Consider the following 144,179-nt stretch of genomic DNA (forward strand, 5'->3'; position numbering starts at 1 on the left):
AATGACTGCTGTTCACCGGGGAAAAACAGTGGGTTCGCCACTGTCAAGTGGGATTGCAAATATTCATCAACGCGTGCCAAAAAAAACGCTTTACAAACTTAACCCTATTAGCGCGAGGGTGTTTGCCTCTCAACCCAGGCATGCACCAGGGTGTGTTTGCCTTTCTCTTCCCTTCCCCGCCGTTCGGTACACTGGTATCAGAAGTGGGATTTCTATTGGAGAAGCAGTTTATGCCAAACTTCATACTGTCGCCTACTATATTTGTTTAAGTCGTTTTTCTACTTACCCAGAGTCAGACGAACGCAGGTATAGACCTACCATTTGAATGTCTCTGCATACAGTTTGGAGATTATTTTAGCAACCCGTTATTTTAGCACAATTGCTGGAAGTCGCTAGCTCCTCCCAAAAGCAGGGGAACAGACATTCTAACTACTCCAAACATGGGTGATTAGACATTTATAGTCTTACAAAGCTATACATAGTCATTCATATTTTATACATTCGTTAATTTCACTGATAATCATGAAACGAGAGTCTACCCACTTCCCCATTATTTCCCGTTGTCCCCATAGAGATGTAGGCCTAGAGAGTTCGCAACCGTGTGTTTCAATGGCGCTGCCTGTGCGCTCACAGACGCCATACTGAGACAGGACAGATACGCTTTTGCTGATTTTGACATAATTTCAGAAAGACACACCAGTTAGCCTATACTTTTATAGGAAACAGTTTCTTTAATTTACTAGCATAACCAATGCAACCATGTTAATACAATTTGATCTCAACTATCCTTATAGTACAAGGAAATGGTGTCACCGCATAATATTATTATTACATATTAATTAGCCTACTGGTACATATGTCATTGACACAAACGTTTATTCCTTATAAATTCCTCATTCTACAAAATAAAAACCTTATTCACAAAGAAAACACCCGGACAAACAAATTCAAATTAAACAGGCATTTATTAATGTGGCATCTATACCGTAAGCCTCTAAACTGCAGTTGATTTTGCAATGAATTTCTTAATTTTAGGCTTAAAAGAAACATGTCCTCCTGTGTTTTGTATTTTTGTTTATTTTCCATTTTTTTCCCTGGGATACCATGCTGTTACAATGTAAATGATGTAAGCACTTGTAAGCACTTGCAATGTAGATTCTGTATAATGACTACATTACCCCTAATGCTCATTGACTGGATATTCCAAATTACCATAGCAATTATACATCACAATAGTAATATTAGGGTGAGTTCGTAAATTCACTCTGGTTATTTTCTCCGATTTCTGAGCACTCGTCTGAGTGTGCCAGAGCGCAGAATAACTGATGCATTTATGAACGTGTAACACCCGTTCAATATGACCGATATCAGTAAACGTCGGCAAAAAAAACGTAATTCAGTTGTTGCCAGTGTCACAGTTATCATCACCAACGCTCTCGATAACATGAAAACATCCTAACCAGCTCTCCTAGTGCGAATAAAATGGGCGAGGTCAGAACACTCGGACCAGCTCTGAATTTACAAATGGACAATCTGACAACACTCTGAATTTACGAACGCCCAGAGCACACTCCAAGTGCTCTCTGACACTCTAGAGTGAATTTACGAACACACCCTTAATATGCAACCATTTATGTATATAAACCCTGGATTGCTGGTGCTATGTATTGGCCATAAAGTATCACAGTATGAGTCATAATACCCATAAAAACCTAGTGGTCAAACATGGAAACGGTTCCAATTGTAAGTCGCTCTGGATAAGAGCGTCTGCTAAATGACTTAAATGTAAATGTAAATGTAATTGTTTTTCCACCATTACTTTTTCCCATGGGGGATTTTAGAAACACTTTGATAACTGTGTTTTTGAGAACTGTGTAAATAACTCTCAGACAAGTCTACTTTTATCAATACTGTAACGATCCTGGGTTTATAAGCGTAGATATCGACTCTGCCGCTCGAGCATGCTTTTGGGGCACAGTCGATGGCGCGCTGGACTTCGGGCCAGAAGGTTGAGGGTTCGAGACCTGCTCCCTGTCTGTTTCATTAAATTGGTGTCAGAAGTGATCGGACCATCCATTAACGTGTGTGTGCTTGGCCAGTGAGCTCGTTCCTGTAAGACGTTGAGTTGTAGGCTAGCTAATGGTTAGCTAGTTAGCCATTTTCTAAATTTAATTTAACCTTTATTTAACTAGGCAAGTCAGTTAAGAACAAATTCTTATTTACAATGATAGCCTACACCGGCCAAACTCAGACGATGCTGGGCCAATTGTGCGCCGCCCTATGGGACTCTCAATCACTGCCGGTTGTGATACAGTCTGGATTCAAACCAGGTTGTCTATAGTGACGCCTCTAGCTGAGATGCAATGCCTTAGACCACTGCGCCACTTGGGAGCCCAAGTGTAGACTGGCTACATTAGCCATCTATTTGTTTTGATATTTAAATGCATGAGAAATTCCTAACAACGACGTTAGCTTTCTTTGGCTTTTATAAACCAACAGTCTAGCTTGCTAGTTAACTAGCTAATTAACTTTGATGATGAATCTAGGCATTCTTGATCATGTTTGTTTGTGTCTGTGGGTGAGGGGTGGGAAGCCTATTTCCAGTAACCTACTACTTGACTTGTAGTTAGTTTAGCTAGCTAGCTGTATTATTTTGGTCTGGCTTTTTGAGAGTTTTTGACTGATTAGCTTCTCTTGAGTCAACTTTCTACTTACTTTACTTCGGGAAGACATTGATCTGTTTGCTGTTACACTCTGGACAGCAAATTATTAGTAAAGCTACTAGACAAGGTTATGTAACCTTATTTAGTCCTACTTGTTATAATGTGGTTCAAATTAATTGGAATTGGGGCCTCCAGAGTGACGCAGCGGTCTATGGCATCGCAGTGCTAGCTGCCTTACTACAGATCCTGGTACGATACCAGGCCGCAACCGGGAGACCCATGGGGCGACGCACAATTGGGCCAGTGTCGTCTGGGTTAGTGGAGGGTTTTCCATCCGGGATGTCCTTGTCCCATCGTGCTCTAGCGACTCCAGTGGTCGCATGCACGCTAACACAGTTGCCAGGTCTACAGTGTTTCCTCTGAAACATTGGTGCAGCTGGTTTCCGGGTTAAGCGTGCATTGTGTCAAGAAGCAGTGTGGCTTGGCGGGGTTGTGTTTTCTGAGGAGGCATGGCTCTCAACATTCGCCTCTCCCGAGTCCGTATGTGTGTTGCAGAGATGGGACAAGACTGTAACTACCAATGTGAAAGGTAATTGGTATTCACACGTTTGTTTTTTAGGTAGAATAACTGTCATGTAATTGATGACCTCTCAACTAGGTAAACTGTTTCAACCCGGAATACTATTCTCCTGCTTTGGTCTGTTTCAGTCATTGCAGGAAGTCCTGAAGAGCAGGAGTGTTGGAAGGGTTTTGTCTCAGCCCAGCTCTAACACAGTAGCTAGTAGTTAGCTATCTGACAGCAAAGGTGTCAGCTAGAGATGACTCGCAGGAGCTTACAGGGATTTGTAGGTTTTCATATGTGGCCTTTGAGGCTAATTAGTATTTTAGAATCTGGGGGTAAATAGAGCCGAATATAGTCCGAGAGAGATTTACACGGTTATCAAAATGTCACGCCAGGGAATGCCTACATGAAATGTCACGCCAGGGAAAGCCTACATGAAATGTCACGCCAGGGAAAGCCTACATGAAATGTCACGCCAGGGAAAGCCTACATGAAACACAGACCTTGTTTGAAGTGGTTGTAAAATCCCCCTATGGGAACAATGAATGGTGAAAGAACAGAGGCATTTCTGCGGGCTCTGCTGATAAGGAGTTTTTTTTCTCTGCTCCTCTCATACAGGAGTAATAAAGGTCTAGTGATAAACACATTTTAAATTTTCTTTAAAAAACATGTATTTTTTATTAACACTTTTTTTTATTGTAATCTATCTGCAGCACCCCTACTTCCCACGGCAATTTAAATGTTTTTGTTGTTGTTGTTGGGGACAGTACCATTTGTACTCTCCAAAAATATATACTTTAAGGATTTTGTAATATATATATATATATATGTATATGTTTAGCTCACATAATATAATTTAAAAGTGTGCATTATGGTGTCTGTAATATAATAAATGTGTCAGGAAACGAATGTAGACATTAATAAATGCATTTCTATATCTTCAAAAATATGTTTTACATTGCAGAGATGCCAAGATGGCTGTGAGGTGACTTCAATACAGCGCCCCCTGTCAGTCATCCAGGGTTTATACACCTCATGTATGCAACATGCAGCAATCCACAGTATCCAAGGTATACTATCAACAGTGCTATGGGTTTATAGCAGCCTATTCGCTGTGCATAAAATCTTCAATGGCTGATCTAATGACTCATTGCCCTGTTTTCCCCAACTCTTAAACTAACCCTCAAATCCTTTAAAATAATGCTGTCAAATAAAGCAAAGTACTGAACACAATGAGTCAAACTAACACTAGGCCTACAACATAGGCAACAAACGTGAGCTGGTAGATTAGTCAGCCCACACTGGAGAAGTGAAAATGACATTCTTTCCAATTTGGATGTGCATCTTGCGCATCGGACATGCAGGACCAGCACTAGCCTACAGGCCTACTGTTTAATAATAGATATAGATAACATGGGTTCTTGGTGGGCCTATTAAAACATAGCATGCGCCTGATCCCACAGGAAATAGGCCTATGGGAGTTTTTTTTATGCTCTGAAGTTGAGAATATTACCGGTAAATCCAGACCCATTTTGATATGCAGGAGGGGGGAATTGCATTGCATTCATGCATTACAATAGTAGGGATAATTCTACTTCTGTTGTAAGCTGTTTTAATAGATCTGGATAACATGGGTTCATGGTAGGCCTATCAAAACATGCGCCATCAAGCCACCAACACACGCAGTAGTGAGTAGGCTTATCGCACAACTTGCTGACTTAAGTAACAGTCATGAAAGCAAGTGCCATGATCCAAAGGGAAATATTGGAGTTTTTTAAATGCTCCGGAGATGAGAATTTTGGTAGCTTATCCAGAGACCAAAAATCTGAACAGATACATATTTGATTGGCAGAAGGGGGTTATTGCGTTGAATCAAATTATACATTTCCAATTATGTACTGGGCTGCACAAGTGTAATGTAATACACTGCACAAAGCAGATGGAAGCTGGCATTTTCCCGCTAGGGCACAGTTGCACATGTAAGGGATCCAATCAAGGTGATGTACTTCTTGAAGTTCATGGAGCAGTCAGCGTCCTGGTCCAGCATTGTCATCAGGTGCCCCACTTCAGGACCACCCTTCTGCTTATATCAATGTAATATAGGATCACAAGAAAGACACAATATATTAGGATTTCTGTATTTAATTGTCATTCACACCGAATGGCTAGGACTGCATTACAGAATCAGTCAAAGTTCAATAAAACTTCATTTCAAGTGGATTTTTTTCTTAAAATCATGACGCATTTAAAGTGACGCTCCAGAGCTTTTGCATAATTTCAGTCTGTAGTTTTGAAAGTAGTGCTCGAGCAAAAACGGGTCCCTGAAAAAAAATGGTGTACTACTTCATCCATTTCATATATGTTACGTCCTGCAAATTCCAATTCGTAAAATATGTTACGAATTTGTAAGTGCTTAAGATCCCGGTCTGCATCTTTAACAATAAAAAATAGCATTAGAATAGCGTTTTCTATCTCATAAGGGAACGGTTTCCCAGGCACAAATTAAGGCTAGTCCTGGACTTAAAAAAAAAGCATGCTCAATGGATCTTCATTTTTGAAAGTGCTTTTTAGTCCAGGACTATAGGCTTAATCGGTGTCCGGGAAACTGGCCCGAGGTGTTGCAATGACTCACCCCAGCAATGTTTGGCGGCTTAGCCTTGATGAGGTTGGTTAGCTCTTTCTTAATGAGGGTCTTGGCATCTCCACTGCCAGCGTGCTTGTGGTTTGTCATGATGAGAGCTCCCAGGGAGGCTTCCAGAGGTGTGGGTTGTGCTCTGGTGTCTGTGACTGATGGTGATCCTGGGGGTGGAAACTATTATAAGTAGGATACTAGGCAAGTAGCTTACATTTGGAATGCCTTATGTTCTGCATAGGAATGAAGAGGACTAACTAAGTAAGTAAGTATGTACATACAGATGTCGGATCTTAATTTGACCACTTTCGTCACAGGAGGAAAATAATCCTGCAGCAGGGGGATTTGAATATCTAAATACATATTTTTAATCGCCGCCAGGTAGCAGCAGGAAGCAGTGTTTGTATATGATGCAATACTGTATCAACATTGTAGGCTAACTTATGTAGGCTACGTGCAGGTTACAACTGGTCTTGTGTGAATTCTTATGTGTATTAGAATAGATTTACATATTTGTAGGGGGTATATGTATTTTTCGTTATGGAAAATCAATTGTTTTATTATACAGTACCAGTCAAAAGTTTGGACACACCTACTCATTCAAGGGTTTTTCTTTATTTTGACTATTTTCTATATTGTAGAATAATAGTGAAGACATCAAAACTATGAAATAACACATGGAATCATGTTGCCTTGATGACAGCTTTGCACATTTTTGGCATTCTCTCAACCTGCTTCATGAGTTAGTCACCTGGAATGCATTTCAATTAACAGGTGTGCCTTGTTAAAAGTTAATTTGTGGAATTTCTTTCCTTCTTAATGCATTTGAGCCAATTAGTTGTGTTGTGACAAGGTAGGACAAGGTAGGAGTGGTATACAGAAGATATCCCTATTTGGTAAAAGACCAAGTCCATATTATGGCAAGAACAGCTCAAATATGAAAACAGAAATGACAGTCCACCATTACTTTAAGACATGAAGGTCAGTCAATGCGGAACATTTCAAGAAGTTTGAAAGTTTCTTCAAATGAGGTCGCAAAAACCATCAACCGATATGATGAAACTGGCTATCACGAGGACTGCTACAGGAAAGAAAGACCCAGAGTTACCTCTGCTGCAGAGGATAAGTTACCAACCTCAGAAATTGCAGCCCAAATAAATGCTTCACAGAGTTCAAGTAACAGACACATCTCAACATCAACTGTTTAGAGTAGACTGCGTGAATCAGACCTTCATGGTTGAATTGCTACAAATAAACCACTACTAAAGGACACCAATAATAAGAAGAGACCAAGAAACACAATCAGTGGACATTAGACTGGTGGAAATTTGTCCTTTGGTCTGATGAGTCCCAATTTGAGATTGTTGGTTCCAACCGCCGTGTGAGTCTCCGCATGTGTACTTCCCACCGTTAAGCATGGAGGAGAAGGTGTGATGGTGTGGGGGTGCTTTTTTGGTGGCACGGTCTGTGATTTAAAAAAAAAATCAAGGCACACTTAACCAACATGGCTACCACAGCATTCTGCAGCGATACGCCATCCCATCTGGTTTGCGCTTAGGGGGGCTATCATTTGTTTTTAAACGGGACAATGACCCAACACACCAGGTTGTGTAAGGGCTATTTGACCAAGAAGGAGAGTGATGGAGTGCTGCATCAGATGACCTGGCCTCCACAATCCCCTGACCTCAACCCAATTGAGATGGTTTGGGATGAGTTGGACTACAGAGTGAAGGAAAACAGCCAACAATTGTTCAGAATATGTGGGAACTCCTTCAAGACTTTTGGAAAAGCATTTCAAGTGAAGCTGGTTCAGAGAATACCAAGAGTGTGCAAAGCTGTCATCAAGGCAAAAGGTGGCTACTTTGAAGAATCTAAAATATATTTTGATTTGTTTAACACTTTTTTGGTTGCTACATGATTCCATATGTGTTATTTCATAGTTTTGATGTCTTCGCTATTATTCTACAATGTAGAAAATAGTAAATATAAGGAAAAACCCTTGAATAAGTAGTTGTATCCAAACTTTTGACTGGTACTGTATGTTGAAAAGAAGCAATAGGCAGAATAAATTATTATAGCCACTGACCCCAGCACACATATGCCAGACTCAGCATGGGTTCAAATCCGGCCCATTGCCCTTTGACTCATGGATGAACATCTATTTTTGACGCATTAATTCCATGTGTTTACAGTGTTAAAACAGAAACAACTCAAAGGTTAAAGGGTAAGTCTCAACCGCAATTGCAGCCTTTGCCCAACCGCTTCAAATGTTTAAAAAAAATCCATTCAGGTGAGAAGTTGTGGATGGGGGGAATTGCTCATAAATATTCATTTTGGGGGTGGGTACATGTCGTTGCACCTGATCCGAACACTTTCTCAAAAAGACATGAGCTGTGTTTGTAGAATCTTACCATACTATATGTGACGTAAATTAAGTATGTAGTATGCTAATTGGTCATAGTATGGATAGAGTTAGTATGCCAAAAGTTCCTGAATGTCGTGCTACATTCGCCAACATACGAGGTAAACAAACAGTGGACACTATTTCCGTGCTTTTAGGGCCAATAATGCAATTCTTCAGAAAATGGGCGTGGCTTCACAGCGTTTTCACATTTAAATAATGGCGGAAAACATGCGGCCGGAGTCCAGCGAGAGCGGATACAAATTCATTGCTTTAAACTACTGGTGTGTTAGCTAATTTTCCTCCAACATCGGAGGGGGAGCTAGTCAACTATCTAGTAAACACTTCAGATACAAGGTTGGTGTCTCTTTTTTTGAACAAAATTAAACAGATATATCTTGTAATTGAACAAAATATTAAGGTGGCCATTAACTGGGGACCGTATGCTGATAATACACACCGCTTACCGCTGATAATAGTAGTATTTCCACTGAAATGTCAAACATGATAATTGCTAACCCGTTAGCTAACATTTTTACGACACCAATAATCACAAAACATTGATGGCTTGATCACAAGAAAACACTGTTGAAGGTAATATATTTCTTAAACGCTGTTTAATATGCCGATAATACAGGGTGCATCGCTAGCTAGCTACCTAATGTTAGTTGGCTACTAATTGCCAGTATACTAACTACATGATATCTAACTAACTACCCAATGTTTATTGACTTGATAAATCACGTCATTCTTAGCTAAGTGGTATAGTCGTTATGCGTTCTCAATGGACATAAATTCACTCTGGTTATTTACTCTGATTTCAGAGTACTCTCGCCTGAGTGTGCCAGAGCGCAGAATAACTGATGAATTTACGAACGCTCAACACCCGTTGAATATGGCCGGGGTCAGTAAACATTGGCAAAATATCATTATTACATTTTTGCCTGAAGTACAGTCACCAACGCTCTAGATAACATGAAAACAGCCTAACCAGCTCTGCTAGGGCGAGTAAAATGTATGTATGTACAATGTAAAAAAAGCCAGTTAGCTTGTTGTGTGCTTGACTGCCGTTGTGATGATCAGAACGATAGGATCAACCCTACTCCTCGGCCAGTGTGCGCTCTGAACACTCCGAGAGGGAAACGCTATGAATTTACAAACGAACAATCTGACAACGCTCTGAATATACGAACGCCCAGAGTGCACAGCTGCACAGCTGATCTCAGTTGCAACCATTATTGGTCACCTCACCGCACCCTAAAATACTTTTTCAATTGTTGGATTCTGAGAATATGAAATATACTTATTCATGTCACTGAGGGAGAGAGGGTAATGTATCACATTTACATTATTTCAGGATATGCTATTGTTAGCCATTAGGGATCGTATGGGAGGGATCCTCTGGGAGGAGAAAAGACATAGTCTGGTACCAGGCACCATGACAGCTGTGAGTTGGGGAGGAGTGAGCACTTTTTGGGTAGAGGTCAGGTCAGATAAAGTGAGGAAGAACAGATATCACTATGGTTCTGTCTAGCAACAAAGATGCATTGGCTGTTCAGATGTGTAGGAGGAGACTCATCCTAGGAGGAAGGGTTAAATATCAGTGCTTGTGTGAAAGGTTGTTGTTGAAAGTTCTCTTTCAATTCTAATTGAATTCTTCAACAGTTAATTTCTCTACCATAAGCCACCTCCAACGTCATGTTAGAGAATTTGGCCTCACAACCGCAGACCACATGTATGGCGTCGTGTGGGCGATTGGTTTGCTGATGTCAACGTTGTGAACAGAGTGTCCCATGGGGGCGGTGGGGTTATGGTATTGGCAGGCATAAGCTACAGACAACGAACACAATTTCATTTTATCAATGGCAATTTGAATGCACAAAAATACCGGGACGAGATCCTGAGGCCCGTTTTGTTAAGGTATGTGTAACCAACAGATGCATATCTGTATTCCAAGTCATATGAAATCCATAGATAAGGGCCAAATTTATTTATTTCAATTGACTGATTTCCTCCTGAACTGTGACTCAGTAAATCAATGAAATTCTTGCATGTTGTGTTTATATTTTTGTTCAGTATATTTGACAAGCATTCCTTACAATATAATAAAATATTTCCTCGTTTACCACGGCAAATCTACTGTGGCAAATTACAGCAGACAGCAGGGCAGCACTCTACAACAGTAGAGTGATCAAGTTAAGATACAACATCTGTACATACGTATGTAAGTAAGAGCTTACCACACGCAGAATAGACATGTTAAATTGATAACAGTTTAGTCAGACCGATTATATCACACAGGTAACTGAGATTACATCTCTTGTTTTGAATGCATGAACCATTGGGATATTTTTCTGACACATTATACAGGTCATAAAAGTGTAGTGAAGATCAAAACTGTTATGAACGTAGAATGAAGGGACGATGGCACATTATTTGCTAGAGTGACGGAATCTAATTTGATTGGTCCTCAACTCCCTGCTCAGGATTTGTGAGATGCAAATTATTTTAATGGCACATTCAGTAGTAAGGTGAAAGCAACCGACTGTAGACAAAAATCGAGGAGTGAAGTCGGGGGAGGTTAATCTGCAACAGCCGAAAGTTGGACACTGATGTGGTTTTCCAACAGCAGGGCTCACTGCAACATGGTAGTGTTGCCATTGTTTATAAAAGTTGTTCGTTGTAATGTCAAAATAAACATGTCTCCAACCCCCATATCACACACTCACAAACTGTAAATATATGTGTGTAAAGTACTATCTTTTGGTGAGAGAGATCCTCAAATACCACATTCAATTGTACATATCTAATGCATACATGAATTGCAGCAAAGTTGGTTCCTGTTTCAGTCACATCTGGTAAAAAAAAACACCTTAATGATTGGTTGACAATAGAGCCTCCCACAATGCAGGTGAGGGCTGCAGGATGAAGTTGGTGATGAGCAACTGCAGAACTTTTCAGTCAACTGCATTCAATACTTCATGACCTTAGATCACATGGTTTTTGTAAAGTTCATGCAGTTGCAAATCGGACCATCTTTAGCCCTATAATGCAACACACTATGAAAGGCGCCCCTCGAACACTCCCAAAGACTCCCTTTGAATTCCAATTGATATAGCCTAGTGCGTCAAAAGAGTGAATTCATAGGCTACACTAGTAACCTAGTTATCAAAAAAGAAAACAATGACTGAATTCACTCTTTTGACGCACTAGGCTATATCAATTGGAATTAAAAGGGAGTCTTTGGGAGTGTTCGAGGGGCGCCTTTCATAGGGTGTTGCATTATAGGGCTAAAGATGGTCCGATTTGCAACTGCATGAACTTACCAAAAACCATGTGATCATGATCAGTACTCCCGTTTTTTATTTGTAATACATTTACAAAAATGTCAAAAATGTTTTGCTTTGTCGTTATGGGGGTATTGTGTGTACATTGATGAAGGAAAAACACTTTTAATTAATTTTAGAATAAGGCTGTAACGTAACAAGCAACGTGATCATGCAGACATTGTCCGTGTTCTAAAGGATCAAAACCGCAATGTATCATTGTTAAATTGTGACTGACTGATCTACAAATAATAATGAGTCATGAGTCAGTCGGCAGTCGCCTGCAGTCGTTTTGATTTGCTCTCGAACACGGCCATTGATTCAGCTTTGATCTAACTTTATTAAGCGAGCATCATTCGGTATCCTGTTCTCTACACGTGGAGTGGATTGAGACTGTGCGCGGAGTGAGGGGTCCGGCACATGTACAGAGGCTTCGGCGCCTTGGCTGATGGTAGAGAAGGTCTGGAAAAGTAAGATCTGCAGCAACTCTGTTTTATATATATATAACTGCTGCTCACTCTCCCCTCCCTTCACGTTTTTCTCTTTACTCACCCTCTTCTGAACCCTCAACCAAATGTATTGACATGATTATGTAGCCTCTGTACAGCAGAAATAAGAACCCTGGGTCATTTTTATGACATAAAGAAAAGGATACAACCCAGCTAGAACATAACGTTCTGAGAACCATATGTTTCTTAGACCTAGGTGAGTGCGTGTTTGTCCTATGGTTATTTTGCTTACACCCTTCCCACAATGTTCTGTGAAGGGTACAGGATACCCAGCAGGCACATAATGTTCAGAAAACCATACTGTATTTTTCTGAGATGGGAATTTCAGTACTTCAGCATAATGCTTCCTGGAGGTTTCCTCGTGGTTCTATTTAAAGTCATGTTTTCAGAACGTTCAGAGAAAAATCTTCGCACACAAGCACCTTCTGTGGTTCATCTACTTTTGTTTCTGAAACGGCACGGCAAAGCAACACACAAGTTGAAAAAAATCCAACGCATGCGACACACTGCAACCTAGTCCAGCAGATGAGTCGCATCAGTGCAGATTGCCTCCCATTGAAATGAATGGACTTCCGCCAGAACGCACACAGTTTACAGAAGTTGGTGTGCACAAGGACAATTCCACTCAAACTATATTTTGGTATTTGTTTCATTAATCAACTGCTTGATAACAGTCCCAACATGTTTTGCATGTCAGCAATCAAGTTTTCAAGATATATCACTTTCAAAATATAGAAAAACAGACGGTAATGATGCATTTTGCCAAATTTCGGCAAGAGCTCGGATACACATGAAAGCATGAAATGACTCTGGGAACTGAAAGAACATCACTCAGAGATGCACCAAAATCATATAACGTTATAAATAGGTGAATCTTTCCTCTAGTGTAAAGTAGAGAATCTCACACATGTGCAGGGTTTCAGAGAATTCGTGCACATAGCCATTCCTTTCTTGGCCTTATCTCCCCCTCTGCAGCAAAAGGCCTCCATGGGCCTGGCCTGAATCCCGTCTCCATGGTAATGAGCATCCCTGGTCCCCGCTTATCCCAGGAGCTCCACAAAGTGTGTGGCATTCTATTTGCATGGTTTCTCTTTTTGTTTTTCCAGTTTGTATAATGTTGCAGTTACATGTTTTTACACAAGCCATTATAAAGCACCTTATAGTTTTGACTCAGAGATGTGCACCAAAATTCATTAAGCCTATGATAGGCCTACCTAAGTGGTTCAATACATTTGGAAGGCTTCAACATATTTGGACGCAGCTTGATATAAAAAAAAATGCAGGAGAATTGAATGGACATTTTAAATGGTAGCCTAATGGGAAGTCGTAAATATTCACAATACGACATGGGTGTACGATATTCTGTTCTCAAACATCACAAGACAGCAAGCAACCTGATTCCGATTTTGTATTGGCTACAGTGCTATTTAAAACAAGCATATCTGTTTCCTTAATGTCTAGATTTAGTACTATTTAGGCTAACATAACGAATTAATTACCACATTCAAGGTAGAAGAATAGGGTGAATGGGCAGGTTGAGGAGAAAGAGGCTATATATTTTCCAGAAATAGCCTATAGAAAGGCCCGTATAAAAAAAATGTATATATCAATGTGTTACATTGAGCCGTGTTAAATGTTGGAATGGCATGATATATTGTGCTTGAATGTTGTGAGGTTATAGACCAAATTATGATGTAATAAGGGTGGCCGACAGGTGGAAAATGCGGGCAAATCAGAAACCTGAACAAAAATGGTGGCAATCTGTTACTGCCTGTATGCATCAAATTTAGCCTATAAAAGGCCATAGACTAGAATAGACTACAACGGGAAAACAACAAAACATGTTAACACAGACCACAGACAGTATAGAATTACTTACACTAATACGAACCAGAGCGTCCATCATAGAAGTGAGCGTTTTCAAAGCCGACTCTGCCTCCTTCGATGAATTATACATGATACCCCTACTGTTACGATAACAAAAATGCACGGTGCCATGAAGGCAAATACTGCAAAATAGAAATTCATAACTCCTGGCTGATCAGCGTATATAGATGGAATAAACCCTAATGTGTCATCGGGTTTGCGCAATAAGATTATTGAAACTGGACGCACGCGCGTGAGGCTATAGCCGTTAACAATAGAAAAATGAATCCAAATGGAAGAGAGAAATTTAAATTTAAGGAAATTAAATGTAAACGACCATGAAAGTGCACACACCGTTCCAAATTCTGCGCTAATGTGACCCCCGAGCGCCCAGATGTCTCCCACCCTTCCTTTAAAAATCGCAATAGCCTCTGAAATTCTGTCGATTCAGGGGTCTCTGCTATAGCCTACTGTAATATAAAGGGGCGGGGTGAGAAGGACTGCAGTAGTGGCAGCATGCGCAATAAACGTTAACTCTTAGTGAAAAGAGTGGCCTCAATAAGAATTTAGTGCGATTCAATGAATCAGATATTTCACATAACAAATTGCTACTGCTGTACAAACACAATACAAAATAACACTGTAGTAGGCATAGCCAGTGATCTACAGTGCATTCGGAAAGTATTCAGACCCCTTGACTTTATCGACATTTTGTTACTTTACAGCCTTATTCTAAAATGGATTAAATCGTTTTTCCCCCTCGTCAATCTACACACAATACCATATAGTGACGAAGCAAAAACATTTGTTTTTTTGGTTGCAAAAACTAAAATAAAAATGAATTATCACATTTACATCGGTATTCAGACCCTTTACTCAGTACTTTGTTGAACCTTTGCAGGGAGTACAGCCTCAAATCGTCTTGGTTATGAAGCTACAATCTTGGCACACCTGATTTGGGGAGTTTCTCCCATTCTTCACTGCAGATCCTCTCAAGTTCTGTTATGCTGGATGGGGAGCCTCCATGCATAGTCTGGGCTCTGGCTGGGTCACTCATGGACATTCAAAGACTTGTGCCGAAGCCACTCCTGCATTGTCTTGGCTGTGTGCTTAGGGTCGTTGTCCTGTTGGAAGGTGAACTTTCGCCCCAGTCTGATGTCCCAAGTGCTCTGGAGCAGGTTTTCATCAATGATCTCTCTGTACTTTGCTCCATTCATATTTCCCTCCATCCTGACTAGTCCCCCAGTCACTGCCGCTGAAAAACATCCCTACAGCATGATGCTGCCACCACCATGCTTTATCATAGGGATGGTGCCAGGTTTCCTCCAGACGTGACGCTTGGCATTCAGGTCAATGTGTCCAATCTTTGTTTCAGGAGAACAGAGGATCTTGTTTCTCATGGTCTGAAAGTCCTTTCGGTGCCTTTTGGCAAACTCTAAGTGGGCTGTCGTGCCTTTTACTAATAAGTGGCTGACGTCTGGCCACTCTATCATAAAGGCTTGATTGGTGGGGTGCTGCAAAGGTGGTTGTCCTTCTGGAAGGTTCTCCCATCTCCAAAGAGGAACTCTGGAGCTCTGTCAGAGTGACCATTGTGTTCTTGGTCACCTCCCTGACCAAGGCCCTTCTCCCCCGATTGCTCAATTTGGCCGGGAGGCCAGCTATAGGAAGAGTCTTCGTGGTTCTAAACTTCTTCCATTTCAGAATGATGGAGGCCACTGTGTTCTTGGGGACCTTCAATGCTGCAGAAATTGTTTGGTACCTTCCCCCAGATCTGTGCCTCGACACAATCCTGTCTCGGAGCTCTACGGACAATCCCTTCGACCTCATGGCTTGGTCGTTGCTCTGACATACACTGTCAACTATGGGACCTTATATGGACAGTTGTGTGCCTTTCCAAATCATGTCCAATCAATGTAATTTACCCCAGGTGGCTTCAACTAAGTTGTAGAAACACCTCAAGGATGATCAATGGAAACAGGATGCACCTGAGCTCAATTTCGAGTCTCATAGCAAAGGGGTCTGAATACTTGAGTAACATTTTATAAAAACCTGTTTACACTTTGTCATTATGGGGTTATTGTGTGTAGATTGATGAGGGATTTTTTTTAAATCCATTTTAAAATAGGTCTGTTATATAACAAAATGTGGAAAAAGTCAAAGGGTCTGAATACTTTCCAAATGCACTGTATATAAACACTTGATTGCTGATGTTATGTGGTGGCCATTGAGAGGCTCTGAATATTGGTACTCCATAGAAGGACCAGTCCTCCATAGGAATGAATGGAATTCTACTGTACTGTGTATACACTCGCCTTATTAGATACACTCATCTAGTACCCATTTTGTCTCCAGAACATCCTGAATTCTTCAGGGCATTCTACAGGGCATCCACAGGGATGTTGGTCCATGCTGACACGATTGCATCAAGCAGTTGCTGCAGATTGGACAGCGGTATATTCATGCTGCGTACAGCCCGTTCCATGTCATCCCAAAGATGCTCTATTGGGCTGAGGTCTGGGGACTGCGCAGGCAACTTAAGTAAACTGAACTCGCTATGATGTTCCAGGCAATGTTTTTCCACTCCTCAATTGTCGATCAGACAAAAAACTTAGCAGTATAACAGTGGTGTGCAGAACGGCATATCAGAACGCACAACTCGTCAATCTTTGTCATCGATGGGCTATTGCAGCCAAAGACCACACTGGGCTCCACTCCTATCAGCTAAAAACAAGAAGAAGCGTGAAACCCGGTATGGTGTGAAACCCGGTATGATAGTCTTTTTATTTATTTATTTCACCTTTATTTAACCAGGTAGGCTAGTTGAGAACAAGTTCTCATTTGCAACTGCGACCTGGCCAAGATAAAGCATAGTAATTCGACACATACAACAACACAGAGTTACACATGGAATAAACAAAACATTGTCAATAATACAGTAGAACAAAAGAAAACAAAAAGTCTATATACAGTGAGTGCAAATGAGGTAAGATAAGGGAGTTAAGGCAATAAATAGGCCATGGTGGCGAAGTAATTACAATATAGCAATTAAACACTGGAATGGTAGATGTGCAGAAGATGAATGTGCAAGTAGAGATACTGTGGTGCAAAGGAGCAAGATAAATAAATAAATACTGTATGGGTATGAGGTAGGTAGATAGATGGGCTATGTACAGGTGCAGTGATCTGTGAGCTGCTCTGACAGTTGGTGCTTAAAGCTAGTGAGGGAGATATATGAGTCTCCAGCTTCAGAGATTTTTGCAGTTCTTTCCAGTCATTGGCAGCAGAGAACTGGAAGGAAAGACGACCAAAGGAGGAATTGGCTTTGGGGGTGACTAGTGAGATATACCTGCTGGAGCGCGTGCTACGAGTGGGTGCTGCTATGGTGACCAGTGAGCTGAGGTAAGGTGGGGCTTTACCTAGCAGAGATTTGTAGATAACCTGTAGCCAGTGGGTTTGGCGATTTATATGAAGCGAGGACCAACCAACGAGAGCGAACAGGTCGCAATGGCGGGTAGTGTATGGGGCTTTGGTGACAAAACGGATGGCACTGTGATAGACTGCATCCAGTTTGTTGAGTAGAGTGTTGGAGGCTATTTTATAGATGACATCACCGATGTGGTGATTGACAGAGTCAAAAGCCTTGGCCAGGTCGATGAATACGGCTGCACAGTAATTTCTCTTATCGATGGCGGTTATGTCATTGAGCGTGGCTGAGGTGCACCCATGACCAGCTCTGAAACCAGATTGCATAGCGGAGAAGGTACGGTGGGATTCGAAATGGTCTATAATCTGTTTGTAAACTTTGCTTTCGAAGACCTTAGAAATACAGGGTAGGATAGATATAAGTCTGTAGCAGTTTGGGTCTAGAGTGTCACCCCCCTTGAAGAGGGGGATGACCGCGGCAGCTTTCCTGGCAGTTGACCAGGTTAGGGGTAGCCAGGTGGAAAGCATGGCCAGCCGTAGAGAAATGCTTATTGAAATTCTCAATTATAGTGGATTTATTGGTGGTGACAGTGTTTCCTAGCCTCAGAGCAGTGGGCAGCTGGGAGGAGGTGCTCTTATTCTCCATGGACTTTACAGTGTCCCAGAACCTTTTTGAGTTAGTACTACAGGATGGAAATTTCTGTTTGAAAAAGCTAGCCTTAGCTTACCTAACTGCCTGTGTATATTTGCTCCTAACTTCCCTGAAAAGTTGCAAATCACGGGGGCTATTCGATGCTAATGCAGAACGCCACAGGATGTTTTTGTGCTGGTCAAGGGCAGACAGGTCTAGAGTAAACCTAGGACTATATCTATTCCTAGTTCTACATTTCTTGAACGGGGCATGCTTATTTAAGATGGTGAGGAAGGCACTTTTAAAGAATAGCCAGGCATCATTCCAGGATACCCCGGCCAGGTCAATTAGAAAGGCCTGCTCGCAGAAGTGTTTTAAGGAGCATTTGACAGTGATGAGTGGAGGCCGTTTGACCGTTGACCCATTACGGATGCAGGCAATGAGGCAGTGATCTTGATCTTGATTGAAAACAGCAGAGGTGTATTTGGAGGGTGAGTTAGTTAGGATGACATCTATGAGGGTGCCCGTGTTTATGGATGTGGAGTGTACCTGGTTGGTTCATTGATCATTTGTGTGAGATTGAGGGATTGTAGGATGTCCGGGGTGTTAAGCATGTCCCACTTTAGGTCACCTAGTAGCACAAGCTCAGAAGATAGATGGGGGGCAATCAATTCACATATGGTATCAAGGGCACAACTGGGGGCAGAGGGAGGTCTATAGCAAGTGGCAACTTGTTTCTGGAAAGGTGAATTTTTAGAAGTAGAAGCTCGAAATGTTTGGGTACAGACTTGGATAGGAGTACAGAACTCTGCAGGCTATCTTTGCAGTAGATTGCAACACCGCCCCCCGTTGGCAGTTCTATTTTGATGGAAAATGCTATAGTTAGCGATGGAGATTTCAAGGTTTTTGGTGGTTTTCCTAAGCCAGGATTCAGACATGACTAAGACATCCGGGTTGGCAGAGTGTGCTAATGCTGTGAGTAAAACAAACTTAGGGAGTAGGCTTCTAATATTAACATGCATGAAACCAAGGCTTTTATGGTTACAGAAGTCAACAAATGAGAGCACCTGGGGAGTGGGAGTGGAGCTAGGCACTGCAGGACCTGGATTAACCTCTACATCACCAGAAGAACAGAAGAGAAGTAGGATAAGGGTACGGCTAAATGCTATACGAACTGGCCGTCTAGCACGTTCGGAACAGAGAGTAAAGGGAGCAGGTTTCTGGGCACGATATCATAGATTAAAGGCATAGTGTACAGACAAAGGTAAGGTAGAATGTGACATTGGAGGTAAACCTAGGCATTGAGTAATGATGAGAGAGGTATAGTCTCTAGAGATGTTTAAACCAGGTGATGTCATCGCATATGTAGGAGGTGGAACAACATGGGTGGTAAAGGCATATTGAGCAGGGCTAGAGGCTCTACAGTGAAATAAGACAGTAATCACTAACCAGGACAGTAATGGACGAGGCATATTGATATTAGAGAGAGGCATGCATAGCCAAGTGAACATATGGGTCCAGTGAGTGGTTGGGCTGACTGGGAACACGGCGATTCAGACAGTTAGCAGGCCGATGCTAAGATGCTAACAGTTAGTAGGCCGGGGCTAAACAAGCTAGCAGTTAGCAGACCGGGTTAGCAAGCATGCAGTTAGCGGGGGCTAGCAGTTAGCAGACCGGGGCAGGCAAGTTAGCAGTTAGTAGACAAGGGCTAGCAAGTTAGCCTTTGGGGGATGTCGCGATGGGGGTAAGTCTGTTTTTGCCTCTTCGTGCGGTGACGCCGATAGACCAGTTGTGGAATTAGTAGGGTTCCAAGTTGCTCTAGGTAGCTAGCAGGCCTAGCAGGTTAGCAGAATGAGCCTTCAGCGGGCGTCGCACCTGAGGGGCCTGTTGGAATCCTCGGGCAGATTATGTCAGTATTTCAGTCGTAGAGGATCGGTGGGGTTCCGTGCCCCGTACCGGCAGTAGAAGGGGTCCGGATATTGTAGCCCAGGAGTGAGCTGGGAGATGGTTCTAGCATGGGCTAGCCCCAGGCTAGATGGTGCTAGCTCCGGGACAGAAATGTTAGCCAGGAGTAGACAACCCTGGTTGCGGTTAGCTAGCTGTAATGATCCAGATGAAAAGGTTCAGAGTTTGTGATAGGAATTCAGGGATATGGAGAGAAAAATAGGTCCGGTATGCTCTGGTTTGAAACGAGTTGTACGAACTGGTGAGAGCTTTCCGAGCTAAAGGTTAGCTGATGTGTAACGATCTGAGTGTAGTGGGTGAGGAGTCAAGCGCAGGAAGCAGAGAGTTCAGGTGAGTGCCATTTTAATGCACCGACAAACGGCGAACATAAGCCAACCCACACGAACACACACGGCGTAATGAACAAACAGGAGGACTAAACGGTCCTGGGAAAACCCACAAAATGGGAAACACAAAAACCCATAGACGTGCACACAAGTACACTAAAACAGATGGTCACAATAATTAATCCCGCACAAGGAACTCTGCGGGCCGGCTGACTAATAAAGCCTACTACCTAATTCAAAACAGGTGCACTCAATCAACACATAAGGAGGGGGAGGAAATAATCAGTAGTAGCTAGTAGGCCGGCGACGACGACCGCCGAGCGCCACCCGAACGGGAAGGGGAGTGTCCTTCGGTCGGAGTCGTGACATGATGACTGCTAGCAGTGGTTAGCTGACTGATAGCTGGTAGCTAGTTAGCTAGCTAGCTTCAGTTGAGGTATTCCAGTTCGGAGGTAAATAGAAATACAGGTTGCAGGAGAGTATTTTGAAGTTGAGGTTTAGGAAAAATATTAAAATGAACGCGAAGAAAAAGATATATACACATGGGACGAGACAAGACAAAGACAAAGACGTCTGACTGCTACGCCATCTTGGATAATACCTGCATTAGCCCATGAAAAACATTTAAAAAACTGATTCAAGATGATCTCAAAGGAATTCAAAACATTCTTTGTCCTCATGTTTTTAAGGACCGTCTGCCTTCATAATGTAACAACAACTGCTTATTGAGAGGATAGTAAATGGTTGAAGTTATGTAAGTTCATTGAAAGCCTATTTTCTATTACACTGTCAGTGGCATTTCTTTGCCTTGCAGTAAATACTTGCATGCCAGATCAGGCTCACTGAAGTTGATTATTTCTGGTTAATTAGTGGTGTCATTATACAGCCTCTCTCTAACCTCCCCCCCACACATGCTGTACTACAGTGGGGCTTATGCCAACACCCTGGGTGGCAAAATACACATCTGCAGACTAAACCCCTTTCTCAGTTGAAACTGAATTTAAAACAGGAATTTCTAAATCAAATCAGATCAATTGTTATTTTGTCACATGCTTCATAAACAACAAGGGTATACTAAGTGAAATGCTTACTTTTGGCCAATGGATGAAGAGAGTATGTGTTTATACAGTTCTTTATACAACAGTATAAATATGTACTCTTCTAAGTCACTTGGCTAAGTCACCAAGAGTTCTCATCCATAATTATCATGGCCGCCCCAAACCAACACCACTCTGGCATTCAACAAATTGTATGGGGCCATTAACAAACAAGAAATCGCTCACCCAGAGGCAGCGTTTCTGGTGGGCAGAGACTTTAACTCAGGGAGACATAAAACCGATCTACCTCACTTCTACCAACTGTTTACAAACAAAAGCTCAAACAGGAAGTATCAGTGATGCGTTCAATACGCAAGTGGTCGGATGAAGCAGACGCAAGGCTATGTGACTGTTTTGCTAGTAAAGACTGGGATATGTTCCAGCATTCATCCAATAGCATTGAGGAGTTTACCCCAGCAGTCACAGGCTTCATCAATAAGTGCATAGATAATGTCATCTTCACAGTGCCTATAAGAACGTATCCAAACCAAAAAACATGTATTACAGGCAATATCCGCCCAGGCTTAAGGTTAGAGCTATTGCTTACAATGAACAGGACACTGACGCATACAAGAAAGCTCGCTACGACTTCCAGCGAGACATCAAACATGCAAAAAGACCATATACATTACCAGTCAAAAGTTTGAACACACCTACTCATTCAAGGGTTTTTCTTGATTTGTACTATTTTCTACATTGTAGAATAGTAGTGAAGACATCAAAACAATGAAATAACACATATGGAATCATGTAGTAACCAAAAAAGTGTTAAAAATAGCTCAATATATTTTATATTTGAGATTCTTCAATGTAGCAACCCTTTACCTTGATTACAGCTTTGCACACTCTTGGCATTCTCTCAACCAGCTTCATGGAATGCATTTCAATTAACAGGTGTGCCTTATTCAAAGTTAATTAATTTGTGGAATTTCTTTCCTCGTTTTGAGGAAATCATTTCTTTGAGTCAATCAGTTGTGACAAGGTAGGGGTGGTATACAGAAGATAGCCCTATTTGGTAAAATACCAAGTCCATATGTGATCAACCGGCTCAAATCAGTCTTATGTAGCAACATTTGAAATTGTGTTTTTTACATTGAATAAAAGTAGAGACTCAGAACTACAAAATGGTATATCATACATGTACACTGCAATTGTGAGGAACAATGGGAAAGTAATTCTGCTTCGAAAGTTGATAAACTTGTAAACACTTTTGAGAAAATGGCTTCTGAATATTTTGGTACCTACTGGAGAGCTCTGTCACGTATCCCACTGGAACTGTGTCATTACGCACACCTGGTCCCCATTCCCCATGTGTGGTATCATTGTGCGATTGTGTATTTATTCAAGGTACTCCTCGCCCTTTTGTTTGGGTCTCAACCCTGTGTTTTGTATACGTGTTTGTTTGGTCTTCATCCCCGTGCCTTTACATGGCACGCAGGGTTACGCTGGGTAAAGAAACAAAAAAAACTATTATGCATTCCTGCGCCTGTCTCCCGATCCCATCATACCAACGTGACAGAATAATTTACCATTAAGGGAGACAGCGGGAAGGGCCCGTCCGACGAAGCTGCGACTGGTCTGTCCGGTGCCTGCCGCAACTTCTGCAGCTGCAACTGGGCCGTCCGATGTTGCCACAACTGGTCCGTCTGACGACGCAACGTCAGCCGCTGAAACTGGCCCGTCCGACAGGGCCACAACCGGTGTGTCCGATGCTGCTGCAATTGGTCTGTCCGACACCACTGCAACTGGTCCGTCCGACGCCGCCGCAACTTCGGCAACTGCATAGGGTCCTGATTGACCCGCACTGTGTTTGTCCTCGGGGCCAGTGTCGTTGCGCTGCTGGTGCCCATTCTCCCCAGCCATTGCTTTCCACCAGCACCATCCTCCAGTTTAGTGGTTCCCAAACTTTTTATAGTCCCGTACCCCTTCAAATACTCAACCTCCAGCTGCGTACCCCCTCTAGCACCAGGGTCAGCGAACTCTCAAATGTTGTTTTTTTGCCATCATTGTAAGCCTGCCACACACACACTATATGATACATTTATTAAACATAAGGATGAGTGTTTTTGTCACAAACCGGCTCATGGGAAGTGACAAAGAGCTCTTATAGGACCAGGGCACAAATAATAATAATTAATAATTTTGCTCTTTGTTTAACCATCTTACATAGAAAACCTTATTTGTTAATAAAATAAATGATGAATAACTCACCACAGGTTAATGAGAAGAGTGTGCTTGAAAGGATGCCCATAACTCTGCAATGTTGGGTTGTATTAGAGAGAGTCTCAGTCTTAAATCATTTTCCACACACAGTCTGTGCCTGTATTTAGTTTTCATGCTAGTGAGGGCCGAGAATCCACTCTCACATAGGTACATGGTTGCAAAGGGCCTCAGTGTCTTAACAGCACGATTTGCCAAGGCAGGATATTCTGAGCGCAGCCCAATCCAGAAATCTGGCAGTGGCTTCTGATTTAAATTCAATTTTCACAGAACCGCTTGTTGCAATTTCGATGAGGCTCACTTGTTCAGATATTGGTAAGTGGACTGGAGGCAGGGCAAGAACGGGATAACTTATCCAGTTGTTACAATGGTGGAAAGACCTGTGTGTTGTCCTTGTTAATGCAAACAGAGAAGAGCTCCAACTTCTTAATCATAGCCTCAATTTTGTCCCGCACACTGAATATAGTTGCGGAGAGTCCCTGTAATCCTAGATTCAGATCATTCTGGCGAGAAAAAACATCACCCAGATAGGCCAGTCGTGTGAGAAACTCGTCAACATGTAAGCGGTCAGTCAAGTGAAAATGATGTTCAGTAAAGAAAACTTTAAGCTCGTCTCTCAATTTTTTAAAAACGTGTCAATACTTTGCCCCTTGATAGCCAATGCACTTCTGTATGTTGTCAAAGCGTTACATGGTCGCTGCCCATATCATTGCATAGTGCAGAAAATACACGAGAGTTCAGGGGCCTTGCTTTAACAAAGTTAACCATTTTCACTGTAGTGTCCAAAACATCTTTCAAGCTGTCAGGCATTCCCTTGGCAGCAAGAGCCTCTCGGTGGATGCTGCAGTGTACCCAAGTGGCGTCGGGAGCAACTGCTTGCGCGCGTGTTATCTCTCCACTATGTCTCCCTGTCATGGCCTTTGCGCCATCAGTACAGATACCAACATGAGCAGCAGCTACGTTTGGCTACATACGGACCGTTAGTGGAATTCCAAACTAGAAGTTCAAATAATAACACACAGCCTGGCTACACGTACCTCTGGAAAATACAGAAATAATGTGAGATCAATAAAAGTAGTGGCAATCATGTTGGAGGTCAATTAAATAATCAAAATGTGTTGTTTATGCTTTACATACCAAGTGTTGTATTCCTTATAGAGACGTCACACTGCTGCTTTTGTCACATGGGATGGAAGCAGCTTTCCACCAAAGTGTTTGTGTCCTGGGTGGCGTCCTCATAATACTATTGCATTATCCTCTGCGTAGTTGTTGATGAAGTTCACCACTCGCTGCAAGTCCTCATTCTTCAGGTGTAACCTGTGCTTTTTTGGGCCAACTCACTTTTTGATGGGAGGCATTAGACCATTCTCCTTGTATGACTGGTGGAGGAGAGTCAGACGTGTTCTACTGATGCGGAAAGACAAATTCCAGATGCAAATATTTTGCCATTATTTTACAATAGATAGCCGTAATCACCGTCAGACACACCTGGCTAACTTGATAGGTGGGTGGTCTTTTGCATGGGGGGGGGTGTAAGTTTCCTTTAACAACCTTGAGGCTGCGTGACTATCAGCAGCACTATCAACATCTCCATTACCCAGTATTTTTCCATCATGAAACAAAGGTTATCACATATATACAGTAATCATGGCATTGGTGTAGAAGAGAGAAGAGAAGAACATGGAGTGGTTATGACACTTTGAGGCAGCCAGTTTAGCAGCCTCATCTGCCATGGCGTTACCCATACTCACAAAATCTTTCCTCCCAGTGTGACCAGCAACCTTCACAATAGCCAAAGCAGAGGGCAGCATCATAGCCTCCAAGAGATCTAAAACCATAGTTACAGTGGGGCAAAAAAGTATTTAGTTAGCCACCAATTGTGCAAGTTCTATGATGAAAATTACAGGTCTCTCTCATCTTTTTAAGTGGGAGAACTTGCACAATTGGTGGCTGACTTTTTTGCCCCACTGTATATTTCGAATAGGATTTCCACAGGCAGGAGAAACTAACCCCTATTGCATAAGCAGAATCAGAGAAAAACGTAACCCTTTTCCCTTCTCCCATTTTACAGGCAGTGGTTAGTGCCAAAAGTTCAGCTTGTTGACCTGAGAAAGTATCTGGTAATGGTTGTTGTGTGTGAGTGGTTCTATCAATTGTCACAGTACCAAACCCTGCATGTTTCTTCCCTGTAGTTTGATCTATATATGCAGAACTGTCAACAAAAAGCTCTAAGTCAGCATCAGTCAGGGCAGTGTCAAAGAGGTAGGGCTGGTGCACCTAAGCAAGAACAGTGGGCTCCAGTGTCAATTAAGAATGGGATAGTTCTTCCATGTACCCGCAGTTTGATTATTGGGTCTTTTTCCCATCTTTGAATATGGACTGGGGACGATCATTCCTGATCGTCAGGAAAATAGGAACTGTTGGTGTTCTGATTTCTTTGTGGCCAGTGTCGTGGTAATTTCCTGTATTACTAAATAAGGAGAGTTTACAAACCACACACAACTCAGAGTTACATTTTAAACTTAATCTTTTAATAATATGAGCTTCACCATAGCCCTTTGACTCTCAGATCAATTCAGTGTCTATTTATGAATTCTGAGAGTGCTTACAAAAAGAATACTTCATCTTTTATAGCCTGTCTTCATCATAAGGGAGGTTTCTGAGTCAAAGGTGAACAAGGTGATTAGCTCACTAAAGAACTCTAAAGCCAAAGATGTGTTTGGGATGGACTCTACCTTTCTTAAAAACTACAAAGAGTCACTCATTGGCCCCATTACTAAGGTCACCAACACATCTATTGGTCTCGGTGTGTTTCCAAGGGTATGGAAGTCGGCCATAATAACGGCCATCTTTAAATCAGGCGACCCTGCTAACGTGAGTAACTACAGGCCCATTAGTATACTACCTGTGGTGTCAAAGGTTGTTGAAAAGTGTGTAGCAGAACAACTGATTGCCCACCTCAACAACAGCCCCTTCACATTACACTCCATGCAGTTTGGCTTCAGAGCGAAACACTCCACAGAAACGGCCAACTGCTTTCTTCTGGAAAATGTGAAGTCCAAGATGGACAAAGGGGGTGCTGTTGGGGCTGTGTTTCTGGACCTAAGGAAGGCTTTTGATACTGTTAACCATGAGATTCTCATCACAAAATTGTCCAAGTTCAACTTTTCCCCTGATGCCTTGAGATGGATGAAATCATACCTTGAAGGCAGAACTCAGTGTGTCAGAGTGAGCAATAATGTCATAAGGTGAAAGCACCAATTTGTAAGTCGCTCTGGATAAGAGCGTCTGCTAAATGACTTAAATGTAAATGTAAATGTAAATAAGCTGTCGCCCACTCGTAGCTATGATGTGGGCGTGCCCCAAGGGTCAATACTGGGGCCCCTCCTGTTCAGCCTGTACATTAATGATCTGCCTTCTGTCTGTACTGGGTCTGAAGTTCAAATGTATGCAGATGATACAGTGATATATGTGCATGCAAAGAGCAAACAACAAGCTGCACAAGAACTCACTACTGTAATGGTCCAGGTTACAAAGTGGCTCAGTGACTCGTGTTTGCATCTCAATGTGAAAAAAACTGTTTGCATGTTCTTCACAAAGAGGGCAACAGATGCTACTGAGCCAGATGTCTATGTGTCAGGGGAGAAGCTCCAGGTGGTATCCGATTTTAAGTACCTTGGCATCATACTTGATTCCAACCTCTCTTTTAAAAAGCATGTGAAAAAGGTAATTCAAATAACCAAATTCAATCTAGCTAATTTCCGATTTATAAGAAATTGTTTGACTACAGAGGTAGCAAAACTGTACTTCGAAACTATGATACTCCCCCACTTAACATACTGCTTGACTAGTTGGGCCCAAGCTTGCTGTACAACATTAAAACCTATTCAGTCTGTCTACAAACAGGCTCTCAAAGTGCTTGATAGGAAGCCCAATAGCCATCATCATTGTCACATCCTTAGAAAGCATGAGCTCTTGAGTTGGGAAAATCTTGTGCAATACACCGACGCATGTCTTGTATTCAAGATCCTTAATGGCCTGGCTCCCCCTCCACTCAATATTTTTGTTAAACAGAAAACCCAGACATATGGCAGCAGATCCACAAGGTCTGCCATGAGAGGTGACTGTATAGTTCCCTAAGGAAAAGCACCTTTAGTAAATCTGCATTCTCTGTGAGAGCTTCCCATGTCTGGAATACACTGCCATCAGACACACATAACTGCACCACATATCACACTTTCACAAAATGCTTGAAGACATGGCTAAAGGTCAATCAGATTTGTGAACATGGTCCCTAGCTGTGTGTTGCCGCTTTCCATGTTGTCTGTTGTCTGTAGCTTGTGAGGTGTGGAAACACTTTGTTGCTTTTATGAATTTTGTCTTGCTGCTTTTTGTTCTGTCTGTATGCTACGTCTTGCTTGTCCTATGTTGCTCTGTCTGTATGCTATGTCTTCTTGTCCTATGTTGCTATGTCTTGCTTGTTCTATGTTGCTATTGTCTATATTGTAATTGTTTTTAATAACCTGCCCAGGGACTGCGGTTGAAAATTAGCCGGCTGGCTAAAACCGGCACTTTTACTGAAACGTTGATTAATGTGCACTGTCCCTGTAAAAATAAAAAATAAACTCAAACTCAAACTCAAGATACACTCCTCTCAACTCATAATGACGAACCACAGATCTTAGGAACTTCACAAAGGGCATTTTACTTGAAAGAGGAGTATCCCATAGCCAGAAAGCATTAGCTATAAATTATCGTTCAGTTTGCTCTCTAAGACGAGGTTCTACTTCTCGTTCTTGGTACTTCCTATTACCAAAACATTACCTCATCCAATGGCATATATCAATTGTCAAGTCTAGATATTCCCATCTCCAATACAACCCACCCCTGGACAAGTTCCCTGAGGGGAGTGAGCCTCTAGGTCATATACTATGAAAGATAAGTTTATACATCAGAGGGGACATACACTGGTTCCAGACACTGCCATACTCCTCCCCCCAATGGGAAAAGGAGGGAGTGACTGGAGTACAGACATTGTGGAGCCCTTCACATGCTTTATCATATACACTCACATATGAAGACAATCCTGACCTCTCCCCTCTCTGGGCTCCAAGTGACTTTCCCACATAAGCATATTATGAAAGTAAATAAAACATCTTATTTATCAATGTTACCTAACTAATTCTGATTCAGCTACGACACCAGACACCTCCTCTTCCCGCTCTCTGTGGTTGATTTCCTCCGCGTCCTCCTTGGTGGCCAGGACCAGGCTGGTAACCTCCTTGTGCCTGCTGGGAAGGTCCTCCATAGGTTTGGGGTTGCTGCTGATATCCACCTTGTTGTCCACCTCCTCTGTGTCCTCCTCTGAAATTTCATCCCCCTCTTCGGTTCACTCCAGGTGTTGTAGCCCATCCTTGATATTGAGGATTTTGTGGACATTGGCTCTTCATGTGTCCAAATTGTCCACACCCCAGCATTGCATCGGTTGCATTCTGGGTGATGGTGGGCCCCATGGTTGTGGGTTCACATAGGTCTAAGGGGGAAATTGTACAGAAGACACTATGGGCTGTGGTTGTGATGCAGGTCCACTTGGGGGCACTGTAGGGACAGGAGTGTTCATTATCACCATGTCAGGCTCACCTCTTTTATTATTCTTCTCCAATTGAGCCAATTGGGCCTTTTTTACTGCACCATCAAGCCTCTGTTTTCTTGATTCCTCTGCTTGTTTATCTCAAAGCCAGTTCTGGCAGTGGTGTCTCATATAATCCTCGCGCTCCCAACCTGCCTTTCTATCCCAGCCCACGACATCCCTCAGTTGCGTCTGTACTTTTTCTGGGAGGTTGCGGCAGGCTCTGTCATAAAACATGTTCTCGGTGGCTTCAGAATGGTCATGGTGCTCTCCCAATTCCTCAAGCCATTTTTCAGGTTATCTATCCAATCTCTGAAATCTGAGTCGGGTCCAAATTTATAGTCAGATAGTCTACTCATTTACATTTACATTTACATTTATGTCATTTAGCAGTCCTCTTATCCAGGTGACTTGTCTGCAATGGTGCTTCACCTTAAGACATCAGTGGAACAGCCACTTTACAATAGTGCATCTAAATATTTTAAGGGGGTGAGAAGGATTACTTTATCCTATCCTAGGTATTCCTGAAAGAGGTGGGGTTTCAGGTGTCTCCGGAAGGTGGTGATTGACTCCGTGTCCTGGCGTCAAGGGAGTTTGTTCCACCATCCAGAGCAGCGAACAGTTTTGACTGGGCTGCTTTCGGAACTTCTTCCTCAGTGGTAGGGAGGCGAGCAGGCCAGAGGTGGATGAACTCAAAAGCCCTTGTTTGGGTGTAGGGCCTGATCAGAGCCTGGATACATTTGACCCCCCACCTTGTTTGTACCGTAGGGGAAGCACCATGGTCTTGTAGCGGATGCGCCATATCTTCAACTGGAAGCCAGTGGAGAGAGCGGAGGAGCGGGGGTGACGTGAGAGAACTTGGGAAGGTTGAACACCAGACGGGCTTTCTGGATGATTGTCTCTTCTAATCACAGGCATTCTTTCCAGCCAACAGCGAGTTGCAGTTCTCAGACGGGAGATTGACAAGTGCCTGGTTTAGGACCTGAATCGCATCCTGTAGTTCCTTAGGGTGATTCTGCTGATGTTGTAGAGCATGAACCTTAAGTCTTTCCACCGCCTTGATGTTAGTTGAGAACGACAGGGTGTTTTCCAGGATCATTCCAAACTTTGTTCTTCCATCAGGAGGTCAATGGCAGTTGTCAACGGTTTGCATGAGATCATTTTCTTACTGCCTGTCCTTCCCGGGAGGAAGAGCAGCTCCGTCTTGCCGAGGTTCAGCAGGTGGTGATCCGTCATCCACACTGATTTCTGCCAGACATGCAGAGATGCTTAACACCTGGTCATCAGAAGGGGAAAGGAGAAGATTAATTGTGTTATTTCGTCTGTTATGATGTCATAGCAATGATTCTAGACCATGTGAGGTTATGAAGAGCCAAGTGAAAAGAATAAGAGGGCCTTAAACAGACCCTGGTGGACGCCAGTGGTGAGGCGCGTGGTGAGGAACAGATTTCTCGACTGCCACCTGTATATAGGAGCGACCTGTCAGGTAGGAATCCTAATTACACCAGCTCCAACGCTCATCCTGGATGTGGCAGGACTGATGGTTCACAGTATCGATAGGCTCATCCTAGGTGTGGAGGAAGTGCAGAGAGAGTTAGCTTTAGCAGTGCAAGGGCCTGTGGCAGGAAGAGCAGACTCAGTTGAATGACTCAGTCTTGAATGTGGGATCAGGATTCTGCAGAGATAGCTCATCCAATGTGGCAGGAAGTGCAGAGAAAGAAAGAAAGAATGCCTCATGCCTCGCATGGTAGGGAACATATCTCTCAAGCAGTCCCATAGGTGTTGTCTGCACTGGCTTAACTCCAGCTCAGCGGGTTGAGCCATTAACCCGGGATAAAATTGCCTTCATATCTCCAAGACATAGGGTCTGGTGGCCGTGCCTTGTTTCAAATTCTCTTCTCCAGACTTTGGCTCCTTTCGACATTCTTGGTAGGGATTTAGCAGCAATTGCAATATCTCCAAAACACCAGGGCTTGTATTCAGCATACATTTGACCCCCCCCCGGACCTTGTTTGTACACTAGAGGGAAGATGCCCTTTGGGTCATCATTCAAACTTCTTGCGCCATATCCTCTACATTTTTCCACTTCCAGTTTCATTCTTTCCATTGTCTCTTCTATATCACCTTGCATTCTTTCCACTTCCGTGAGTTGTTCTCTTAGTTCGTCATATTGTCTCCGGTTTTCCTCAGAATCGTCATCCTATAGTTCCCTTAGTTGATTTCGGTGTTCGTGGACTTTACACCTTAAGTCTTTCCATTGATTTTCGAGAACACAGTATTATTTTACTCATTCCAAACTTTGTTCTTCCATCATAGGTCTGGCAGTTCTCACGGGTTTGCATGAGATCTTTTTCTTACTGCCTGTTTCCCAGTCCCTCTCGGGATCCCAGGGTCCAGTATATTTTTTAATTGCTTAACACTTTTTTGTTTATTACATCATTCCATTTGTGTTATTTCATAGTTATGATGTCTTCACTATTATTCTACACTGTAGAAAATAAGAAAAATAAAGAAAAACCTAGGTGTAGGTAGGTGTGTCCAAACTTTTGACTGGTACTGTATATAGGAGGAAGGTGGAATCCTATTACACCAGCTCCAACGCTCATCCTATGTGGCAGGACGTGCAGACGATAGCTCATCCTATGTGGCAGGAAGTGCAGACGATAGCTCATCCAATGTGGCAGGAAGTGCAGACGATAGCTCATCCAATGTGGCAGGAAGTGCAGACGATAGCTCATCCTATGTGGCAGGAAGTGCAGACGATAGCTCATCCTATGTGGCAGGACGTGCAGACAATAGCTCATCCTATGTGGCAGGAAGTGCAGACGATAGCTCATCCTATGTGGCAGGACGTGCAGACGATAGCTCATCCTATGTGGCAGGAAGTGCAGACGATAGCTCATCCTATGTGGCAGAACGTGCAGACGATAGCTCATCCAATGTGGCAGGAAGTGCAGACGGTAGCTCATCCAATGTGGCATGAAGTGCAGACGATAGCTCATCCTATGTGGCAGGAAGTGCAGACGATAGCTCATCCAATGTGGCAGGACGTGCAGACGATAGCTCATCCTATGTGGCAGGACGTGTAGACGATAGCTCATCCTATGTGGCAGGACGTGTAGAAGTGCAGACGATAGCTCATCCAATGTGGCAGGACGTGCAGACGATAGCTCATCCTATGTGGCAGGAAGTGCAGACGATAGCTCATCCTATGTGGCAGGAAGTGCAGACGATAGCTCATCCTATGTGGCAGGACGTGCAGACGATAGCTCATCCTATGTGCCAGGACGTGCAGACGATAGCTCATCCAATGTGGCAGGACGTGCAGACGTATAGCTCATCCTATGTGGCAGGAAGTGCAGACGATAGCTCATCCAATGTGGCAGGACGTGTCGACGATAGCTCATCCTATGTGGCAGGAAGTGCAGACGATAACTGATTACAAAGGGAAACCCAGCCATGAGTTGTCCTGCGATTATTGAAGTCCCAAAAGAGCTAAAAGCCTTTTATGGTCGCTTCGATGAATGTAACACTGTGCCTTCTGTGAAAGGCCTTGTTTTTCCGGATGACTGTGTGATTTGTCTCTCCGTGGCCAGTGTGAGCTAAACGGTTAAACAGGTTAACAATCACAGGGTCGCCGAGCGGAATACCTGGGCCTGGGTTCTCAAAGCATGCACAGACCAGCTTACAAGTGTCTTCACAGACATCTAAATCTATCCTTGTCCCAGTCTGTAGTCCCAACATATTTCAAGCTGACCACTTGTACCCAACAAGGTAACCTGCCTAAATGACTATCGCCCTGTAGCACTCACATCTGTAATTATGAAGTGCTTTGAAAGGCTGGTCATGACACCTATCAACACCATCTTTCCATCTTTCCAGACACCCTATACCCACTCCAATTTGTATACTGCCCCAACAGATCCACAGATAATGCAATCTTTCATTTCACTTCACACTTCCCTCTTTCACCTGGAAAAGGGTGGAAATATCTATGTGAGAATACTGTTCATAGACTACAGATCAGTGTTCAACACCATAGTCCCCTCCAAGCTCACCACCAAGCTAGGGACCCTGGGACTGAACCCCTCCCTCTGTAACTGGATCCTGGACTTCCTGACGGGCCTGCCCCAGGTGGTGAGGATAGGCAACAAGACCTCCGCCACGCTGATCCTCAACACGGGGGCGATGAGACAGCCTACAGGGAGAAGGTCAGAAACTTAGCAGGACCACAACCTCTCCCTCAATGTCAGGGTGGCAGGTAGCCTTGTGGTTAGAGCGTTGGGCCAGTAACCAAAAGGTTGCTAGATCAAATCCCCAAGCTGACAAGGTAAAAATCTGTCGTTATTCCCCTGAACAAGGCAGTTAACCCACTGTTCCTAGGCTGTCACTGTAAGTAATCATTTTTTCTTAACTGACTTGCCTAGTTAAATATATATTTTTAAAGTAAGACCAAGGAGCTGATCGTGGACTATAGGAGCGGGTAGAAAGCTTTCAGTTCCTTGGCCTCCACATCACTAAGGACCTAACATGGTCAACGCACGGCAGCGCCTCTTCTCTCTCAGGAGGCTGACAAGATTTGGCATGGGCACTCGGATCCTCAAAAAGCTCTACAGCTGCACCATTTGAGAGCATCTTGACTGGCTGTATCACCACTTGCTATGGCAAATACACCGCCCTTGACTGAAATTGAGGGTAGTGCGGACAGTCCAGTACATCACAGAGGCAGAGATCCCTACCATCCAGGACCTATATATCAGGCAGTGTTAGAGGAAGGCCCAAACAAATGTCAAATACTCCAGCCACCCAAGCCATAGACTGTTCACTCTGCTACCTTCTGGCAAACGGTACCGGAGCATCTGCTAAATAGTCAAGTAAGGGTATCTGAACTACAGTATCTGTAATGACTCTATCTTGAACTGACCCTACACACACTCACTAAACTATATATACAAACCATATACAAACTCACTCGCACACACTGCATTGACACGCCCACACAAAACCCACACACATTCACATGCACTACATACGCACACACATACATAACATACGCAGACTGACACAACACAAACACACATACACCTTACACACACACACACACACACACACACACAAACACACATACTTGCTGTTGCTGCTCTGTTCTTAATTTGACTGTTATTGTTATCCATCCTGATGTCTAGTCACTTTGCCCTGCCTTCTTGTACATATCTACCTGAAATACCTTGCACATTGATCTGGTACTGCTACTCCCTGTATGTAGCTCCATTCTTGTGTATTTTATTTTATTGCTTGTGTTACTATTTCTACTTCTAAACTCTGCATTGTTGGGAAGGGTTTGTATGCAAGCCTTTCACGGTAAAGTCTATACCAGTTGTATTCGGCGCATGTGACAAATATGCATGTGATTTGATGATTTTGTTATAAGTCATCTGAAGAGACAAAGAGACTAGTGTGACATGATAACCCTGAAAATATGCCATTACACAGTAAGTTAAACATTTTTTTTGCAAGGCTCAAAGTAATAGGACAATTATCACCTTTGTTCTCGTAGTATAAAAAGAAAGAAAGTCACATATTCTGTGTATGCTTCCAACAATTGGGTAAACCTAACAACCAACGTTTCGGCAACATAGTGCCTTCTTCAGGTTTTAGTATATCATCTTGGGTGTGGGCAGTTTGGTTTGGCTGTTTCTCTCAATGACCCTGTAGATATTCAAGTTCAAGATATTAGAGAACTTGTTTGGTTGTGCAGTTGAATTTACTATCATAGGAGTTATACAAATAGAGAACCCTCAAGCATGACAAGCAGCACAAATGATCTCTGTCTAAGGATAAGCCATGGGTAGTGGAGCACAATGAGGCTCAAAGAGACATTGAATGTCATATGTGAAGTTATACGCTGATGATGCGTTGGGAAATAAAGAACGGGGAAGAGCAGTGGTGTAAAGAACTGAAGTAAAAAAATACTTGAAACTACTTAAGTAGATTTGGTATCTGTACTATACATTGTTTTGACAACTTTTACTTTTACTTCACTGCATTCCTAAAGAAAATAATGTCGTTTTTACTCCAGAAAAGTACTCATTACATTTTGAATGCTTAGCAGGACAGGAAAATGGTTTAATTCACACACTTATCAAGAGAACATATCTGGTTATCCCTACTGCCTCTGATCTGGTGAACTCACTGAACACATGCTTAGTTTCTAAATTATGTCTAAGAGTTGGAGCTTGCCCCTGGCTATCAGTAAATTTTAAAAAACAACTAGAAAATATGGTTGTCTGCTTTGCTTAATGTAAGGAATTAGATATTATTTATACTTTATTTTTTCCTTTTGATACCTAAGTACATTTTAGCAATTACATTTACTTTTAGACTTTTACTCAAGTAGTATTTTACTGGGTGACTTCCACTTTTACTTGAGTCATTTTCTATTAAGATATGTTTTGCTTTTACTCAAGTATGACAACTGGGTCGTTTTTCCACCACTGGGAAAGAGTATAGATGATTGAGAGGGAAAGGGGTGTCGGCCAAAAATATATTTTTTAAATTATAAAGCTGGGTGTTGTTGCTAGGTGACCCTCCCTGGATGCCCATGTCTTTTTGCTCAGCAAATTATGTCATCCCTCTTCACAACGTATGCCCACACCACACACACACACAAATGCAAGCACGCACACACACAAAGGGCAGAGAAGCAGACCAGAGAACAAATGAAGGAATAGAATGGGAGAGACAAAGAGAACTCTGTCATTGCATCATCTTCCCCTCATTCAGTCCCAAACAACTACATGTAAAACTCTATTTAAAATCTTTCACTTATATTAAGAATTTCACTTTAAGCCTACACCTGTTGTTTACGATGCAAGTGAGGAATACAATTTCATTGGATTAGTACAGTACTCTACCGTTACAAGGTTATTCCACTAGAGGGCATAAAAACATGCCCATCCAAAAGTTTCAATGTTGCACAATAAAACTGCTGCCCCCCTCCATTAGGACCACTTTACATGGCGGTTGCAGAGACATGTTTTTGTTTTTCTGGCTATTTAACGACGCAGTCTTGATATGTGGTGCAGACAGATATACACCACTGCTTTCTCAATCGAAATGTACAGAAAACATCATAATAATTATTATATTGCTGAGAGCATAATTGGATTTACTGTAGCTTACTTATTGGAGCTGCTTTATTTTTAAAAACACCCAAATGCTATGTGCTATTCCATATAGTACACTACTTTTAACCATGTGAAAATTAATGCACAATATAGAGGATAGGGTGCCAATTGGGACACTCCTATAGGTCTGGCCTCTCACGTCATCACGACCACTCCCTGAGTGATACAAATCAGACAGGTAAAAGTCTCACTTACTACATGTCGTATCAGGGACGGTCACCATCATAAATTCTGGCTACAACTGCTGGGCTAATTATTAACACTCCGATCAACTGTAATGATAGTGCTTGCTCAAACAAGTTGTTTGTCATTACAATCGATTACAATCGATAAATTGATCATTTACAGTAGGCTATGTCTATTTTTCTTTACCTCACTCTCAAATGTCATTGTTTAGCCCACCTCGTTTATTCTGTGTATAAGTGGGATATTAATTAAATGCAGGGCTATTAATCATTTAGAGAGAAAAAAACATGTTGAGTTAGTCATTTTAATCGTTTTTTATTACACAGAGCAAAATATTAGCTTGACTATGTTTGATAGGTTTACCAAGGTAACCTACTGTCATAGTCTTACTGTCTTGCTCAATATCCACGGTATCATTACTTCCTTCACTGAAGGCAGCGCAGACAGGGCGTCGCCTGTCTATAAATTCTCAGGCGTGATATTTCTCAACTCTGCACAATTCAACCTCTTCTCAATCGCCAACTCAACACTCGTGAACGGTAAGAATTCAGCCTCTAACACGAATGTAAAAAGTTGATTCAAGCGAAATAGTTTTGTTAATCCTATCTGATCTCCTCCTTTCAACTCAGAAACTTGTATGCAGACTTTTGCATTCTTCGTCTTGTGCGATTGACTTTGAGGTGCAGTTTTCTATGGAGTGGGTGTCCATACTTTTCAACTGTAAATATAAAACTGAACATAAGTCACTTTTTACAGTCCAGACTTACCTTTTTATGTGTTCTGCATTGATTAAAGATTAAAGTAAAAATAATTCCACTTGTCAAAAGAGCAATAGAGCATGGTCAACATATATAATATAAATATGACACAGAAAAGCACTCATTACATTTATAATATAACAGATATATAACCTGTCATGTTTGCTTAACTATTATAGCATTATAATTGTGTGTGTTATAATTGTTTTGCCTAAAATATAGCGATTTTTAAATATTATTTAACTTTAAGGAAATTGACTGAAATAAATGTTTCCTTTCATTCAATTTCCAGTCAAGTCCCTATCTGCTGCTCTGACTCATTCTACCCATTTCCATGTGGCCCTAATGATAATAACCATCATGTAGAATTGTCTAATATTAACTCAGAGTCCAGAGAGACTACACCAGGGTGTGGCTCACTTTGAATGAATGGATTTAGAGCTGACTGTCGACATGTACACACACGTGTTTCCTCAGTGTTGGTGCAGCCTCTCTTTCTCTTCTCTAGTTTGTCTTTCCTTCTACCCAGTTTTGGACTACATTTTCCACACATTCAGTCATTTCTCTTATCTCATACTACATCATTTTTTACTGCCTCTCTTTTATAATCCATTTCTCTGTCTAATTCACTAAAACCAGGTCAAGTTAGGTCAAAGTATCTGTTTTCTTTGTGTATCTGACTGATACAGGATGTATGGGAATGTATTTGTATTCAACTTTTGTTGGTGGAAGTTTGCTAGAATACTCATCAGAGCATTTCTCATCGGAATAGGCAGGGCATATGGCACAGGGTACTGATTCCCTTCAACATGTTCTAATGCTCAAATACACACACACACACACACACACACACACACACACACACACACACACACACACACAGAGATTATGAAATTCACTCAGGAAATATAGTTCCTTTAGCCAACATCTATCTATTACTCTGAATCTGCTGTCATTCAAATGTAATCTCTCTTTCTCTCTCTCCGTCTCTCTCTTTCTCCGTCTCTCTCTGTCTCTCTCTCTCTCTCTCTCTCTCCGTCTCTCTCGCTGTGTGACCTCACTCAGACCTGCAGCCATGCCGTCAGAACTGGAACGTGCCATGGAGTCCATGATCACCGTGTTCCACAAGTACGCTGCTAAGGAGGGCAGTGGCAACACTTTGAGCCGCCGTGAGCTCAAGGACCTGATGGAGAACGAGCTCTCTGGCTTCCTCAAGGTGGCCATCTCTAATACTATCTCTACTACGGGATGCGTCCCAAATGGTACCTTATTCCCTATAGAGTGCACTACCCTATGGGCCCTGATCAAAAGTAGTGCACTATATAGGCACTAAGGTGCCATTTGGGATGCATAGTATATTATCTCTATTACTATCTACTACTAGCTGTAGTAGCACTCCGTGTTAGTTTGATACAGAAAACATGCACACTTTATGATTAGGAACAGGAGTTTTTCCTGATCACGTGAGGCAACCAGGAAAAACTTGGGCCCTAGTCGTAAAGGCTTGACTAGGGCCCAGAGTTTTCCCTGATTTAAGTCAGCGAAACAACTTGGCCCTACTTGTCATGTACTGTACCTGCCCAATAAAGAGTAACGACATTCACTATATTACTGTCAGTGAAATTACAGTATTAATATTTAGTATTATTCAAATGTCCCTGTCTTCCTTTCAGTCTCAGAAGGACCCAGCCACAGTAGACAAGATCATGAAGGATCTGGACTCTAATGGTGATGGAGAGGTGAACTTTGAGGAGTTTGTTTCTCTAGTTGTGGGCCTGTCCATCGCCTGTGAACAGTGCTACCAGATGCACAAGAAGAAGATGGGGAAGTGAGGGATGAAAAGAGGAGAGGAGGAATGGGGTGCTGAGTAGAGAAGGGTTCTAATTTTCACATTTGTAATTGTCACACTGTCCATTAAACACAAAGACCAAGGAGGTGTTGTCATTATTTTGTGTGTGTGTGTTTGTGCGTGTGTGTGTGTGTGCTAAGCAAGCGGCGTGAAGTCCTTTGTGTAAAGTACTTCACGCTACTTGTTTAGCACGTGTGTGTGTGAGAGACTGTGAGAGAGACTTTAAAACGTTGTTATGTGGTTTTATATGTGTTATAACCAATCTATCGGAGTTCTATCAGAGTAAAAGTATTGTATACGTGTGTTGATAACTGTCTTGAAGACCCCATATACCAGGGGTATTCAAATCTTACATTACGAGGTCTGCAGCCTGCTGGATTACTGTCATACCTGATAATTAAATGCACCTACCTGGTATCCCAGGCCTAAATGAGTCCTTTATTAAAGGAGAAAAAGTTAGAAAGAAATAAAGCAGATTGACATGTGTTGGGATGATTCCTATTCAGAGACAGCTGCCCTCAGAAGAATGTCAACAAGCACATACCATGTCATTTCACAGCTTTACCTGTGATTTCAGTCTTATACAAACAATATAAAGCAGACCTGGATTTGTCATAGAGGGCAGAGGGAACTATCTTGTGAGCCTGATAAAGATTCCCTTAGCACCACTGAGAGGAATGCTCAGAATGTTCTACAGTACAGTACACACCCTCAGTCCTCATGAACTTTGGTCAGACATCTATCTACATCTTATCTTTATGGTTCCAAATGGTATAACATTTTGACTGTGAAACACAGTACAGTTGAACAATTCTTGATTTGATTGTATATAACAGAGGCCATCAAAATTAACTAAGGGTGGTTGAATAAATAGAACACATACTGTATTGTCATATCATTATTTTCCCCACAAGGCCTTTCTCATTGTGTGTTATGGTCTGGTGCATGTTGGGTAACAAAAGCTGGGGCTGGGTAAGCTGTTATCTCTCTCTATCTCTCTCTGAGTGTACTTGGGCAGGGCCTACTCTGCAGCCAACCAATGTTATTGGCTACAAGGTCAACAGGGGAGTTGTTAGGTAATGACACATAGAAAGGTTTTGGAAACTTCCCACTATCATCTCATCACATAATTTCTACTCACTTTGTGCTATGTGCATTTTACAGAATACTGTACTGCTCTATAGTGCACTGTGTTAAATGAGACAACAAAAATACACAGACATTTGCATATTCTTACTTTTGACCCTATATTTAGTGCATTCATCTTAAAGGCCCACTGCAGTCAAAAATGTGATTTCACTGTGTTTACAAGCACATATCTAAGTCATAGTAAGTACATTTTTCCTCCATAAAGTAGCAAGTGCTAGCAGGAAAAAAGTCAAGTGCGAGTGTTAGTTCACGACAGGCAAGAGAGGGAGGGGTGCTGTAGGAGAGGGAGGGGTGCTGTAGGATTTTTTAAAGATACTCTTTGAAGGGGTAGAGTTTCAGATGTTTTCGGAAGATGGTGCTCCAGGACAGAGAAGAGCTTTGAGTGGGCTGAGCGGGAGCTGCCCTCCCGTAGGGACAACATCAAATACATTCCCAGTGAGCAAAACTGGTTGAAAAATACATATTTCCAACCAGTTCTGCTCTCTGGGGTGGAAGTCATTGATCATTGGTTTGAGAGTCATTCTCAGAAGAAGAATGGTCAGAGAATTTCAATTCCAAATATTTAGATAAAAGCCCTAAAAATAACAAATGTAGTTCCATTTACAATGCCGGTCTCAAAGTATGTCCATCTAATTATTTAAAAACAAGTACAAGGTTTGGCTTGCTCTGGACAAAGTTCCTCTTGTCTTCTGCATTCTGGGATCACTGTGATTAGTCCACAGTTCCATCGTTGACCACTAGATATCAGGAGAGTACAAATATTCCACTATTTTAACTCAGAGCTGGACAAAAAATGGTCAACAAGTCAAGCTATGCTTTGGCATCTCATGGTCATATTCATTAGGCACCAAACGGAAGAAACATGGAGGCACTACCGAAACTGGTGTCCAATGACTAACCCTAGTTTCTGTTTTCTGTTGCAAAACCTTTTGATACTTTATTGCCCTAATGAATACAACCCAGATCTACTTATTGTGTCAACCCTCACAGAAACACAGCAGAAAAAGAAACGTCCTCTCACTGTCAACTGCGTTTATTTTCAGCAAACTTAACATGTGTAAACATTTGTATGAACATAACAAGATTCAACAACTGAGACATAAAACTGAACAAGTTCCACAGACATGTGACTATCAGAAATGGAATAATGTGTACCTGAACAAAGGCGGGGTCAAAATCAAAAGTAACAGTCAGTATCTGGTGTGGCCACCAGCTGTATTAAGTACTGCAGTGCATCTCCTCCTCATGGACTGCACCAGATTTGGCAGTTCTTGCTGTGAGATGTTAGCCCACTCTTCCACCAAGGCACCTGCAAGTTCCCGGACATTTCTGGGGGGAATGGCCCTAGCCCTCACCCTCTGGTCCAACAGGTCCCAGACGTGCTCAATGGGATTGAGATCCGGGCTCTTCGCTGGCCATGGCAGAACACTGACATTTCTCTCTTGCAGGAAATCACGCACAGATAGAACAGTATGGCTGGTGGCATTGTCATGCATCTTCACAGACAATGATAATGTATTTGTGTCACCATGATGAGATATAGCATACACCTACATATTGTGACATTCTAAGGCCAAGGGGATATTCAATGGTTATCTTATAGATACTTAACATAGTTGAAATTCTGATCCTTACATGTGATCCTATTTTTTTGAAGGCTAATGCTAACTTGAAGACATATTGAATTAAGCTTGAATTAAGGACAAATTCCAATGAGCAGACAGGAAGAGAGGAATGTGGTCATTCAGCTCAACAACAATATAGCGCTTCTAACAAATGGATAAGGCGAGCAAGGACCAGGCCAAACACAAAAATATCCACACACAGACAAATACAGAAACTCAAGCAAGTACACAGAATGCATGTATTTATTTTATTTTACTAGGCAAGTCAGTTAAGAACAAATTCTTATTTTCAATTACGGCCTAGGAACAGTGGGTTAACTGCCTGTTCAGGGGCAGAACGACAGATTTGTACCTTGTCAGCTCGGGGATTTGAACTTGCAACCTTTCGGTTACTAGTCCAACGCTCTAACCACTAGGCTACCCTGCCGCCCTGTATACTTAATACCTCTACAGGAACGGTGTGTCCCCCCCCCATGGGGTGGTTGAGCTAACATAAGCTCATAGCATGAGGTTGTAAGTAACACAAACATTTCCCAGGACATAGACATGTCTGATATGGGCAGAAAACTTACATTCTTGTTAATCTAACTGCACTGTCCAATTTACAGTAGCTAGTACAGTAAAATAATACCATGCTATTGTTTGAGGAGAGTGCACAGTTGTCACGGATCCCTCTGGAACTGTGTCATAGCGCACACCTGGTCCCCATTACCACTGATTGTAATTGTTTAAATGTGCCCTTTTGGTTTCCATTGGGCTGTCGATTATTGTTCCAATGTCCGTTGGTCGTGTGAGTACCTGTGCTGTGTTGTTTTGGCTTTCATGACGCTTGTATTGCGCTGATGATTATGGGTCTTGTCCCGTGGTGTATCATTGTGCACTTGTGTTTTCGGGTCTCATCCCGTGTTATTTATTCGAGGTACTCCTCTCACTTTTGTTTGGGTTTCAACCCTGTGTTTTGTATACTTGTTTGTTTGGTCTTCTTTCCCGTGCCTTTACATGGCATTCTGTAATTTGGGTCAATAAAAAACCCTATTATGCATTCCAGCGCCTGTCTCCCGACCCTTTATACCAACATGACAACAGTTATGAACTTGAAAATTTATTAATAAACCAATTAGGCACATTTGGGCAGTCTTGATACAACATTTTGAACAGAAATACAATGGTTCATTGAATCAGTCTAAAATGTTGCACATACACTGCTGTCATCTAGTGGCCAAAGTCTAAATTGTGCCTAACCTGGAATATTACAATTTGGCCTTTCTCTTGAATTTGAAAGATAATGAAGAAAAAAATATGGGGGAAAAAAACATGTTTTTTTTCTTTGTATTATCTTTTACCAGATCTAATGTGTTATATTCTCCTACATTCACTTCACATTTCCCCAAACTTCGAAGTGTTTCCTTTCAAATGGTATCAAGAATATGCATATCCTTGCTTCAAGTCCTGAGTTACAGGCAGTTAGATTTGGGTATGACATTTTAGGCAAAAAAAAAAATGTTTTTAAAAGGGTCCGATCCTTATTAAACCATAGACCACACACACTCACACACACACAACCAACAAGACTGCATTGGTTGCTATGGTGGAGAAGGCCTTGGTCCCGAGATGTTTATCATTATGTTCAGTCAGGCTCCTATCTGACTCATCTGCTCATGGCCATGTCAGTAAGTTACAATCCCAACCTCAGAAATGTGGAATTCATTCGCTGTGGAGGAAGAGTGGACCCACTCACTACCATATAACACTTCCAGGTTTATGCAGTGAGTCAGGAGGAACTCCATTTGCAGAGATTGTCTGGAACTAGTATACCTGCACATTAAGCTTCCTGACTGAGTCACAGACACACACATTCAGAACTAATTGTAAGGAGAACCAGCCCCTCACACAGTAATAATAAGATAATAATAATAATAATAATAATAATAATGGATAAGAGCGTCTGCTAAATGACTTAAATGTAAATGTAATAGAGAAACAGATTTGTAGGTATAAAGGCAGGGAGTTATGGGAGTGGTACGCAAACCATGCACCATCTTTCTCTGTCTCCAAGTCAAGATTTACAGTAAAAGAGCCTGACAAAGACGTCTGACTCGAAATGCTAAACTCAATAATCTGTTAGAATATTTTATAGTGTTTGGGTCAGGGGTGTCTCTTCTTCTTGCAAGCTTAAGAAGAGTATCACAAGATGAAGTTGATGATAAATTGCTCAAAACAACAAAGGAAGAGCACGGGACAGGGACACTGCCTAGGACTAACTGTGTGTGTGTGTGTGTGTGTGTGTGGCATATCTTTGTGTAATTAACAGCAGAGATAAACGAAAGGCTGCACAAAGTGCTACAATACAGAAATGATGTAATATGTGTTGGCGAGTAAATACTATTTTCTGCCCTGTAAATACAGTAGTATTAGGTTTATTACAGTTTACCTCATCACATAATTGTAATAAGACACACACACACACTCAAATGTGATGGAAATGGCACTAAACAAGTCTATGCTTTACAGGGTTTATGTTATGCCCTTACATTTGATACAAATCACAATCAATTATATTATTGATACAGGGACTATTTTCCTCCAGTCAATGCAGCCCATGCCTCCCAGTTAAAAGCTTTGTAAAAGATGTTGGCCAATTTGTGAAGCAATTCCTATAAGTGCATCTAAGAATCTAACTTGTGACTGAAGTTAATCGTGACCAAGGAAACCACAGGCTTTTGGGACATGTTGTTATTACATAAATGATACTGCATGACTCACACAAACAAGCAGGGGTATGAAGCTATGTTCCTTTCCCTCTGTCAAACACATATCCCATGTAGGGAATAAGGGTGCCATTTGGGACGGAGACCTGTGGTGAAATGAAATTCAAGATCTGCTGCCATGCTACACTTAAATAAGTTAAATGTTTTCTCATAAAGTCTACTATGTGCTACCTTTTACTTTTTGAATGGCACTCGTATTACATGTAAACAACAGTATATTTATGGGTATGTTTATCTTCTCCATAAGTACCATGTCATACAAGTCTGTAGGGCATTACACTGTATGTGAACTAAACCACCAGTGCACAGTATCAATAACATTTTTTAAGTACGTTTAGCAGACGCTGCAGTGCATTAAAACATATGAGTTGGCAGTAAACGTACAATAACAACTTTTATTTTATTTTATTTCACCTTTATTTAACCAGGTAAGCAAGTTGAGAACAAGTTCTTCAATGTTAGCATCATCTAATTCATTGTAAACAAGTTAAAACACTAGACCTATTTGGAAGCCAGTAATACATTTTGGGCTTTGCAATCAAATCATTTCTAAAGCAAATCCATTCTCTGTAAACGTACAATAACAACTAAAGAATACTGGTCATAAACTCAAAGTAAGCTTAATCTAAATGCATCGATTCACCTGTATTGTGAGAAGAGCAGTGGATTCTAAGTGTATTTGTATTGCATCTAAAGTCAAGGGGAATGAATGGTTGGATATGAGAAATGAATGAAGAGAATAGTTGAAGAGTAAAATAGTTCATGTACCAGAGAAAGAGAAAGAGAGACAGGGAAGAGAGTGTAGGGAAGAAAAGAGGGAGGGATGGAGGGTGTGGTGCTGTATAAAACAACCCTTACATCCCAACCTCCACCACTCTCTCTCTCTCTATCCATACACTCACTTTTCCCTTTGTATAACGGTTTCTCATTCCCCACAATTCTTCCTACATCTCGGTGAGTAGCCACTTTAATCTTGGGTTTCTTAATTGTGCTCCCTAATGTTTAAACGTCAATGTTACTGTGGTGGTTTTGAAATGTAATCCCTGCTCGGTATGTTTTGTTTTGTGCACTTAAATTTTTTCTCTTGGTTTTTGGATTTAACCCTTCGCTCACTTGACTTCTGTTTCAGAGTTTTGCACTTTTAAACAAAATGTCCTTCTTTGGTTCCTAATGTGGTTGATTTTATTATGAGGACTTGATTCTGTAACGGAGGCTTGCAAACCAGTCATTCTGTACCAATGTGTTTTGCGTTGCGGAGGACAGGTTGGGTTTAACTTATCGCTGTGAGTACTAGTCAGTAGTTGTAATATCGCAGCAGTTTGTGGTTCTCCTATTCTCATTCCCTTTTCCTTTACTCGCCCATCTTTCATTATTTCCTTCTCTCTCTGTCTCATCTGGCTAACATTCCCTTGGCTCTACCCTTTGCTCCCTCAACCACATCCTCAAGAGCAGACACACACACACACACACACACACACACAGAGAGGAAGACAAGAAGATTAAAGAAGTGACACTTGGGGTAAACACACAGCATATGGAAAAATATGGTGAGGTGTTATTCAGTAGAAGAGTAATCCACAGACGGGATTTGCCCAGACCGTTACATGTTTCCTCATCTGGAGCCATGTTAATTACCAGGAGAGCATAGCGTTGCCATAACAGTGCTTGTGTTTTTCACCATAGAACCTGTGGTTGCCTCCCAAATGGCACCCTGTTCACTATGTAGGGCCCTGGTTAAAAGTAGCGAACTATGTAGGGAAAAGGGTGCTACCATGGGCTCAGAGGAAACCAGGTTTTGTTTTGATTCCTTTCATTGGAAAATACAGAGAAACACACAAGAGACAAAAGCTATGATGATGAAGCTACAGTATCATGCAATGCAACAACCATATGCTTTCAGTGAATTCATTGAAATGGTTTAATGCCCCACCGAATTGAGTTTTCATACTTTGAGAGTGAAAGAACGGACAAATAATATTCTTATCTATAGTGAGCAATAACAGCAATGTCTAGAAATATTTTTTATTTAGTGCTTCACTAGGTTCTGTGTCCCTCTCTGTTTTCCCCTTCAACTATAGTCACCATGTCTGGGATCCAGCAGGCCATGTCTCTCCTCATCGCCTCCTTCCACAAGTACTCTGGGAAGGAGGGGGACAAGTTGACCCTCAGCAAGGCCGAGCTGAAAGAGCTGCTCCAGGCTGAACTAGGGGAGATGCTTGGGGTGAGTGAGACTGAGCATACAATTCCTAATGATCTGGGATCAGATTTGTTTTGTTGCACTACAGCAGTGATGTCAAACTGAATTCCTGGAGGGCCATGTGTCTTTTTGTTATTTCCATAAATTAAGACTGAGAGATCCAGGTGAGGGCCCACCAGGAAGTGAGTTTGACACCCCCTGCTCTAGAGGCAGGGTCAGTGCTCTCTCTTCCGAGATCTGTTGGGTCGGGCAAAATAGGAATGCCGGAAAGATTGGGTCCATTTCTGAATACAGCTCAAATAAACAATGCTTGCTAACTCCAGCAATGGCATCCCAAAATATTTAAATTCACTAAGATGTATATCACCTTTATATCACCTTTGGCCAGAAATACAGCATGTGTGTCAAGACAGTTTTCTTGTTAAGCTCCCCCTTCTTTCTTCTGCATTCTGTCGGTTTTCAGAAAGCCAGTGACAAGTCAGCAGTGGACAGAATCTTCAAGGACCTGGACTCTAACAAAGACAACACTGTTGACTTCAAGGAGTATGTCACCCTCGTGTCCTGCCTCACAGTGATGTGCAATGAGTTCTTCATAAAGAAGTAGAGCACGTACACCACCTAGTGGCCATGATACAAAACTGCAGGAGGAGACCACTCAATTTAACAGAGATTAAACAGTGAAGCAATCTAGAGTAGTAATATTGCAGTAATATATAATAGACAGGTTGAATCTGGGAAGTTGTCCTTGTAATGCAAAGTCCATCGATAAAGAAATTAGATGAGTATGTTCCACCTGGTCTGGTGTCATTTTTTTGTGCTGCTGTCACCTCTTCATTTCACATGTTTCTTACTGAGGTTTTTCTTACTAAAATTATGTTTAAAGCCTTTCTTGTATGAAAATGTGCATCCATTTCACACAACGGGAAATAGCTGGGTTCATTCTATGCATATGCAGTGGCTTAGGCCTACATGCTATTGAGTACATATGATATGAGACATCTGCCTCTGGTGAATGGTATAACTATTAAGCTAAACAAGAGATCAGTGGATCTGTTTAATCACCACCAAAGGGTTTGGCATAGCACATGTGTAACTTGTTAGACCCCTCAAGACTCGGGGCATGTGTCCTCAAACCTCTCCCCTACTCTGTCTTCACTGAGAAGAGTGGGGTCCCGGTAGGCATGTTTCTAATGGGCAACTTAATCCTACTCATATTGGAAAATGGATATTGTAATAAGCAGTAAGGCACAAGAGGCCGCACTATTATTTAATAAATATCACAGGTAAATGACTGTTCAGTCCGACACAAAAAGACAATGGAGGACAGGTTTAATATACGGCTGCAGGTAGCTTAGTGGTTAGAGCGTTGGGCCAGTAACCGAGAGGTTGCTAGATCAAATCCCTGAGTTGACTATTTAAAAATCTGTTGTTCTGCCCCTGAACAAGGCAGTTAGATCAAATCCCTGAGCTGACAATGAAAATATGGTTTCTGCCCTTGAACAAGGCACTGTTCCTAGGCTGTCATTTGTAAATAAGAATTTGTTCTTAACTGACTTGCCTAGTAAAATAAGAAATACTTGGACCCTCATCAACATCTCAACAAACATATAGAATTAACTGCAAAAAAAGACAATAGGCCTACTGCAGTGGCATGACTTTCAAATTGGTTCACTCCTACAGACAGTGTAGCTTGCTATGTAAAGCAGGCAGACAAGCATCTTGGCATTCAGTTATTGTTTGTTAGAATGGGCCAAATGAGTGACCTACGTGACTTTGAGCTCGGTATGATCGTCAGTGCCGGGCACACCGGTTCTAGTTTCTCAGAAACGTCCGGCCTCCTGGGCACGCAGGACAGGTTCTATTTACCAAGAATGGTGCTACAAAACGAAAAACATCCAGTCAGTAGCAGTCCTGTGGACGAAAACAGCTTGTTGATGAGAGAGGTCAGAGGACAATGGCAAACAGGCAAATAATGTGGTACGTCAGTGGTGGGCAGAACGGCATCTCGGAAGGCTTGTCTCGTCGGTCCTTTTTACTGATAGGCGTTTGCAGCAGACAACCACACAGGGTTCCACTCCTAGCCTTGATGATATCGGAGCAAGTATGTTGTTGCTGGGATCCTTATTATGGGTGATTTTGACCATGTTAAGGTGTGTCTGGACTATTCTCAGGAAATGGATTACATCAATTTGTTAACATTCCAACTAGACAGAATTCCATCATATACTTTGTCATTACTAACTTTGCAGACTTTTATAGTACCCCTACAACAATGTCACCTTTGGGTCTCAGTGATCATAATATTGTAGTAATCATCAAGAAAGTAATTCAACCATTGAAAGAGTTAAGCATCAGTGGATGTGGCTAGTGGTTTTCCCTCACAGGAGGTTGGTGGCACCTTAATTGGGGAGGACGGGCTCGTGGTAGTAGCAGGAGCATAATACGTGAAATGGTGTCAAATACATCAAACACATGGTTTCTATGTGTTTTGATGCCATTCCATTTACTCTGTTCCAGACATTATTATGAGCAGGTCTCCACTCCGCATCCTCCACTCAGCATCCTCCACTGCTTTCCCTCCTTAAATGGCCGGAAGTAACAAATGTGGAGAGCACACAGCAGAAAACAGACCATTTCTATAACACCCTCAATCACGCCATTGCAGCTTACTTCCCAGAACAGGTGGCTAGGATGCATGCACAGGATAAGGAGTGGATTTCACCTAGAATCAAAGAGCTGATAAAAAGCAGACAGAAAGCCTTCAGTGAAAAAGACTGGCCTTCATGGCACGCTCTGAGGAACAAAACCCAGCGAGAGATCAAGACAGCAAGATCAACATTCTACCACACTGAAATCCAGAAAAACAAGAGGGAGAACCCAGCAACATGGTACCATCAAATTGAATCTCTGACCAGCAGTAAAAAGACCATTTCCATCAAAGTTGACGGGCTCAACCCAGAAAACCATTCTGCTATTGTCAATGCTACACTCTTATAAAAAAAAAAAGTTATCCCCATAGGATAACCCTATTTGGCTCCATCTAGAACCCTTTTGGGTTCTATGTAGAACCCTCTGTGGAACTCAAAAAGGTTCTACCTGGAACCAAAATTCAAAAGGCACTCACATCTGAGCTATCTTTGTTGCAGGTGCATGGTAACAGTTAAACAAAATTAGAAAAAATAAGAAACCCGCACACTGCTCTTGCTAGTATCACTGCTCTTATTAAGCTTTACGTATTGGCCTCTATCTGGAACCAAAAACATTTTTTGAAAGGGTTCTCCCATGGGGACAGAACCCTTTTAGGTCCTAGATAGCAGCTTTTTTTCTAAGAGTGTATACATTACAAGTTTTAATCTATCACCACATCAGTACCACAACTAATGCTTTCAGACCTACATGCATTCTTACCAGCTATGCCACTCCCTACTGTTGAACCATGGGAAATGCCCATGAGACAACTCTCCGTTCAGAAAGGCCCCAGGTCCTGGCCTCATCAGTGGCAGATTCATTAGGCTTGTGAAGGTTTTGTTGCTGAATGGGTAACACAGGATATCCAAAAGAACATCTTCAACCAACAGTTCAGCTGCTTCAAGGGTAGCTCAATCACCCACTGCCTTGTAAGCATGGCAGACCAGCTGACATCAGAAGCCTTTGATCTTGTGGATCACACCATTGCAATGAAACCTTTTGCAATTATCTGTCCAACCAAAGACCATGGATTTTTTACTTCCTTTTCTAACCAGAGCTAGGTGACAAGATACATAAGACTGTACCCCAATCACTCTCTTGTGGCCTCCCCCAGGGCACACAGCTTGGTCCAATTGTATTGTGGCTCACATCACGGTGCATCAGAGGGCACCCTGTCCAACTCCTGGACCTTTGTGGATGATCTGAACCTTTTCTTTTTTAACTAGGCAAGTCAGCCTACTCCAGCCAAACCCTAACCCAGACAACGCTGGGACAATTGTGCACCACCCTATGGGACTCCCAATCACATCCGATTGTGATACAGCCTGGAATTGAACCAGTGTCTGTAGTGACACCTCAAGCACCGAGATGCAGTGCCTTAGACCACTGCGCCAATCGGGAGCCCAGGTCTTAACCTCATTGAATCCAGACCCATATGTGACATTCCCAACATATAGCAAAACCTCAATCAAGAGTGTGCAAAGCAGTCATCAAGGCAAAGGGTGGCTACTTTGAAGAATCTAAAATGTATTTTGATTTGTTTAACACTTTTTTGGTTACTACATGATTCCATATGTGTTATTTCATAGTTTTGATGTCTTCACTATTATTCTACAATGTAGAAAATAGTAAAAATAAAGAAAAACCCTTGAATGAGTAGGTGTGTCCAAACTTTTGACTGATACTGTATTTATAATAGTAGAGGAAAGACCATTAACATTTAGGGGCAATGCAAATAGTCTGGGTAGCCATGTGATTAGCTGTTCAGGAGTCTTATGGCATGGAGGTACCTAGACTTGGCACTCCGGTAGCAGAGAAAACAGTCTATGACTAGGGTGGCTGCAGTCATTGACAATTTTTAGGGCCTTCCTCTGACACCGCCTGGTATAGAGGTCCTGGATGGCAGGAAGCTTGGCCCCAGCTTGGCCGTACGCACTACCCTCTGTAGTGCCTTGAGGTCGGAGGCCGAGCAGTTGCCATACCAGGCTGTGATGCAACCAGTCAGGATGCTCACGATTGTGCAGCTGTAGAACTTCTTGAGGATCTGAGGACCCATGCCAAATCTTTTCAGTCTCCTGAGGGGGAATAGTTTTTGTCGTGCCCTCTTCACGACTGCCTTGGTGTGCTTGGACCATAAAAGTTTGTATGTGATGTGGACACAAAGGAACTTGTAGCTCCCAACCTGCTCCACTACAGCCCCGTTGATGATAATGGGGGCGTGCTAGGTCCTCCTTTTCCAGTAGTCCACAATCATGGGGCGGCCCGTCAGGAAGTCCAGGATCCAGTTGCAGAGGGAGGTGTTTAGTCCCAGAGTCCTTAGCTCAGTGATGAAATATGAGGGCACTATGGTGTTGAACGCTGACTACAGTCAATTAATTGAATTCTCACATAGGTGTTCCTTTTGTCCAGGTGTGAAAGAGCAGTGTGGAGTGCAATATAGATTACATAATCTGTGGATCTGTTGGGGCGGTATGCAAATTGGAGTGGGTATAGGGTTTCTGGTGTTGATGTGAGCCATGACCAGCCTTTCAAAGCACTTCATGGCTACAGACGTGAGGGCTACGGGTCGGTAGTAATTTAGGCAGGTTACCTTGGTGTTGTTGGGCACAAGGACTATGGTGGTCTGCTTGAATGGTATGTTGGTATTTCAGACTCAGACAGAGAGAGGTTGAAAATGTCAGTGAAGACACTTGCCAGTTGGTCAGCGGATGCTCGGAGTACACGTCCTGGTAATCCGTCTGGCCCTGCAGCCTTGTTAATGTTGACCTGTGTGAACACGCTGCGGAGAGCGTGATCACACAGTCGTCTGGAACAGCTGTGCTCTCATGCACGTTTCGGTGTTACTTGCCTCGAAGCGAGCATGAAAGTTATTTAGCTCGTCTGGTAGGCTCGTGTCACTGGACAGCTCTCAGCTGTGCTTCCCTTTGTAGTCCGTAATAGTTTGCAAGTCCTGCCACATCCGACGAGCATCAGAGCCGGTGTAGTAGGATTCAATCTTAGTCCTGTATTGACGCTTTGTCTGTTTGATGGTTCGTCGGAGGGCATAGCAGGGTTTCTTATAATCTTCCGGGTTACAGTCCCGCTCCTTGAAAGCGGCAGCTCTGCCCTTTAGCTCAGTGTGCATGTTGTACATGTAGTTGTTTTTCTTTCAGAGTGTAATGAATTCCTCCTAAACAATAGTAGGCTGATACACATTCAATACATTAGGTGGCACTTGCACCTGTAACAATTTGTTTGTGTATCGCCATAATACCTCACGGAAGGCCCTTTTCCTTCCTCTCTTTTTGTGTGGTGTGAGAAAGTGCCCATTTATTATGTTGGAGATAAGTAAAATAGTATATGCATATTCTGCATGTAGTTCACTACTCCCCAACACTGTAAGCTAAATGTAGTTTATAGGAGGTGCTATGTCCCTGTTCTCTAAGGGGTAACAGTAGAGTAACCATAGTCTTGTGTTTCTCTTTTCCAGACATGCCTCAGTACTACTTCTATTCCACAGGTGTCGGATCGGGCAGTAGCAGTCTACACTCAGACTGGGGAGGGGAGGGTCACTATTGTGCGCAGATGGGAGTACATCAGAGGGTAAATACCATCTAATCTTCTCATTTAGAAGAGGATGCTGCACTATAGCTGGGTTTAGACAGGCAGCCCAATTCTGATATTTTTTATGCTAATTGCTATTTTGACCAATCACATCAAGTCTTTCACATCAGATCTTTTTCAGAGCTGAGCTAATTGGTCAAAATGCCAATTTAGTGAACATTTTTCACCAGAATTGGTCTCCCTGTCTAGATGACCATCAAAATAAAGCACATCTAGAGAATGTTCACTAACTGGCTTGAAATTGAATTGAATAGCAATGTGAGAGCATTTACTCACAACTTTATCCATATTTACAAAGAATTTTGCATTTATAAAAAAAAAATGCAATTCAAGAGGTTGTGTGTGGATAGTAAATTATACTTGTGCGTTGTTTTGTTTATGGTACACATTTGTGAGTTGTACTCTATCTCCGTATGGGGTCTCGTGATGCGATCGAGGGGCGGGTTAATAACAAGGAGCTCGTCTGAGTGTATTTCTGAGGGAGTTATTTTACGCTGGCCGGGTTGAAATGTAATCACGCTGGCATGGGAAAACCATAGGCATTAAAACCAGGGAAAACATCATGCTTCTACGTTACTTTGGTTCTGAGCCGACTTCGCCATATGACAGTGGGGGGGGCACTTGCTTCACGCCCGGGAGGTAGCCCGTCCCCGATTCCAAATCGAATGTAATCTTTCAGCCGGTGCAAAGACGCGTACACGGGCGAGATTAATCGAACTCTCTGTTGTTTTGAATCCGCTAGACACAGCCTGGAGGGGGTACGGCTTTGATTAGAAGATGGCGGATGTTGAAGGCGATGAAATTCGGTCGGCTCTCCTTTCAGCTTCCAGTAATGGACCCGCTGCAGGTTCGATAGTCGGTACCGGAGGCCAAAATGCTACCCAGGTGACGTCAGGTCCACGGATGGTTAGAATTGTAAAGTCGGAATCAGGATATGGATTCAACGTTCGTGGACAAGTTAGCGAAGGAGGACAACTGCGAAGCATTAATGGGGAATTGTACGCCCCTCTTCAGCATGTCAGTGCTGTTTTGCCTGGAGGGGCTGCGGACCGAGCTGGCATATCAAAGGGTGATAGGATTCTTGAGGTGTAAGTCGGCTTTCTTTACCCATAATAGCGGTCGTTAGCTTCCTAGCTGGCATATCCACCATGACTGGCTAGTTAACGTGAGCAAACTAGCTAGCTATCTAGCTACGTCTAACTTAGCTAGCTAGGTTAATTGTCAACTCTACCTCTGATTTTTAAAACTAGCTAGCTAAGTTAGCTGTCCAGAGTCAATATATACTATATATACGCAAGTATGTGGACACCCCTTCAAATTAGTGGTTTCGGCTATTTCAGCCACACCAGTTGCTGACAGGTGTGTAAAATCGAGCTCACAGACATGCAATCTCCATACACATACATTGGCAGTAGCTAGTGGCACCGTCATAGGATGCCACCTTTCCAACAAGTCAGTTCCTCAAATTTATGACCTTGTAGAACTTCCCTGGTCAGCTGTTGGTCAGCTGTTATTGTGAAGTGGAAATGTCTAGCAACAACGTGGTAGGCCACACAAGCTCGCAGAACGGGACCACCGATCCAAACTGCATCTGGATGCAACTTGAGCACAAGAACCGTTCCTCGATAGCTTCATAAAATGGGCTTCCACGGCCGAGCAGCCACACACAAGCCTAAGATCACCATGTATAATGCCAAATGTCGGCTGGAGTGGTGTAAAGGTCACCGCCATTGGACTCTGGAGCAGTGGAAACTGGTTCTCTGGAGTGATGAATCACGCTTCACCATGGCAGTCCGACGGACGAATCTGGGTTTGTCGGATGCCAGGAGAACACTACCTGCCCCATTGCATAGTGCCAACTGTACAGTTTGGTGGAGGAGGAATCATAGTCTGGGGCTGTTTTTTATGGTTCGGGCTAGGCCCCTCAGTTCCAGTGAAGGGAAATCTTAACGCTACAGCATACAAATAACATTATAGAACAGGGGTAGGCATCCCTCGTCCTGGAGTGCTGCAGCATGTTCATGGTTTTTGATTTAACCAACCTGGACCAGGTGTGTGGAATTTAGTCAGTCACTGAACTGATCAATTAGCTCAGTTGGTCATGTGTGGTGCCTAGTTGGAACAGTCCTGAGGCACTTGAGGAACAGGGTTACTTACCCCTATTGTAGATTATTCTGTGCTTCCAACTTTGTGGCAACAGTTTGGAGAAGGTCCTTTTCTGTTTCAGAATGACAATGCCCCCAAGCACAAAGCGAGGCCCATACAGAAATGGTTTGTTGGGACTGGTGTGGAAGAACTTGACTGGCCTGCACTGAGCCCTGACCTCAACCCCATCGAACACCTTTGGGATGAATTGGAACGCTGACTGCTAGCCATACCTAATCGCCCAACATCAGTGCCCAACATCAGTGCCCGACCTCACTAATGCTCTTGTGGCTGAATGGAAGCAAGTCCCCCCCAGCAATGTTCCAACAACTAGTGGAAGTCTTCCCAGAAGAGTTATAGCAGCTCCATAGTAATGTCCATGATTTTGGAATGAGATGTTCGACGAGCATGTGTGCACATACTTTTAGCCATTTAGTGTATGTATCAATGGACAATTATCATTGTTACTTGCTGTAAATATGTACAGTACCAGTCAAAAGTTTGGACACACCTACTCATTCAAGTTTTTAAAATTTGATTTACTATTTTCTACACTGTAGAATAATAGTGAAGACAAACTATGAAACACATGGAATCATGTAGTAACCAAGTTCTAAACAAATCCAAATTTATTTTATATTTGAGATTCTTCAAAGTAGCCAACCTTTGCCTTGATGACAGCTTGGCATTTTGACAGCTCAACCAGCTTCATGAGGAATGCTTTTCCAACAGTCTTGAAGGAGTTCCCACATATGCTGAGCACTTGTTGGCTGCTTTTCCTTCACTCTGCGGTCAAGCAAAGCACCATCACACCATACATGCTGAGATCATCCGTTCACCTACTCTACGTCTCACAAAGACACAGCGGTTGGAACCAAAAATTGCAAATTTGTATTCTTCAGACCAAAGGACAGATTTCCACTGGTCATGTTTCTTAGCACAAGCAAGTCTCTTCTTATTATTGGTATCCTTTAGTAGTGGTTTCTTTGCAGCAATTCAACCATGAAGGCCTGATTCATGCAGTTTCCTCTGAACAGTTGTTGAGATGTCTGTTACTTGAACTCTGTGAAGCATTTATTTTGGCTGCAAACTGAGGTGCATTTAACGATAATTAACTTATCCTCTGCTAACTCTGGGTTGTCTTTTCCTGTAGTGGTCCTCATGAGAGCCAGTATCATCATAGCGTTGGATGGTTTTTGCAAATGCACTTGAAGAAACTTTAAGAATAGAGTTCTTAGTTTTTGGGGATTGACTGACCTTCATGTCTTAGTAATGATGGACTGTCATTTCTCTTTGCTTATTTGAGCTGTTCTTGCCATAATTTACCAAATAGGGATATCTTCTGTATTCTACCTCTACCTTGTTACACCAACTGATTGGCTCAAATGCATTAAGAAGGAAAGAAATTACACAAATTCACTTTTAACAGGCACACCTGTATATCGAAATGCAATTCAGGCAACTACCACATGAAGCTGGTTGAGAGAATGCCAAGAGTGTGCAAAGCTGTCATCAAGACAAAGGGTGGCTACTTTGAAGAATGTCAAATATAAAATTATATTTTGATTTGTTTAACACTTTTTTTGGTAACTACATGATCCCATATGTGTTATTTCATAGTTTGTCTTCAGTATTATTCTACAATGTAGAACATAGCAAAAATAAAGAGATCTGTGTGTAATATATATAAACTTTTAGTGCATTTACGAGGCATTACAATACATTGTGAGATACACGTTGCCGACTTCAGATGAGTACCGTGGGGCTTGGACTCTAGACATTTTTGTGAGAAGACCGATATCTGGTATGTCTGATAAACCGTTGTAGCTCTGACAAACAGTTGTAGCTCAGCCATCTTCCACTGCAGATGCGGAAGGCCCACATAGTTGGATGCGAATTGAGATGCAGCCCATGCCAAAAAAACTATAGCTTAAACGGACAGATTTTGATGGTTATTTAAAAGAAAATATATATATATATATATATATATATATTCTACCGTTCAAAATTTTGGGGTCACTTAGAAGTTTCCTTATTTTTCAAAGAAAGAACATTTTGTGTCCATTTTAAAATAACATCAAATTTATCAGAAATACAGTGTAGACATTGTTAATGTTGTAAATGACTATTGTAGTTGGAAACAGCAGATTTTTTTTTATGGAATAGGTGTACAGAGGCCCATTGGGGCGGCAGGGTAGCCTAGTGGTTAGAGCGTTGGACTATAAACGGAAGGTTGCAAGTTCAAATCCCCGAGCTGACAAGGTACAAATCTGTCGTTCTGCCCCTGAACAGGCAGTTAACCCACTGTTCCTAGGCCGTCATTGAAAATAAGAATTTGTTCTTAACTGACTTGCCTAGTTAAATAAAGGTAAAAAATAAAAACAAAATAAAATTATCAGCAACCATCATTCCTGTGTTCCAATGGCACGTGGTGTTAGCTAATCCAAGTTTTATCATTTTAAAATGCTAATTGATCATTAGAAAACCCTTTTGCAAATATGTTAGCACAGCTGAAAACTGTTGTGCTGTTTAAAGAAGCAATAAAACTGGCCTTTAGACTAGTTGAGTATCTGGAGCATCAGCATTTGTGGGTTTGATTACAGGCTCAAAATGGCCAGAAACAAAACTTTCTTCTGAAACCCGTCAGTCTATTCTTGTTCTGAGAAAGGAAGGCTATTCCATGCGAGAAATTGCCAAGAAACTGAATATCTTGTACAACACTGTGTACTACTCCCATCACAGAACATCGCAAACTGGCTCTAACCAGAATAGAAAGAGGAGCGGGAGGCCCTGGTGCACAACTGAGCAAGAGGACAAGTACATTAGTGTCTACTTTGAGAAATAGACGCCTCAGGTCCTCAACTGGCAGCTTCATTAAATAGTACCCGCAAAACACCAGTCTCAACGTCAACAGTGAAGAGGCGACTCCAGGATGCTGGCCTTCTAGGCATAGTTGCAAAGAAAAAGCCATATCCCAGACTGGCTAATAAAAGATTAAGATGGGCAAAAGAACACAGACACTGGACAGAGGAAGATAGGAAAAATGTGTTATGGACACACAAATCTAAGTTTGAGGTGTTCGATTCACAAAGAACATTTGTGAGACTCAGAAAAAATGAAAATATGCTGGAGGAGTGCTTGACGCCATATGTCAAGCATGGTGGAGGCAATGTGATGGTCTGGTGTGTGCTTTGGTGGTGGTAAAGTGGGAGATTTGACCAGGGTAAAATAGATTTTGAATAAGAAGACTATCTCTCCGTTTTGCAACACCATGCCATACCCTGTGGACGGTGCTTAATTGGAGCCAATTTCCTTCTACAACAGGACAATGACGCACAGCTCCAAACTATGCAATAACTATTTAGGGAAGAAGCAGTCAGCTGGTATTCTGTCTATAATGGAGTGGCCAGCACAGTCACCTGATCTCAACCCTTTTGAGCTGTTGTGGGAGCAGCTTGACCATATGGTATGTAAAGAAGTGCCCATCAAGCCAATACTACTTGTGGGAGGTGCTTCAGAAAGCATGGGGTGAAATCTCTAGAGATTCTAGAACTAGAATGCCAAAGGTCTGTAAGGCTGTAATTGCTGCAAATTGAGGATTCTTTGACAAAAGAAAAGTTTGAAGGACACAATTTTTATTTCAATTAAAAATCATTATTTATAACCTTGTCAATGTCTTGACTATATTTTTCTATTCATTTTGCAACTCATTTGATGTATATTTTCATGGAAAACAAGGACCTTTCTAAGTGACCCAAACTTTTGAACAGTAGTGTATATATTACTTCGATTGATGCACGGGTATGTCAATACCCTTCAGCATTAAAATCAAATCTAGCTAGCTAACGTTAGCTCGTGGTGCACAACAGGATTTTTGGAGTCAACACAAAAATCGACACAAAAATGGATGAGCACACACATTACCTAATTATTGCGGAGTCCTACTAGGAAGACTACATTTGCATTCTAGAGGACTGACATGAGCATAATGCTGCTCATTTGCTCATCAATTTAGCATATAAAAGGCCTATTTTGTTTGAATATAGCTGGTCTGTAGGAACTAAAATATTTTGGTGATATTTTTGCTCTGCGCAGCCTTGACGAATCCCATGGGATGATGTGGCGCACTATACTCTAAGCCTATTCTTTGCCACTTTATAGCCCTATTCGGACCGGTATTACTAGAGACATTGGTTATGTAATTATATCCAAGCATGCACATTAAACCTCTTGTAACTAGGGGGCAGTATTTTCATTTTTGGAAAAATAACGTTCCCAAAGTAAACAGGCTTTTTGCCAGGACAAGAGGCTAGAATATGCATATAATTGACAGCTTGGGATAGAAAACACTCTAAAGTTCCCAAAACTGTAAAAATATTGTCTGTGAGTATAACAAAACTGATATTGCAGGCGAAAGCCTGAGAAAAATCCAATCCGGAAGTGACTCATGTTTTGAAAGCTCTGCGTTCCGATGCGTCCCTATTGAGCAGTGAATGGGCTATCAACCAGATTACTTTTTCTACGTATTCCCCAAGGTGTCTACAGCATTGTGACGTAGTTTCACGCCTTTATGTTGAAGAATGAGCGTAAGTGGCTACATTGCAAGTGGTCACCTGATGGCTCTCAGAGTGATTCTTGCGTAAAATACAGAGGTAGCCATTTTTCCTCTCAGTCCTACTGAAAAAACAATTGTCCCGGTGGATATATTATCTAATAGATATTTGAAAAACACCTTGAGGATTGATTATAAACAACGTTTGCCATGTTTCTGTCGATATTGTGGAGCTAATTTGGAATATTTTTTTGAGTTTTCGTGACTGCAATTTCCGGTCGATTTCTCAGTCAAACGTGAAGAACAAACGGAGCTATTTCGCCTAAAAAAATAATATTTTGGGAAAAAATAAACATTTGCTATCTAACTGGGAGTCTCGAATGAAAACATCCGAAGCTCATTAAAAGATCAACTATTTAATTTGATTGCTTTTCTGATTTTCGTGACCAAGTTGCCTACTGCTAGCTGGACATAATGCTATGCTAGGCTATCGATAAACTTACACAAATGCTTGTCTTGCTTTGGCTGTAAAGCATATTTTCAAAATCTGAGATGACAGGGTGATTAACAAAAGGCTAAGCTGTGTTTCAATATATTTCACTTGTGATTTCATGAATAGGAATATTTTCTAGTAATATTTATGTCCTTTGCGTTATGTTAATTAGTGTCATAAGATGACAACGATCCCTGACACGGGATGGGTAGTTACAACATTAAGGGGACAATACACACTTCATTTTTTTCAAACTGGCCCCCCTGTAATTCTTAATTTTTTCAAATTGAATTGACTCCTGATGGAATCATTGAGGTTTTAATTCTAGACGGGAAGATATTTCAGTCATTCTAGAAGTTAATAGGCTACACTAACTCATGCTTGGCTGCCAAATGTGTAGGTGTCCCCATCCATAATATTTCAATTGAAGTGTGATCATAATCATTATTTTAGCCAAATCCCCCCCCTCCCTACAGAAGGTAGCTCCCCAGGAACAGGGTTGGAGAGCCCTTCCCTAGGATATCAACAGCCAGCCAGGGTTTCTTTAAATAAGCTATAGCCAAAATACTTTTTATTGCACATTTTAGACCTGATTAAACTGATGCATTTGGTGACGTTCGACTTTAATTCACTGGCACTGTGAAGAATAGCTTAGCCATATTAATTAATAGCCAAATGTCACACACATGCGTACAGTACCAGTCAAAAGTTTGGACACACACTCATTCAATGTTTTTTTTCTCTCCTTTTTTCTATGTTGTAGAATAATAATGAAGACAAACTATGAAATAACAAATATGGAATCATGTAGTAAGCAAAAAATTGTTAAACAAATCTAAATATATTTGACATTCTTCAAAGTAGCCACCCTTTGCCTTGATAACAACTTTGCACACTCTTGGCATTCTCTCAACCTGCTTCACCTGGAATGCTTTTCCAACAGTCTTGAAGGAGTTCCCACATATGTTGAGCACTTGTTGACTGCTTTTCCTTACCTCTGCGGTCCAACTCATCACAAACCATCTATTGGGTTGAGGTCGGGTTATGGTGGAGGCTAGGTCATCTGATGCAGCACTCCATCACTCTCTTTCTTGGTCAAATAGCCCTTACACGGCATGGAGGTTTATTGGGTCATTGTCCTGTTGAAAAACAAATGATAGTCCCACTAAGTGCAAACCAGATGGGATGGCGTATCCCTGCAGAATGCTGTGGTAGCCATGCTGGTTAAGTGTGCCTTGAATTCTAAATAAATCACAGAGAGTGTCAGAAGCAAAGCACCATTTTAACACCTCCATGCTACACGGTGGGAACCACACATGCGGAGATCATCCGTTCACCTACTCTGCATCTCACAAAGACACAGCGGTTGGAACCAAAAATCAGAACAAAGGACAGATTTCCACCAGTATAATGTTCATTGCTTGTGTTTCTTGGCCCAAGCAAGTCTTTTTTCTTATTATTGGTGTCCTTTAGTAGTGGTTTCTTTGCAGCAAAGTTCTTGAAATTTTCCACATTGACTGACCATGTCTAAAAGTAATGATGGACTGTCGTTTCTCTTTGCTTATTTGAGCGGTTCTTGCCGTAATATGGACTTAGCCCTATTTGGTAAAAGACCATCTTCTGTATACCAACCCTACCTTGTCACAAAACAACTGATTGACTCAAATGCATTAAGAAGGAAAGGAATTCCACAAATGTACTTTTTAACAAGGCATACCTGTTCATTTAAATGCATTCCAGGTGACTACCTCATGAAGCTCTTTTGAGAGAATGCCAAGAGTGTGCAAAGCTGTCAAGGCAAAGGGTGGCTATCTCAAATATAAAATATATTTTCGTTTAACACTTTTTTTTGGTTACTACATGATTCCATATGTGTTTTTTCTTGTTAACAAACTATACTTTGTATTTGGTAGCATTGCCTTTAAATAGTTTAACTTGGGTCAAACTTTTTGGGAGCCTTCCACAAGCTTCCCACAATAAGTTGGGTGAATTTCGGCCCATTCCTCCTGACAGAGCTGGTGTAACCGAGTCAGGTTTGTGGGCCTCCTTGCTTGCACATGCTTTTTCCGTTCTGCCCACAAATTTTCTATAGGATTGAGGTCTGGGCTTTGTGATGGCCACTCCAATACCTTGACTTTGTTGTCCTTAAGCCATTTTGCCACAACTTTGGAAGTATGCTTGGGGCCATTGTCCATTTGGAAGACCTATTTGTGGCCAACTTCCTTCCATGTCTTGAGATGTCGCTTCAATATATTCACATAATTTTCCTCCCTCATGATGCCATCTATTTTGTGAAGTGCACCAATCCCTTATGCAGCAAACCACCCCCACAACATGATGCTGCCACCCCATGCTTCATGGTTGGGATGGTGTTCTTCGGCTTGCAAGCCTCCCCCTTTTTCCTCCAAACATAACATAGTTCTATTTTTGTTTCATCAGACCAGAGGACATTTCTCCAAAAAATACAATCTTTGTCTCCATGTGCATTTGCAAACCGTAGTCTGGCTTTTTTATGACGGTTTTGGAGCAGTGGCTTCTTCGTTGCTGAGCAGCCTTTCAGGCTATGTCGATGTAGGACTCATTTTACTGTGGATATAGATACTTTTGTACCTGTTTCCTCCAGCATCTTCACAGGGTCCCTTGCTGTTGTTCTGGGATTGATTGGCACTTTTCTCACCTAAGTACGTTCATCTTTAGGAGACAGAACACGTCTCCTTCCTGAGCGGTATGATGGCTGCATGGTTCCATGGTGCTTATACTTGCGTACTATTGTTTGTACAGATGAACGTGGTACCTTCAGGCGTTTGGAAATTGCTCCCAAGGATGAAGCAGACTTGTGGAGGTCTACAATTTTTTTTTCTGAGGTCTTGGCTGATTTCTTTAGATTTTCCCATGATGTCAAGCAAAGATGCATTGAGTTTGAAGGTAGGCCTTGAAATACATCCACAGGTACATCTCCAATTGACTCAGGCTAATTGACATCATTTATCAGAAGCTTCTAAAGCCATGGCATAATTTTCTGGAATTTTCCAATCTGTTTAAAGGCAGTCAATTTAGTGCATGTAAACTTCTGACCCCCTGGAATTGTGATTATGTGAAATAATCGGTCTGTAAACAATTGTTGAAAAAATTACGTGTCATGCGCAAAGTCCTAACCGACTTGCCAAAACTATAGTTTGTTAACAAGAAATTTGTAGAGTGGTTGAAAAATGAGTTTTAATGACTCCAACCTAAGTATATGTAAACTTCCGACTTCAAATGTGTGTGTGTGTGTGTAATATATATATCGTTCCTGCTTTTGCGGCACAGTCGATAGCGCACCGGACCTCGGGCTAGAAGGTCGAGGGTTCGAGACCTGCTCCCTGCTGTTTCATTACATTGGTGTCAGAAGTGATCGGACCTGCTTGGATGGTGCGCGTTCCTGTAAGACGTAGAGTCCCAAGCTAGTGTGAGGACACTCTCTTTGAAAGGAGGGAGTAGTGTAACGACCCTGGCTTTATAAGCGAGGAAATCGACCCTGCTGCACGAGCATGCTTTTGCGGCACAGACGATAGCACGCCGGACCTCGGGCTAGAAGGTCGAGGGTTCGAGGCCTACTCCCTGCTGTTTCATTACAATATATATATATTTACATATACACTTAGTGAATTTACAAGATGGCACAGCTGGCGCTGCAGTACAGCGCCCTTAACCACTGCGCCACCCGGGAGGCCACACCCCTGCCATATTTCTGAGTGTATTTGTGTGCAAGTCGGTGTGTCTGGGTGGAGTTGAAACAGGCATGGCTGGACCCTTGAGACACTGTACAATAGCAATGTTTTTTTTTTGCCAAGGCCAACACCTCAAGTCATAAATAGCCTATTTTAATCAACCTCGGAGGAGATAATTAACTTTTCATACCATCCTTTAAAAAAATAAAGGCTGCAAAGGATATGGTCTTTCTGTACCACATTACTCCATTTATGTCATTGCAGAAGCAGTGCAGTCTCTTCAGGGCACATTTTTCTGCTTTAAATGAAATATTAGTTTCCCTTACTCTTGAATAACATGAGTGGAAAATGGAATTGATACCAAACTTTTCTCCCTCAATGAAAATTCGAGAGAAAGAATGAGGAACATGGTAGACCCAACTTGAGTCAACAGGTTTACTGTGTCCCAAATGGCACTCTATTCCCTACGTAGTGCACTACGGGCCCTGGTAAATATATAGAAAATGAGGTGCCGTTGGGATTGCCTTCCTAACGCTAGGCTATATTTTTATCAACAACTAGTGCAACTTGCCACTCTGCCTGTGTCATATGATCGATACTGTTCATGTGACACATTAACCAGCTACTTCTGCTTTCCCAACGGTTGGAAATAAACTTTGTGTGGTAATCAAGTTATTCTCCCGGTGCCGACACCACCTCTAGCTCACATGTCAGTGGATCAGGCCTATAGGTTGACCAAAGTTGGTTTTATTTGTGCATGCACATTCTCTGTTTTACTAGATGGCTTTAGGCTGATGTCAGTCGCCACTATTGATTGTGCAAAACTTAAAATCTAGGCAAAGTTTTAATTCACGATTTCAATTCATTTAGATCCACCCTTGTCAATGAGTGAAACATGTCTTATGAAGTAGCCTAGTATCAAGAAGTTGGGCAACTCTTTCTTGGTACTTTTCCTGTTTATTTTGTCTTCATCCCTATTCAGTTCCCTACCTTCTCGTTTCTATTTAGGATATTTGTGAGATGAATTTGGTGCTTCACTGAATTGTATTTCTGATTTGATAGAAGGATCAAGGCTACATCAAAGCTGTGTTGCGGAGAGGGGTTATCCTACACCAGGGATGGGCAACTGGTGGCCCTCAGATCAGATCAGCCCCTCATGAGTTCAGATTTTGTGGCACCCACCCCCATCAGTTGCCCATCCCTGACCTACACCCTCTAGCCCTTTTGTCTCCCATTCTTTTGAGTACCCCTGAATAAGCTTGAGGAAAGATCCAATTTCCCCTCAAGTCTTGTTTCTTTCTCTTTCATATTAAACTCCTTTCTCTTCCATCTCCCCCCCACCTCTCAGCCTCTCTCTCTCACTTTCTTTTTTGTTGTTGTTGGTATTACTAAAATGAATAAGTAATGATGGAAACAGGGTGTATGGCAAGCAGGTGCTGCCCTGCCCTCCCTCCACCCCCTTTGTTCTGATAAGCAGATTAGCCAATACACCTGCTGCCATCTGGCCTCAGTACTGTTAGTTAGGCTTGGGCGGTATACGGTAGGGATGTGGCAAATTGACAATTTAGCTTTTTAAATCGGGTTTCCATTCAAACAAAACAAATCATACAATTGCACGTCAATTCACAATGTACACTGAACCAAAATATAAATGCAACATGTAAAGTGTTGGTCCCATGTTTCATAAGATGAAATTAAAGAACCCCGAATTTCCATTTACACAATGCTTATTTCTCTCAAATGTTGTGCACATGTTTGTTTACATCCCTGTTAGTGAGCATTTCTCATTTGCCAAGATAATCCATCCACCTGACAGGTGTGGAATGTCAAGAAGCTGATTAAACAGCATGATCATTACACAGGTGCACCTTGTGCCGTGTACAATAAAAGGCCACTCTAAAATATGCCGTTTTGTCACAACACAATGCCACAGATGTCTCAAGGTTTGAGGGAGCACACAATTGGCATGCTGAATGCAGGAATGTCCACCAGAGATGTTGCCAGAGAATTGAATGTTCATTTCTCTACCATAAGCCGCCTCATGTCATTTTAGAGAATTTGGCAGTACTTCCAACCGGCCTCACAACCGCAGACCACGTGTATAGGGAATAGGCCTAACCAAAAACTACCACCATGAATAGGCATAACATGAGCACTGATTCCATTCCGCCATCTCTCGCTCTATGCGTCCCACAGTAATGGAGTGAGCGTGGAGGGGGCCACCCACAAGCAGGTGGTGGATCTGATCCGGACCGGAGAGAGGGAGCTGGTGCTGTCCGTGCTGTCTGTGCCTCCCCAGGAGGCCGACTGCCTGGAGGCCGGGGATGAGAGTGCGGCCCAGCTCAGCTACGACTACAGTGACAAGCAGGCCGTACCCATCTCCATCCCCACCTTCAAGCACGTGGAGCAGCACGCAGAGAGGTTTGTGGTAAGTAAAAAATGTATTACAGTGAGGTTTCTGGACGGCCTTGTTTACTACAGATGTGGGCTTTTAGAAAAGTTTAGTCAGTGTCTTTTCCGGTGCAGATTTCGGCCAAGCCAAAATGTGTAGGCCACTGCCAGTTAACACATGTACAATGCAACCTATATTTATCCCTTCCAAGTTAAAGAATGTGTATGTGCAGGGCTCTAAATTAAATACATTAATTGGTGGCACTGCTGCTCCTAACTTAAAAATGTAGGAGCATAATATATAGGAGTACCAGAAAATATGCTTCTGCCTTCTTCTGAAACACATGTTGTGCCCTACAAACAAATATGTAACCCTATAAATACATGTTTTGTTTTAAAATGTTGATACAAAAACCTAATCATTGAATATTAGGTTTCAACATTATGTAAAAGCAATATTTTCACACTGCGATGCATTACATAAATTGTACACTTGCTTTTTTCACAAACCTTTTTATCATGGCATGTTCATAATGAATCTAAACGCATTGGCAACCTAACACACTAGACAACTACATCAAAACTTGAGTTGCGTGGGGATTTGCTAAATTAAGGACTTCAAGAGCAGCTTGAGCCGCCACTCGCGCTACTGAAAACAGGTGCATCTTTCTCAATGTTCACCATTTACTCACGTTTTAAGAGGATGTTATTCCCTTAATACTGGGAGTTGAGACAGTTAACAGCATTACAAAGCTAAAATGGGGCACTATAAAATCTGTTTCAGAGAACGCGGTATAATCACGGACTCCAGACATTAAAACGGAATGTATTGAATTTAGTATGGAGTCAACTAAAATGTATTGAACCAAGTTAATGTTAAGTCATTAACAAAATCCATCTGGGATTTGTATTTACGTGCACATTTCTGAAACTGCAGAGGCATGCCCCTGTTTGTGTATGCGGTGCGTGTAGATCTACACTTTGTGGTAGCAGTTAGCGATTATGCTAATGATAACCTTCTGGTAGAGATCAAATCAAACTTTATTTGTCACATGCGCCGAATACAAGTGTAGACCTTACCGTGAAATGCTTGCTTAACCATAACCTTAGCAATAGCGCAGTTCAAGAAGATTTAATAAAATATTTACCAAATAGACTAATGTAAAAAATAATAATAAAAAGTAACACAACAAGAATAACAATGACAAGGCTATATACAGGGGGTACCGAGTCAGTGTGCGGGGGTACAGGTTAGTTGAGGTCATTTGTACGTGTAGGTAGAGGTGAAGTGACTATGCATAGATAATAAACAACGAGTAGCAGCAGTGTACAAAAGGGGGGGGGGGTCAATGTAACTAGTCCGGTGGCGAATTTCATTAATGGCTTGGGAGTAGAAGCTGTTGAGGAGCCTTTTGGTCCTAGACTTGGTGCTCTGGTACTGCTTGCCGTGCGGTAGCAGAGAAAACAGTCTATAACTTGGGTGGCTGGAGTCTGGCAATTTTATGGGATTTCCTCTGACACTGCCTATTTTATATAGGTCCTGGATGGCAGGAAGCTTAGCCCCAGTGACGTACTGGGCCGAATGCACTTCCCTCTGTAGCACCTTATGGTCAGATGCTGAGCAGTTGCCATACCAGGTGGTGATGCAACCAGTCAGGATGCTCTTGATGGTGCAGCTATAGAACCTTTTGAGGATCTGGGGTTTTGTCATGCCCTCTTCACGTCTGTCTTGGTATGTTTGGGCTATTATAGTTTGTTGGTGATGTGGATACCAAGGAAACTCAACCCGCTCCACTACAGCCCTGTCGATGATAATAGGAGCCTGTTCGGCCTGCCTTTTCCTGCAGTCCACAGTCAGCTCCTTTGTCTTGCTCACATTGAGGGAGAGGTTGTTATCCTGGCACCACACTGCCAGTTCTGACCTCCTCCCTATAGGCCATCTCAACTGATCAGTGATCAGGCCTACCACTGTTGTGTCGTCAGCAAACATAATGATGGTGTTGTAGTCGTGTTTGGCCACGCAGTTGTAGGTGAACAGGGAGTACAGGAGGGGACTAAGTACACACGCCTTAGTGTTGTGGATCAGCTTGACAGACGTGTTATTTTCTACTCTTACTACCTGGGGGCGGCCCGTCAGGAAGTCCAGGATCCAGTTGCAGAGGGAGGTGTTTAGTCCCAGAGTCCTTAGCTTAGTGATGAGCTTCGTGGGCACTATGGTGTTGAACGCTGAGCTGTAGTCAATGAACATCATTCTCACATAGGTGTTCCTTTTGTCCAGGTGGAAAAAGGCAGTGTTGAGTGCAATGGAGATTTCCTCATCTGTGGATCTTTTGGGACGGTATGCGAATTGGACAGGGTCAAGGGAGTCTGGGAGGATGCTGTTGATGAGAGCTATGACCAGCCTTTCAAAGCACTTCATGGTTACTGACGTGAGTGCCACGGGGTGGTAATCATTTAGGCAGGTTACCTTTGCTTCCTTGGGCACAGGGACTATGGTGGTCTGCTTGAAACATGTAGGTATTAGACTCGGTCAGGGAGAGGTTGAAAATGTCAGTGAAGACACGACAGTTGGTCCGTGCATGCTTTGATTACACGTCCTGGTAGTCCGTCTGGCCAGCAGCTTTGTTAATGTTGACCTGTTTAAAGGTTTTGTTCACATCGGCTACCGAGAGCGTTATCACAGTGCTCCAGAACATCTGGTGCTCACGGGCATGCTTCAGTGTTGCTTGCCTCGATACGAACATAAAAGGCATTTAGCTCATCTGGTAGGCTCACGTCACTGGGTTTCCCTTTGTCCGTAACAGTTTTCAAGCCCAGCCACATCAGACGATTCAATCTTAATTCAGTATTGACGCTTTGCTTGTTTGGTGGTTTGACTGAGGGCATAGCGGGATTTCTTGTAAGCGTCCGGATTAGTCTCCCACTCCTTGAAAGGTGCAGCTCTAGCCTTTAGTTCAATGCGGATGTTGCCTGTAATCCGTGGATTCTGGTTGGGATATGTATGTACGGTCACTGTGGGGACAACGTCATCGATGCACTTATTGATGAAGTCGATGACTGAGGTGTTGTACTCCTCAATGCCATTGGATGAATCCTGGGACATATTCCAGTCTGTGCTAGCAAAACAGTCCTGAAGTGTAGCGTCCGTGTCATTAGACCACTTCCGTATTGAGTGAGTCACTTGTACTTCCTGCTTTAGTTTTTGCTTGTAGCAGCCAGCATGCTCCTGTACTGCCCATGTCTGAGTGATGAAGGAAGATGGGCAAACAGGCCATGGCTCGGGTGGCTGGAGTCCCTGATTTTTTTATCTTCTTGGCCTACCTTCGACATCTGGTGATCTAGGTGTCCTGATGGGCTGGACAGTGATGCAGCCTGACAGTATGGTCTCTATAGTGCTCCTGTAGAACTCTGAGGTTGAAGAATCGCTGACGTGCTTTCTTCACCATGGTGTCCGTGTGGTTTGACCATTTCAGCTTCTCGGAGATGTGCACGCCAAGGAACTTGAAGTTTTGGACCGCCTCCACGTCGGCCCCTTTGATGAGGATGGGGTGTGCCCAGCCTGGTTCCTCCTGAAGTCTACAATCGGCTCCTTTGTTTTGTTGAGGGAGAGGTTGTTTACCTGCCACCGCCGTCAGTGCCTACCTCCTCCCTATAGTCCGTCTCATCGTTGTTTGTAATCAGGCCTACTACTTTTGCGTCGTCTGATGAACTTGATGATAGCGTTGGAAGTGTGAGGCCACGCAGTCGTGGGTGTACAGGAGGGGACCGTGGACGCACCCTTGTGGGACCCCGTGTTGAGAATCAGTGTGGAGGAGGTAATGTTGCCTACCTTCACCACCAGGGGGGCGGCCCGTTATCTAGCGTGTCCTGCGTTGCATATAATCAATGCAAAGCATGGGGATGATTTAACAAAAGCTCATTTGCGAGAAAAAAAACAATCGTTGCACGACTTTACCTAACCATAAACACCAATGCCTTTCTTAAAATCAACACGCATAAGTATATATTTTTAAGCCTGCATATTTAGCTAAAAGAACTCTCGGTTAGCAGGCAATATTAACCAGGTGAAATTGTCACTTCTCTTGCGTTCATTGCACGCAGAGTCAGTACATGCAACAGTTTGGACCGCCTGGCTCATGCAAACTTTTTTGCCAGAATTTTACGTAATTATGACATAACATTGAAGGCTGTGCAATGTAACAGCAATATTTAGACTTATGGATGCCACCCGTTAGATAAAAATACCGAACAGTTCCGTATTTCACTGAATTAATAAACGTTTTGTTTTCGAAATGATAGTTTCCGGATTCGACCATATTAACCTCTCTGGGATATGTGGGACTGTAGCGTCACACCTCGCCAACAGCAAGTGAAAGTGCAGGGTGCCAAATTCAAAACAAAAATCTCATAATTAAAATTCCTCAAGCATACAAGTATTTTACACCATTTTAAAGATCACATTCTCGTTAATCCAGCCAGGGTCTGATTTCAATGCTTTACAGCGAAAGCACCACAAACGATTATGTTAGGTCACCACCAACTCACAGAAAAACACAGCCATTTTTCCAGCCAAAGAGAGGAGTCACAAAAAGCACAAATAGAGATCAAATTAATGACTAACCTTTGATCATCTTCATCAGATGACACTCATAAGACTTCATGTTACACAATACATGTATGTTTTGATCGATAAAGTGCATATTTATATCAAAAAATCTAATTTTACATTTGCGTGTTACGTTCAGTAGTTCCAAAACTTGTGATTGTGCAGAGAGCCACATACTCTATTTACAGAAATACTCATTATAAATGTTGATGAAAATACACGTGTTATACATGGAATTAGAGATATACTTCTCCTTAATGCAACCGCTGTGTCAGATTTTTAAAAAAAAACTTTACTGAAAAAGCAAACCATGCAATAATCTGAGTACAGCGTTCAGACAACAAAGCAGCCATAAAGATATTGGGTAGTCAACATAAGTCATAAATAGCATTATAAATATTCACTTACCTTTGATGATCTTCATCAGAATGCACTCCCAGGAATCGCAGTTCCACAATAAATGTTTGTTTTGTTCGATAATGTCCATTTATGTCCAAATAGATTCTTTTGTTAGGGCGTTTGGTAAACAAATCCAAAAGCGCATTCAGGTCCAGCCGAAAGTCGGACGAGAAGTTCAAAAAGTTCCGTTACAGCCCGTAGAAACTTGTCAAACTAAGTATAGAATCAATCTTTAGGATGTTTTTATCATCAATCTTCAATAATGTTCCAACCGGACAATTCCTAAGTCTGTAGAAAAGCAATGGAACGAGAGCGAACTCTCTCATGACCGCGCCTCAGAGCCTGTGGCACTCTGCCAGACACCTGACTCATTCCTCTCTCATTCGGTCCCACTTCACAGTAGAAGCATGAAACAATGTTCTAAAGACTGTTGACATCTAGTGGAAGCCTTAGGAAGTCCAACATAACCAATGCATACTACAATAGGGGCTGAGTTAAACTACAAGCCTCAGGTTTCCCACTTTCTGGTTGGATTTTTCTCAGGTTTTCACCTGCCATATGAGTTCTGTTACACTCTCAGACATCATTCAAACAGTTGTAGAAACTTCAGAGTGTTTTCTATCCAATACCACTAATAATATGCATATATTAGCATCTGGGACAGAGTAGCAGGCAGTTTACTCTGGGAAGCTTATTCATCCAAGCTACTCAATACTGCCCCCCTGTCACCAAGAAGTTAATGACCAAAGGCTCGTATTTCTGTGTGTTATTATGTTATAATTAAGCCTATGATTTGATATTCGATAGAGCAGTCTGACTGAGCGATGGTAGGCACCAGCAGGCTCGTAAGCATTCATTCAAACAGCACTTTTGTGCATTTTTCCAGCAGCTCTTCGTTGTGCTTCAAGCATTGCGCTGTTTGACTTCAAGCCTATCAACTCTCGAGATTAGGCTGGTGTAACCGATGTGAAATGGCTAGCTAGTTAGTGGGGTGATCGCAAATAGCGTTTCAAACATCACTCACTCTGAGACTTGGAGTAGTTGTTTCTCTTGCTCTGCATGGGTAAATCTGCTTCGAGGACTGGCAATACTGAAGTGCCTATAAGAACATCCAAGAGTCAAAGGTATATGAAATACAAATGGTATAGAGAAATAGTCCTATAAATATTATAACTTCAACCTAAAACCTCTTACCTTGGAATATTGAAGTCTCATGTTAAAAGGAACCACCAGCTTTCATATTCTCATGTTCTGAGCGAGGAACTTTAAACGTTAGCTTTTTTACATGGCACATATTGCACTTTGACTTTCTTCTCCAACACTTTGTTTTTGCATTATTTAAACCACATTTATTTGAGGCTAAATGGATTTTTATTGATGTATTATATTAAGTTAAAATAAATGTTCATTCAGTATTGTTGTAATTGTCATTATTACAAATATTTTTTTTTAATTGTCCGATTAATCGGTGTCGGCTTATTTTGGTCCTCCAATAATCGGTATCGGCGTTGAAAAATCATAATCGGCCGACCTCTAATTTGTATCCGCTCTCGTTGGATTTTTATTACAATCTGAAAACGATGTGAAGCCACGCCCACTTTTTGAAGAATTGCATTATTGGCTTTAAAGGCATGAAAATAATGCTGCTTGAATACTTCGTATTTTGACGAATGTAGTACGACATCAGGGAACTTTTGGTATACTAACTATATCCATACTATGACAAATAAGCATAATATATACTCAATTTACAACACAAATAGTATGATTAGTAAGGTTAGTATGAGTATTCGAACACTCATGTCGCTTCGGCAAAAAATGTAGGAGCATATGTAACCAAAATGGTTGCACTTAAGATTCCTGTGTACATGTCAAATCTTTTACAAGTGAATACGGTGCATAATTTCCCCAGTGCTCTGTCGTATGATGCCTTCCCGCTCACCTCGGTCTGTCCCCTACAGGTGTACAACGTGTACATGTCGGGCAGGCAGCTGTGCTCCAAGCGTTACCGAGAGTTTGCTATCCTGAACCAGAACCTGAAGAGGGAGTTTGCCAGCTACATCTTCCCCAAGATACCCGGGAAGTGGCCCTTCTCTCTGTCTGAGCAGCAGCTGGACGCACGCCGCAGGGGCCTGGAGGAGTATCTGGAAAGAGGTGAGGTGTTCGAGGAGAATAAGGGAGCAAAGGTAGTGAAGGAGGTATTGTAGAGAATTGAGGAGAGGTGTATAAGGAAAACACTCTAGGTTTAGGATGGCAACTTAATTCACTTCAATAATGTGTAACGCTGACTTGCGGATAGTGCCTATAGATCCAGCACCAAAGGCATCATATTACGCAGACGTATATTTCAGATATATTCTGAGAAAACCAAACATTAAGAACACCTTCCTAATATTGAGTTGCACCCCCCAATTTTGCCCTCAGAACAGAAGGCCACTATCCCGGAGTCGCCTCTTCACTGTTGACGTTGAGACTGGTGTTTTGCGGGTACTATTTAATGTAGCTGCCAGTTGAAGACTTGTGAGGTGTCTGTTTCTCAAACTAGACACTCGAATGTACTTGTCCTCTTGCAGCGGGGCCTCCCACTCCTATTTCTATTCTAGTTAGAGCCAGTTTGCACTGTTCTGTGAAGGGACTAGTACACAGCATTGTACAAGATCTTCAGTTTCTTGGCAATTTCTCACATGGAATAGCCTTCATTTCTCAGAACTAGAATAGACTGATGAGTTTCAGAAGAAAGTTATTTGTTTCTGGCCATTTTGAGCCTGTAATCGAACCCACACATGCTGATGACCCAGTTACTCAACTCGTCTAAAGAAAGCCAGTTTTATTGCTTCTTTAAAACCTCTTAGAACCACCCATCCCGGATCCGGGAGAATTATCATCAACAACGCTGAATAGCATAGCGCCACAGTCAAATAATATTACTAGAAAATATTCATGAAATCACAAGTGCAATATAGGAAAACACAGTTTAGCCTTTTGTTAATTTAATTTGTCTCAGATTTTTTAATTATGCTTTACACTCACGAGACTCCCAGTTAGACAACAAATGTTCCTTTTGTTCCATAAAGATATTTTTTATATCCAAATACCTCCGTTAGTTTGGTGCGTTATGCCCAGGAATCCACCGGAAAGAGCGGTCACGACAACGCAGACAAAAATTCCAAATTATATCCATAATGTCCACAGAAAAATGTCAAACGTTTTTTTAATAATCAATCCTCATGGTGTTTTTCAAATATCTATTCGATAATATATCAACCGGGACAGTTGGCTTTTCACTAGGACCAGGAGTAACAATGGCCGCCTCTCTCTTTTACGCACAAATCACTCTGAGAGCCTCCACCTGTCCACTTACGCAATGTGGTTGTTCACGCTCATTCTTCAAAATAAAAGCCTGAAACTATGTCTAAAGGCTGTTGACACCTTAGGGAAGCCATAGAAAAAGGAATCTGGTTGATATCCCTTTCAATGGGCAATATGGATGCATAGGAACACAGGGATTTTAAAATAAGAGTCACTTCCTGATTGGATTTTTCTCAGGCTTTCGCCTGCAATATCAGTTATCAGTTCTGTTCTACTCACAGACAATATTTTTACAGTTTTAGAAAACACTCTTAAGTTTCCATCATAATCTGTCAATTATATGCATATTCTAGCATCTGGTCCTGAGAAATAGGCCTTTTACTTTGGGAACGTTATTTTTCCAAACATAAAAATAGTGCCTCATTGCTTCAAGAGGTTTTAATCAGTACAACAGTTTTCAGCTGTGCTAACCGAATTGCAAAAGGGTTTTCTAATGATCAATTAGCCTTTTAAAATGATAAACTTGGATTAGCTAACACAACGTGCCATTGGAACACAGGAGTGATTGTTGCTGATAATGGGCCTCTGTACGGCTATGCAGATATTCCATTAAAAACCAGCCGTTTCCAGCTACAATAGTAATTTATAACGTTAACAATGTCTACACTGTATTTCTGATTAATTTGATATTTTAATGGACACAATGTGCTTTTCTTTCAAAAACAAGGACATTTCTAAGTGACCCCAAACTTTTGAACGGTAGTGTACATGTAGAAAAATGTAAAGTTACAATGCATGACTAATAAACAGAGTAGCAGCAGCATGACAATGTGGGTTGGGGACAATGCAGGTAGCAATTTGATGAACTTTTCAAGAGTCTTATGGCTTCGGGGTAGAAGCTGTTAAGAAGCCTTTTTGACCTAGACTTGGTGCTCCGGTGCCGTGCGGTAGCAGAGCGGAACGGTCTAGGGATAGGGTGGCTGGAGTCCTTGGCAATTTTTTGGTCCTTCCTCTGACACCGCCTGGCATAAAGGTTCCTGGATGGCAGGAAGCTTGGCCCCGGTGATGTACTGGGCCGGACACAATACCCTCTGTAGTGCCTTGCGGTCGAGGCCGTGCAGTTGCCGTACCAGGCGGTGATGCAACCAGGATGCTCTCGATGGTGCACCTGTATAACTTTTTGAGGATCTGAGGACCCATGCCAAATCTTTTCAGTCTCCTGGGGTGGAATAGGTGTTGTCGTGCCCTCTTTATGACTCTCTTGGTGTGTTTGGACCATTATAGTTTGTTGGCTATGTGGACACCAAGGAACTTGAAGTTCTCAGCCTGCTCCACTACAGCCCTGTCGCGTGCTTGGTCCTACTTTTTCTGTAATCCACAATCATCTTTTTTGTCTTGATCACGTTCAGGGAGAGGTTGTTATCCTGGCACCACACTGTCTCTGACCTCCGTATAGACTGTCTCATCGTTGTCAGTGATCAGGCCTACCACTGTTGTGTCATCGGCAAACTTGATGGTGTTGGTGTCGTGCTTGGCCATGCAGTCATGGGTGAACAGGGAGTACAGGAGGGGACTGAGCACGCACCCTGAGGGGCCCCTGGGTTGAGGACCAGCGTGGCAGATGTTGTTACATACCCTTACCACCTGGAGGTGGCCTGTCTGGAAGTCCAAGATCCAGTTGCAGAGGGAGGTGTTTAGTCTCAGGGTCCTTAGCTTAGTGATGAGCTTTGAGGGCACAATGGTGTTGAACGCTGAGCTGTAGTCAACGAATAGCATTCTCACGTAAGTGTTCCTTTTGTCCAGGTGGGAATGGGCAGTGTGGAGTGCAGTAGAGATTGCATCATCTGTGGATCTGTTGGGGCGGTATGCAAATTGGAGTGGGTCTAGGGTTTCTGGGATCATGGTGTTGATGTGAGCCATGACCAGCCTTTCAAAGCACTTCATGGCTACAGACGTGAGTGCTACGGGTTGGTAGTAATATAGTCAGGTTACCTTGGTGTTCTTGGACACAGGGAATATGGTGATCTGCTTGAAACGTTGGTATTACGGACTCGGTCAGGGACAGGTTGACAATGTCAGTTAAGACACTCCGAGCACACGTCCTGGTAATCCGTCTGGCCCTACGGCTTTGTGAATGTTGACCTGTTTACATTTACATTTACACTTTGAATGGTACACATACACAATCCATGTCTTAATTGTCTCAAGGCTTATTAATCCTTCTTTAACCTGTATCCTCCCCTTCATCTGCACTGATTTGAAATGGATTTAACATGTGACATCAATAAGGGATCATAGCTTTCACCTGGTCGGTCTTTGTCATGGAAAGAGCAGGTGTTCTTAATGTTTTGTATATTTGGTGGATATTATTATTACTTTCTATTTAATTATGTGTTATTACACCCCTTCCATCTGTCAGTGCTGGAGATGAAAAGTCAGTTGAGGAGAGATTAAGAAACGTTTAGCACATGTTATAATTTTTGGAATGCCTGTGTGAGTTCAAGTAGGGATACCTAGTCAGTTGTACGACTGAATGCATTCAACTGGAATGTGTCTTCTGAATCAGAGGTGCGGGGGGCTGCCATAATCGACATCCATGTCTTCGGCGCCCGGGAAACAGTAGGTTAACTGCCTTGCTCAGGGGCAGAACGACCGATTTTTACCTTGTCAGCTCGGGGATTCGATCCAGCAATCTTTCGGTTACTGGCCCAACGCTGTAACCACTAGGCTACCTGCCGAGTGTTTCGAGAAGTGAGAAACCAAGTATGCTGTAATGCAGTGTGTTGAACTTCAACATAGCTCTCTATCTCCTGCAGACGTATCGCTAATCATTGCAATACTTGTTGAATGCCCTTGAATGTGTATGTACGTGTATGTACGTGTACAGTTGAAGTCGGGAGTTTACATAATACACTTAGGTTGGAGTCATTAAAACTTGTTTTTCAACCACTCCACAAATTTCTTGATAACAAACTAGAGACCCTGGGTCTCGACCCTGCCCTGTGCAACTGGGTACTGGACTTCCTGACGGGCCGCCCCCAGGTGGTGAGGGTAGGTAACAACATCTCCACCCCGCTGATCCTCAACACTGGGGCCCCACAAGGGTGCGTTCTGAGCCCTCTCCTATACTCCCTGTTCACCCACGACTGCGTGGCCACGCACGCCTCCAACTCAATCATCAAGTTTGCGGACGACACAACAGTGGTAGGCTTGATTACCAACAACGACGAGACGGCCTACAGGGAGGAGGTGAGGGCCCTCGGAGTGTGGTGTCAGGAAAATAACCTCACACTCAACGTCAACAAAACTAAGGTAGATGATTGTGGACTTCAGGAAACAGCAGAGGGAACACCCCCTAATCCACATCGATGGAACAGTAGTGGAGAGGGTAGTAAGTTTTAAGTTCCTCGGCGTACACATCACAGACAAACTGAATTGGTTCACCCACACAGACAGCATCGTGAAGAAGGCGCAGCAGCGCCTCTTCAACCTCAGGAGGCTGAAGAAATTCGGCTTGTCACCAAAAGCACTCACAAACTTCTACAGATGCACAATCGAGAGCATCCTGTCGGGCTGTATCACCGCCTGGTACGGCAACTGCTCCGCCCACAACCAGAAGGCTCTCCAGAGGGTAGTGAGGTCTGCACAACGCATCACCCGGGGGCAAACTACCTGCCCTCCAGGACACCTACACCACCCGATGTCACAGGAAGGCCATAAAGATCATCAAGGACAACAACCACCCGAGCCACTGCCTGTTCACCCCACTATCATCCAGAAGGCGAGGTCAGTACAGGTGCATCGAAGCTGGGACCGAGAGACTGAAAAACAGCTTCTATCTCAAGGCCATCAGACTGTTAAACAACCACCACTAACATTGAGTGGCTGCTGCCAACACACTGACTCAACTCCAGCCACTTTAATAATGGGAATTGATGTAAAATATATCACTAGCCACTTTAAAAAATGCTACTTAAAATAATGTTTACATACCCTACATTATTTATCTCATATGTATACGTATATACTGTACTCTATATCATCTACTGCATTTTTATGTAATACATGTATCACTAGCCACTTTAAACTATGCCACTTTGTTTACATACTCATCTCATATGTATATACTGTACTCGATACCATCTACTGCATCTTGCCTATGCCGCTCTGTACCATCACTCATTCATATATCTTTATGTACATATTCTTTATCCCTTTACACTTGTGTGTATAAGGTAGTAGTTTTGGAATTGTTAGTTAGATTACTCGTTGGTTATTACTGCATTGTCGGAACTAGAAGCACAAGCATTTCGCTACACTCGCATTAACATCTGCTAACCATGTGTATATGACAAATAACATTTGATTTAATTGTTGACAATAGTATGCGAGTATAAACACCATGGGACCACGCAGCCGTCATACCACTCAGGAAGGAGACGTGTTCTGTCTCCTAGAGATGAATGTACTTTGGTGTGAAAAGTGCAAATCAATCCCAGAAGAACAGCAAAGGACCTTGTGAAGATGCTGGAGGAAACGGCTACAAAACTATGTATATCTACAGTAAAAACGAGTCCTATATCGACATAACCTGAAAGGCCGCTCCGCAAGGAAGAAGCCACTGCTCCAAAACCACCATAAAAAAGCCAGACTACGGTTTGCAACTGCCAATCGGGACAAAGATCGTACTTTTTGGAGAAATGTCCTCTGGTCTGATGAAACAAAAATAGAACTGTTTGGCCATAATGACCATTGTTATGTTTGGAGGAAAAAGGGAGAGGCTTGCAAGCCGAGGAACAACATCCAAATGTGAATCACGGGTGGGCAGCATCATGCTGTGGGGGGGGACTGGTGCACTTCACAAAATAGATGACATCATGAGAAGGGGAAATTATGTGGATATATTGAAGCAACATCTCAAGACATCAGTCAGGAAGTTGAAGCTTGGTCGCAAATGGGTCTTCCAAATGGACAATGACTCCAAGCATACTTCCAAAGTTGTGATCAAAATGGCTTAAGGACAACTAAGTCAAGGTATTGGAGTGGCCATCACAAAGCCCTGACCTCAATCCTATAGAACATTTGTGGGCAGAACTGAACCAGCTCTGTCAGGAGGAATGGGCAAAAATTCACCCAACTTATTGTGAGAAGGCTACCCAAAATGTTTGACCCAAGTTAAACTATTTTAAGACATGGCTACCAAATACTAATTGAGTGTATGTAAACTTATGACCCACTGGGAATGTGATGAAAGAAATACAAGCTGAAAGAAATCATTCTCTCTACTATTTTTCTGACATTTCACATTCTTAAAATAAAGTGGTGATCCTAACTGACCTAAGACAGGAACTTTTTACTAGGATTAAATGTCAGGAACTGTGAAACTGAGTTTAAATGTATTTGGCTAAGGTGTATGTAAACTTCCGACTTCAACTGTATGTGTATGTTCAAAGTGTACAAAGTGCAATATGTTAAGATGACATTTTGCTCTCTTCTTCTGTAGTTTGTTCTGTGCGGGTGATTGGGGAGAGTGACATCATGCAGGAATTCCTGTCTGAATCAGATGAGGTACGTTTGTGCAGGCAGGTTCCGTAGCTGTGTGTGACACACACTCACACACACACACTGATTCTCACCCTTTCTATCTCTGTTTGTCAGAATTACAATGGTGTGTCAGACGTGGAGTTGCGGATAGCCCTGCCAGACAAGACCACCATCTCGGTCAGGGTGCGCAAGAACAGCACGACTGACCAAGTCTACCAGGTATAACAAAAAATACAGATTGTATAATTGACTGTCTGTAAAATGTGTATACGATGTATAAATTGAAGGTAAAAGCCGAAGTGTTTATTAGTTTACTCCATTTGGGGGATCGGTGGTAGGGTTTGCGGGGAATAATAAAGGTTTAATTCTTTATAAAGTATGTATGTCTATAGGCGTATGTGTATGCATAAAATGTATTTATATAGCCCTTCTTACATCAGCTGATATCTCAAAAGTGCTGTACAGAAACCCAGCCTAAAACCCCAAACAAGCAAGCAATGCAGGTGTAGAAGCACGGTGGCTAGGAAAAACTCCCTAGAAAGGCCAAACCTAGGAAGAAACCTAGAGAGGAACCAGGCTATGAGGGGTGGCCAGTCCTCTTCTGGCTGTGCCGGGTGGAGATTATAACAGAACATGGCCAAGATGTTCAAATGTTCATAAATGACCAGCAGGTCAAATAATAATAATCACAGTAGTTGTCGAGGGTGCAGCAAGTCAGCACCTCAGGAGTAAATCATTAACAGTATCTCTACCGCTCCTGCTGTCTCTAGAGAGTTGAAAACAGCAGGTCTGGGACAGGTAGTACATCCAATGAACAGGTCAGGGTTCCATAGCCGCAGGCAGAACAGTTGAAACTGGAGCAGCAGCACGGCCAGGTGGACTGGGGACAGCAAGGAGTCATCATGCCAGGTAGTCCTGAGGCATGGTCCTAGGGCTCAGGTCCTCCTTTGAGAGAGAGAATTAGAGAGAGCATACTTAAATTCGCACAGGACACAGAATAAAACAGGAGAAGTACTCCAGCTATAACAAACTGACCCTAGCCCCCCGACACAAACTACAGCAGCATAAATACTGGAGGCTGAGATAGGAGGGGTCAGGAGACACTGTGGCCTCTTCCGATGATACCCCCGGACAGGGCCAAACAGGAAGGATATAACCCCACCCACTTTGCCAAAGCACAGCCCCCACACCACTAGAGGGATATCTTCAACCACCAACTTACCATCCTGAGACAAGGCCGAGTATAGCCCACAAAGATCTCCGCCACGGCACAACCCAAGGGGGGGCGCCAACCCAGACAGGAAGATCACATCAGTGACTCAACCCACTCAAGTGACGCACCCTTCCTAGGGACGGCATGGAAGAGCACCAGTAAGCCAGTGACTCATCCCCTGTAATAGGGTTAGAGGTAGAGAATCCCAGTGGAGAGAGGGGAACCGGCCAGGCAGAGACAGCAAGGGCGGTTCTTTGCTCCAGTGCCTTTCCGTTCACCTTCACACTCCTGGGCCAGACTACACTCAGTCATATGACCCACTGAAGAGATGAGTCTTCAGTAAAGACTTAAAGGTTGAGACCGAGTCTGCGTCTCTCACATGGGTAGGCAGACCATTCCATAAAAATGGAGCACTATAGGAGAAAGCCCTGCCTCCAGCTGTTTGCTTAGAAATTCTAGGGACAATTAGGAGGCCTGCGTCTTGTGACCGTAGCGTACATGTAGGCATGTACGGCAGGACCAAATCGGAAAGATAGGTAGGAGCAAGCCCATGTAATGCTTTATAGGTTAGCAGTAAAACCTTGAAATCAGCCCTTGCCTTAACAGGAAGCCAGTGTAGGGAGGCTAGCACTGGAGTAATATGATCACATTTTTTGGTTCTAGTCAGGATTCTAGATGCCGTATTTAGCACTAACTGAAATTTATTTAGTGCTTTATCCGGGTAGCTGGAAAGTAGAGCACTGCAGTAGTCCAACCTAGAAGCAACAAAAGCATGGATCAACCTTTCTGCATCATTTTTGGACAAAGTTTCTGATTTTTGCAATGTTACGTAGATTGAAGAAAGCTGTGTATATGTATACATGCGTGTATGGATATATATATATTTACCCAAAAAATAGGGACTGGAAATGATGCAGACAATTACTTTGATGGAAGCAACATTCTTTCTGCAATATTAAGCTGATCCACCTCTTTAATAAAACATTATTTTTTTAAAAGTCTACCAGGTATAGAGCAGTGCCGTGTTCCTCACTTCTAGTCTTAGAGGCAGGGCTCTAAAGTGTGACAGCACAAAGCACGAATAAGGCACAGAGGGAGATGATTTGGCAGCCCCAGATAGGACTGGGCTATGGTGTGTGCATTTTCCACCTCTCAAAATATGGTGCTAATAAAGTTAACAAAGCACTCGCTAGTTTAGCTAAATAGCTACTGTAATGAATAGTACAGTGCCTTCAGAAAGTGTTCATACCCCTTGACTTATTTTGACACATTTTGTTACAGCTTGAATTCAATATTGATTAAATTGATTTCTCACCCATCTACACACAATAGTCCATAATGACAAGGTGAAAGCATTCGATTTTTTGGGGCCAAATGAAATACAGCAATATCTCATTTACGTAATTCACACCCGAGTCAATACTTTGTAGATGTGTCGTTGGAGGCGATCCCAGCTTTGAGTCGTCGTGGGTATGTCTATCAGCTTTGTACAGATTTTTTCTCAAGCTCTGTTACGTTAGATGGGGAGCAGCAGTGAACAGCAGTCTTCCACAGATTGTCAATGGGATTCAAGTCTGGAGTGCACTCTGAAGCATGTTCTCATCAAGGATTTTCCAGTATTTGGCTCCATTCATTGTTCCCTCTCTCCTTGCCAGTCTCCCAGTCCCTTCTGCTGAAAAGCATCCCCATAGCATGATGCTGCCACCACCATTCTTCACAGTAGGGATGGTGTTAGACAGGTGATGAGCTGTGCCTGGTTTTCTCCAGACATATCGCTTTGCATTCAGCCCGAGGAGTTACGTTTTTCTCATCAGACCACTTAATCTTTTGCCTTATGTTCGGAGTTTTTCACGTCACTTTTTGCAAACTACGGGCGTGCTGTTATTTGCCTTTTTCTCAGGATGGCTTCCGTCTGGCCACTCCCATAAAGCCCAGATTGGTGAAGTGCTGTAAAGACTGTTGTCCTTCTGGCATATTCTCCCATCTCAGCCAATGAACGCTGTAGTTCTGTCAGTGGTCATTGGGTTCTTGGTCACCTCCCTGACCAAGATCTTTCTTGCCTGGTTGCTCAGTCAGTACACCACTGAATACACCCTTGATTCAACCAATCAACTTCTATATTAATAATACATTTTATTTTAAGCGCTTTTCGAGACACCCAAAGTCACTTTATATGCACAAGAAAATCTGCAGGATAAATATAATAAAATCTCACATTAAAATAAGTGTACATAAAAGTACACTAAACATAAGGACAGACGAATAATGGAGATATTAATGAAATCATCATGGGGTGGCAGGGTAGCCTAGTGTTTTACTAGTAACCGGAAGGTTGCAAGTTCAAACCCCCGAGCTGACAAAGTACAAATCTGTCGTTCTGCCTCTGAACAGGCAGTTAACCCACTGTTCCTAGGCCGTCATTGAAAATAAGAATGTGTTCTTAACTGACTTGCCTAGTTAAATAAAGGTAAAATAAAAAGCAAGACCCTGGTTAGTTGAATCATCCGGTGGGTTAATGCTGGGACAAAGTTTGCACTCATAGGACCAGAGTGTATAACACTAGATTAATATCAATGCATGCATAGCTCTTATGTGACTGAATGGTGCATGACTATCAATAACTTATGGGCCGCCACTGTATCTTCCCTCTCTCCATCCCCCAGGCTTTAGTGATGAAGGTTGGTATGGACAGCATCATGGCCAGCTACTTTGCCCTCTTTGAAGTCATCAACCACTCCTTTGGTAAGACCATTCATCTGTTTATTCATTCATTCCTCTGGAGTCCACAGCTAGTCCATGTACCGACCCCTTTCACATTTACTCTTCTGATTACAGTTGCATCTCAGTAGTCTAAAGTGGCTTTCTCTCCATGTCTCCTTCCCATCAACTGCACTGATCTTCAAACACAGAGAAATTGAAATGAAAGTAGCCACCAAAACATGTTTCTGCCATGCCGTCTCCTCACAGCCTATGTTTCTCCAGATCTGTGCTGATGACAGGAAGGTGAAACCTCTAGTCTATTGAGACGCGCCCTTAACCACCTCTCCCCATTTCCCTAGTGAGAAAACTGGCCCCCAATGAGTTCCCCCACAAGTTGTACGTGCAGAACTACACATCGGCCGTGCCGGGTACCTGTCTGGCCCTCCGCAAGTGGCTCTTCACCTCTCAGGAGGAGGAGCTGCTCAGGGACAAACCTCTGGCCGTTCACTACTGCTTCCACCAGGTAAGAGCTCTCTCTTGACTGTCGTTCCAACTATCGGTTGGAGGCTTAAAATACTTAAAACTTTCAAATCTGGCTGACAATTGCTGTAGTCCAGACCAATGCTCTGCCGTGCAGAAGAAATATGAGCCCGCTCAGAGAAGCATGAGATTGAACTTCATTCAACTTTCTAGAGTTTTCTCCTTTAGTTAACACTATCAACATTTTGCTCTACTGTTTGAGTGGCGCAGCGGTCTAAGTCGCTGCATCTCAGTGCAGTCCCTGGTTCGAATCTAGGCTGTATCACATCCGGCCGTGATTGGGAGTCCCATAGGGTGGCGCAAAATAGGGGAGGGCCGTCGTTGTACAGTTGAAGTTGGAAGTTTACATACACTTAGATTGGAGTCATTAAAACACGTTTTTCAACCACTCCACAAATTTCTTGTCCTAACCGACTTGCCAAAACTATAGTTTGTTTACATCTACTTTGTGCATGACACAAGTCATTTTTCCAACCATTGTTTATAGACAGATTATTTCACTTATAATTCACTGTATCACAATTCCAGGGGGTCAGAAGTTTACATACACTAAGTTGACTGTCTTTAAACAGCTTGGAAAATTCCAGAAAACAACAACATGGCTTTAGAAGCTTCTGATAGGCTAATTGGAGGTGTACCTGTGGATGTATTTCAAGGCCTACCTTCAAACTTAGTGCATCTTTGCTTGACATCATGGGAAAATCAAAAGAAATCAGCCAAGACCTCAGGGGGAAAAAAATGTAGACCTCCACAAGTCTGGTTCATTCTTGGGAGCAATTTCCAAATGCCTGAATTTACCACGTTCGTCTGTACAAACAATAGTACGCAAGTATAAGCACCTTGGGACCACGCAGCCGTCATACCACTCAGGAAGGAGACGCATTGTCTCCTAGAGATGAACGTACTTTGGTGCGAAAAGTGCAAATCAATCCCAGAACAACAGCAAAGGACCTTGTGGAGATGCTGGTGGAAACGGGTACAAAAGCATCTATATCCACAGTAAAACAAGTCCTATATCGACATAACCTGAAAGGCCGTTCAGCAAGGAAGAAGCCACTGCTCCAAAACCGCCATCAAAAAGCCAGACTACGGTTTGCAACTGCACATGTGGACAAAGATCGTACTTTTTGGAGAAATGTCCTCTGGTCTGATGAAACAAAAACAGAACTGTTTGGCCATAATAACCATCGTTATGTTTGGAGGAAAAAGGGGGAGGCTTGCCAGCCAAATAACACCATCCCAACCATGAAGCACAGGGGTGGCAGCATCATGTTGTGGGGGTGCTTTGCTGCAGGAGGGACTGGTGCACTTCACAAAATAGATGGCTTCATGAGAAGGGGACATTATGTGGATATATTGAAGCAACATCTCAAGACATCAGCTTGGTTGCAAATGGTCTTCCAAATGGACAATGACCCCAAGCATACTTCCAAAGTTGTGGCAAAATGGCGTAAGGACAACAAAGTCATGGTATTGGAGTGGCCATCAGAAAGCCCTGACCTCAATCCTATAGAACATTTGTGGGCAGAACTGAAAAGGCGTGTGCGAGCAAGGAGGCCTACAAAGCTGACTCAGTTAAACCTGCTCTGTCAGGGGGAATGGGCCGAAATTCACCCAACTTATTGTGGGAAGCTTGTGGAAGGCTACCTGAAACGTTTGACCCAAGTTCAACAATTTACAGGCAATGCTACCAAATACTAAATGAGTGTATGTAAACTTCTGACCCACTGGGAATGTGATGAAAGAAATACAAGCTGAAAGAAATCATTCTCTCTACTATTATTCTGACATTTCACATTCTTAAAATAAAGCGGTGATCCTAACTGACCTAAAACAGGGAATCTTTACTAGGATTAAATGTCAGGAATTGTGAAACACTGAGTGTGTTTGGCTAAGTTGTATGTAAACTTCCGACTTCAACTGTATGTACGTTTCTGAATGTGTATGTTCTTAACTGACTTGCCTAGTTAAATTAAAGGTGAATATATATCTAACTCAGCAAAAAAAGAAACATCCCTTTTTTAGGACCTTGTCTTTCAAAGATCATTTGTAAAAATCCAAATAACTTCACAGATCTTCATTTTAAAGGGTTTAAACACTGCTTGTTCAATGAACCATAAACAATTAATGAACATGCACATGTGGAACGGTCGTTAAGACACTAACAGCGTACAGACAGTAGGCAATTATGGTCACAGTTATGAAAACGTAGGACACTAAAGAGGCCTTTCTACTGACTCTGAAAAACACCAAAAGAAAGATGCCCAGGGTCCCTGCTCATCTGCGTGAACGTGCAAGGAGGCATGAGGACTGCAGATGTGGCTAGGGCAATAAATTGCAATGTCCGTACTGTGAGACGCCTCAGACAGCGCTGCAGAGAGACAGGACGGACAGCTGATCGTCTTTGCAGTGGCAGACCATGTGTAACAACACCTGCACAGGATCGGTACATCCGAACATCACACCTGCGGGACAGGTACAGGATGGCAACAACAACTGCCCGAGTTACACCAGGAACACACAATCCCTCCATCAGTGCTCAGACTGTCCGCAATAGGCTGAGAGAGGCTGGACTAAGGGCTTGTAGGCCCGTTGTAAGGCAGGTCCTATCCAGACATCACCGTCTACAACGTCGCCTATGGGCACAAACCCACAGTCACTGGACTAGACAGGGCTGGCAAAAAGTGCTCTTTACTGACGAGTCGCGGTTTTGTCTCAGCAGGGGTGATGGTCGGATTCGTGTTTATCGTCGAAGGAATGAGCGTTACACCAAGGCCTGTACTCTGGAGCGGGATCGATTTGGAGGTGGAGGGTCCGTCATGGTCTGGGGCGGTGTGCCACAGAATCATCGGACTGAGCGTGTTGTCATTGCAAGCAATCTCAACACTGCGTTACAGGGAAGACATCCTCCTCCCTCATGTGGTACCCTTCCTGCAGGCTCATCCTGACATGACCCTCCAACATGACAATGCCACCAGCCATACTGCTCGTTCTGTGTGTGATTTCCTGCAAGACAGGAATGTCAGTGTTCTGCCATGGCCAGCGAAGAGCCCGGATCTCAATCCCATTGAGCACGTCTGGGACCTGTTGGATCGGAGGGTGAGTGCTAGGGCCATTCCTCCCAGAAATGTCCGCGAACTTGCAGGTGCCTTGGTGGAAGAGTGGGGTAACATCTCACAGCAAGAACTGGCAAATCTGGTGCAGTCCATGAGGAGATGCACTGCAGTACTTAATGCAGCTGGTGGCCACACCAGATACTGACTGTTGCGTTTGATTTTGATTCCCCCCTTTGTTCAGGGACACATTATTCCAATTATGTTAGTCACATGTCTGTGGAACTTGTTCAGTTTATGTCTCAGATGTTGAATCTTGTTATGTTCATACAAATATTTACACATGTTAAGTTTGCTGAAAATAAATGCAGTGGACAGTGAGAGGACATTTATTTTTTTGCTGAGTTTATATGTATTAGTTACAGTTCTATTTCTTGTGTTTTTGTTCTACTTGACATTTTGTATGCATATTTTTTGTTATAGTACTACTGATATTCATTACTGCATTGTTGGGAAAGGGCAAGCAAAGGCATTTCACTGTAGGTCACATGACATTAAAAACTTGATACATAGGCCTAATTCAATGTAAAAGCTCAATTTGAATTTATACCGGTATTATAAACCACGCTGTCTATGATATTGCAAAAATAATATGTATATATAATACATTGAACACCACACATTTGGTGCTACTGTAGGCAGAATGATAGAACAGCTATTTCCATGTCATAATGTTATGGGATGCATTTCTCTCCATTGCTTTTGATGGTAGGCCACTGGTAGATCTACATTGATTAAATAGCCACAGTAGCCAACTTTAACTGAAGCAGGTACAGCCTCTGTGTTCACAGTAAACGCGTGCCAGAAGTTACACAGAATTTTCACATAGTTCAGGTTTGCACTCAGCAGACCTGAAATTTGCTCAGGCCCATTGTTCCAGACCTACTCTGTCATAGAGCTAGCTTTATGTTTTATTTTGTTTGTTTTGCTTTTCAAGAGCTTTGAGATTCTGTCTGTAGTTGAAACATTTCTGGGTGACTTACTGGTCCTGAGTCAGGGGTAGCCTACTGTGTCAAAACTGATCTGTGGTCAGTTTGAATGATATTACATATGCGTGCCACTGCTCTTTGCTAGTTTAGATGAAATGTGGCCTCTAACAAAAGCCCCTTTCTCTGTCTGCTAAGGCATTGGATGACGTGAAGAAGGGATTCATCAAAACAGAAGACAAGTCTTACCAGCTGACAAAACTGGCAGAGCAGCGCAAGATGGCCATGGTTAGTCCCTTTTTCTAATCTCTTCTTTCTCTTCTCATTGCAAGTGGTCCACTGTAGCTTAGTTGGTAGAGCATGGCGCTTGCAACACAGGATAGTGGGTTCGATTCCTGGGACCACCCGTATGTAAAATGTATGCACTATGGCGCTTTCGATAAAAGCATCTCATAACGTACAGTGTGAGTGTGCCTTTCTTGTCGCTGTTATCTGTCCATTGCTGACATAATGTGTAGGTGTATTAATCTGTATATTGTATGTGTACGTTCCTGTTTGGTGTCTACCTGTGTGGTTGATGGCGGTCTGTTGTCTTGTATCTGTCAGTATCTGAGTCTGCTGCGCTCCTGTGAGGGATACAATGAGGTCATGTTCCCCCACTGCTCCTGTGACTCCCGGAGGAAGGGCCACGTCATCACGGCCATCAGCATGCACCACTTCAAGCTGCACGCCTGCACAGAGGATGGCACGCTTGAGGTGAGTGAGATTGGAGTATGAGTACCCTGACTTATAGCGTGTGTGCGGCGCTTCTATCACACACAGAACAAAAGGAAAAACATTTGAGTGTGTACACACTGGCTCATACTGTGTGTGTGTGTGTGTGTGTGTGTGTGTACTTACCATTCTCTCTTCTGCTTCATCAGAACCAGGTGATATCATTTGAGTGGGCGGAGATGCAGCGCTGGGACACCGATGAGGAGGGCATGGCGTTCTGCTTTGAGTACGCCAGGGGGGAGAAGAAACCTCGCTGGGTCAAGATCTTCACACCATACGTGAGTCTACAATACACAACAGACAAAACACACTTGGACAGCTCACATACAACTCTGGGTTAAGATAGCCAGCCATTAATGGAATACAACAGGATATAGAAATGGAGAGTGGCGGCTGTCCCAAATGGCATACTACTTTTGACAAGAGCTCTGGGAATAGGGTGCAATTTTTGGGACATTGACACTGTTGATAAAAAAAATTGATTTGGAGCTTTCTTCTAACAAAGTGAGTGTCGTCTCTCCCCAGTTCAACTACATGCACGAGTGCTTCGAGAGGGTCTTCTGTGAGCTCAAGTGGAGGAAACAGGTAAGAGTCACACCCTTCTCCTCCAATACACAACTAATTGGATGTAGCCCAAATGGCACCCTATTCTTTTTATAGTGCACTACATTTGACAAGGGCCCGTAGGGCTATAGGGCCTCATAGCTGTTGCGTGAATTTCACAATTTACATTTAGAGACTTGCTGCATGTTTCCCGTTCTAAATCAGCATTGTCGTAAAACTGTGAACGAGCATTAAAACCCTGCCTGGAAAACGCCTCTGTTCACCTTTCGTGGTGACAATAACGCCCTTTATTTGCTGTATGCAAAAAACAAATTGTGGTTCAATATTTAGTTTATCAATAGATTATTATCTGGTTGATATGCCCTGCCTTGGTCTAGGCTCTGAGATGAATTGGGCACTGATGTCGCGCTCCTATCGAACAGCAATACTGCCTACCAGTACTGTCAAATATTTTCTATAAGCTACTGGTCTATTGACTGTGTTGGCAGAAAGTTCTAACCTTTAGCAGTAATCTATGCTCTATCTGGAACAATTAAAAACTTCATGCATACTTCAATGTGAAAGATCAGCTGTTAAATTCGAATGTATTATAAACCACTTGAAATATATATAACCTATCTAGTTACTCTAGCTATTTATAATTAAATGAGATGTGCATGGTAATTTGTTGTATGTTTCCTTCGGAAATATGAACCCATTACGGCCAGAAAAGATGGATTATAAAAATAGGAAACGATGCCAGTCAAAGGTTTGAACACACCTACTCATTCCAGGCTTTTCATTTACACTATTTTCTGCATTGTAGAATAGTGAAGGCATGAAATAACACATATGGAATCACGTCTTAAACAAATCAGAATATATTGAGATCTTCTGTTGATTCTAAATATAAAACACAGATTTTTGCTCTTCTCACAAATGGCAAATGGTTGCATTCTTGTTAATGTTGTAGTTTTTTATGGATAACCTTTTCATCATATCCTCCATTTGCACAAAATACTTACTTGCCAGCTTGCAATACAATATTTTTAACCACGAGCAGATGTGCGTCCGCATGGTCTAAAGTTTGCAGGGAGGTGAGCACATACGTAAAGTTAAAATGTCTACTTTTGTGTGAACTGGCGCATGCGCATTTGGGGTATATTTTGTAAGTGAGGCGCCTGGTCAAAGTAGTGCACTAATATAGGGAATAACAGTTTTTTTTTTCTGCATCAAAAAGGGGTTTAGGCAGGGGGTGTGGCAATGAGCACAGTCGGAAAATACTATTCATGCATACAGGGAATGTCCGTTTTTCACTACGAGCTTCATGGAAACATGCAAAATAGCAAGGCCTACCAGAGTGGCATATCATAAAAAACCATAGAGAAAAATGCATCCCATTACATTTCAACATGGAAGTAGCTGTTGTATCATTCAGCCTACAGTAGCAGCCAATATGTGGTGTTCAGTGCCTACATTCCATCAGACTTTTGGTGGGAAACTTGTCCTTCCGACAAGGTGACTGAAAATGTTGTTTGATGCAAGAAACCACTTTACAAAATACAATCTATTATTTTTCCCATCCCATCATTACAGAAAATCTAATTATGCTACCCTCTGCCTGTTGGCTGCTTAGCTTATTCAAGTCCGTCTGAAATACAACACTTCCCTTTTACACATAAAAAAGCTCTTTACCTGACTTGCCTTTCTAAGATGGCTAGAAATGCACACATTTTGTGCTCTTGTTGGAAGCAACTACTCCACTATTGATGACTAGAAATGAACTAGAACTGGGCTAATAACTCACTAACTAGCAAAGAATATGAACAAATGTGCACACGTGGCTACTTGCAGCTCTCACTTTGATCTCGAAACAAGGCATCTACTCGCAATCACTCATACTGTAGCCTAAACACAGTCCAGTTCAGTGTGAATTGCACAGATCCATATATGGCAATGGCTATTTGCATATAGAGGCCTACTGCAGCTCTGATTGGTTATGGCGCACCGGTCTGTGTGGAGTATGGGCCCTGAGTCGTGCCTGTCAATGCAATAGAATCCTACTCCAATGTGCTCTGCCTACAAGAAAATCTCTTGCAGTTAGTTTTGCATCCTAAATCTTGCGTAGTTCGTTTTGTTTCAGTATGTTACATTGAAACTAGCTAATATTGCGTTGATTCGATCACAATTGCCACAGAAGAGCGAAACGTTGATTGTTAACTAAAGGGGAAAACTGTAGAAAGTTGAGTGATGTTCAATTTCGTGCTTCTCTGTGCGGGCTCATATTTCTTCTGCGTGGCAGTCCGAGGTGGAACCGCAAGCAGCTTAGAGGGAACATTGTTGTACATGCAACTCCTGTAATGAAGCAGCTAATTAAACGTAATTTGCCAAAATGCGATTCGTGGGACAGCACAGTTTTAATCAGCGCACCTAATGCAAGAGGTTCCATATGTGTAAATAAAGGTTCAATGAAATGTAAAAAATGTGACAGATGAAAATCTCTTAAACTCAGAAAAGGGGGGAATCTAAATATGCAACAACTAGGATCAGTTGCTAATATGACTAGGATTGTGCCTTTGGTGCCTGGACAATGAGAGAAAGTTGATATGAAAACCAATAGAACAGTAGACAAATGATGGTTAATGGCATTAGGAAGTCTTTATAAAATAATTGCCTCCGCGTTTTTGCTAGGCTACTTTGAAGCAAGGTAAGACATACCTCATTAAGTAAAGTAAAACGTTCCGTGTTCAAATTATTATACTGCCTCAAGCTCACATTTCAAAGTGGCGCCTAATGTCGACTATAGCCTATGCACTCGAATTATGAGTTGAGAATGAGAAATAACAATGGTAGTCCTTTTTAATCGTGGCCATCAACGTTTTTAACACGCGATTGCATTTAGAATTGTTGGGCTTATAAAAGCACGTTTCACTCCAGTACTGTCTTTTTTTTAAGGCGCTCTCACGTTATCTGACAGGTGATAGGCTATTTCCCGCTTCTCGAATTAGACTCTGTATGCTGTGCGTGTGATAAATACGGTACATAACAACTAACGAATACCCATGCACCAATTCAACTCACAAAATGATGCAAAGTCCTTGAACAGGATACCATTTGGGACACAGACATTGTCTTACAATGTTATATAAAAATACATGTTTTATTGTCACATACACTGGATAGGTGCAGTGAAATGTGTTACAGGGTCAGCCATAGTAGTACGGCATCCCTGGAGAAAATCGGGGTTAAGTGTCTTGCTTAAGGGCATATAAATGATGATCATTTTTCACCTTGTTGGTTCAGGTATTCGAACCAGCGACCTTTCGGTTACTGGCCCAAGAGTTTTAGACAATGGATTTTACGACATTAGGCAGTCTAAATGTCCATTTTCCCCTCTCTCTGCCGATGGTTCTTGTCTCACACTTTTCGCCTTTCCTTATCTACATTTTAGATTGAAAAAGAGGCCTCTGACAAAGACAACCAGAACTGCAGTAACAATGGTAAGTGTGGTCTGGCAAGATGCTGTCAGCCTTGTTGTCCAACATAACCCACATGAACCCTTCACAATGCTACTGTTTCCAGTAAGTACATGGTGGATGTGAGAGAGATAAAGATTTTACGAGTTTTAACAGCCCACTATACTCAGTGACATAAAAGCTTAAAGCACCCAAGTCCAACACTCCCAGTAGGTAAGAATGAGTGAGAACAGAACAAAGTTAATCATCTTCTGAGGTGAGGTGTACAGGAGCACAAATACAGGTGTATGCTTATGGGCATAAAAGAACAGCAGTCATGTGATCCACTTCAAGGTCACTTCACAAAGATGAATAGACACAGACTGATAGGTATTTACCCTGTGGGAGAGTCTGATACAGCAAAGGCAAATTAAGAGCAAGGGAATATGAAAGCCAGATGCAAAATGACCATTAAAGGGAAATTAACAGGGGAGACAAGTGAACAGCAAAGGAATATTAATGGCAAAGGAAAGTGAACAGCAAAGGAATATTAATGGCAAAGGAAAGTGAACAGCAAAGGAATATTAATGGCAAAGGAAAGTGAACAGCAAAGGAATATTAATGGCAAAGGAAAGTGAACAGCAAATGAACAGTAAAGGTAAAGTGCATCAAAGGCAAATGAACAGCAACAGCAGAAGTGTAGAGTGAACACTGGACACAGTCTGCTCTGATTGTTACATTTCTATCTGCAGCTTTACTGGTCAGGAAGTGAGCGGTTGAGTTTGGTTTCTTGAACCTTCTCTCTCTTCTAGAATATCTCCCTGCTCTGGAGACACAGAAGGGATGGCGCCATCTAGGGGGCGAGATCGCCACATCCTAAATACTCCACCAGAATCGGTCCACTCGCACCATCACAACCGAGAACGCCATCCGCAAAAGAAACAAAAAAAGAGAACTGAGGCGATTCACTCCAGAAACTGGAAATCAATTTATTTATTTTTGTTTTTTTAATGTAATCACACAAACCCAGGAATTCGCAGATAGACGACGAGCAATGAAGGAAAAAAAAAAAATGTCATTACTAGATGTTCATAGAACAGCATATACTTTTTCCTCCGTGCATCACCCCTGACATGGGGCGGGACACTAGCTGAGTTCTTCCACCCCACTGGTTGAGGAAACCGAACAGTACAGTGCGATTGGTCAATGTTCACAGCAGCCTGCGACACCATTGGACGAAGGGAACACCTTGACGTGATCAACAGATGACACGCCAGCGAGGAGGCCAGCCGGCATCTGCGATGTGATTGTTTAGGCCAGTTCTACAACACGTTTGGTCCGGGCTAATGCTTTCAATGTGCCTCTGGTCTGCTGAACTACAAGATGACATGCTGGGAAACATGATAGAGGGTGGGCGGGACACCATTGTCACTGGCAATGCTAAACGGGATATAGCATTGTTTTCACTGATGCAGGACATTATCAGATTATGTTTTTTGGACAAGTAGGGTAAGAAACAAAAGGTTATCTGTCAAAAGCCTAGGAGGCTGTAGTCTACAAAAATAGTCACACAATCTGAATATAAGCTCCCAGTAATGAATTGGGTGGTTTACCCAATCAATTACTGGGAGTGTGTGTGTGCAACTCTATTTTTATAGTCTACAGTTTACTCGGCATTAGTCAGCGCCTCTAACTTTTTTGGGTGTGCGCCAGCTCATGCTTTTCAAAAGAATAGGAGACAAAAGTAACTGATGCAAGGTGTTATGTTCATAAAAACAGTACACTTATGTTTTAGGAAAACCTGCTTTAGGTTATCTGTCAAAGGTTATCTGTCAAAAGCCTAGGAGGCTGTAGTCTACTAAATTAATATATGATTAATATAAGAGCTCAAGAAATGACTTTCTTATTCTAACCGTGTAGAAAGTTAACAGGGGAGCTTCCTCCTTGGCTTCTCATCCTTGCTCTATTTTTCACATTTTCTAACCTATCTAATACACTCTTGTTTAGAATGTCTGTTGGCAGTTCACCACAACTGAAAGTGTGAACATTTATCCCCTTAAAATTGTTGTGGTAATTCAGTAGAATCTCCCAAGTTCAGAGATAAAAATGTGTTGTTTTTTATCAATGGTGTTTGCATCTACTCAATGAAGTCAGGGCTTGACCTTGAACTAAACATTCAGAGAAACTACGAACAAAGTGAATATTTCCCCCACTCGGAGTATTGATCGACGTATACAGACTGGGAGAAAGGGATGGAAGTAGTGTTGTGTGTGTTCGGGTGCAGTGCTTAGTGCAACCAGCAGAGAGCAGTAGAGTACTACTAAAGTACCACTCAGTACTACTGAGTCAGTGTTGAGTGGACCAAGCGAGGGAAAGGTCTTTCAGGACCTTCCCTAGAGATTGCTTCCCTGGGCTCTGTAACTCACCACTAAGTACTGCTCTGCAGTTTAACTGTGTCAGGAGGACAAGTGGTGCGTGTGTGTGCACCTGTGTCTGCCTGTGTTCCTGCGTAGAAGTAAGTGCATTAACAAGTGGGAGTGTGGCCACAACAGCCCGAGCAGGTACAGTTATTATGCAGGATGTCTCTCTGTTGCCCCTCATTGCACCTTGCCTAACCAAATGGGTATAGTATTAGGCTGGTGTGAGCATGCGTTTCCAGTCTTTCCTCAGTATTGCTAAGGCGGTAGGCCCGATTGGGGCGTGGCCATGGGGGTTTAGGTTTTGAGGCAGCAGATAAAGACTCAAGGCGGCATCTCAAATGGCACCCTATTCCCAAGGAAGTGCACTTCTCTTGGCCGGGGCCCATAGGGCTACATAGGTAATAGGGTGCCATTTGGGATGCAACCCAGAGGGGGTTATGCAGGGTGACAGCTGTGCAGATAGAGATAGATGGGTGGCATTTCCCCTCCCCTAGCGAGCTATGCCTTGCAGCCTTTTCAGGCTGTATAAGGTTAGCCCACATCCCTTCCATGCCTCAACTATGTTGAAATGAAGGCTATTACTGAAGTTTGACAGGTGTAAAACTGTACCATTCTTAATTGCATGGTTCTGCACTCTTGCCTCCCGAAAGGAGAATTGGCAATGACAAAACGATACACTAGCATGTCAGTTATAAATGCCACTGCTGCATTCTGAAAGAAGTGCTGAAGATGTGCAATTGAGGTGCTGCCTATTCGTTTTGACAGCCAGAGTAATAGCCAATTTAGAGATGGATGACATAAAGATAGCAGATCCCTCTACCAGAACGTGTGTGTAGTTTTGAGAGAGGGGAGAGCGACAACTAGCGTGTGCGCGCCTCCTTTCAGTGTTCCATTCCTCCACTCCAGGTTGGTCTGCCATCAGATTAGATGTGGTTGCCTTGGCAGCACTACGCTGTCTGAGCATGCCCAGTCTAACATCGCCCCAGACCACGTAACTGACTCACTCACACTTATAACATATTCATGTTAATGTTCTATAATGTTTGTCATCATAATGGTATGTGTCCTTGAGCTAAAGCATTTGACAGACTTCGGTGTACGTCTCTAGGCTGAAGCAGGTGCTCTCTTAGCTTTTATACCCTGGGAATACAGAGGCACAGACACGCATACAAATACACAGGTGCACACTTGTATGTAGAGTGGGGTGTCCTTGTCATCCAGCGAGCAGGAGCCGGCAAGATGCCAGTGATACTAAGATGTCTTTCCCTAATTTGCTCCGAGTGACAATTACGCTAGTCACCTACACATACTTTGCTTTATCTCTATAATGTCCCTTTTAAGAGAATTATCATGTCTCCCCTATCAAATGGATTTTAAAGGTCAGTCTGTCCTGTACCTTTTTTGTTGCGGTATTATTAAAAGGTCAGTGTCCTCCTCTGATAGCAGCTTGACACTGTTGTAGTCCAGTTACACCACCCTTCTGAACGGAACAACGCCACTCCTGGGCTACTTTCAGTAGCCAAACAATGTCGAACTTGAGCTGGTCACTTATTCTGCATGTCAGAGAGGGGTGTTTGTTCTACAAGCTGTATTTCTATCTGAACGTTCCAAAATGTTCTGAACACACCCCAGCGATAAAGGACATCACACACTTTTTTTCCATATGAGCTAGATGTTCTAAAAGAATAACATGGTAGGCCTTTGTGTAGCTAAAACATTTTATTTCTGTACCTTACGCTTCAGGTGAGCAGGGCTTTTGTTCGATTGCAAGTATAGGCACATTAAAAACAAGACTTGTTTCTTCTAAATGTAAATTATTGCAAAATTGTAATTTGGATAAAAATGCACTTTCTCTCGATTGAAAACGTATAATTTATTTCATCAAATTATTCAAGTTGTGGGAAATCATAGTGTTGTGTGCTAGCACCACTGTTGGTCAGTTATTTTGTGTAGGGTATTTGGCGACGCAAAAGCTAACTTAAATATACATTAAGTCAAGTTCTGGAAGTAAAGCAGTGTTGCATTTACTCAAACTACGGACACGAATTAACAACCGATACTGAAACTCAAATGGGAAGTTTTTTTTATATCTTAGAATATATGAAGGTTTACTAACCAATGTAAAAAGGAAAAACTGGTTTGAAAATGTAATGTAGAGTAATAAATTGTAATGTTATTTTAAATAAAATGATATATTGAAGAAAAGTGTTCCAGATGTTTTGTTTACTGTACTTTTATTCCTGTTCATCCCTAGGGCAGAGACTAATTGATTGTGGTCTCACACACACACACAAATGTGTTGTTTATAAGGTTGGTAGCAATGTGAAAATCGTTGTGGAAATCTGTTGCAGCTCAAGTCCACTACAAAACCCACAATGCAATGCTCTCTTTATGGGCTAGCTAGATAGCTAGTAAATGTAGCTACACACAATAACTACAAGTCAATATCACCATGTGAAGGAACTAGTTAGCTGTAATATCGCCTAAAACTGAATTATCAATTTAGGAGTCTACAATCTCACCATGTTCAACCTGCAGATCGATGTGCCTCTGAGTGGAGCCTGACATTCGCAACGGCACCATGCAATGCACCCTGGACCGAAGAGGCAAAAAGACTTCAAGAGCACTGACTAATAATAAAGGTCCAATGGGCACTCCATGCAAAGGTCTTTATTGTGCTGTCAGTCAGTCTGTGATGGCACTGACTTAAGGCAGCTTGCTAGCACAAGCATAGGTGAAATGGACTCTTACCTGAGCAAAGTAAAAGGTTACATAAATGATCTGGAATTTATCCTTGATCGCTCCCCTTTAGCCTTAACAAATGGCTTATTTGAATTTCTCATTATGGTAGAGGAATTTGGTTTGTTCAGGTAGATTTATATAGGGCTCGGACATTATTTAGGAGATTACAACAGTCATCAGTGTGGCTCTAATTGAGAGGCTACAGCTGTATGTCAAATCTGGCACCCCAGTGGTAATGGGCACCAATGAAGTCCCCGACTGAGTCCCAAATGGCACTCTATTCACTACAAAAGCTGCATTCCCACACAGGCAAGCCAATTCTGGTCTTTTGCCAATAATTGGGCAAAATATCAGAATTGGGCTGCCTGTCTAAACGCAACCATTTTGCACTACTTTTTAGGCCAATGGGCCCTGGTCAAAAGTAGTACACTATATTGGGAATTATGTTTTTACTTGACAGTATATTTTAGGTTATCGGTGATAAAGCAGGTACTTTTGTCTTCAGTTGGAGTTCAACATTTAATTAGTTCATGAACAATTTTCATTGATTCTCTTGATTTCTGTTTTATTTCATTCCCATTGACCATGGAAGTCTGAGCTACAATTGAATTCAACTCACGTACACTTTGAACCCTGACCAACCTAGCTGTTCCAGGTGAGATTCTCTCCATCTGCAAGTCCATTTCTACATAAAGAATAATGTTCTTAATCAACAAAGACACACAGTATAAAAATCAACTGACCCATGTTTCGGTCCACCTCGGAAACTGACCAATTTTGACTTATGGCCAGACTACAGTCCCTTCGTTGGCTCACTAATCGCCCGCGACCAGCTGGCCACTTAACCTTGTGACCGCAGAGGTCTGGGACAGCTGAATTACACTCAGCTCGGTGGCTTGGCAGGCTGAGGTTGTATTTCAAATGGCACCCTTATATGGTTCACTACTTTTGACCAGAGCCATAATTTGGGACTCATATTTAATCAAGGCTAACGATGCGTCCCCAGGTGGGACCGGGCGGGTACAAGCATTAATCACGGTCCTGAGCAGGTCTGCCGCTCTCTACCTCACGTCAGCGCTTCCGTCCAGCCGGTAATGAAAAGGCATTGATCAACCGCACAACATTGGGAATATGGTCGTATTCTACAGAACTGTCTTAGGGAAACTGAGCAAACGGTGGGGGGTGCTGAGAGGGTGCAATTTATAAGGTTGTTGACCTACAAGCTGTGTGTGTGTGCAGTATTAACAGTTGTGTGTGACTGGAGTTTATTTAAGTGTGCCTGCCACAGGCATGTGTTTTAGGTCTCTATTCAAGCTGTAGGTTTTCATTCCGCCCGTGCACTGCAGTAATGTGCCTTTTTAATGTGAAATTGCAGCGCCCATTCACACTCAAAACAATCTTTCTAGACGTGTACACTTCTATTGGCCTTCTTGAGAAAAATCTCTCGCCGCGGAGAGGGCCTTGGCTCCAACTGCTCATTAACTGAGAGACAGAAAAAACAACTGATTCAAAGCTTACACACGCAAGCACACATTCCTCTACACACAAACAGCACGGACACACACACACATTCTCCCCTCATCTACTCTCTTCTTTTTCCATCTGAGTGAACCCAGTAAATCTCGGAGCTCAGAGTGCCAACGCTGCACATTTGCCGACCCCAGTGCCTCAGAAAGAGAGAATTACCCAGTCAGACAACCTGCAGTAGGAGAACAGCCTCTATAAATATAGCCTCGCCATCCGTCTGACACTGAGTAACATGCTAAAAACTCAAACACTGACTACACACACAGAAGGAGAGATCAAGAAAAATAGAGATGAATGGGAGGGGGAAAGAGATGAATAGAGCGAGTGAAAGAGAACCAGAGTGTTGATTATACTGACAGAATAAAACGTACTGTATGGACTGGAGAGAACCATATACCTGAAACTTACACAATGTCAGAGACGCATAATGAGCATCCTAGTCAATAGATGCTAACCCATTTGACATTGAAAATGTGCATTTACCAAAATGTACTATTAATATACTACATATTTTGCATTATTGTGTGACTGAGTTATGCTTTGTCGAGTGGCTATTTCCCTGGTCCTCTCTTATAAATCCATTGAATTACCGAGCATGGCCCGTCTACCCCCTCCTTCCTTCCTCCCTCCTCTCTTCCTGAAGGAGTAATCAATTAAAACCCTGTCCGGCGCGCGCTGTGTCAGCACTTTCTCTGCCCCTCTGTCATTTTTCTCTTGCGTATATCAGCACCAGTGTCCGTTGAGGAAGGCAAGGATGGTAGAAAAATAATACTTTATTTCGGGATGGGAAATGTTTCTATACATGTGTGTGCCAGAGAGTCAGTCCAACTCCCAGCTTGAGGTTTCCACTGAAGGGAGGAGATGCGTCAGTTTATAGAGCGAGCGGGAGATGTGAGATCTTCCAGGAGCTGTCTCAGGTCTTTAAAATAACGATAGGAAATATATTTTAGTAAGTATATGTTGAATTTGGAAAATATGAAAATATCGAAAAATAAAACTCCCATCAATTATCAACCATATTGTGCAATATAAAAATGAGTGTCATTCCAATCATCCAAGTCATTTGTGTGTTCATCTTGAGGTTTGAGGATCACTTTCCTTCACATTCCTCTTAAAGTTGCTGACCTCGCATACAGTATATTAAGATTTCACTTTGGAGCTCAATGAGATCAGCCTTCTCTATTAGGACCTGCCAAATTCTATTAGGTGACTGTTTGATGGGTCATTATTGGATCGACCCTCCACTGTAACACAATTACTGGCAATTACACTGATTACACACTAATGCAGTTGCCCAATCACAAGGAGCGCTACACACCGTAGGACAAAAAGTGGAGATTGGTATACACTGGCAACCCACTGACAGATAAGGCCTGGGGAAGGAAATGGGGCTGTTAAATGGGAATTCATTTGGTGCCTCAACTGATCTGAAATCGGCTGCATGTTATTTAAGGCCTTTCAATTTGATGCCCATGAAACAAATGACAGAATGAAAGATTAGATATTATTTTCATTCCTCTAATCCGCTTTGTTCTTTCTATCTCAGAGACAAGGCCAAGTTCAGTTTGTTTGACCCTCCCACCTTCACTGTCACCAGGGAAAACCTCTGTCTGTTCACACACTCATTCCTTGTCTTTCCTTGTAAAAGTCAGTCTCTCCCCCTCCCTCCTGGTCCCCTGTTTCAGTAAATGATGCAGTCTTTCTTTGCCTTTTTTTCTTTTCTGGGATTTGACATCAAATAAAACAGCCCTATCCATCTGTCTATTTCCCTCTCTCTCTTTCTGTAAGTACTGCAATCTTCCCAATCTCAGGTTGAATTATCCCATGCTCCACTTTTCTTATTGCCCTTCCTGTTCACCTTCACTTCTTAAAGGTCTTTGAAAAAGCCTCATAATTCAGTACAATTTACTTCACCCTGTACAGTCGTTGAACCATGCCTTTTTGGATTCTTCGCCCATAAACTCATCGCGCCCCATCCTGTTCCATTTCATCAGAAGTCATTGATAGACTTCAAGAGAACATCTTGAGATGTTCTATAGTCATCTCCAAAGAACCCCCCTCATCTTGACAGGAGGGTCCCTGACAATAGCCCTCTTGGACTAAGCCCCAAATCATTCCACATCCTGCTCTTTCTCCCCTACATCTCTTCTCCCTCATTCTTTCTCTTCTCCTCTGCCCCATCCTCTTCTTCCTCAGAAGAAGTCCTTGGAGGCAGCCTCGACAAAGTTGGGAGCGGACATGAGGATGGCGATGGTGCAGATGATGTTGAACATACTGAAGGCCACCAGGCAGAGCCGGTCAATGACAGCTGCCGCAAACTTCCACTGGTCGGCCACGCTCTCCGTCTCATCCTGTTCACGGAAGCGGTCCGCCATGTAACGCACCTCCTCCAGAATAGCCTGGAGCTGGGGATCACCTATACCCCCTCCCGAGTACTGTCCTCCAACCCCTATTCCAAAGCCTCCGCCACTGGAAATGGTGCTAGGGCAGCCCACAGTGTCCTCGTTGGGGGTGGGGGGTGGTGGAGGGGGGCTGCCTGCTACTCGAGGAGGCCCGGCTGAGATGCTATAACTCTGGATGTGGTCTGGGAGCAGTGGGGGGTCGTCCAGGTTCTGGAAGCCGATGTAGAGCAGGTTTCCGTTGTTGTTGGCGCTGGACTGGGCGTGAAGGTGGGGTTGACCCGCGTGCAGGGGGCCAGCCTGGAGAGGGGCCAGGTTCTGGGGGTGCAGTGGGTTGAGCATGGGGTCTGGATGGTTAGGGATGCTACCGCTTTGGGAGCTTGAAGAGCAGCGGCGTAGGTGGGGGGCGCAGGGTGGTCGCTCTGGGTCATCACTCTCCCCTGGGCGCTTCATACGTAGGAACCATGCTACCCACTGCAGTAGGACCACATTAACCTGAAAGGGAGAATCAATCAGAGAAGGATGTTATAATATAGATACATAGCAAGGGAGGAAAACGCATCTAGTGAGGAATACACTTACTCTTACAAAGGGTAATACACTTGGAGGGAAAACCGTTAAGGCAGTTAAAGCTTGACACAGTGGGTTGTGTATGCGGATGCTGGTATATTCAACTTGACCTTTAGTATTCAATGCTACTTTCATGAGCACAAGAATGAGAAAATTGCCTAAGGCAGGAATTTTACAATTACCTTTTGTGGGATATAAAGCTATATTTAAATTCTAACCACGGAATTAAAGTTAAGACACCGTGGCATCTGTCTCCTCCTTACATATCTTTTATCCCTTTTTATATCTAGACCAAAACCAGTCTTTACATACCGTCTTTTCTTTTTATATCTGAAAGGGCTATGGGGTAAAAAACGTGGTACATTAAAATCCGCCTCGAGAACTAGTCATTGCTGCAGTATTTTCTTAAATTCTGCCCATGGCTCTGTGAAAACCGAGCCGTTCAACAAGTCCCGGCTTTGGGACGACGCTCACCTGGGTGAACCAATCACAAAGCTTCACAGTAATACTTTGGCATGTATTCTCTCCGTTCACTTGCTTTTTATCGCTTGATAATTTCACCAGTAATTTCTTCTTGCATGTTTTGCAAGAAATGGGTGTACCTAATTGAATTAGAGGGCTATGCCGCTGGAATTTATACACTGAGTAGGTGAAGTTATGTAGATTGTACTCCTATTAGAGAGACGGTGAGAGAGACAGTTCCTCGGTTTAGGGTTATTTAATGTTGATTGGATATTAACAATGTTTGCAATTCTGTGCTATTTCACTCAGCTGTGATCATCCAATTTACTGTCCATTTATCCCCCAACCGTGATGTCCTAGCCGTGTCTAAATCATGGCTTAGGAAGGCTTAGGAATCCTGAAATTTCTATCCCTAGCTATAACATCTTCCGACAAGATAGAACTGCCAAAGGGGGCAGGGTTGCAATCTACTACAGAGCGAGCCTGCAGAGTTCTGTCATATTATCCAGGTCTGTGCCCAAACAATTCGAGCTTCTCCTTTTAAAAATCCACCTTTCCAGAAACAATCTCTCACCGTTGCCGCTTGTTATAGACCCACCTTCAGCCCCCAGCTGTGCCCTGCATACCATATGTGAATTGATTGCCGCCCATCTATCTTCAGAGTTCGTGCTGTTAGGTGACCTAAACTGGGATATGCTTAACAACCCAGCCGTCCTACAATCTAAGCTAGATGCCCTCAATCTCACACAAATTATTAAAGAACCTACCAGGTGCAACCCTAAATCCGTAACCATGGCCACCCTCTTAGATATCATCCTGACCAACTTTCCCTCTAAATACACCTCTGCTGTCTTCAACCAGGATCTCAGCGATCACTGACTCATTGCCTGCATGCATGATGGGTCAGTGGTCAAATGACCACCCCCCATCACTGTCAAATGCTTCCTAAAACACTTTAGCGAGCAGGCCTTTCTAATCGACCTGGCCCGGGTATCCTGGAAAGATATTGACCTAATCCCGTCAGTAGAGGATGCCGGGTTGCTCTTTAAAAGTGCTTTCCTCGCCATCTTAAATAAGCATGCCCCATTCAAAAAATAGAACTAAGAACAGATATAGCCCTTGTTTCATCCCAGACTTGACTGCCCTTGATCAGCACAAAAACATCCTGTGGCGTTCTGCATTAGCATCGACTAGCATCCACGATATGCAACTTTTCAGGGAAGTCAGGAACCAATATACTCAGTCAGTTAAGAAAGCTAAGGCTAGCTTTTTCAAACAGAAATTTGCATTCTGTAGCACTAATTCCAAAAGTCCATGGAGAATAAGAGCACCTCCTTCCAGCTGCCCACTGCACTGAGGCTGGGAAACACTGTCACCACCGATAAATCTACGATAATTGATCATTTCAATAAACATTTTTCTATGGCTGGCCATGCTTTCCACCTGGCTACCCCTAACCCGGCCAACAGCTCAGCACCCTCTGCAGCAACTTGCCCAAGCCCCCCTGCTTCTCCTTCACCCAAATCCAGACAGCTGATGTTCTGAAAGAGCTGCAAAATCTGGATTCCTACAAATCAGCTGGGCTAGACAATCTGGACCCTCTCTTTCTAAAAATGATCTGCCAAAATTGTTGCAACCCCTATTACTAGCCTGTTCAATCTCTCTTTCGTATCGTCTGAGATTCCCAAAGATTGGAAAGCTGCCGCGGTCATCCCCCTCTTCAAAGGGGGAGACACTCTAGACCCAAACTGTTATAGACCTATATCCATCCTGCCCTGCCATTCTAAAATCTTCGATAGCCAAGTTAACAAACAGATCACTGACCATTTCGAATCCCACCGTTCCTTCTCCACTATGCAATCTGGTTTCCGAGCTGGTGATGGGTGCACCTTAGCCATGCTCAAGGTCCTAAATGATATCATAACCGCCATCGATAAAAAAACAGTACTGTGCAGCCATCTTTATCGACCTGGCCAAAGCTTTAGACTCTGTCAATCACCGCATTCTTATCGGCAGACTCAATAGCCTTGGTTTCTCAAATGACTGCCTCGCCTGGTTCACCAACTACTTCTCAGAAAGAGTTCAGTGTGTCAAATCGGAGCGCCTGTTGTCCGGACCTGGCAGTCTCTATGGGGGTTCCACAGGGTTCAATTCTCGGGCCGACTCTTTTTTTCTGTATATATCAATGATGTCGCTCTTGCTGCTGGTGTTTCTCTGATCCACCTCTACGCAGACGACAAGATTCTGTATACATCTGTCCCTTCTTTGGACACTGCGTTAACAAACCTCCAAACAAGCTTCAATGCCATACAACACTCCTTCCATGGCCTCCAACTGTTTTTAAATGCTAGTAAAACTAAATGCATGCTCTTCAACCGATTGTTGCCCACACCCTCCCGCCCGACTAGCATCACTACTCTGGGCGGTTCTGACTTAGAATATGTGGACATCTACAAATACCTAGGTGTCTGGTTAGACTGTAAACTCTCCTTCCAGACTCACATTAAGCATATCCAATGCAAAATTAAATCTAGAATCGGCTTACTATTTTGCAAACAAAGCCTCCTTCACTCATGCTGCCAAACATACCCTCGTAAAACTGACTATCCTACCGATCCTTGACTTCGGCGATGTCATTTACAACAGTTTACTCAGCAAACTGGATGTAGTCTATCACAGTGCCATCCGTTTTGTCACCAAAGCCCCATAAACTACACACCACTACGACCTGTATGCTCTCGTTGGCTGGCCCTCACTACATAATTGTCGCCAACCCCACTGGCTCCAGGTCATCTATCAGTCTTTGCTAGGTAAAGCCCTGCCCCGCCAAAATGATTAATCATATCACTTTAGTAAATCATTTTTAAAGGGTTAATGACCTTAGATTTGAGCATATTTTGCCTCGATTTTAGAAAATTCTCAATTACCTCATTTGTCATTGGTATTACCATCACTACTCCTCCTGGTGGTGCAATGTTATCATAATGGTACAAAGGATCTAAAGTAATTAAGCCACCATATTAGTTGATTTAGAAGTGGAAGATGGACCCATACATTTTAAATTAAATTCAATTCTAAAATTCCATGCCCAAATGCCACTACAATTCAATAACGACCCACACGTGTTTGGCCAGTTGCAACAACGAGAAAATGGCTATACCAAAGGGGTATGGCAAACCAAGAGTTATCTTGTTAGCATTAGCCATAATGGAGTAAAAACTGTTTCATTGTGGTATACCAGGAGACCAGCCATGGAAGGTTTGGTGGGTTAGCACATGGCGCTAAGAGTGCCGTGTTTTCCTATGGGAAATGCTCATAGTTAGTAATGAATGGCGGCAGGTAGGCTAGCGGTTTAGACGTTGGGCCAGTAACTGAAAGGTCGCTGGTTTGAATCCCGAGCCTCCTAAGTGAAAAATCTGTTTGTGCCCTTGAGTAAGGAAAATTGCTCCGTAAGTTGTTCTGGATAAGAGTGTCTGCTTAATGACTAAAATGTCAAATGTAACTGTCTTTGGACAGCATGAGGTCTGGCCTTACCCATTTGGGCATCTGGCCTCCGTTTGGGTCGTGGTGATGATACTGCAGCACCACCGTTGTAGCTATGACTGACATCCCAACAATGATCATAGTACTAGCAAAGTACTGTCCTGAAAGGGGGGCAGGAAAGAGAGAAAACAATTAGAGTAGAGAGAGGAAGCCATTTGTAATAACAATAATGCTAACAGTGGTTTTCTTGCTGATCATGACATTTTTCTTGGGCTTTAATGGGCTGGATTTGTGTTTTAGTAGTCAAAGGGGGGCAACTCATCTGTCTGGCTGCAGTGAGCTCACCGTACATCATTTCCACCATTGAATCTTTACGATTTATTTAGTCAATTACAGTTAAGGACAAACAGATGGTTAGATCACCAGGAACTAACCAACATTTGGGACAATTATTTCAAACACACACACTACACTCTTAACAGACATACAGTGAGCTCCAAAAGTATTAGGACAGTTACATGTTGTTTTGGCTATATACTCCAGCACTTTGGATTTACTTCTACATTAATGTGGATGCTACCATGATTACGGATAATCCTGAATGAATCGTGAATAATGATGTGAGAAAGTTAGACACACATATCATACCCCCATAAAATTCTAACCTCCCATGTTATTGTAAGGGTGAGGGGTTAGCATGTCTTGGGGATAAGATATTTGTGCCTCTAACATTCTCACTCATCATTATTCATGATTCATTCACGATTATCTGTAATCATGGTAGCATTCACATTAATGTAGAAGTATTTAGAAACACATTCTATTCTTATTAACAAAAGTGACTCCAAAAAGACACAATACATTATTTATAATTGATTTCTATTAGGCCCAAAATAATCTGAAACAAACCGCAAATGCATCCAACAAATTTGTGGAGTCACAAGCTTGATGTAGACATTGCGTGCTATCAATATGGGACCAAATACTTATTTTTTTTCTTCTTTAATACATATATAAGTGTATTGGTCTGCTTAAAATGGGCGGACTATGCACAAAAAGTGCTGTAATTTCGAAATAGATGAAAATACACTCAAGTTAAAGCTGACAGTCTGCACTTTATCCTCATAGTCATTGTATCATTTCAAATCCATAGTGCTGGAGTACAGAGCCAAAACAACAAACTGTATGAGAACACACCTATGAGAGGGATGGAATCTGAAGTGGCTGGCATGATCTCTGCCACCAGCAACATGAAGACTGTGAGCGAGAGCAGCACAGTGATACCTGAACAGAGAGAGGAAGATATTGAAAATGTATAAAACCGTGAGTGGCTGCTGAGCACAATCTCCATTTTAACTGACTAGGGGTAATAAAATGTGTGTGATACTCAGTACAACTACAACACACACCACTCCTCACACATTTATTAACATCTGTGCCTCAATCAGGTTTGATCCCGGGCGAGCGTCCAGAAATCGACATTTGTAAAGATAAACCTTATAGGCATCTCGTTTGGCAAATATTTTATGTTCTTTGCCAGTCAAGCCAACGTAATTGATTTCAACTTCATACGAGTAGATTTGGTTCGATCTGATGCAAATTGCAAAGTGTGACAGAGTAATATACTCAAAGTGAATTACTTTTGGACCATTCCTCTTCTTCAATTGCCCTTAGTAGAGCCTTACTTCTAACCCACACATATGCTTACCCTATATTAGCAATCCATCTACCCCGGCTGTCTCTGCTCCCTCTCTCTTCCCCATCTCACTCTTCATTCACCAGATCTAATCTTCATCTCCTCCCATTACCTCTGTCCCACTTTCTTCCCCCCCCCCACATTTTCCAAGTGCTTTCTTGGCATAACTGGTACCGTGCAGAAGCAAGCCGATAAAACAAACATCTTTCAAGTGAGTCGGCCCTGTTCGCTCAATAGATTAAACAAGTGTCACTTCAAGGGTCGAGAGGAAATGTAGAATTTAACTTTAAAGAATGTCACAGAAGAGATGGACAGTGGCTCTCATGTAAGGCCATATGCTTATCTTGGCAAGCCTGGTTGATACCAAACTCCAAGTCCTCCTGACTTCAGCATCTGGAGAGGCTCCTTTTGATGTTGGCACCCTATTCCCCATGTAGTGCACTACTTTTGACTAGAGCCCTTGTCAAAAGTAGTAGATTATAAAGGGAATATGGTGCCATTTGGGCCGCAGATGGTGTCAATAATGAAGGGGGCTGTGCTTTTACACTGGTTGGTTCCCCTCTATGTCCGTCTCGCTGAAACACCCATACAAATAGCCCGTGAGCGCTGCCCCCTTGCTTTACAACTGTTAGTTTTCAAATCTAAACAGAAAGAGGTCTCAACTTCCCTGGGGGAATATTTTTGGGGGTGATAATCAATCAGCATCAAGGCAAAACTGGGTGCAATTTCTACCTTTAACATGAGACTCGATGAGAGTTTAAAAGAGAACTGCCTCTCCACACCACGGTGGGTTTTGGGTACATAGCTTGTGTTGCACAACATAAACGGGTATCAGCCAGGCTGTATCTTGGCACCAAATTCCTTAAAACCTGTTCATCAAGCATGGTATCAAGCTGAATTCCTGGAAGGCTGTGTGTATGTACGCCTTCTCTCCCTAATCAATTCCTGGGCTTCATTACATCAATAGGTTAATTGGCTGTGGTGTATGAGGGATTATGCATATTTTCCAGTAATACAGTGCACTGTAATGCATCCTCAAATCAGGTTAAACGTTTTACACATCCCCAAAACTCTTCTAGGTCTTCTTTGTTTTCCTCCGCTCTTTAGTTTTCACCCTTTACTAGAATCAATCTACTCTCTCTCCCCTGTCATCCTTTCTTCCCCATCACCATTATTCCCCTCCCATCCTCTTCTTATTCCTTCACTCTCTAATGCCTTTCCCCTTCTCCTCCTCTCTATGCTGCTGTCCTCCATCCTCATCTCTGTTTCTTTTAGAAAAATATCCATCCCTCTTGGATCATCCACCCTCTCCTCTCTGCTCACCCAGAGAGATCTTCTCCCCAGAGTCGGCAGGCAGTAGGAAGATAAGCAGGGTCATGGAGGACAGCAGCACACAGGGGATGAGCAAGTTTAGAGCGTAGTAGAGAGTGCGCCGGCGGATGGTCACAACGAACGTCACATCGGGGTAGGGCTCCTTACAGCAGTCATAGAACACCTCGCTACGAGTGCCTGGCACTCCTTGAGTGAGTGAGGTGAGAAAAAAAAGAGAAAAAGTAAGGGACAGAATAAAGTGGGAATTTTCATAAAACTTCTAGCTTTTAGTTAACAATTTAAGTTGAGCAATTGATAACAGAAATTTAGGAGGGCAGTCCAATCCCACTCACCCACTAGGTCCCATTCCCCGTTGGACATGTAACCGGAGATGTCGGCCTCGTTCATTTGTAGGTCCATCAGCCAGCCATCGTACGTCCATGAGCCAAACTTCATCTCACACTTTTGGATGTCGAAGGGGAACCAACGTACGTCCACGTTACATGTGCTCATGAAAATCCCTGACATACAGGGAAAGAGATTGATAAAAGGGATGCAAAGAGTGACATATAGGAGATATACACTGAGTGTACAAAACATTAAGAAGCTCTTTCAATGACATAGACTGACCAGGTGAAAGCTATGATCCCTTATTGATGTCACTTGTTAAATCCACTTCAATCAGTGTAGATGAAGGGGAAGAGACAGGTTAAAGAAGGATTTTTAAGCTTTGAGACAATTGAGATACGGATTGTGTATGCGTGTCATTCCGAGGGTGAATAGGCAAGACAAAAGATTGAAGTGCCTTTGAATGGGTTTTGGTAGTGCCGGTTTGAGTGTGTCAAGAACTGCAACGCTGATGGGTTTTTCACTCTCAACAGTTTCCCATGTGTATCAAGAATGGTCCACCACCCGGACAGGACATCCAGCCAACTTGACACAACTGTGGGAAGCGTCTGTGGGAACGCTTTCGACACCTTGTAGAGTACATGCCCCAACAAATCGAGGCTGTTCTGAGGGCAAAAATGGGTGCAACTCAATATTAGGAAGGTGTTCCTAATGTTTTGTACACTGTGTAGACATCCATACAGTGGGAGATTGTGAGAGCAAATTAGAGACATTTTACTTGTTGTTCACTTACACTTTTAAAAATGTTACTTTGCACATACTGTATCTTCTTGTTCTGGTACCTATTTTTAAGCACTCTGGAGGAGGGATCAGTACTTAATCACAGTTAAACATGACAACAGAACAAGAGTGAGTGACTACGTCCCAATTATCTCTCCCTCTTACCATATTGCACTTGTTCACGTCCCTTCACTGATTTTAAAGGAAATGACTGGTGTAAATTCCCTCTAGCCTGGCCCCTGCCTCCACCAATCCAATGCTTTTAGATTTGTGGAAAGTAGTGAATGAGTCTACACTTCAGGAGAAAGGAGATATATTGGTGGGACGCACCCAGAGAGTGCCATATAGAAAGTGACACTGATCTCTACTCTGCAGACAGCTTATCCAGACTATTCAGATCAACTTTTTCATTATACAGAACCACACACACACACACAGACACACAAAGTACAACACAATCGATGCACAGAGAGATCGCTGGCAAAGTAAAAACTGAAATCAACAAATCAAGCCTGTTGAGTTGTCCAGTAGTGCACACAACCAAAATGCCAAAGTAGTCTTCCAAACAGCACTCAAAAATATGAATTATGAGTCACAAGACATGCAAATTAAGCTTTAGAAAAACAGAGAAGGGTCTGAAAAGCAATTTTAATGGTTTAGAAGTTGACAATCAAACCAAATTAAATCCAGCATTAATTATAAAACGTAGTCACTTCACATATCAAATTCCCAACGCAAGATTTAAAATGTAGTTTAATTCAGTAGTTGTTTTTTCCCCGCTCATAATGGCATTGCTTTATAGTCTCTGAGCCGTGAAATTGTCAAGAATGAACAGTCCAATATACAATTCACCTCTTTGTGCTGTTGTAAGGGCTGTAATAACGTATTGTTTTCTCTAGATTCATTAAACCTAAAACTAAACCGATTAGCTAAAAGCTACATTTACTTCCATTTGCAATGCACTGCTCTCCTGCAGCTCTGTAACAGATCCTCTAAGCTAATAATTAGGTTACTCTAAAAGCTGATCCGACAAGCAACAATGCTTGACCAAATGTCCTCTAAAACTGCAACCAATATCTCAAGATTCTTTACTTCATACTGTATTTTTTATCTTAAATCTCTGGAGAATTCCCTGAAAAACAACCTCTGTACAGGAAACAAGATGGATCACCCCAGCATTCAAAATCTATTTCCTTTCGTTCCCTTAGTGTTTGTCCCAAACGGCACCGTTTGGGAACCAGCCTAAGACACCATCCTGCCAATACACCACGCATCATATCTGAGCTATATATGAAAACTATTTTCAAATGTTACCATCCACCTAAAGTTCTATCATATATCTCATCTGAGCTATGAAAACTATTCCTAAACCATTAAAAACCACGAGAGCTCCAGAGGGTTGCTGCTTTTTAATTATTTACCCAGGAGTCAAGCTCCCAAACCCTCCCTGGCATACAGAGCCCATAGTCTTTTATCTCCAGACCAAATGGAGGCCAAATGGACCCCAGTAATTACACAGGCTTTTATGACGAGAGGCCAGATCAGATCTTTGATATTCTGTATAGTATAGCGTTCCTGTGTGTGTCGCAGTCCCAATTCTCCATGCACGACATCATCATGATTTCATCCCAAATGGCACCCTATTCCCTACGTAGTGCGCTACTTCGACCAGCGCCCTATGGCGCTGGTCGAAGCGCCCTATGAAGGTCAGTCAATCAGGAAAATTTCAAGAACTTTGAAAGTTTCTTCAGGTGCAGTTGCTAAAACCATCAAGTGCTATGATGTAACCGGCTCTCATGAGGACTGCTACAAGAAAAGAAGACCCAGAGTTACCTCTGCTGCAGAGGATAAGTTCATTAGAGTTAAATGCACCTTAGATTGCATCCCAAATAAATACTTCACAGAATTCAAGTAACAGACACATCTCAACATCAACTGTTCAGAGGAGACTGTGAATAAGACCTTCATGGTCGAATTGCTGCAAAGAAACCACTACTAAAGGACACCAATAATAAGAAGAAACTTGCTTGGGCCAAGAAACACAAGCAATGGACATTTGACCAGGGGAAATCTTTTCTTTGGTCTGATGAGTCCAAATTTGAGATTTCTCGTTCCAACTGCCGTGTCTTTGTGAGACGTAGAGTAGGTGAACGGATGATCTCCACATGTGTGGTTCCCATTGTGATGCATAGAGGAGGAGGTGTGATGATGTGGAGCTGCTTTGCTGGTGACACTGTCTGTGATTTATTTAGAATTCAAGGCACACTTAACCAGCATGGCTACCACAGCATTCTGCAGCGATATGGCATCCCATCTGGTTTGCGCTTAGTGGTACTATCATTTGTTTTTCAACAGGACAATGACCCAAAACACACTTCCAGGCTGTGTAGGGGCTATTTGACAAAGAAGGAGAGTGATGGTGCTGCATCAGATGACCTGTCCTCCACAATCACCCGACCTCAACCCATTTGAGATGGTGTGGGATGAGTTGGACCGCAGAGTGAAGAAAAGCAGCCAACAAGTGCTCAGCATATGTGGGAACTCCTTCAAGAATGTTGGAAAAGCATTCCTCATGAAGCTGGTTGAGAGAATGCCAAGAGTGTGAAAAGCTGTCATCAAGGCAAAGGGTGGCTACTTTGAATAATGTAAAATATATTGATTTGTTTAACACTTTTTTGGTTACTACATAATTCCATGTGTTATTTCATAGTTTTGATGTCTTCACTATTATTCTACAATGTAGAAAATAGTACAAATAAAGAAAATCCCTTGAATGAGTAGGTGTGTCCAAACTTTTGACTGATACTGTATGTAATATCAACAGAGTAGGAAAGATAGAAAGGGACTCACCTGGAGGGAGATACTCCGCGAAGCCACTGGAGTTGACCAACACGTTGGTCTTGAAGGTGGAGTCAAAGTCATCGTCTGCACTGAGGAAAGAGAAAGGAAAGGGTGGATCAAACTCTGGACAGTAGTGTTTTAAAACCCTAAAACACATGCATGTGATGCATGACGATATGAATAGGACCATAGGTGTATTACCTGTTGTAGAGGAGGATGTCTGGCGTCCACACCTGGTCAGTTGTGAACCGAAGGTTTTTCACTCCAGGGTATTCAGTCTGGTTCCACTGAAGATAATGATCAAACCAGCTCTGGAAGATAGACTCAGACTGGATATATTGGACATGGCAATTTAATTCAACTTCAACTGAATATATAACTAAGAAGGTCCACTGAGAAGGATACAATACATTCACTCTCACTCCGACAGCTGTTCACTTGAAGCTGTGCTGTGCTTACCATCCGAAGCCAGATGTTAGTGGTGAGGACCTGATTCTTCTCATCCTATAATATGTAAATCATTTTGAGTCAATTCTTCTTCTAAGGAGCTATATTGAGAGACATGCCTCAAAGAATTCTGAGTCATTTTTGAAGTTGCAGTGGAATATTTACTTTAACAGAGCAGAGTTTGCACAGGTATAGACGAAGACACCAACAGACAGATCGACGTACTGACAAGCAGACGGATAAAATAACATAAATGTAATATGAACATTGATCCCTACCACATCCATGATCTGCATCAGACTGATAGTGAAGAAGACTGTGAGGGAGTGTGAATCATTGCCCACCGGCCTCTCCATTCGATTGTAGTCCTTCAGAAGGTTCTTCAACAAGGTTCTCTGGTGAGGGCCCTGAATCGACACTGAGAGAGGAAGGGAGGAGAGGGAGATGGAAAGAAAGAGAGAAAAGGAGAGTAGAAGATTTCAGAATAGAGGTGATGAAGACAAAAGAGGGGCCATGGAAAGGGAAATATGTACGGAGAAGAAGGGAGCAGAGAGAGAAGATTTAAGAAAAGATTTCAGAAAAGGCGATATAGAAGAAGAAAAAAAGAGGACCGGCATGAAGAGGACTGCCCACTGGGCACAGACGTAATTTCAATGTCTAGTTTTGATTTACATTTGGTTGAGTTATCAACTACAACGTGAAATCAACAAAGAAATGTCACCATGTCATTGATTGAATTTAGGTTCAAAGTTGGGTGAAAAAAATGTGAAATCCCCTTACGTTGATGACTTTTTGCAAATCCAATCAGTTCTCCACATTGATTCAACATCATCACATTACATGTTTTTGTTGAAATTATGTGAAAACAACGTTAATGCAACCAGTTTTTGCCCAGTGGGAGGAGAAAGGAAAATGGACAGAGAAGAATGGAGCAGAGAGAGATGGAAGGAAAGAGGGAGAAGGAGAGTAGAAGATTTCAGAAGCACGGTGATATACAAAAGAGGGGGCATGGACAGGAGAGGAAAGTATGTGGGATAAGTAAAGATGAAGAAGAATAGCGGAGGAGGAATCGGGGAAATTAGTGGAGGATGAGAGGAACCTCAGCGAAAGTTGTAGGCACACCTTCTCAATGCTTAATTAATGAATAATCAAGCAGTTTTGTAAGTGTAAAACCCGTGAAGCACTACAAATTTAAGTAAGCGTGGGTGAATCATTAAATAAGGCATGATGTTCAAAGGATTTGCTTCATAATAGTGTTGTGGAGACTCATTTACATACAGTCAGGTCAAATTATTGGCACCCTTGATCAAAAAAATGAACAAAAAAGAATGTATAAAATAAATAATACAAATACTGAGCTATATTGTATGCTCCAAAAAATTGGGACATTTTGTTTAACTATTAATAAAAACAATTCTCAAAAAGATAGGGGTCATAGTCATTAGCAATGAGCCTTTTTCTAAAATGTTTTATTAGATTGGAGAACACATCTTAGAGAGATCTTAGACCATTCCTCCATACAGAATATTTCCAAAGAGCTCTATTTTCATGTCATCTGACCACAGCACCAGTTCCAATCCAAGTTCCAATGCCATTTAGCAAACTCCAGGTATTTACATTTGTTGGATGACATGGAAATAGAGCTCTTTAGCCACACACACCAGTGGTAGGTTTTGTGTCCAAAGAAAGGTTCATATGCAGAAACTAACCCTATACCTACTGTCAAATGTGATGGACCTTTAATGTTATGCGGCTATTTTGCATCCACTGGTCCTGGGACCCTTGTTAAGGTCAACAGCATCATGAACTTTACACATTACCAGGATAGTTTTGTCAAAACCCTGGTTTCTTCTGCCAGCAAGACACTGACACTAAACAAACATCAAAAACCACAAAAAAAGTATTATTTGGCCACAAAATCAAGGTGGCAGTCCATAAATGCAAATGAAGGATATCAAGGATCTGGAAATATTCTGTATGGAGGAATGGTCTAAAATCCCTCCCAATGTGTTCTCCAATTTTCAACTGTAGCTAGTATTGACATTATAATTAAATCCCAATGGATTAGTTTCCATGAAACAGCTGCCTGTGTTGGCTTCCGAGTTAGAGCAGTGTCCTTAGCTAGCTAGTTAAACATTTGGCTATGGGTTAGCACTGGCAGTATGGGATTATGGAGAGTGAATTAAATTGTTTCTTCGTCATCTTGCTAGGTAGTTACCTAGCTGTGACCATATGGCTAGTATCAACAAGGGCTTTCTACAAAATAATAACATTACTGCAGCTAGCTAGCTAACATTGAAATCTAGACCATAAACTAAGCAGCACCTTCTGGTTTGGAGTATTTTAACGAGGCTGAGTGGCTGACGACGTCAAGGTCTATGCTGTGTGATCACAAAAGAGATTGACTGTCGACACTCTGTTCAGAGGTGCTAAGTAAGTACTGTCGGCAGGCAAACATTTGACAATCCGATGTGTCAGCTAAAAAGTCAGTGGATTTTAAATATTTTAGATGTGACTTAGCATATTCTTGTCAGCATCTTTTATATATATATATATTTTTTTTTATGTAACTAGGCAAGTCAGTTAAGAACACATTTTTATTTACAATGACAGCCTACCCCGTCCAAACCCAGACAATGCTGGACCAATTGTGCGCCGCCCTATGGGACTCCCATTGACGGCTAGTTGTGATACAGCCTGGAATCGAACCAGGGTCTGTAGTGACGCCTACTAGCACTGAGATGCAGTGCCTTAGACCGCTGTGCCACTCAGGTATTGTCTTGTCTAGTGTATTTGCTTTTGTCTTTTAACCTCCTAGCCCATAACTTTAGTCCTACTATTTTGCCCTATATGTGTGTAGTTGTTGCGTGTCATTTCAAATCCATTTGGTGTACAAACAGATATTAAGCGCTCCGTCAGTGGTCTGTGTACTTCTAGCTGTTTTATTATCCTTTACCACTGTGTGTCAATAGTCCCAAGGACTTTAACCATTTTTCACCGGGAAAGTAACAAGAATCTCTACAAAAGGTTACGGTCAGGAAATGTGATTCACGATTTTGCGTTGAGGAAAGTTCAGTAGCTCGTTACATAGTTGCAGGGCAGGCAGCCTCTGATATAATGTAGTAATACCTCTCCTCTCCCTTAGCGACCTATCTATCCTGCTGCTTACAGCTATACTCTGCTCTCTCTGTTGCAGCAACATGTCCATACATAACAACATAACAAGGAAGCAAGATCGAACCAGATCTATAATGGTATTCAATTGACGTGCCACCATTGATAATTGTCTGTTCCCTGCTGATTCAATCCCATTGATACTGCCTCTCTGTTCACAGAGATTTTGGAGAAAATAGAGGGTGAAAGAGTGAGGGAGGTTGTGAAATTTATGATTGCAGCGTTTTCTCTAATAAAGCATGTCTCCCCATCCCTCTCGCTTTATATACCAACTCTCTCTCTTTCTTTTTCTGTCCGAAACTGCAACAGACAACGTGTATTTTACGTTGAGGACCACATCACATCAGGTTCTGAATAACTGTAGACTTCTGTATTCACTAGGCACACAGGTAGGCATATACACACAGACCAACATAAAACAAGAGCACAAACACTGAGAGAACACAAAAATACTCACACACACATACACTTCTCAATCCTCCTCTCCGCCTTTCCAGTGATCCTTTCCTAGTCTTTCCCTCTGGCTTTGTAACTCTAATCTTGCAATATAGTCAGAGAGTAAATAGAGAGGCAGACCTACCCTGGACCAAAGCAGAGAATCCACAGACAACCAGAGCCACAGAGCACCACATTTCTAATGGAGCTGAGACAGACCGGCTTTGGAGGGTCCTGGATATAGGGATAAGAGGAGAGGCGGCACGGACAGGGAGATTGGATTCAAAGGCAGGAATTCCCCTGATTCGCATCCACAAAGCATGAGAAGGAATGAATGAGTTAGTCAGAAAGAAGGGTATAGAGAGAGAGCAGGACAGAGAGATAGGGGGTAGGAAATGAGGTCCAGAGCCTAAGCTCGCACATGCCGTCTGGAAAAATGCAGTGAGTGAGTGGAAGAAAAAAACAACTGATTGATTCTAGACACAAGTCAGCTCCCCCCCACTCTCTCTTGCTCTCTCTCTCCTTATCCCCCTCCCTAATCGTATCCCTCTGCTTCCCTGGGAGGTGGAGCCAAGGAGGAGACCATGAGAGGACAAAAAGGGATGGGGACCTTTTTAAGAAAAATAGCCCCACCTGATTGATTTGAGTAAACATCTTAATTGACAAAGTGTGTGTGCGTGCGTGCATAAAAATATGCCTCTTGGGTCCAATCTCCGGATTTGTCTGTGCTGCACAGTGGGAAACACAGTCTACTGGAGCAGAGAGTTGATGGAGGGGAGAACTAGTCTGTGTGTGAGTGATCGAGCGAGGTGATAGATAGGTGAGGTGGTTTTGGCTGGGATGTGTGTGGTGGGGAAGTAGCTCCGTTGGGGGGGGGGGGGGGGGGGGGGTTGAATCAGCAGGACAGATGGTCTCTCGTCTAATTGAGAAAGTGCTGGGCTCTGCATGGGGGCCCAGGAATGTGCATAGTTAAACTCCACTCCTCATTCGTTCTCATGAAGTGCTGATGCAAGGAAGGGGAGAGGAGAGAAACTGAGATAGGGACCGTATAATAGATTACACTATTACTTCTGCTGCCCTTTGCTATCCACGGCTCTTGGGGGGTTGTCAGACATCCCATGTGCCCTAGAGGCACAGATTCACTCATGACTCATGGATGCACACAATGAAGAATGGCCTGTAGAATGGGGGGAGAAAGCATTGGTATCGGTGAAGTAAAGAAAACTGCACCAAGCATGAAACAACAAGGATATACAGGTAACTGCCAAAATAAAGGAAACACCAACATAAAGTGTCTTAATAGGCCGTTGGGCCACGACGAGCCGCCAGAACAACTTCAATGCGCCTTGGCATAGATTCGACAAGTGTCTAGAACTCTATTGGAGGGATGCAACACCATTCTTCCACAGGTTTTGTTGACGGCAGTGGAAAACGCTGTCTAGGGCGCCCCTTCAGAATCTCCCATAAGTGTTCAATTGGGTTGAGATCTGGTGGCTGAGACACACACACACCCTTTAAACCCCCTATGCTCCTTTGAGACCCGCATTTTTAAACATAACCCTTAGCATGATGGGGATGTTTTAATTGAAATTGTTTAATTAACTCGGGAACCACACCTGTGTGGAAGCACCTTCATTCAATGTACTTTAAATCCCTAATTTACTCAAGAATTTCCTTTATTTTGTCAGTTACCTGTATATACCTGTAATAGATAATGTTAGATGAATCCTGTTGAAACTACATACCTCCATCATTTGAATGTATACACAATTAACTAAAGTCTGATTAAAATATGGTGTCTGTCCTATTACGTACTATTATATTGTGGTAAAATCAAAACCATAACACCTTAGCTATAAAAAATAAAAAATATGCATGGCAGCCACTGGGGTGCGGCTGACATCTGGTGGTTTATACAAAAACTACATTCAAGATAACTATTTCTGACCAAGCTGTGATGAGGTGAGGGTGAAGGAAAGGAGGCTCTGGTCAAAAGTAGTGCACTATAGGGAATAGGGCATAGCTGCGGGAAGATGTTTAGGGTCTGCTAATACAGGACTAGTAAAGGCCCAGTGCACTATAGGGAATAGGGCATAGCCGCGGGAAGATGTTTAGGGTCTGCTAATACAGGACTAGTAAAGGCCCAGTGCACTATAGGGAATAGGGCATAGCCGCGGGAAGATGTTTAGGGTCTGCTAATACAGGACTAGTAAAGGCCCAGTGCACTATAGGGAATAGGGCATAGCCGCGGGAAGATGTTTAGGGTCTGCTAATACAGGACTAGTAAAGGCCCAGTGCATTATAGGGAATAGGGCATAGCCGCGGGAAGATGTTTAGGGTCTGATAATACAGGACTAGTAAAGGCCCAGTGCACTATAGGGAATAGGGCATAGCCGCGGGAAGATGTTTAGGGTCTGATAATACAGGACTAGTAAAGGCCCAGTGCACTATAGGGAATAGGGCATAGCCGCGGGAAGATGTTTAGGGTCTGCTAATACAGGACTAGTAAAGGCCCAGTGCACTATAGGGAATAGGGCATAGCCGCGGGAAGATGTTTAGGGTCTGCTAATACAGGACTAGTAAAGGCCCAGTGCACTATAGGGAATAGGGCATAGCCGCGGGAAGATGTTTAGGGTCTGCTAATACAGGACTAGTAAAGGCCCAGTGCATTATAGGGAATAGGGCATAGCCGCGGGAAGATGTTTAGGGTCTGATAATACAGGACTAGTAAAGGCCCAGTGCACTGCTTTTGTGAGACATTTACTTAAATAACTTTTTTCTCTGTTCAGATTCTTCAGGGGATGCTGCAATACCCTCAGCATCCCTACTTCCCGCGCCACACCATTAGTCATTGTGCTGTGCTTTGGGTTTTTAATTACTCTCTTGATTGGATTAGGGAGTTATACTACGCTAACAACTCCCCCACCTAATAGGGTATTATCGACAACAAGTATATTATCATATATCTGTGGCCTTGACTTCTCACTTCAAAGTAGCCTTTTCTTGATGGATTATCTCTCGATGAATGCCTTTCACCTGTCCCATTGCATTCTTCTGGTAGGCTACTATCTACATTTGAGCGGTTCCTGTTCGAATGTTTTGTCACGTATGTTTAGAGATGGATTGGACCGAGGTGCAGCGTGGTAGGCGTACATCTTTTTTTAATTTAAATGACACCGAAAAAACAACAAAATATCAAATGAACGTAACGCTACATGTAGTGCAGAAAGCAACTACACACAAACAAGATCCCACAACTAAAGGTGGAAAAAAGGCTGCCTAAGTATGATCCCCAATCAGAGACAACGATAGACAGCTGCCTCCGATTGGGAACCATACCCGGCCAACAAAGAAATAGAAAAAATAGAATGCCCACCCAAATCACACCCTGACCTAACCAAATAGAGAAATAAAAAGGCTCTCTAAGGTCAGGGCGTGACATGTTTCCTATCTTCTTCACTAAGGATGCCTATAATAAGTGAAGGTGAGTCTTTCGCTTTGGTGTGGCTGTTGGATTCCTGTTCTATAGTCACAGCATAGCATGGAGCGATGGGAAGTGAACTGTAGTGTTTTGGGGTTCAGCTCCCAGTCCCAGATTGCATACCCTGGCAGTGTACCCTTGAACAGAGTACTTACCCTAATTCATATATTTTACACCCAGCTGTGTAACTGTAATACGGGCTAGATGATTAGACCTCTGTGTACAGCTCTCTCTCTCTCTGAGTATGTGTTGTATTTTGATTACACAATACCTGTCTTTATCCTCCTCTCTCTACCCCTCCTCCTTGACTTCCTCTGTTAACTGGAGCCCCATCTGTCAAATATTAATAGATAGAGATAAATGTTGGTGAATGTCATTGTTATGACTTTAATTCCAAAACCATTTTCCTCTCCACATTGTCAGGCTAAAGGGTGACATATTTAATATTTCAGAAGCTCCTAAGTATCAGATATCTGACTCTCAAACCAACTTGATTAATCTGCCATATTTCTATAATCTCCTCCCCTGCATTGATACGCAGGACCATCACTCACTCTTAGATTAAATGGGAAAAGATCCAAATTGCCAGCTTGGAGAGCTCCCTAGGATAAAAATAAAACCCAATAAAATAGTAATGCCTATCCTTCAATAAAATAAAATGTCAACTATTCTTCCCTTCTTCAACACACACACACAAGCAAAAGGACAGAGGCAAAAGATCTGTCCAACCTGATGAAAAATTATGTCAGAGGAAACGTTGCCATGTAAACCAGGGACAACTGAAACTGTGGATCTTACAGTAATAAACCCAGCTTAAACAAAGACGTCATGATGGACAACTTAATACTGGAAAATAATTAAATAAACGAGTCATAATACAATTGATATCCATGGACATATGGTTTATATGCTGCTATGTGGATTATAGTTCATAACCCTTACTTATGTCTGCTGGAAGGGAGCTGGATTCTTATAAAGTTATTTCTGAGAGAGACTGAATATATTTTGATCTGAATACAAGTTGTTTTGTCACCTAATTATCCTAAGGTAATAACCAATATCTATTTAACTGATGCTTCATTTAATTTGTGTTGACTTTAAGGAGATGGACTAAAAGACAATCTGAAAAAGTTAAAGGAACAGGGGCATTTAAGAGTTCTTAACCAACAACAGTGGAATTGAAAACTTAATTGGAAGTAACTGAAATACGTGGAGAGGTAAGACTGAGCAGAATCAATTCGGTTTTAACAGTAATTTGGCAAGAATATTTATGACTGTAAGATTACCAGGTGCTGCAATAACTTAAAGGAGGGTTTTATACAATAATTCTACAATGTTTCTAGATCAATGTTTCTGACAGAATGTCATTGTTTTTTCCCAACAGGTTTCCATTGTCTTATCATATTATCTTGGATGGAAAACCCATAGGAAAATGTCTATATAAAGTCAACCATTATCACAGAGGAACATTCCCACTGCGCACAGACATCAGTTCAACGTCTATGTCATTGTATTTAGGTTAAAAGTTGGGTGAAAAAAATACTAAATGCCTTTCACGACTTTTTGCAAATCCAATCAGTTTTCCACATTGATTCAATGTCATCACATAGTTTTTGGGGGTTGAAATTACACCGAAACAACATTGATTCAACCAGTTTTTGCCCAGTGGGTTTGTGTTCATGTTTACTGTGAATAGTATAAAGGTCTTCTGTGAACTCTCAGCATTCCACAGGCATAGCAACGTCCCCTTTTTTTACAATAGAGTTTGTGTTTTTGTATGCTTCCCACTCATACATTTTCATTGTTTTCACTCCATAAACTGGCTGCACTCTCTCACAGTTGTCTCTTTCCAAACCCCATAAAATTGTTCAAACATAATAACTCAACACCTGTAACAATCTCTAGATGGAGCCCTCTCCCTCTATGAACTTGACAATGCAGCATGGAGATGAGGAGGAGGAGCAACATCCCCTCCTTCCATCAAAAGTGGTCCCTCCCCCTCTTGCTTTTGGCATCCAGTGCGGAAGAAACTACTCATGTCAAAAAGGGGGAGATCACTCAGTGTGGCTCGATGGAACCCAGTCATCACCCACCCTCTCATATTACAACGGCTGCCAATATGTGTCACCCTCACCCCGCTCCTCGCCCCGAAGGGGAGACAATGAGGAAAAGGTTAGCGGGAAGGAGGTCTACAAGGAAAAGAGAGGCAAGAAGCCAGCAGGGAATGAACAGAATGCAGGGCACAAGGATCGGATTTGGGGGAGTAAAACCAAAAAGGCAAGCCCACAGAGGCGCCAGCAGGACATGACATCCACTCAGTCACCCTACAAAGGACTCCGCATGTCTCAAATGGACTTAAGGGAAACAGAAAGTGGGCCACCCAGTGAAGGAGGTCGAAGGCTAGAGGTCCCATCAATGAAGATGCAGGACCGCCAGAGTCTACCTGAGATCATCATTACAACCAAAGATGACTACCAGCCACATTCCCCCAACCAAACACCCAGTTCTGACAAGAATCACCCGAAGTCTGAGGCCAAGGGCGCCTATGGTGGAGGTGAGGAGACCAGTGGTGCGCATCACAAGGATGGTGTCCATAACTGCCCTCACAAGAAGACCCAGAGCATCGGTCGTAGGCTGGTCCGCCGAAGGGCGCTGTTTGAGAGGAGGCAGAGGCTGAATGACTGTGCACTCGCTGTGGGGATGTTTGGAGTGGTGGTCATGATCACCGAGATAGAGCTCTCCTGGAGTGTCTACAGTAAGGTCAGCACTGGGGACTAGACCTGGGTTCAAATGCTTGACATATTTTCAAATATATACTTTGAGTGTTTGCTTGAGTCTGCCTGGAGTGCCAAATTTGCAGTTTTGGGACTTTTTTATAGCTTTATTAAGCCATGCAAGTTCAACCAGGCACAGATCAAGTATTTGAAATGCTTTTTCAATTATTTGAAACCCAGATCTGCTGGGGACACCTGGGTGATTATTGAGTTCAAACTTACAGAACATTATTTGAAGACCTTCAGTATTTGTTGCTGACTTAAGGTTACTGTGGCCAGGAATCAATCAGGGGCACATTGTGGAGCGCTGTGGACAATGTGCCTTTTAAAGGAAATGTTCCTGTGTTCGCGGAGATCGTATAAATCAGAAATTACCTTTAAATGTCAAGCCCCTTGAATTGAATCCCAACTTGTTAAAATAAGGCATATTTGCCACAATGAAGCTTACTGTACATTAAGATAAGTGTGTCCACGACATGTATCCCCTACAGAGCTCTATATACTCTATGGTTATGAAGTCTGTTATCAGCCTGTCCTCTCTCATCCTGCTGGGTCTGGTCATTGCCTACCACATCTGTGAGGTGCAGGTAATTTCACCTCTCTGACTACTTACTACACTGCCCATACTCTCACTATCTTAAACTAGCTTATGTGATCCCTCTGCTTAAGATACTTTGAAGTCATTCTACTCTGCAATATTTTTTGTTATATACCAGACTATAGTAGAGGTTCTATTGCTAATGGGGAAAGTAGATGGTGACAGAGGGCAACCTTGTCTGGTACTACTCATTATATAATTTATTACACTTTGACTGCACTCTCAATGAACTGTACTTCCTCTATGCTCTAACTCTGACATGGCTGTGTACCCGTACTCCCATCACTGTTAGCTCTACATCCATGACAACGGATCAGAGGACTGGCAAATTGCCATGACAACGGAGCGGGTGAGCCTGATCGCCCTTGAGCTGTTTGTTGCGGCGGTGCACCCGTTCCCAGTGGGTCTCCCATTGTCATGGCAAGCCATGTCCCCCACGCTGTCAGAGACGGAGCTGGAGATCGTGCTGGCTCTACCCATGTTCCTGCGACTCTACCTCCTGGGTCGTGCCTTGATGCTGCACAGCCGACTCTACACAGACACCGCCTCGCGCAGCATTGGCGCCCTCAACAAGGTCAGAGGTCAACATTTGTCACCATGCAAGTTATGCAACCTCTCCCTCAAATGTTAGTTACTTACTTTTTTATTTATTTCTTTTATTTCACCTTTATTTAACCGGGTAGGCTAGTTGAGAACAAGTTCTCATTTGCAACTGCGACCTGAACAAGATAAAGCGTAGCAATTCGACACATACAACAACACAGAGTTACACATGGAATAAACAAAACATACAGTCAATAATACAGTAGAACAAAAGAAAACAAAAAGTCTATATACAGTGAGTGCAAATGAGGTAAGTTAAGGAAATAAATAGGCCATGGTGGCGAAGTAATTACAATATAGCAATTAAACACTGGAATGGTAGATCGGCAGAAGATGAATGTGCAGGTAGAGATACTGGGGTGCAAAGGAGCAAAATAAATAAATACCAGTATGGGGATGAGGTAGGTAGATGGGCTGTTTACAGATAGGCTAAGTAAAGGTGCAGTGATCTGTAAACTGCTCTGACAGCTCATGCTTAAAGCTAGTGAGGGAGATGTGAGTCTCCAGCTTCAGAGATTTTTGCAATTCGTTCCAGTCATGGGCAGCAGAGAACTGGAAGGAAAGACGACCAAAGGAGGAATTGGCTTTGGGGGTGACCAGTGAGATATACCTGCTGGAGCGCGTGCTATGAGTGGGTGCTGCTATGGTGACCAGTGAGCTGAGATAAGGCGGGGCTTTACCTAGCAGAGACTTGTAGATAACCTGTAGCCAGTGGGTTTGGCGACGAGTATGAAGCGAGGGCCAACCAACGAGAGCGTACAGGTCGTAATGGTGGGTAGTGTATGGGGCTTTGGTAACAAAACGGATGGCACTGTGATAGACTGCATCCAGTTTGTTGAGTAGAGTGTTGGAGGCTATTTTATAGATGACATCACCGAAGTCGAGGATCGATAGGACGAGGGTATGTTTGGCAGCATGAGTGAACGATGCTTTGTTGCGATATAGGAAGCCGATTCTAGATTTTATTTTGGATTGGAGATGCTTAATGTGAGTCTGGAAGGGGAGTTTACAGTCTAACCAGACACCCAGGTATTTGTAGTTGTCCACGTATTCTAAGTCAGAGCCGTCCAGAGTAGTGATGCTGGACGGGCGAGCAGGTGCGGGCAGCGATCGATTGAAAAGCATGCATTTAGTTTTAATTGCGTTTAAGAGCAGTTGGAGGCCAAGGAAGGAGAGTTGTATGGCATTGAAGCTCGTCTGGAGGTTAATTAACACAGTGTCCAAGGAGGGGCCAGAAGTATACAGAATGGTGTCGTCTGCGTAGAGGTGGATCAGAGAATCACCAGCAGCAAGAGCAACATCATTGATGTATACAGAAAAGAGTCGGCCCGAGAATTGTACCCTGTGGCACACCCATAGAGACTGTCAGAGGTCCAGACAACAGGCCCTCCGATTTGACACACTGAACTCTATCAGAGAAGTAGTTGGTAAACCAGGCGAGGCAATCATTTGAGAAACCAAGGCTGTCGAGTCTGTCAATAAGAATGTTGTGATTGACAGAGTCGAAAGCCTTGGCCAGGTGGATAAATACGGCTGCACAGTAATGTCTCTTATCGATGGCGGTTAGGATGTCATTTAGAACCTTGAGCGTGGCTGAGGTGCACCCATGACCAGCTCTGAAACCAGATTGTATAGCGGAGAAGGTATGGTGGGATTCGAAATGGTCAGTGATCTGTTTGTTCACTTGGCTTTCGAAGACCTTAGAAAGACAGGGTAGGATAGATATAGGTCTGTAGCAGTTTGGGTCTAGAGTGTCACCCCCTTTGAAGAGGGGGATGACCGCGGCAGCTTTCCAATCTTTGGGAATATCAGACGATACGAAAGAGAGGTTGAACAGGCTAGTAATAGGGGTTGCAACCATTTTGGCAGATAATTTTAGAAAGAGAGGGTCCAGATTGTCTAGCCCGGCTGATTTGTAGGGGTCCAGATTTTGCAGCTCTTTCAGAATATCGGCTATCTGGATTTGGGTAAAGGAGAAATGGTGGGGGCTTGAATTCTCAGGTTGTACAATAGCCAGAATGGTTTTATTTGAAGTTCAGTAGTTAGTTGAAACGATGCTAAAGCATCCCATTGAATTCCACAACACTTCCAGCAGATACTCACACCAACGCTAGGTGTTGCATTTTCATGGAATCCAATGTGCTGCTTTAGCATTCGCTAGCCGAGCATGCTGACGAAAAAATAGTAGTCCTTTCTTGAGTTGGGCTCTGGGATGTAACAACCGTTGAGCATCTGAGCTTGTGGAGGAAAGGGGTTGAGTGTGTGTGTGTGTGTGTGCGTGCGTGCTTGCGTGCGTGCTTGCTTGCTTGCGTGTATCCCACATCTGTTGCAAGGGGATAAGGATGTTTGGGGAAATGTAGGAGGAATCATGTTTTGGTACCCTCCCCAGATCTGTGCCTCAACACAATCCTGTCTCGGAGCTCTACGTACAAATTCCTCACAAGTCCTCAACTGGCAGCTTCATTAAATAGTACCCGCAAAACACCAGTCTCAACGACAACAGTGAAGAGGCGACTCCGGGATGCTGGCCATCTTGGCAGAGTTGCAAAGAAAAAGCCATATCTCACTGGCCAATAAAAATAAAAGATTAAGATGGGCAAAAGAACACAGACACTGGACAGAGGAACACTGCCTAGAAGGCCAGCATCCCGGAGTAGCCTCTTCACTGATGATTTTGAGACTGGTGTTTTGCGGGTACTATTTAATGAAGCTGCCAGTTGAGGACTTGTGAGGAATTTGTACGTAGAGCTCCGAGACAGGATTGTGTTGAGGCACAGATCTGGGGAGGGTACCAAAACATTTCTGCAGCATTGAAGGTCTTAAATGGAAGAAGTTTGGACCAACCAAGACTCTTTCTAGAGCTGGCCGCTCAGTTAAACTGAGCAATCAGGGAAGAAGGGCCAGGGAGGTGACTAAGAACCCGATGGTAACTCATACAGAGCTCCAGAGTTCCTCTGTGGAAATGGGAGAACCTTCCAGAAGGACAACCATCTTTGCAGCACTCCACCAATCATGCATTCAAGGTAGAGTGGCCAGACAGAAGCCACTCCTCAGTAAAAGGCAAATGACTGCCAGCTTGGAGTTTGCCTAAATGACTCTCACACCATGAGAAACAAGAATCTCCGGTCTGATGAAACCAAGATTGAACACTTTGGCCTGAATACCAAGCGGCACGTCTGGAGGAAACCTGGTACAATCCCTACGGTGAAGCATGGTGGTGGCAGCATCATGCTGTGGGGATGTTTTTCAGCGGTGAACACTAGTCAGGATCGAGGGAAAGATGAATGAAGCAAAGTACAGAGATCTTTGATGAAAACCTGCTCCAGAGCACTCAGAACCTCAGACTAGGGTGAAGGTTCACCTTCCAACAGGACAATGACCCTAAGCACACAGCCAAGACAAGACAACGCAGAACTGGCTTGGGGACAAGTCTCTGAATGTCCTTGAGTGGCCAAGCCACTGTATGCTGGAAACATTTAGTTTATATTAACTAAAGCAAAACCAATCTTTGTTAAACATAAATACCAAACTTGTTTTTGCATGGATTCTGCGACGTGGTTAGCGTTTAACAGCTAGGATCGCTATTTCTTGTTCCAGAATCCCGCTTAACTGACGGGTTAAAATCTGCTTGAAAGAGACACTAACCTAGCTAAGCTGCTAACATTAGCCATCAAGCTAACGAAGTTAGTCCCAGATGACACTCTTGGAATTCTCTCAACCAGCTTCATGAAGTATTCAACTGGAATGCATTTCAATTAACAGGTGTACCTTGTTAAAAGTTAAGTTATGGAATTTCTTTCCTTAATGCATTTGAGCCAATCAGTTGTGTTGTGACAAGGTAGGGAGTTATACAGAATAGCCCTATTTGGTAAAAGACAAAGTCCATATTATGGCAAGAACAGCTCAAATAAGCAACGAGAAACATCCGTCCATCATTACTTTAAGGCATGAAGGTCAGTCAATGTGTATAATTTCAAGGACTTTGAAAGTTTCTTCTCAAGTGCAGTTGCAAAAACCATCAAGCGCTATGATTAAACTGACTCTCATGAGGACCGCCACAAGAAAGGAAGACCCAGAGTTACCTCTGCTGGAGAGGATAAGTTCATTAGAGTTAACTACGCTTCAGATTGCAGTCCAAACAAATGCTTCACAGAGTTCAAGTAACAGACACATCTCAACATCAACTGTTCAGAGGAGACTGTGAATCAGGCCTTCATGATCAAATTGCTGCAAAGAAACCACTACTAAAACGACACCAATAAGAAGAAGACACTTGCTGGAAATCTGTCCTTTGGTCTAATGAGCCCAGATTTGAGATTTTTGGTTCCAACTGCCATGTCTTTGTGAGACGCAGAGTAGGGGAACGGATGATCTCCGCATATGTGGTTTTCACCATGAAACATGGAGGAGGAGGTGTGAAGGTGTCGGGCTGCTTTGCTAGTGACACTCTCTGTGATTTATTTAGAATTCTTGGCACACTTAACCAGCATGGCTACCCAATCATTCTGCTGCTATACGCCATCCCATCTGGTTTGTGCTTAGTGGGACTATCATTTGTTTTTCAACAGGACAATGACCCAACACACCTCCAGGCTGTGTAAGGGCTTTGACCAAGAACGAGAGTGATGGAGTGCTGCATCACATGACCTGGCCTCCACAATCACCCAACCTCAACCCAGTTGAGATGGTTTGGGGTGAGTTGGATCGCAGAGTGAAGGAAAAGTGCTCAGCATATGTGGGAACTCCTTCAAGACTGTTTGAAAAGCATTCCAGTTGAAGCTGGTTGAGAGAATGTGCGAAGATGTCAAAAATATATCATATATTTTGATTTGTTTAACACTTTTTTGGTTACTACATAATTCCATATGTGCTATTTTATAGTTTTTATGTCATCACTGTTATTCTACAATGTAGAAAATAGTAAAAATAAAGAAAAACCCTTGAATGAGTATTTTTAAGTGAGTATTTTTTTATGGAAGGGTGGATCAGCTTTAATATTATAAATATATTATTTTAAATATATTTTGGGGGGTATTTTTTATTTTTTTATTCTTCTTTTCCCCTAACCCTACCACTGTGGATATTAATATTATTATTATTTGGACTTGTATCCAGATCCACTTCAACAGCCGTTTTGTGGTCAAAACCCTGATGACCATCTACCCTGGCACTGTGTTGATGATCTTCAGCGTCTCTCTGTGGCTAGTTGCTGCCTGGGGCCTACATGTCTGTGAGAGGTGAGTGACTAAGAAGGGAAAGGGAGTAGAGAGAGGAAGGAGGAAAATAGGTATCAGACTTTTGCCAGGATTCATTAAAAGCAGTGTTATTTTGGTCAACTAAAATAGTACTCTACAATATTCGTCAAACACCTATTTTTCAGTGGCAATTGATGACTGAATAAATAGACCTAGAAAAAAGAAAAACTAAACAAAAATTATTTTTAATTTCAGTTGACTAAAATGAGACGAGACAAAATTATCTCTGTGACCAAAATCTGACTACTAAATGGACTGGGCAAGAGATTTTGGAGAGATTGAGAGCTTTTCGGTGATAAGCTCAAATAACAGGACAGATGCAGTTCTGTTCAGCAGTGGGATGGACTCAACCTCCGATTATAGCCTGCCTACACATTGCGCAGGCGACTCTCTTGCTTCACCACCAGCCTTCTAATTAGCAAGCCGTGGCCTCGTTAAGAAACACAAGCTGCTTTACGAAATCAAAAGCAATAGCTGCATTGAGTTTAATTGTAAAATAACAGTCAAGCTATGTTTTCCTTTCTCTTTAGTAGACTATGGAAAAGTAGTCTGTCTCTCTCTCAACCCTCCCACATTTCCCACTGCATTTCATACACAGATTCTGTTGCCAAGTCTCCCTCTTTTACGCAGAAAAAAAAACAGTTTGATTCTACTGCTGAAAAGACATGACTCATAATACTGGCGCTACGTTTTTTTCTTTCTTTTGTGCATTAGCACAATAGAAAGACATACTCTATGTTGGCTCTATTCATGGAATTTCTGTCTGCAATGTTCAAGAACGTTTTTCAACTGAACCTGGCTCTGGGAACATTATCAGTAGCGTATATGCAAACATTTTGGTGGAACAAAAAGAAAGGAAAAGGGATAGCAAACTATTTATTGACTAAATGTATCTTACCACTACACTATTTCTGAATTGTTAAATAACTTTATTTTGAGTTAAAGCTGCAATATGTAAACTTTTGGGCGACCCGACCAAATGCACATAGAAATGTTGAGTTATAGATCTGTCATTCTCATTGAAATCAAGTCTAAGAAGCGGAAGATATGTTCTATGTGCTTCCCATTCTTCAGTGTTGTTTTTGTATACCAGCGTGAAACAGCTGAAAATACAATATTTTTGGTTATGGAAAATATTGGTGATGCACCGATATGACATATTTGGCCGATACCAATATCCAATATTTTCCTGGCAAAAAAAACTATACCGATAACCGATATTTAAATTTGTTGCGGTCTTTTAAGCATTCTAGTACATTTAAATAGTTAACACACAGACATGGATGCAGCGTTCTAAGGCACTGCATCTCAGTGCAAGAGGTGTCACTACAGTCCCTGGTTCGAATCCAGGCTCTATCACAACCTGCAGTGAGAGTCCCATAGGGCGGCGCACAATTGGCCCAGCGTCGTCCGGGTTTGGCCGGGGTAGGCCGTCATTGTAAATAATAATTTGTTCTTATCCTGACTTGCCTAGTTAAGTAAAGGTTACACACACACATCACTGACCCCAAACATTTTTTGTTGGCATTTACGCATGTCCCCATTACCAGTAAAACATAATCAAAACCTATTTCTTTCACTTACTTGCTGTGCTGTTTCGTTGTTCATTTCTACAGTCGTTTCATTCTCAACCAGAATTTCTATGGCAGGCCATTTTAGTCTTTGCGTGTCAAAAACGATACACGTCAAATAACACTAATTGACATGTCAAATAAACTTGTTGACCAATCAGGACCTGAATATGACTACACGTCACAAAATAATTTAACACATTCATAATTTTTGTTACGTAGTTACTACACATTGATTACACTATCACTCGTATTTCATATGTCACAACAATTCATCGACACGTATGCTATGATGCTGATAAAGTTGTCTTGCCACCTTCAGTGCTGGTCATAAAAATTAAAAAATAACCTAGCTCATGGATGCAAACAATGTTCTTCCCCAAAAACACAGCAAAACGACAATCTGTTTCAGAAGCTATAGTTAGCTAGCTAACTGTATAGCTAGGTGTCATCATCTAAAATAACCCTCATTTATAAGCCAGTTCTTATTTGATTAATGGTGGTCGGACCCATCTATGTGAAGCTAGCCACAATATGGAATAGACACAATAGTGGACATTGAGGTTAGCCTTCAAAATAAAGGTATGGCATAATTCTACTATTTGTATTCATTTGCATCACTGTCAATGTCATACTTTTCTTTTGAAGGCAAACCGCAAATTCCACTATTGTGCGTAATTCTTATTGTGGCTAGCTTCACAACACATAACCCGGTCCAGTCGAGCCTCACTAGCCAGATAAAGGTAGCAGGCTGTTTTTAACGTTAGCTTTGGGCAACAGGGTTAAGTAGCTGGCTAGCTATTTATTTTCATTAAATGAAGTTCAATTTCAATAGGCGAACAACAAGTGGCAACCTAGCTAATACTTACTCACGAAGGTTCCTAAATCATTGCTAAGAATAATGAAAATGACTGCAATTTCTACTGGGCATTGTTTTCAGGCTGGTTGTATTGGTACTAGCTAGGTACCAAGCTAAACCTAGCTACCCCAGAAGTTGCAGTCAAATAAATAATGCTTTATTACCAACGCGGTATTATAAACACATTGTTCGTTGCTGGTGTTTCCTTGTTTGCAGACTTTTTTGTACAGCTTTGACAGTGCTACTGTATCTTTTTTGACACGCAAAGACCCAAACGGCATTCCATAGTATGTATGTCTTGAAGCTAATAGCAGTGACGCTATTACTGTGCAACTCTGGTAGGGCAACATCTGAAAAATAGCGTGCTTGGTAGTGTGTACCGGTGCTCGACCAGTCGGCGAAAGCCAACATCACCCAGGTGAAAGAACGGTTGATTGTCAAGGGCAATGTATTCCATTTTCTTGTCTTTCTTACTCTTTCAAATAACTGCTCGACTTGTTGACTGCTCGATCCACACAGCAGACATTGTGGGCTAGGTTAGGGATGCTGTGTTGCAAGTGTAGTGTATGTTATATAGGTATGCACGGCAGCTTTGACATCGGTTTTTAACATCACGTTAAACTAGATCGGGCCAATACCGATGTTGGCATTTTTAGCTAATATCGGCCAATTTCGATATGTTTACCGATATATTGTGCATCCCTACAAAATATATTTCACAGTGGTTTAGATGGTACAATGATTTTCCACATAACGACGGCTTGTTTTGTCACATAAACAAAAATTAGGCAAACTATTAGAATTTTTGCAACCAGGAAATGGCGGAGCGATTTCTGTATATTGCACCTTTAATGTGGACGCAGTGACTCAGACTTGAGCACTTGGACCAGGACTCGTTCACTGGGAGTCAGACTTTAGCCATAGGGACTCGTGACTCGACCATTGGTGACTCGGACTTGGGGACTTGGGACCTGAGGTTCAGTGATTCGACTACATCACTGGGCGAAACAGTCATTAGCTCCCGTTCAAAGTCATTAGCACCCATTCTACTTTTGGACATCCATGTGGAACGTTGATAACAATGGTAATGACGCAACCGAGTGATGGAGGTGAAACACATACTACTTTGCGGCACCTTCTAGTGATTCTCTCTCTCTTTCTCTCTCTGCTTGTGTGTGTCTGTTTGTTTTGTATGTAATGTGCTGTGCTGTGCTGTGCTGTAGACTGAATTAGGAATTTACATGCCAGATAATTATTATATAGGTGAATATAATATTATTCTTATGTTTTTTCATATTTCTGCTGTTAGGGAGAAAAGTAGTATGTTTGTGCACATGGAATTCAGTGATTTATGTTTACTATAGGTTAATGACTCAAATTAAAGGGCATTTAGTTGAAAAATTGGCCACTGTTTTTGTCATTCATTTTTTTATTATTATTTTTACCCCCTTTTTCGTGGTATCCAATTGTTAGTAGTTACTAACTTGCTACAACTCCCGTACGGGCTCGGGAGAGACGAAGGTCCAAAACACAACCCAACCAAGCCGCACTGCTTCTTAACACAGCGCGCATCCAACCCGGAAGCCAGCCGCACCAATGTGTCGGAGGAATCACCGTACACCGCCACAGAAGTCGCTAGTGCGCGATGAGACAAGGATATCCCTACCGGCCAAACCCTCCCTAACCCGGATGACGCTAGGCCAATTGTGTGTCGCCCCATGGACCTCCCGGTCGCGGCCAGCTGCGACAGAGTCTGGGCTCGAACCCAGGGTCTCTGGTGGCCTTAGACCACTGCGCCACCCGGGAGGTTCCCTGTTTTTGTCATTTTGACAATAACTAGACTTAACTAGACTAAATCTAAAAAAAAGAGTGCCAAAATTAACACTGATTCAAAGGTGCAGTGCACACTACACTACAGACAATGCACCTTTTAAAAGGTCATTTATACTTCAGCCGACATCCGCAACGTTTACTGTGAATGCAATCTCTGCAAACATCTGGGAAATTACCTTTAAAAGATGCATTGTCGGTAGTACAATGTGCCATGCTGCAACGCACCTTTCAATGAATCCCGGCCTTGGTGACTATATTGACTTGGACCAATCTATGCTGTGGCTGACATCAGATGGGCCCATCATAAGTTGTCAGTCATATAACAAATACAATCAAATATCATACTCCTAGACTGAAACTGGTTTATTTGTTAAATGTTAATGTTAATATGATGAGTAGACAAGACAGGGGAAAAGCTGAACCATCATCCCTCCCCTGTCCTATAGACACCACAACTATAAGGACCTGAGCAGTAACTACATGGAGGCCCTGTGGATGGTCTCGGTCACCTTCTTGTCCATTGGTTACGGGGATGTTGTTCCCCACACCTACTGTGGCCGCAGCATCTGTCTACTCACTGGCATCATGGTAAGCAGTTTCTGCAAAATAGGAAAAGCTCTCGCACAGCGGAGTCGACTTGTTGTAGGTGAGTGGGAATAATTCAATGACATCTTTAAAGAAAATTGAAGAAAAGGGGATGGGCAGGTACAGTGCCTTCAGAAAGTATTCATACCCATTGACTTATTCCACATTTGTTGTGTTACAGACTGAATTCAAAATGTATTAAATATTTTTTTAAATCTCACCCATCTCCACACAATACCCCATAATGAAAAAGTGAAAAGGGTTTTAGAAATGTTTAGGGCCTACATAAAGCTGTCCCAACAGCAGAGCTTTTCTTCAACACCATGCAGTGAATCCTTACCACCGCTACACCTTGCTATCAGCGGAGCCTTGTCTGGCAGCGAAACAGTTCAATCAGCCTCATTTACCTCATTTTTTAAAATCATAGCTGATATGCCTGACTTGCTTAACCTCTTGCTTCTACTCGGGACGCTTGCGTCCCAACTAGAGCTCTGGAAATGCAAATGTATTAGTTAAAACTCAAACGTTCATTAAAATACACATGCAGGGTATTGAATGTAAAGGAATTGCAGGGGTCTATTACTGAACTTTTTGTTGAAAACAAGTATTTGAATGGGAAACATGGTTACAGACCCAACAACATTATATACTATCTCCTCGTCAAGAAAAGCACAAGCTAATTATAATACACAAAGTAAGCAAAACAATTAAATAATTCCAACATTGCCTAAAATGATGTAGGCAATAGGCCTATTGAGAGGTACAAACTATGGCATAAGGGAACGACGAGCAGATAAGAGGTCATCCGTAATTTAGACTAAGACATTAATAAGCAAACTAACATGGGCGTAGTCAATATAACTATTTGTTCAGCAGTTATGAAATGTACAGCGACAGAATTCAGAACATGGGCCGTTCTTACAGTATTCTCCCTGTACACCAAGTCAGAACCGTAGGATAAATAACTGGGGCATGTACCGTCATTTCTGGACTATTAAGTGCACCTGAATATAAGCCGCACCCACTGAATTTAAGCCGCAGGTGCCTACCGGTACATTGAAACAAATGAACATTACACAGCCTTTAAACAAAACACGGCTTGTAACAAAAATAAAGAGGCTTTTAAACTAAACACGGCTTGTTACAAAAATTAATAGGCCTTTAAACTAAACACGGCTTGTAACAAAAATAAATAGGCTTTTAAACGAAACACGGCTTGCAACAAAAATAAATAGGCTTTAACGAAACACGGCTTGTAACAAAAAAAAATTAAATAGCAGTAAACAGTAGCCTACCAAGAAAGTCACTATCTTCCTCCTCCTGTGCACTGAAACCACCTCCTTCGGTGTCGGAGTTGAATAGCCTCAGAATTGCTTCATCCGATGTTGGATCGTTGTCATTGTTGCTCTCGTCACTTTCATCCGGAGGCAAATTCCCCGCTGAGCTCATGCTGCCCTCTTCAACACGCAGCAGTCCAGCCTTTCGAAACCCGTTGATGATAGTGGATTTTTTGACAATGCTCCACGCTGTTTTTAATTTTTAAATTTTACTAGGCAAGTCAGTTAAGAACAAATTCTTATTTTCAATGACGGCATAGGAACAGTGAGTTAACTGCCTGTTCAGGGGCAGAACGACAGATTTGTACCTTGTCAGCTCCGGGATTCGAACTTGCAACCTTTCGGTTACTAGTCCAACGCTCTAACCACTAGGCTACCCTGCCGCTGTCAGGACCCACTGGCAGACTTGACCATAAGTTGCTCTTCGCATGCGGCCCGTTTTAGTGAAGGATTTCTCCCCACTTGTCATCCAATTCTCCCACTGAACACGGAGCGCCACCTTAAATGCACGATTTACACTGATGTCGAGTGGCTGCAAATACTTTGTTGTTCCCCCAGGAATCACAGCTGGAATTGAGTTTGTCCTCTTGATTGCTTCTTTCACAGAATCTGTTATGTGTGCCCTCATGCTGTCCAACACGAGAAATTTACATTTAAGTCATTTAGCAGACGCTCTTATCCAGAGCGACTTACAAATTGGTGCGTTCACCTTAAGACATCCAGTGGAACAGCCACTTTACAATAGTGCATCTAAATCTTTTAAGGGGGGGGGGGGGGTGAGAAGGATTACTTTATCCTATCCTAGGTATTCCTGAAAGAGGTGGGGTTTCAGGTGTCTCCGGAAGGTGGTGATTGACTCCGCTGTCCTGGCGTCGTGAGGGAGTTTGTTCCACCATTGGTGGGCCAGAGCAGCGAACAGTTTTGACTGGGCTGCGCGGAACTGTACTTCCTCAGTGGTAGGGAGGCGAGCAGGCCAGAGGTGGATGAACGCGGTGCCCTTGTTTGGGTGTAGGGCCTGATCAATAATCAATATTATTCACTCAATAAATGTGTTTTTACATTGTTTGCAAACTTACATGTGACACAAATTAATGCCAATATAACATGCAAAACAGGCAACAAACCTATAGCTAAACAGGTGTACCCTGAATGACAGGTCTCACCTGGCCAAGTTGGTTGTTGATCATTGCTAGATGCCATTTTCAAGTATTTTTAATCAAACCTGTAATTAGGCCACTCAGGAACATTCAATGTCGTACTGGTATGCAACTCCAATGTATATTTGGCCATGTGTTTTAGGTTATTGTCCTGCTGAAAGGTGCATTTGTCTCCCAGTGTCTGTTGGAAAGCAGACTGAACCAGGTTTTCCTCTAGGATTTTGCCTTTACTTAGCTCTATTCCATTTCTTTTTATCCTAAAAAAACTCCCTAGTCCTTGCCATACCCATACCCAACCATACCCATAACATGATACAGCCACCACCATGCTTGAAACATAACACTTTGGATTCAGGACATAAAGTTAATTTCTTTGCCACATATTTTGCTGTTTTACTTTAGTGCCTTATTGCAAACAGGATGCATGTTTTGGAATATTTTTTATTCTGTACAGGCTTCCTTCTTTTAATGCTGTCATTTAGGTTAGTGTTGTGGAGTAAGTACAATGTTGTTGCTCCATCCTCTGTAACTGTTTTAAAGTCACCATTGGCCTCATGGTGAAATCCCTAAGCGGTTTCCTTCCTCTCCGGCAATTGAGTTAGGAAGTATTTTTGTAGTGACTGGGTGTATTGATACACCATCAAAAGTTTATTTAATAATTTCACCATGCTCAAAGGGATATTTAATGTCTGCTTTTGTCTTTTTTACCCATCTACTAATAGGTGCCCTTCTTTGCGAAGCACTGGAAAACCTCCCTTGTTTTTGTGGTTGAATCTGTGTTTGAAATTCACTGCTTGACTCAGTGAGAGATGAGGTAGTCATGAGGTAGTCATTAAAACACTATGAGTACATTTTTACTCCTGAACTTATTTACGTTTGCCATAACAAAGTTGACTCAAGACATTAAAGCTTTTCATTTTGTATTACTTTTTAAACATTTCTAAAAACAGAATTCCACTTTGACATTATGGGGTATTGTGTGTAGGTTAATGATACAAAATGTCAATTTATTTAATTTAAAATTCAGGCTGTAACAACAAAATGTGAAAAAAAATCAAGGGGCGTGAATACTTTCTGAAAGCACTGTAATTGTGGTCATTAGCACAGTCTTCTTTTCCAATGCAGCCGTTTTTATCTCAATATCAAATCATTTCTGTGTAACAATTAAGTACCTTACTGTGATTGTTTTCAATTAAAATAAAAAATAGCTTTTTAGGAGAGGGGGAACCTGATAACTAGCTGTCATTGGCAGAGCGTTTTGGAACTCTTTTTGTATTGGTCTATTAACTAATTCACCAGGCAGGCCAAAAGTCCATCCCACCAAAGCAGGTTGAAATTTCAGGCTGTCTTTTCAAACAGCTCTGTCATCATTCTTTTTTATTTAATAACTAATTTTGACAGTAACCCTCCAAAAAGTTATTCATAAACCTTTTTAATTTCCATATGTGCTAGGAGGAAGCTAATTGTTTGTTTCTTGGGCTTCAGGAATGTGACTGAAAAAGTTCCTCAGGACAGAAAAAGTATAAGGGGAACAAATTCCTTGGTCAAGGATACGACAGCGCCAATGCAATTAGGGGAGCTTACTACTTCAAAAGCGTATATCAGACCGAGAGCCTAATGCTTCTTAGGTAGTTCTTTAAGAGTTCTAGTTTAGAAGCGACAGTTACAGGGATGGTATAACAGCCTGTTTGCCGTAACAACATTAGGGAAACTGGGCAGAAAGCAAGTGCTGATTCAAATACAGCAGTTCTGCAAAATCTTTCATTTAGCCTCTCATTCTCCTTAATTGCCGGCCTCAACACGTTACGGAAAGAGAATAACTGTATAGGAAGCTCTGGGGACAGATCATCTGGATACTGGACAGCCAATAAATTGGTAGATACAAACAGATTATCATCTTGAGTGGTTTTTGAGGGCTTGAACAAAATAAGTGTTTTGCGATTTTGTTTATACTGGTGAACCGGCGTTGAGTTGTGTGATTGCAATATCAACAGTCCCTTATCTCTGATATATCTTGGCGTGCCTCATTCAAGACTAAGTTTAAATTGTGTGCAGGGCAATTTTTTCCTCATTGTTAGGCTATTTGATGTGTAATTCTTATAAAAAAGTTTATAAATAGAAGCTAAATACAGTATATAGGTATAGCTATTACACTGCAGAATTAAACACTCCCTAGTAAACTAGTGTTTTGAAGGTGGACTGACTATTATTTAGCATTATAAGACTGGTTTTACGCACAATAACTGTATCCAAGCTCGGAGAAAGCGCAAGGACGGCTTATGTCATGCAGGTTCAGGTAGCCTATACAGGACAGTGGGTGTATATTTTTAAAAAGGAAAAAAATGAATTGGTAGCTGATTAGTATACTGTTGCATTGAAAATATATTGAATTTACAACTTGAATTACTGAATAAGTAATTCAATTATTGCCACCAGCCAGCAGTCTAACATTGTGAAATTATGACCAAATAGGCCGACCAATAAACATTTATCAATGAGCTAAAGCAATGCTATACATGCCCTGGCACCACAGAAAGCCTATCATCGATTCAATAGGCATGCAGCCGCATAGACCTTGCAGAGGTCCAGAGAAAATGTGTTACTCCAGTGAGGGCAGTATCATAATTTCACAGTATTATTCCAACCTCCTAATATGGAAATATATTTGACTGCACTGGGCCTTTAACCTTTGTTTATTTCTCTTTCACACACGTGCGCACAAACACACATACACAGGGGGCTGGTTGCACAGTGCTGGTGGTTGCTGTGGTTGCCAGGAAACTGGAGCTGACTAGGGCAGAGAAACATGTCCACAACTTCATGATGGACTCCCACTTTACAAAAGGGGTAAAACTCACCTGATTTAACATGTGAATGTATTCAATAGTGGTCTTTGGAACCTTGACTTAACATGTGATGTGAGATACAGTCAATGGTGGCCTGTAGTTGTATGAATCATGGCACCCTGTTCCCTATATAACAGTGCACCGATCTTAAGTAATACACTACGTAGGGAATATGGAGCCATTTGGGACGCATCCATAGAAAACTGAGTGTTGGACGAGGAAACAATTATTCTCTTCCAGATAAAAATTGCTGCAGCAAATGTACTGAGAGAGACTTGGATGATCTACAAACACACCAAGCTTGCCAGGAAGAGAGACCACTGCAGAGTACGCATGCACCAGAGGAAGCTGCTACTCGCCATCCACCAGTAAGGCACTAATCAGAACACACTTCCCCAAGTAACCCACCAATCAGCTTAGATATTCCCCTGAGATATCGATACGGTCACACATTACATCACATGCCCAGGTGTTACAACTCTAGAACTTGTGAAACCCCAACTGGAATATAGAACAACTGTAATATAGAAATGGTCATTCTCTGGTCATCATGAAATATATTTTCAATTTGTTGTACCTGTCCTGTGATTATTTCTGAATGTTAAATATCTTCTCCCCAGGCTGCGTGATGTGAAGATGGAGAGGAGGAAGTTGGCTGACCAGGCCAACATGCTTGTGGATCTCTGCAAGGTGGGACGGGCAGTCACCCCATAGGTTCACCCGCTACTGTTGCAACCAATATTCTAGAGAAAGTAGCAATCAACTTTCTAAATGTTCTCATTGTCCCCTCATTCTTGGACCACTCTGCACCTCTTTCCCATGTAGATGCAGAATCTGATGTATGACATGCTGTCCGAGGTGAGTGGATTACGAGGGGACCTGGAAACACACATAAACAGTCTGCAGCAGAATGTGGAGGAGCTGAGAGAAGGCTTCAGGACCCTGATACCCCTCCTCTCCAGCACCCTCTCCACACAGAACTCTTCCATCCGCCACCTGCTAAGGGAGAGGGAAGAGCAGGCAGACACGGAGAATGGGAGGGCAGGATAGGTAAGATAGCAAGAAAATGGCAGGTATTTTTATTTTATTTTTACCTTTATTTAACTAGGCATGTCAGTTAAGAACAAATTCTTATTTTCAATGACGGCCTAGGAACAGTGGGTTAACTGCCTGTTCAGGGGCAGAACGACAGATTTGTACCTTGTCAGCTGGGGGATTTGAACTTGGAACTTTTTTTGGCTACTAGTCCAATGCTCTAACCACTAGGCTACCCTGCCGCCCCAGGGTAGCCTAGTGTGCATCATCACGGGAAGAGGTAGAGAGTGATGAGGAACAGTTGGGATCAGGATAATTATGGGATTTAGGTCAGGCTAGAATGAAATTGGATTAATTTTAGGCAGGAAATAAGGCTACATCAGGGATGCAAACTGGTGAGGGCCCAAAATGGTAACACTTTTTTTTGCACTGAAGCATGTAATAAAACAATTTTAAAAAGTTAAAATGCAGGTTCTAACTAATTAAACAAAGAATATGATCTAAATCAGTGGTCACCAAACTACGGCCCGTCAGCACATTTGGCCCGGCCCTCTGAACAATACCAGAGACGCTATCGAATTTTTTTCCTATTTGGCCTCCAGAAAAAAAATCCTAGGCCCGGCCCCGTCAAAGAGAGAACGGAATAATGGCGAAAAGGTTAGGTAAGAGAAAAATTTATTCAGAATGCAGGGTATTTAACCTGCAGTGGACAAACAATTTTTTTTTTGTTCAATGCAAAGAAAAGGCTGTTTGTCTCATCTGTCAAGAGACGGTGGCGGTATTCAAAGAATACAATCTTCGCCGACACTATGAATCCCGTCACAAAGACAAGTACGATAGCTTGCAAGGCCAAATACGAGCAGACAAACTCTCAAAGCTAAAAAGTGGACTACTATCTCAGCAGAATACATTTGTACGCCAAGCTCAGCTGAACCAGGCATCCGTTCGGGCCAGCTTTCGGGTTGCTAAACTGATAGCAAGAAGCGGTAAGCCTTTCACTGACGGAGAGTTTGTTAAGAAATGCATGGATGCTGTCGCGGAGGTGTGTCCCGAGAAGAAAGATGCATTTAATGCCGTAAGTCTGTCGGCGAGTACAATCACCAGACGCGTTGAAGAAATCGGGAGTAATGTATATGCCCAGCTGCAGCAGAAGACGAAAGAATTTGACTTTTTTTCATTAGCACTGGATGAGAGCACGGACGTGCAAGACACAGCGCAACTGCTCATTTTTATTCGTGGAGTTAGCGCAAACTTTGAGATATGCGAGGAGCTGGCAGCCCTCCAAAGTCTCAAAGGGACTACAACGGGAGAGGATATTTTTGACAAAGTGTGCCAAACCATGGAGAAGTTGGACCTGGACTGGTCAAAGCTAGCTAGCATCACGACTGACGGGGCTCCTAGCATGGTGGGCGAAACTCGCGGTCTAATAGGACGCATGAACCGGGAGTTGGAAAAAAGGGGTCTCACCGCCCCGCTACGAGTCCACTGCCTAATTCACCAGCAAGCACTGTGCTGCAAAGTGTTGAAGTGGGATTCTGTAATGAAGGTTGTGGTGTCGTGCATAAACTTCATCAGAGCAAAGGGACTTAAACACAGGCAGTTCCAAGAATTCCTGTCTGAACTGGAGTCTACGCACGGAGATGTGCTGTACTACACAGAGGTCCGATGGCTGAGCCGGGGCAGAGTTTTGAGGCGTTTTTACGAGCTGCTACCCGAAATTAACGCATTTCTTCATTTAAAAGACAAAACGGTCCCAGAGCTGATCGACCCAGAATGGAAATGGCACCTCGCATTTTTAACAGACGTGACAGAAATACTTAACAGCCTTAACTTGCAGCTACAAGGCGAGGGGAAACTCATTTGCGACATGTATTCACACATAAAAGCATTTGAGGTGAAATTAGCGCTGCTTTTGGAACAAGTGAAAAAGCGCAACT

General features: G+C 42.6%; 5 protein-coding genes across 6 annotated transcripts; 4 read left to right on the forward strand and 1 right to left on the reverse strand.

Annotated features, from left to right (window-relative positions):
• Nucleotides 1-37,072: 37,072 nt before the first annotated feature.
• Nucleotides 37,073-39,313, forward strand: LOC115128206 (protein S100-A1-like). The gene is made up of 3 exons (XM_029657854.2): nucleotides 37,073-37,162; nucleotides 38,447-38,597; nucleotides 39,055-39,313. The coding sequence occupies exons 2-3, from the start codon at nucleotides 38,457-38,459 to the stop codon at nucleotides 39,211-39,213; spliced, it is 300 nt and encodes a 99-aa protein (XP_029513714.1). The 5' UTR covers nucleotides 37,073-37,162; nucleotides 38,447-38,456; the 3' UTR covers nucleotides 39,214-39,313.
• Nucleotides 39,314-45,696: 6,383 nt separating this feature from the next.
• Nucleotides 45,697-47,759, forward strand: LOC115128976 (ictacalcin-like). Its single transcript, XM_029659114.2, has 3 exons — nucleotides 45,697-45,726; nucleotides 46,851-46,993; nucleotides 47,433-47,759. Exons 2-3 carry the CDS (start codon nucleotides 46,856-46,858, stop codon nucleotides 47,571-47,573), a joined length of 279 nt encoding a protein of 92 aa, XP_029514974.1. The 5' UTR covers nucleotides 45,697-45,726; nucleotides 46,851-46,855; the 3' UTR covers nucleotides 47,574-47,759.
• A 6,029-nt stretch (nucleotides 47,760-53,788) lies between these two features.
• Nucleotides 53,789-95,798, forward strand: LOC115128207 (sorting nexin-27-like). 2 transcript variants are annotated; one of them, XM_029657857.2, is made up of 13 exons: nucleotides 53,789-54,348; nucleotides 66,357-66,588; nucleotides 73,518-73,710; nucleotides 80,369-80,433; nucleotides 80,524-80,628; nucleotides 84,286-84,364; nucleotides 84,682-84,845; nucleotides 89,100-89,189; nucleotides 89,508-89,657; nucleotides 89,825-89,953; nucleotides 90,201-90,260; nucleotides 93,670-93,718; nucleotides 94,426-94,464. In XM_029657857.2, the coding sequence occupies exons 1-13, from the start codon at nucleotides 54,038-54,040 to the stop codon at nucleotides 94,443-94,445; spliced, it is 1,647 nt and encodes a 548-aa protein (XP_029513717.1). In that variant the 5' UTR covers nucleotides 53,789-54,037; the 3' UTR covers nucleotides 94,446-94,464. The 2 variants fall into 2 exon arrangements, with proteins under 2 accessions (XP_029513717.1, XP_029513715.1); XM_029657855.2 differs by lacking the exon at nucleotides 94,426-94,464 and adding an exon at nucleotides 94,486-95,798 and having other exon boundaries at nucleotides 53,793-54,348.
• On the reverse strand, nucleotides 94,795-118,419 carry LOC115128208 (neuronal acetylcholine receptor subunit alpha-7-like). Its single transcript, XM_029657859.2, has 10 exons — nucleotides 115,480-118,419; nucleotides 114,978-115,117; nucleotides 114,712-114,756; nucleotides 114,454-114,563; nucleotides 114,262-114,341; nucleotides 110,637-110,804; nucleotides 110,296-110,490; nucleotides 108,474-108,560; nucleotides 107,328-107,437; nucleotides 94,795-103,256 (listed from the first exon to the last, which is right to left on the reverse strand). Exons 1-10 carry the CDS (start codon nucleotides 115,529-115,531, stop codon nucleotides 102,555-102,557), a joined length of 1,689 nt encoding a protein of 562 aa, XP_029513719.1. The 5' UTR covers nucleotides 115,532-118,419; the 3' UTR covers nucleotides 94,795-102,554.
• A 5,275-nt stretch (nucleotides 118,420-123,694) lies between these two features.
• On the forward strand, nucleotides 123,695-142,270 carry LOC115128977 (small conductance calcium-activated potassium channel protein 2-like). Its single transcript, XM_029659115.2, has 9 exons — nucleotides 123,695-124,549; nucleotides 125,055-125,150; nucleotides 125,454-125,735; nucleotides 130,880-131,001; nucleotides 135,729-135,870; nucleotides 141,098-141,208; nucleotides 141,448-141,575; nucleotides 141,828-141,897; nucleotides 142,033-142,270. The coding sequence occupies exons 1-9, from the start codon at nucleotides 123,695-123,697 to the stop codon at nucleotides 142,255-142,257; spliced, it is 2,031 nt and encodes a 676-aa protein (XP_029514975.2). The 3' UTR covers nucleotides 142,258-142,270.
• The last annotated feature ends 1,909 nt before the right edge of the window (nucleotides 142,271-144,179 follow it).

The sequence above is a fragment of the Oncorhynchus nerka genome, linkage group LG4, assembly GCF_034236695.1.
Source record: "Oncorhynchus nerka isolate Pitt River linkage group LG4, Oner_Uvic_2.0, whole genome shotgun sequence".
Classification (NCBI taxonomy): domain Eukaryota; kingdom Metazoa; phylum Chordata; class Actinopteri; order Salmoniformes; family Salmonidae; genus Oncorhynchus; species Oncorhynchus nerka.

What these genes read in the sequence shown, in the direction of transcription:
- LOC115128976 (XM_029659114.2), top strand. Translation starts at nt 46,856, where the DNA reads ATGTCTGGGATCCAGCAGGCCATGTCTCTCCTCATCGCCTCCTTCCAC. An exon ending in AACTAGGGGAGATGCTTGGG is followed by an intron (nt 46,994 to 47,432) that starts GTGAGTGAGACT and finishes GTCGGTTTTCAG; the next exon opens with AAAGCCAGTGACAAGTCAGC.
- LOC115128208 (XM_029657859.2), bottom strand. Translation starts at nt 115,531, where the DNA reads ATGATGTTGAATCAATGTGGAGAACTGATTGGATTTGCAAAAAGTCAT. An exon ending in CTAACATCTGGCTTCGGATG is followed by an intron (nt 114,564 to 114,711) that starts GTAAGCACAGCA and finishes TCTATCTTCCAG; the next exon opens with AGCTGGTTTGATCATTATCT. An exon ending in GACATCCTCCTCTACAACAG is followed by an intron (nt 114,342 to 114,453) that starts GTAATACACCTA and finishes CTCTTTCCTCAG; the next exon opens with TGCAGACGATGACTTTGACT.
- LOC115128977 (XM_029659115.2), top strand. Translation starts at nt 123,695, where the DNA reads ATGGAGCCCTCTCCCTCTATGAACTTGACAATGCAGCATGGAGATGAG. An exon ending in ACCACATCTGTGAGGTGCAG is followed by an intron (nt 125,151 to 125,453) that starts GTAATTTCACCT and finishes CATCACTGTTAG; the next exon opens with CTCTACATCCATGACAACGG. An exon ending in ACTCCCACTTTACAAAAGGG is followed by an intron (nt 141,209 to 141,447) that starts GTAAAACTCACC and finishes ATTCTCTTCCAG; the next exon opens with ATAAAAATTGCTGCAGCAAA.
- LOC115128207 (XM_029657855.2), top strand. Translation starts at nt 54,038, where the DNA reads ATGGCGGATGTTGAAGGCGATGAAATTCGGTCGGCTCTCCTTTCAGCT. An exon ending in CAGAGGATGGCACGCTTGAG is followed by an intron (nt 89,658 to 89,824) that starts GTGAGTGAGATT and finishes CTGCTTCATCAG; the next exon opens with AACCAGGTGATATCATTTGA. An exon ending in CCAGAACTGCAGTAACAATG is followed by an intron (nt 93,719 to 94,485) that starts GTAAGTGTGGTC and finishes TCTCTCTTCTAG; the next exon opens with AATATCTCCCTGCTCTGGAG.
- LOC115128206 (XM_029657854.2), top strand. Translation starts at nt 38,457, where the DNA reads ATGCCGTCAGAACTGGAACGTGCCATGGAGTCCATGATCACCGTGTTC. An exon ending in AGCTCTCTGGCTTCCTCAAG is followed by an intron (nt 38,598 to 39,054) that starts GTGGCCATCTCT and finishes TCTTCCTTTCAG; the next exon opens with TCTCAGAAGGACCCAGCCAC.